This window comes from Podarcis tiliguerta (assembly GCF_965153285.1).
Source record: "Podarcis tiliguerta genome assembly, chromosome: 9".
Classification (NCBI taxonomy): Eukaryota; Metazoa; Chordata; class Lepidosauria; order Squamata; family Lacertidae; genus Podarcis; species Podarcis tiliguerta.
Genome location: NC_139542.1, coordinates 39,001,425 through 39,145,603, shown reverse-complemented (window position 1 = coordinate 39,145,603; position 144,179 = coordinate 39,001,425). Strand labels below are relative to the sequence as shown.

Sequence of the window (144,179 nt, the reverse complement as noted above, 5' to 3'; positions counted from 1 at the left end):
CGCCCAAAATTTAGGAAGGAGCAGGTAGAACATTCAATGTCTCCTAGTTTGAGATGGTTTCTTTATCAGCTAGATAAAGAAAGTAGATTCAATTAAAGCATTCACCTAGTAAATGGCTACATTTCCTACACTAAACAAAATACCAACTACCCCGTAAAGACTAAGACCAATGAGAGACACATGAGCTAAATCTTCCCTTTGGTTATGGGAAACTAATAGTCCATTAGGATACATAAATGTATCCTGGTGACCAGCCTACAATGCTGCAAAGAGAAAGACTTCTTCAAAAATGTCTAGCATGATGGCATCTTGGGCAACGACATTTATAAATTCAGTTCTAACCTAAAGCAGACATTTGGATTTTGGATATAAAGAAAACAGGTAATAGAATCATCATCTTATCTGCACATCATATTAAATGACCTTATAGAGATATTCTGAGGTACGCCTACACACATACACACAGGAAGTCAGTTGTCTGTGCATCACCGGTTATTTCTAAAATTAGACTAACAAGTTAAATGAGTTAGTTAAAGAATACAACACTGCAGATCGCTATCATGTTTTGAGAGCTTAGTAGGGCTTAGTAGAGTTTTTTTTTAAAACAACAACAGATACTTTATCAACTTTCAGAAATTGTTATGCATTTTGCTTTTGGCCATTAATTTGTACCTGTTCTTTATAGAAATTGGGGGTGGAGGGGGAGTTTTGGGAGTTGGTTGGATGCGGCCTGTGCTTACTTATATCCAAATATAGGAAAATAAATTCTTAAGAACAGTTGAAGATATATTCCAACTTCTAGATTCTCTCTCCATGCTATTGGAATGTTCCCACAAATAAGTGAAAGGAGCTAGATTTCTCAAAACAGAACAGGTCTTTTCTTCACCTGCTAAAGCAATTCCATGATCCAAGTTCTTTGAATATATGAACAGAAGATAGATCACCGAATAGGAGGAATGGGGAGTGTACGCGTACATACATATCAGCTTATTAAAATTGTGAAAGCGTATCTTCTGGGAGAATAAAGAATAATGGAGACCAGTTTTAACCTGTGAAGCCTGGTGTAGGCATTAGGCAGCAGCTCACTTCAAACCAGTTTAAAAACCACTCATTTTTAAATGTCTCGCATGCACACAACGCATGTTGAGAGAAGGCTTCTGAGGGAGGTCAAAACATCTGCTAACTCCTATCAGCCCCAGAAAACATGGCCAGTGGCCAGGGATTATGGGAGCTGTAGTTCAACAACATTTGGAGAGTCTAAGGTTCCCCACACCTGCTCTATGAAGTATCCTTGAAGTCTAATAGTTTGAGAATGGGCCTGACTTTTTAAAATCTTTTTTTAGACTGAAAGAAAAAGTGCCATCAAAATTATGGAAGATGTACTCTACAGAGTACTAGTTGAATGTTGGACTTTGCTCTTAACTGGGTGCACCAAGTCATTCTGTTTTCACTGCAAAGGTAAGCCAGTCTTTGCTCCAATCATTAATAGCTGTACTAAAGAATTCCTGGCAGAAAAACCAACACTGTCAACTTTGTTAAGGAAAAACAAAGTGTGAGAGATAGTTCATATAAACAGTTTTTTGTGTTGTTGTTTTAACTCCACAAGGTGGGTAATAACCATAGGTTTGCTTGCAAGATGAAGCCGTACCAAGATCTAATTCTATACTACAATACCAGGAAAGGCCAGAGTGAGTGAAAAAACACCAAGCCCAGAACCAGCTGAGCCTCCCTGGAGAGGGCATTTTAGACTTGGGGTGTCTGCACTAAAAGGTTTTATTCCTTATCACCTTACATCTGAAAGGAGCCACACTCAGAGAGGACCTCGAATGAAGATCTGAATACTCATGCAGGTTATATGAGGAAAGACAGTCTTTGATATCACTTTTAAAACTCTCTAGATGACTTGGAGCAGGGTAAAGCCCTAAAATGGACCATAAAGGAACTTGGTGTGGGTTTAAAACTGGCTACATGGGCTAGGTTTCTGGAGCCTAAGTTAACCATCTAGCTGCTGTGCTTTGTATTACCTAAGGTTCCTGAACCATCTTCAAGGGCAGCACCACATACAATGCATTGCAGTAATCCAAATGGATTAGTGTTTTTATACAACTAGTTAATGCCATAAGGTTATTAAAAATAACCTAATGCTAGTCATGATATGGTATGAATGCCCTAGAACAGGACAGCTGTTGAGAGAGAATGCAGCTGCAGCAGGTGACACATTTACCTTACCAAAAGGCCTGAAAATGCCAAGTTGTTCAATGCCAAGTAGATTTCAATTTTTACATTCAGAAAACTAAATGAAGCAATACGCTTCTCAAAACAGCCTTCACTGAAAAAAATAATCCTGTTTTTACCTTGGCAGGAAAACAAGGAGCAGTGCAATTACCATCTGCTCTAGGCTTTAATCATTTGCTGGCAATAAGAAGGTAAAAGAAACTTGATCATACTCTTAGACAGTAAGACTGAATATGCACTAATAAAAAAACCTGAATTCAGTTTTAATTAAACAAAGCATCAACAAGGCACCCCCGTCTCTCTTCTGTATTTTATTTCTGTTAATATGGATTCTCTGGAAAAAGACTCTCTTATCTGAAGAGAACCTGGTACTTCAACATTTTTAAAAATTAAACTTGTAATGCATGGGTAATGAATACTGCATGAGAAGCATTTTTTAAAAATAAAATAAAATTAAAGCCTCATTCATTGATCTATTGATAAATAAACCAGATTTCCATAGAAATATTGCAGGGCAACATACAACATAAAACCACAACACTGACAAAAACAACAGGTTAAGCTGTTAATCTTCATCACTCAACTAAGAGAGCAAGCATAAATTAAATTATTCAAAGTAACCGACTTCACTATTACTGTAGGGAATAATGCAAATATAGTTTATTGTTGTATGATGGAAGATGTTTATTTTTATCTTAACACTGCTTACCTCTGCTCTTGTGGATGTTCTTCCACATCCTCCTCTGATTCAGCCTAGTGGACAGAGAAAATACCATGAAATATAAGCAGCAAATATAAGTTTCCAGCATACATTTGTATTTTAGAAATCCCAGAGCTCTTTAAGGATATTCTGTTCAGTGGGACCCCCTATACTGAATGATGACCATGACCATTAGGTCCAGTCGTGACCGACTCTGGGGTTGCGGTGCTCGTCTCGCTTTATTGGCCGAGGGAGCCGGTGTACAGCTTCCGGGTCACATGGCCAGCATGACTAAGCCACTTCTGGCAAACCAGAGCAGCACGCGGAAACGCCGTTTACCTTCCCACCTATTTATCTACTTGCACTTTGACGTGCCTTCGAACTGCTAGGTTGGCAGGAGCTGGGACTGAGCAACGGGAGCTCACCCCGTCGCGGGGATTCGAAACACCGACCTTCTGATCTGCAAATCCTGGGCTCTGTGGTTTAACCCACAGCACCACTCGTGTCCACCAAATGTCAATAATAAAAGCACCATCCAGATTTTTTTTCTTTTTTTAAGTTGGGTAACAGTCTACATATCAGCAGAAAATTACAGCTGCTTGAAAACTCATGGGAGAGTCCCGGAAATCACAGATTCATAAAAGATGGGAATGGCATTCCATTCATAAGCTCAGACTGTGGGAAACCAATGTCCCCAAAGCCCACTTCTGGCAACCCAGTAACTCATGGCAAGTAGTGAATCCAGTGTCATACATTTCGGAATCTCGGTGGATATGCTCAAATTATATATATACCTCCCAATTCTCTCTTGAAGAATCTCTGTCAAGAGGCAACAGAAGAATCCATTTTCCCCATGAAACCACATGCAACCTCTGAAAGTTGCAACAGCCTCAACCATAGCTTTGTAAGACAGGTGTGTATGTGTGGATGTGTGCAAATAAAACCCTTAAAATAGACAAACGGGTGCATTCTCCTTACAGTTGGCTAAATTCTTGCATGCAGGTTTGACGGCCAATGCCCTTAAGGATTTTGCTTTCCCCTTCAAAATGTTTCTAGGTTTGCTCAATTGAACTATAGAGACAGCCCTAATAAAACATTTCGTGAATCCGTTGGCTATGGGGAAATTTAGAACAAAGCACTTTTTAGCTCTGGGTCATGGCTTGTGGCATGTTATCAGGATAAAGTTAATCTGTAATGGAGTTTAATTGTGGTATAAATGTGATTTAACACAAAGACTAAAACGACCTTCAGACTCCTTGTAGGCCTGTAATTCTGTAACCAGATTCTGCTATGCAGATTCCATATTTAGAGTTATTTTAAACCATCAATAGTAGTTCTTCAGTTTTTTTAACCAATCTCTCTCTCTCTTTATTGTCAAAATACAGATGAAGGAAAGTATTACCAGCAGTCCTACACAAGCTAGTGATTAACTTTATCTGGCTATAACTCTTCACGCAACAAGCAAAAACAAAGATAGGGCTCTAATCAGCTGGCACCCTCTGCACCAATTTCTTCATGTATCTGGGGTAGTGTTCATATTTGCAGAAACAGCAGCTGCTGCTTTATGTTTCCAGACTTGGCTTTGTCCAGCTTAATTTTTCTTGGTTTCAATGTTTCTTTTTCTTTTGTTTCTCATTAGTTTCAAATTATAACTGTATCATATATTTTGTATCAGTCTGATTCCAAGAACTTTAGGAAATGCCCACAGTAGCTTAAGTAAAATAAATGTGGAAGCTTGCTGATAATTAAGACAAAACTGTATTTTTAACACCTTCACAGCTGCTCCATTTTATTTAATCTTTGCCCACAAGTACCACCAAAATAAAAAAAGGAAATACCAGTCCTTTAAAAAAACAAATTAACCATTGCTCCCACAAAGGAAAGTTCAAAGGAAACCTGCTATTTGTGGTTGCTTTTATATGCATTTTGATGGCATATATTCATAGACAGCAATCACTGTTGTAGTGATGTATAAATACAAAAACATGCTTGTTTAAAGCACTCCAAATACAACTCAGGTTCGGCTCTCCTTGGGCACCATAAAGTGCAGTTAGAGGTTAGGGGCAGGGAGGGCATCAGATATAGCCACTGCCACAAGGCCATTCCTACTTCCCTGAAAGTTAACTGGAAATCATTTCTTGAATGGGCTACAACTCCCTGGATGCCCTCGTCATACAGCTGAGGGCACACAAGGAAATTTAGGTAACCACAGACACATATATGTATATGCAACATTTCTGTACAAATTCATAGTGGATAGAAGGGCTTGTTCGCACAGACATCATTGGGAGAATGGTCACTGTACAACTGCTTGGCAGAAACTGAGGGTCATCTCCATGCAACCTGGTAAGCTTAAGTTGGCTATTTTATTTTTTTCAACTTGCAAGTGACTAAAAATAGGTATACTATGGCACAATATTATTTCAGTAGAGCAGTTATAGCACTGCCTCATGCCATATTACTTGACCATATTTGCACTGTATCATATGCACCCAAATGCACTGATATTTCCTTCAACCAGTGTTCAGGTAAGTTTTACTCAGACCATTTATGTCTGGTCCATTCATTTCAATGGGTCTACTCTGAGTAAAACTTAGTTGCATACTAAAAGGTCTCTTCTACCCTCCGGTGGCATTCCAAAGCCATCCAACAACGACTAAAGTTCTGACAGAACTTAAAATAATAACTCTGGTGGCCGGGTATTTTCACAAACAAAAACTTAACCTTCAATTCACTCTTGGGCCTTTAAAACATTTTGTTAATATATTTTCTGCATTGCAGGAGGTTGGACAAGAAGATCCTTGGGGGAACCAATTCTACAATTCTATGATCTTGGCATTGGAATTTCATACAGGCTGAACAAAAATTGGCAAGCCATAGGGAGAAATAAAACAGTATGAATCTAAAAACTAAATCCCTTCCTTGTAAGGCATTTTAAGAAGTAGTCAAACAAAGATCAACATGGCCCTTCTGTTTGGCATGCACTTCTCCTAGCAGCTACAGCAAAGAATGATGAAGATCTGTCAGCAATTCACTGCTGCTTCTTAGAACTGTCAGCAGTGAGATGTCTAAATGAGTTTGACTCTATTTTGATACTAGCATGTCTTCCAATAAAAAAATAAAAAAATGAGCAGGAATTCGTCACCTAAAAAGTTTTCAACGTGATGTACAGTGGTACCTCGGGTTAAGTACTTACGTGATTCGTTCCAGAGGTCCGTACTTAACCTGAAACTGTTCTTAACCTGAAGCACCACTTTAGCTAATGGGGCCTCCTGCTGCTGCCGTGCTGCCGGAGCACGATTTCTGTTCTCATCCTGAAGCAAAATTCTTAACCTGAAGCACTATTTCTGGGTTAGCGGAGTCTGTAACCTGAAGCGTATGTAACCTGAAGCGTATGTAACCCGAGGTACCACTGTAATACAATACACTAAGGAAATAAGAACTTTCCTTTTCTAATAGCTTGGAAAATGTTCTTGGTAGAAAGGAAGAAAGACTATTTTATGTTGAAGTTGAAAGAATTATTTTCCCTATACTGGCGTGCAAGAAACTATATTTACAGATATGCAATATATATATATATTGGGGGGGGGGTGAATGGAGTGATGAGGGCCATGAGTAGAAGCACTCGACACTGCAACATTTTATCACAGGGTCCTACTTGCGTATATTTAATTGCCCAATTAAATATTGGGCAATTTCCCACCAGGACTAAAACAATCCTAGAATAGGTCAAGGAATCACTAGCTGACCTCATCTATTAGGTCATTATGACTCTGAATTATTTAGGAAAGAATAATCTCAGTGGCACACCAAGCCACCACTCTGCCAGTTCTCAATCTCTGTTCACCTAACTCCCCTCAATATTAGATACCAACTTTAACAGCAGTTAGAAACATAGAATTGTAGAGTTGGAATGGTTTATGACGGCCAGCAAGTCCAAACTTCTGCAATGCAGGAATATTTTGCCCAACGTGGGGCTTGAACCCACAACCCTGAGATTAAGAGTCTTGTGCTCTACCAACTGAGACATCCCAGGAGTCTGGTAAGGAGACCCAAAACAATAAGATAGGGTACAATAAACTAGGCTGGTCAGAATCCCTTTGGATCAGAACACACCGATGTGTTCTGAAAGCAGAGCGCCCGGCGCTTCGGGAACACATCCACAGCCTAGGCAGCCCTGTGGAAGTTCCCCGCAGGGCTCCCCACGCTGCGGATAGCAGCCTGCCACCCGGCGGGCAGGGCGCCCTTAAGCAGAGCGCCCCTCGTGCCGGGCATACATCCGCAGCGTGGGGAGCTCTGCAGGATAGCAGCCTGCCGCCCGGTGCGAGGGGTTCCCTGAAGCAGAGCGCCCCTCCCGCCGGGCAGACATCCGCAGCGTGGGGAGCCCTGCAGGAGTTCCTTGCAGGGCTCTCCATGCTGCGGATAGCAGGGCGCCCCTCACGCCAGGCAGACCTCGGCCAGCCCCACAAGCTCGGGGGACAGCAGGGAGGCGCAGCGCCACCATCCTGCTGTTCCTCGACCTGGTTCGGTTTCCCCGACCTGCTTTTGGGGGGGGAAATAAAGGGGGGAAATAAAGGGGGGGAAATTTTCTTTATTTCCCCCCCCAAAAAACTAGGTGCGTCCTATGGGACAAAAAATACGGTAGTTAACCAAATGACCAGATTTTATTTACAAAACACGCGGAACAGGGAATTACAGCTAACTAAATAAGCAAAGAAAATGTTGGTTCTAAACTTCCCCAAACATATGTGACAGCAGGTCATAACTTTCATGTAGCAGATGATACAAATTAAAAGGCAACAGTTACCAGGAAATCAAAAGATAGAAAACAGCTATCCTATCAATGTCAACTGAATACACTTGATCATGCATTTGTAAGTATTTGCTTGCAGAACTGATGCAGTGGTCTGACTAGCTACCGGATACTGAGAAGGGGTGAGCTAGAGGTCAACCCTGCCCGCAAGGTACTGAGTTATAAGTAATACAAATTACAATAAACAGTTGCATCCCTAACTTCCATGACAAACATAGTTCAGATCTACCTTGCCTAACCTTTTCCCCTCCAGAATGGAGCTGATGAGAATTGTACTGCAAACATCTGGCAGATACTAAGTTGGTGAGGACTCTTTTAAATTACTGTGAACAAACCACAGTGGGCCTTAAGTATGAATGTTCCCCTTTCCTCTGCCTCATGTACGCAGGTGTGAATCCTTCTGCTTCACACTAGAACAAGCAACAGTCATGTCATGTCTTGTGGAACTGTGGTTTGTTCTAACTGAAATCAGTTAACGAATCAGAAAATCAAGCCACCTTCATTTCCCTCCTTGTTTACACTCTCCTTTTCCTTTCCAATGAATATTCAAATCAGCTATGTAAACTGCTACCAGAATATCACAAAGAACAATAAAGCAAGAAATAACACTCCGGGGACATCCATAATTAATCTAAAAAATAAATAAATAGTAATTGGTATTTATTTCATATAAAATATAAGATTATTAACATTTGAATACTAATAAACATCCCTACACATGCATCCCAAATCTAATATTATCCCAGAAACATAGAAAAGATTCCTAACAGCTGTAAATTAAGTTATAAAAAAGTGCACAGTTAAATAGAACTGCAGTAGGACAAAATAAGTAAAGGTAAAGGGACCCCTGACCATTAGGTCCAGTCATGGCCAACTCTGGGGTTGCGGTGCTCATCTCGCTTTATTGGCCGAGGGAGCCGGAGTACAGCTTCCAAGGTCATGTGGCCAGCATGACTAAGCCGCTTCTGGCGAAACAGAGCAGCACACGGAAACGCTGTTTACCTTCCCGCTGGAGCAGTACCTATTTATCTACTTGCATTTTGACATGCTTTCGAACTGCTAGGTTGGCAGGAGCAGGGACTGAGCAACGGGAGCTCACCCCATTGCGGGGATTCGAACCGCCGGCCTTCTGATCGGCAAGTCCTAGGCTCTGTGGTTTAACCCACAGCACCACCAGCATCCCATAAGTAAGTAAGTACTGGAGCAATAAAAAGCTCGTGCTTCATACAATTAACCCATTCCACCCTACCCACATATCACAAGTCAAAGTTCAACAATAAACTAAAAACATTGTGACTCTGGATATGCAGCAGCCCTCGCCCTCATCCTGGGCCATCACCTTCTGTCTCCTGCAAGAGACTACAACCCCATCATCGTTAAATATTGACTACGCTAGCTGGAGCTGATGGGAGCTAGTAGCCAACAACACCTACAAGGCACCATGTTGACTACCATGGCCCCAACAAAGCCTTCTCTCACAAGAAAGATCCAGGGGACTTGCATCAGAAAGGAGAAGAGCACTCTCACCCCTACGTGCTACATGAAGAGGCAATGTGCAAAAGGGGAAACCCGTCAGTCAACCCACCACCCGCTCATGTAATATATAGCCTCTTCCGCAGAAGCTGCAGCAGGATGAATGCTCTTCAGCAGATGTATTGCTAGTTCAAATAGAGAGTCTTCTGCAGTGTTAGCAGAGGTGGTTCCCAGGCTTGTAGGCAGTTAAGGTGGCTTAGAGCAGGGTTTCCCAAGCTTGGGTCTCCAGTTGTTTTTGGACTACAATTCCCATCTCCCCTGACCACAGGTCATGCTAGCTAGAGGTGATGGGGGTTGTAGTCCCTGTGTTGCTGAACTGCAACTCCTAGTAGTTCCAGCACCATGACCAATGGCCAGGTCATTTATGACTTATTGTTCAGAAACATCTGCAGGTTTAAAGGTTCCCCACACCTGCTTCACTAGACCAGGATTTACTAGATCAATCTACTAATATCCAGACATTGCACTGGTGAATTGAGATTTCTGCAATGTACAATCATGCATTTCTCTGAAAACTGCATTTACTAATGCCTCCCTGTATACTACAGACAAACCATTTTTTAAAAAGTTGCAGCTACTTGTTTTTGTTTTTTTCATCGTATCTGTAAGAAATGGCAATTTCTCCCCACCCACATCCAGCCTACCAATTCATTTGCTTTAAACGTAGTATAAATAAACAAGTAATTATTTCATTTGGGAACATTCAACATGTTAACAAAGTAAATAAGTCATTTGCTTTTTAAATTTCAGGCTGCAGGCATTTGTATGCCAACAAGCTATTATCAGCTGCTTAAGACATTTTTATTAGCAAGACACGTCAATAATTATTTTGTATGGTTTGAATTGTGTTAATGTACAATGCCCTGATATTTATGATATAGCAGTATATACATACTTCTATAAAAATAAATTCATTTCAATAAAATATTAACTTAAATTGAGAATACCTTGTTCACTACGCATAAAAATTCTAAAACACTCCTTTAAGTTGCTGTATTTTCTCACTTTACTATGGCTGGCATTTAAGGGGGAAACGAAAGATGCTATATTGTAAAGGGGAGGGGAAAGTAAGTGTTACAGTTTATAAACTGATGCAGTCTCGAAAAGCACTAAACCAACAGAGAACTGATCCTATGCACAGAATTTAATAAGACTTGCTCCCTGTAGAAGTAATGCTGCGATGCTGCATCAATTGGGTTTGTCTTACAAATATCAGTTGCAGCTAGACTTCAGCGCGCCTCCCAACAGCTTCACATGTTATTTGATGCCTACCCAATTCCCCTTTCAGAAGCATAATGAAATCATAACTGCGTCTGCTGCCAAAATCCTGGCAAGGTGAGGCGGAAGCGCCACTTCCGGTACTGACCGGGTCTCACCATCTCCGAATCCGAAGCCACCGCAACTTGCAAAATCATGCACAGGGAGGCAAGGTTGGGGAAAAAAAGGGGCAAACAGACTGAGCTGCAGGCAGCATCGTCGAGGAGGGCAAACTCCCGTTGCGCAGAGTTAAAGGCAGGAGAACTTCCCACCCAGGCCACCTTCCTGCGCCTGCGCAGTACCCCGCGCGCGCCCCTCCCCCGCGCGCCCCGCCCCTCATTTCCTTACCTGAGCAGGCAGCAAGAGCTCCCCTTCCTCCGCTTGCCACAACTCCACCACGTTGGGGATGGGGTCCATGGCTAGGGGCGGAAACAAAACAGAAAGCTCTTTGCAATTTCCACCAGCAACAAGAGAGGGGGACATGCAGAGGCCTGTGGCCTCGACCCACACGCACACGGCGCGAGCTGGGAGAGAGTCTCCTCTGGGCTCGCGGGCCTTTCACAGCCAGAGCGCTGCAGGCAGGAGCAGCAGGAGGAGGAGGAGGCTGGGCTTTGTTTTGTTTCGTCCCTGAGACGCTTCCATATTAAAACGCTCCTGCTGCAGCAGCAGCAACGTGCGAAACGCAGGCAGACACGGCGCACAAAAGGGGCGTCGGAAGCCAGGGTTTTGTGGGGGGGGGGGTTTGACGGAAAGATCAGCCTGGGGCCGAGTCCAAACGAGGGCCTCCTCTTCCTCCAAGCGGTGACCCGCGAAGGCTGCAGACAGGGCGGCATCGCCGACGCCGCCTAAGCAGCAGCAGCAGCGCGAGCCCGTGCAGCGGCAGCGCGCCAGGGAAGGAAGGAGTCCCGCATTGTGGGCCGCCGCCGCCGCCGCCGCCCGCTTTTTTCCCCGCCGCCTGCCCGCCTGTCACAAGGTCGCGGCCGCCCTTCGCAGTCCAAACAAAGCGAATAAGCAAATAAGAAGCGAAACGGCAGGGCGGACGAGGCAGGAAGAGGAACTCCGCCGCCTCAGCGGGGCTGGGAACCATTAAGGCGGCAGTGCAGAGCCGCTGCACAAAGGCAGGATGAGGAGGGCGGCTCGTGGGGGCCCGTGTGGGGGTCTCCCTTCTCCAAGCGACCTTCCAGCCCTGTTTTACCTCAGCGCCGCTTTGCAAAAAGCCCCCCTCTCCTTTCCAAGCTGGCCGCCTCTTCTAGCCATTCATTCTTACCTTGGCCCTGCGCTTCTCCCGGGCGAAAGCAGGGCAAGAGGACCTGAAAGACGCCGAGCAGGAGGTTCATGGCCGTGGCCGCGCGGCAGTAGCTGCTTTGCGGCGGGTAGCGCAGCCCCGCCATGCTGCCTGGGTCTCGGCTCGCTCGCCTCGCCTCTGCTCTGCGCTCAGGCTCGGAGCTGGCTGGCCGAGCTACAGCTGTTGCTGCTGCGGTGGCGGCCGCCGCCTCCCTCTGCTGCGCGCGCGTGTGCGACACAGATAGGGAGGAAGAGAGCGCGGCGAGGCGCGGGGTGGGACATGGTCAATGAGAAGGCAGCTTTCCCCTCCTCGCGCTGGGCTCCGCCCCGCGGGAGGAGGAGGAGGCGGCGGAGGCGCTGCTCTTTCCCCAGAGCACATGGGAAAGCGAGCCAGGCCGATGCGCACGAGGGGAAGACAGGAGAGAGCGGGGAAGGCCCTCGGCAGACGGAGCGGGCCACAGCTTGAAGCCCCTGCTCTGCGCCAGAAGAACGGAAGCCCCTCCAGAGCAGTCACCGCACAACAGGGCTGGGGGAGAAATTCCCGCCAGTCATGATGACTGCAGAACCATACCCAAGTTATTTGACCCCAGAAGCATGTTTATTTGTTGTCCTCTCAGGACCTCTGGGAGGCTTGACGTGGTAAGCCTTGTTCTCCAGCCCTGCCAACCATTTTATAAGCACAGTCATTCGATGAAATATGCGTCTGAGAAACTGGTCTGAGACCAGAGCGAGTTCCCATGGCTGAGGGTTAGGCTGCATGCATGCCATACATATCACACACTCAGTTTTTTTTTTGGGGGGGGGATTGTAGTTTATCCCCAAAGAGCTACAATTCCCAGTGCCCTGAAACTAGAGTTCCCATGCGGGGGACGGGGCGGTAAATGTGCTTTAAGTGTATGGTGTGCATGCAGTCATCTGCCAAGTCTTACTTAGTCCAGCACGTTAACCCCTGGGCCACACTGGCTCTCCAATTACAGATGCAGTGTGACTCTCATGAGACACATAACTGGAAACTCTGATTCTAGATGAGAAGGACTTTCCAGTTTGATTTCATGAGGGTCCCCCTTCACATTCTGATGTTGGAACACAACACAGTACAGTGGTACCTTGGGTTACATACGCTTCAGGTTACAGACTCCCCTAACCCAGAAATAATACCTCGGGTTAAGAACTTTGCTTCAGGATGAGAACAGAAACCGTGCTCCGGTGGCGCGGCAGCAGCAGGAGGCCCCATTAGCTAAAGTGGTGCTTCAGGTTAAGAACAGTTTCAGGTTAAGAACAGACCTCCGGAATGAATTAAGTACTTAACCTGAGGTACCACTGTAGAGGGTCTTGTTGCAGCTTAAAATACTACGCTGTGCATCCCGTCCACCAAAGTGTCTGCCTTCTTGAGGTACCACACAACACACGCTTATATTTTTGCTGCAACACCCAAACACAAAACAATGTATCTGAATCTTAACTGGCTCCAGATAATATGTTGCTACCTCTTTATCTCTACCTACAAAGGGCACAGGAAGAGTTTTTGGAGAACATTATGAGTGTTAAGAAACATTTTCCCTAGTTGATAAATCATCTACCCACACGCAGGCCAATATGATACAAATTTAAAACAAAGTATTGCTGAGTTCAGAGTGAGTTATTGGCTGTTTAACATAACAGCCTAGAATGCAAATACCAAGTGCAAACAACACATTAGAGGCATTGCTCAGTGACAGCAGTTCTGTAGCAAACATTTGCCTGGCTGTGCATTATTCCGTTTCACAGGTGATCAAAACTCACACCAATAAAATAATAGTAATATTATAACGCCTCCTACAAATTCAGCTCACAAATTTTAGAACTTTCAAAACCTGAAAAACAAAAACACCTAGTCTATGTCAGCAAATATACTGCACTCATTCGAAAACAGCAGCAGCAAAGAGGTGGCATTTCAGTAGGTTAGGCTTCAAAAGCACTCTGGTGTCAAGTGCAAATGAAATATTATTTAAAAGGGGGGCTCTTGTGGTTGTTCCATCTTCACACCAACTTTGTGGTCAAAGCAGAATTAAAACTAGAGGGGGAAAATATTAATGAGATATTTTAATTGAATGTTGTGCTTCACCCCCCCCCCCAAAAAAAGAATAAGCCTATTTACTCCCAGTTTGAGGCTTGCTTTCCTCCTTAGCAGTCTTGCAGATGGATGGAATTGTCCCTTTATTCCATGGGTAGGCAAACTAAGGCCCGGGGGCTGGATCTAGACCAGTTGCCTTCTAAATCTGGCCCACAGATGGTCTGGTAATCAGGGTGTTTTTACATGAGTAGAATGTGTTCTTTTATTTAAAATGCATCTCTGGGTTATTTGTGGAGCCTGCCTGGTGTTTTTACATGAGTAGAATGTGTGCTTTTATTTAAAATGCATCTCTGGATTATTTGTGGGGCACAGGAATTTGTTCATTTCCCCTTCAAAAAATATAGTCCAGCCCCCCACAAGGTCTGAGGGACAGTGGACTGGCCCTCTGCTGGAAAAGTTTGCTGATCCCTGCTTTATCCCTTTCCATCACCTCACATAATCTCTTATTCCTCCAAGACTAGGGTAGAGATTTATTTTTTTCCAGCCTCAGGGCTGCATTCCCTCAAGGGGGAATTTCTAGGCTGACCCCACCCTACCTGCATGTCAGGGGTAGGTGAGGCCAGAGGCAAAAATGGGCTACATTCCAGCTTCACCAAAGGCAGTGTTTACACACACACACACACACACACACACACACACACTATTCAGACAAGCAAGAGACATTGTCCCAGTTCAAGGCCACATTCTAGCCAGGCAGAAGCACTTGAGGAGGGTGTGGGAGCAGGACCAGTGATGGATATGGCCTAGGGAAGAGTCTCCAAGGTCAGACAGGGAGGCCTAGGGAGCCCCACCCTTGAAGTTCTCAACCCCTGATCCGTGAACTCCACGATATTAAAGCCAGAAACAAGCTCTGAAATGCAGAGGTAGGTGAGCAAGCTCCCAACACGAAGTTCCACTTGCCCTCTTCAGCAAACAGTGAGCCCCACCCTTTCTTAGATCACGGATAATTGCTGGTTCACAGTTGCTTTAAATTCAGCATTCAAAAACTTTAAACTAATTTCTGTTCACTTAAAAAGGCACGCCCTGAGTACGTGCAAAGAGATAAAGGGGTGCTTAGTTTTCCCTTTCTGTTTTTTTAAAGCAGAAGAATACTTCGTCAGAAAGCAGCCCCAAAAGATGCAGAGAGAAGGGAGAGAGCAAAAGCAATTATTTTTTTAAAAAAGCAATTATTGTTTCTTCTGCCAAGATATATTAGAATTGTGGTTTCTTTTCTATACACTGCATAATTACATAGTATTTTTACATATTTATTAGACTGTTTTGTTACATATATGTGTATCAAAGCTTTGCAGAAAGTAGTTCATATGATTCTATTTTTGTGTGCATTTGCCATTTTTAAAATGCAAAGGAAAGAAAGAAATAGAGGGGCAGTCATACAATTAGGTGCTTAGAAATGTTTTTTTTAAAAAAATAAATACAGTGGTACCTCGGGATAAGTACTTAATTCGTTCCGGAGGTCCGTTCTTAACCTGAAACTGTTCTTAACCTGAAGCACCACTTTAGCTAATGGGGCCTCCTGCTGCCGCCGTAGCACAATTTCTGTTCTCATCCTGAAGCAAAGTTCTTAACCTGAGGTACTATTTCTGGGTTAGCAGAGTCTGTAACCTGAAGCGTATGTAACCTGAAGCGTATGTAACCTGAGGTACGACTGTAATAATATTGCTTTTCCTTAGAAAAGCATATATAAACCTCTATTTCCCTTCTTTAAACACACCCATTATTTTACAAAATAAATTGTTTGTGCTGTGTATCGTGAACATTCTGTATATTTAAAAATATAGTTTTTCTTCAGGGTTTAGTCAGGGAGCACAGGGAGCACCTTGCTTTCTGCAGAGTAGCGTGCATCAAACATATGGCTGTTTCCATCCAGTATCGGGGATTCCCCTGACTGATTGTGGAGACTTAACTTAATCAAGTAAGGCACAGCCTGCAGGCTAATCACTTTCCCCCAGCCTGAACAGTGTCTCAATTTGTGTGCACCTGCAGCAATGCAAGAGTCACTTCCCCATTACATAACTCCACATCTCTCTGAGAGCCTAACTACATGTTACTTTAACAATCTGATTAGTAATCATGGCCTGGGTGTTTTGAAATGAAATACTTAAGCATGGGGACCCCCAAGGGATCATCATCTGCTATACTGTTACCACCAACACCCCCCAGAGTGGCAATTAGTATGGGAGGGGGCTCCCAATGACCTAATTTTTCCTGATGCCAATTGCTATGGGGGATTTTTTACTGAGATCACAGCAGAAGAACGGAGGCTGAAACTACACCTCTCTATGCACTGCAGTACTAATGGCAGCCACTTACACCTAGTATTAAATTTCAAAACACCCGGGACATGATTTCAGTGTGTGATTGAAGCACTCACATAGGTTGAGGTGGGGCCAGACCTCTAATTATGTGGTATACTCACATGATGTCTACTGGCCATTAGTGTATTTATGTTTACTGAAAAGCACATACCCCATGTTTGCATTCAATTTACATCACATTCCAAAACAACAATAAAATCGGCTGACGTGCCACACAAACCCAGGGCCAAAGAGACATGCAGTCAGTAACATCACAGGAAAGCAACTAAAACAACTGGCAACCCCCCCCCCCCGAAGTATTGGGGAGAAATAACAGTTTTCACTTGAAGATTTAGGAGTAAGAAAGCTCTGATTGGCAGAAGACATTGAGAATTTGGATGGGGAGCCCATGGAGTAGAGATAGGAACCACTGTTCACATTAATGCAACAGCGGCACTAAGCAAACGTGTGGAGAGGGCTCTCTACAAGAGGGTTGCCTCAACTGAGAAGGCTCTGTTCCTGGTTCCACAGCCCTCAAATACCTTTTTAGGATTTTAAAAGCTAAATCCAGAACTGGAATTGTGCCAGTGGAGGTGGTCCATTAGAGTAAATGGGGCACAGTCCCATTAACCTCTGCCTTTCATCAGCCTGTCACCACCTGCCTGCCTTCTTACTTACTTACAATCTAGGAGGCAACTCTGCTTGCTGTCTGCTTCTCAGTTTTGCCCTTGTTAAACTGAAAGGGAAGATGTCCTTGACTCTGGCACCAAGGGTTGCTCCCATCTGTGCCTTCCACCCTACTGGTCCCAGAAGACACCCAGCCATCATTGGTGCCAAGGAAGAAACAAAAAGCCTGCGGTTAACACTGTGTAGACATGATTGGTGCAGCACAACCTAATTAGTACCAGGGTGCTGTATCCTGAAAACAGCTGCTTTTCATAGGACGGTCCATATATAATGTGTGGCAGTAATTAGATATTCCCAAGGCACGTACGGCTGTGACCTCTTTGCTCTATTTTATTTATATTACAATGGTACCTCAGGTTAAGTACTTAATTCGTTATGGAGGTCCGTACTTAACCTGAAACTGTTCTTAACCTGAAGCACAACTTTAGCTAATGGGGCCTCCAGCTGCTGCCACGCAGCCAGAGCATGATTTCTGTTCTCATCCTGAAGCAAAGTTCTTAACCTGAAGCACTATTTCTGGGTTAGCAGAGTCTGTAACCTGAAGCGTATGTAACCTGAAGCGTATGTAACCTGAGGTACCACTGTATTGTTATTTTCTTTATAAAAGCACTAATTAATAAATAAAATATTGAAGCTGTTCAAGGCAACTGTACATAAAAACCATACTTTTTGAAAGGAGAATATAGTGGTACCTCAGGTTACATATGCTTCAGGTTACAGACTCCGCTAAACCAGAAATAGTGCTTCAGGTTAAGAACTTTGCTTCAGGATAAGAACAGAAATTGGGGTCCGGCGGCATGGCAGCAGCAGGAAGCCCCATTAGCTAAAGTGGTGCTTCAGGTTAAGAACAGTTTCAGGTTAAGAACAGACCTCTGGAAAGAATTAAATACTTAACCTGAGGTACCACTGTACTGTTTGACAGCTAAGAATGAATTCACTGCAATTTTATAATCTTCCTAGATTCAGACCATATTATCTTGCTTTGGTACACACACCTACTTGCACACGCACCGAGGGCTGCCTACTCATTGTAGGCACTGGAAAAAACGACGCCTTCTGCTTGCAAAAAGTTATCTGCTTGCCTTTTGCCTCCTGCAAAGCATACAGCATTGGGCGAGCCTTTAAGAACTCAGGTGTGACTTCCTGTTGAATTACAAGATGAACTTTCCACCCCTTAAGTAACCCCCAGTTCACTAACCACTGAGTCATGTTTTATACACAATGCTTACATGGCATCTGTCAATGCCTGGAAAGCTGACCAGTCCAACTGGAAATATTTGAGTCAGCCATACTCTTAAAGAGCCTGGTCATTCCTGAAATCGACAATTGAAGCTTGCTCTTTTCATCCTGAGGTGAACGTCTGCTTGCCGTTTCGCTAATAATTGCACGATGTGTCAGGTATGAAAAAGCAAGGGAGTATATATTGTTGAGCATAACAGGTGAAACTTAAAGCCTATAATACTCCTGTGAATACCACTCTTCATCGAACAACACACATACTGAAACCACTTTAATGTCAATTTACTTTAATGTCACCCCTTTAATGTGTCAATATCCAGTATGGTGGTAATGCTGATGCTCCTACCAACTCATGCAAGGCCACTGTTCAGGGCCAAGGAAGACAAACTGTCCTGTTCGCAGTGGAGATGTCCTTGTGCGTATCAGTCCTTTTGACGTTCCCAGGCTAGGTGTTCCCTTTCTCTATAGTTGCTGCTGATACATTTGAGAAAACAGCAGCAATCTGACCAATTACTATTGTGGCATAATTTGATTATTAGAAGAAAATGCTGATACGAACACACCATGTGTTTTTCTTTCTGCTCAATCTACATTGTTCAGCATAAGTAGTCCTCTACTTAAGTACCACAGATACTTATCCAAAGCATAATTTTGGAGTCCACTCCTGTCAGGCCTGCTGTGTGATAACAGCGTTCCAAGCTTTGTAAGCTTCGTTGAGTTTTGGGAAGCCTGTTTGAGCATTGCCCGTCCTTAAAAAAATGCATTTAAAACTGAATGCAAAGCTTTGAAATCTTCCAAGACAATGAAGCTGGATGGATTCCCTGAAGTCATAAATGATCTCACAGCACTTTTAAATACAGCAACAATAAGCATGGAACTGAACTGAACCCTGTAAGACATAGGTCCAAAAAGACTCTCAAGAACTGACAGGTAAGAATGGATAAAGTTTCTTGCTGGATTTAATTAAGAGTTCTGTTTCTGCTAAGAAATTAAACAAATCCAAGCTTGAATTGTCTTTTTAAAAAAAGAATTCTCCTTATTCATTCCAGAATCCTAGATGAGGTGCTAGATTGTTGCAAAGTGTCCCGTGGCAGCTTAAATATTGAATAACGTATTGTGAAATGAGCTTTTATGAGATGTAGCCACAGAATCGTAGTGTTGGAAGGGTCAACCCCCTGCAATGCAGGAATCTCAGTCTACTACTTCATCATAACAACAACAACAACAACAACAACAACACACACAAAAACCTGGTAGTCTTAGAGTTAAACTAGATCTGATATGGAGGATATATGAATGCATCCTCAATAGCTTAAGAAGGGGTGGACAACATAGAGGGGCAATATGCATTGGGGAATTAGTGTAGAAGAAAATGATTAGACCCACTCCCAATGCCATAGTCCCTATTCAAATAACAGAGCTGCTTTTAGCCACACACAGAGATGTCGGAAGATGCATTCATGTGCCTTCAACATCATGTCAAGTTTGGCCCACGTGTACATTAGTGGAGAAACCTTTCCAGCACTGCATATCAAAACATTTCTTTCACTGTATCTAGAAACTTACCAAGATTCATATTGGATGAAGCTGAAGTAATGTATGAAGGTTCATGGTACCGTAACTCAGTAATCCTATCCAGGTTTAGTCAGAAGTATGTACCACAATGCTAAGTGAGGCTTACTCCCAGGTAAGTATGCATAGGATTGTAGCCTAACTGTCTTATTTCTATTCCACCATTCCTCCAAATTCCTCCTTTTACCTTTACAGTAATTCTGGAAATAATTCTGGTTGGCCGAGGGATAAGGACCAGTCAAGGTCACCTGCTGAGTGGTCTTATGATCTTGCACCAGACCTTCCAGGTACAAGGAATTCTCACAGTGGAGCTCACTAACCACATTGGCTTCGGCTACTGCAGCCATAACAAAGATAAGGGAGAAGACTGTTTCAAAGTTTTTACTGAGGCTGAACAGGCCAGCTTGCCTATTTCACTGACGAACAAAGACAGTAAAAAATAAATAAGAAGATTTTGCTTGTCATCTAGTTAAGAATTCTAACTTTTCCTCACTCCCATGGATTTACGCGTAGGGGAAAACATATTCTTTCACAAGGATCTCAAAACAAACAAGCTTGTAATTTTAAATAATCTAAGCAGGAGGTCTTCAAATATGTATGACTTTTCTAATACACTGCATTCTTTTTTCCCCATTTCCTTTCATTTCAACCATCTTGCAGTTTTTAGCACAGGCCCAGAGCCTATTCACTTGCATTTCTTGTCGACAGTTGAAAACCAGCAGCTGGGAAAGAAACAGTCGATCTTTAACACAGCACTGGAGGATTAGACATGCAGCTTCTGTTCCTAAAAAGAGCCATGTTCATAATGCTTAGCATGCCACACGGACATTTTATTCAACAGGGAGTCTGGAAGTCAAAACAATTGGGTTTTTTTTTTTAATATTCTTCTATAAAACCAGAAGAGCAAGAGCAACAGTTGTGATATTGCTATAAATGCTGCAATGTTTAAAGAGTTCCATTAAAAAGACAGTAAGGTTTGGAAACCTTACTGATTGCCATGTCTTCCATGAAAATCTATTTGTTGTTGTTACAAACCATTAGTTTAATTCTTGACTGTGTGGTTTTTTTTAATTAAACAGACAAACAAAAACCCCACTAACACCTCTGTGCAGGTACTCTGGCATAATGTCTCAGCAAACATTAAGCAGGTAATATTGAAAATACCTATTCTTCTTTCTTTTTTGCAACCAAACTGTATATTTCTCTAACAGTATGCAGGAAGGCTACTGCTCCTTTTGCCCTGGACAAATATTGGGTGCCACGGCTAAACACATAAAGGTGGAACTGGATCCAGACAACACAGAGTTGATGCTGGTATAAAAACTTAAGACATAAATATGTCTGTCATAGAATGGGTTAAAATATCTCTATTGAAGCAAGTTTGAAGCCAAGGGTTTCTCTCCTAGATCAGGGGTAGGGGGTCATTTTCAATCTGAGGGCCCACATGGCCTTGTGGGATCATGAGAAACAGTTATCACAGTTATCCCTGCAGTATTTAAATTTGAATCAGGCTCTACTGTGTGTATACTCCCAGTACATTTGATTAGAATATCTACCACCAGGACCATAGATTTTAAAATAATTTCCCCAAAGGTTACATAACTAGTATTCCTCACTGTGATGGGAGGCTATTTGCATATTTTGAAAAGGTTGTAAGAGTCTCCCCCCCCCCCTTTGGTCTTAATGAGCCTTTGGTGAGTCTGCTTAATTTTGCCCACCTGCATACTGAATTTGGTTCAATTTGTTGATCCTTGCTGCCTGATGTTCCAGCTTATCGTTTTATTACATTTTGCATTTATTTTATGTATGTAAGCAACTCCTTTGAGTAAGTTGCATAACACTTCAATTAAGCAGCATGATGTTACAACTTTGGAGCTATTCTCTGCAGAGGCAAAAAACAAAACAAAAGCAAAAACAAATAAACAGGGTTGTCTAACCTCATTGCAAAATTATATTGGAAGAAACAGAATGATGGAGCGGTTCGAATGTTGGACTAACGTAAGAAGATAAAGAGTCTGCTGGATCAGGCCAGTGGCCCATCTAATCCAATATCCTGTTCTCGCAGTGACCAATCAGGTGCCTGAGGAACTCAGTGTTACAGGAAAATGAGTGAATTCGTTCATTACTCCCATTCAGGAGCATGTTCCAAACCCAGATATTAATTTACTCCCAGAAGCAGAATCCATATGCAATAGTAGATACTATAAAAACAAGTCCTGCGGGACTTGACATCTTTCCGCGGGGCCTGCAAGACAGAGCTGTTCCACCAGGCCTTTGGCTAGGGCACAGCCTGACTCCCTCCTTCGGCAATCTTCGCGGAGCTCCGGTCCAATGGTTGCCATTGGTTTGATTTGAATTAATTTTATAATGAATGATTTTAGAGTGTTGTGTTGTGTTGTACTGTTGTACTGTTTTATTGTTGTTAGCCGCCCTGAGCCCGGCTTCGGCTGGGGAGGGCGGGATATAAATAAAATTTATTATTATTATTATTATCAATGGAATGTGCAGCTGTATATTCCTTGTTGGTTCAAGGTGCAGACAGTTGCCAACAAACTCCTCGTACAGAATATGAGTTGTGGTAGGGGGTACTATATCTCAAGGGAATTGCACGTATTTTGAAAGGATCCCTGTTTCAATCCGCAGAATTTTCAATTAAAAATGGATCTAGGATAACAAAACTGGGAAATACCTCTGACAATCAGCATTGTACTTGGCTAAAAGGACCAAGGGTCTGATTCAGTATATGGAAGGCTCATATTATCTCTATACAGGACCAGTTTCATAATATCTTAGGCACACTGGGCCATTAGCAGATACAGTATATAAAACCTGGTGCTGACCAGGAACTTAGGAAAATGCCTTACAATCAATCCTTCTTGCTCAGTGTAGTCAACTGAACTGGCACTGCCACTCTAGGAATTTAAACATTTAATTCGTTTCTGGAGATGCTGCAGGATTTAATCTTGTGCATGCAAGCAATGTGCTTTACCACTGAGCTATAGTCCTTACTACATGCAAACTAATTAACCACACACCATTTTTAAAAAAGAATTGTTTTTTAGTTTTAAATGAATACTACCAATAAACTTGTAAGCTTTATTATGCATTTTGCATATTCTCCTTATATATCCATAAATAATTGATCAAAGGGAAATGTAACATCTGTTCTCTATCTGTTAACCTTCAGATACACATTTAAGCATATTTATAAAAATCTAACACTTACTCTTTCCATACACAAACCCACCTTTTTTATATTAACTTTTGGAATTAAAATCAGCATTATAGGTGATTCTGACTACATCCTTGGACCTAAACATTTGCTGCTTCTTTTTTGCTTGCTAGAGCAAGTAATTTTGCTCTTGCCTCATTTTGTCTGTGAGTTATGTTGTAGTATGCGTCAATATTTGCCCAGTGTCTCATCAAAATGCATATTTTCAAATTGATATTCACTTCAGCAAATAATTGTGAACGCTACTTTCCTTCCTCTGCTTTGTTAGATACAATTGACAGATAAGAAGTTTGTCTATCCCCAAATATAAAAATGCACTGCATGTTTAATATGCTTAAGCTTTTCTGACTAATTGTAGCCACCTCTCTCTTACTGGTTACATACACAGCAATTCATTTTTAATTAGATATATTTATATCTTTACTCTGATGCCAGAATTTCTTATAAACTGATTGTTAGAGGAGGTAGGTAAGCTTCAGTGGAAAACATAATACAGCTGCAAGCATTCCCTTGCTGCTGATTCAAGACATATGTTCTCTTCTCATACAGCAGACTCCAATTCCTGCTAATGGGACACAGCTACTTCTCCAGGCATTGTATGAAAATAATCAAGTAGTGAGTGAACTACAGATTAAACCTTTGTGAGCCTTTTATCACAATTTAGCCCCAGACCTAGAATTCAGAACCTGTAAGTATACCAACACAGTAAAAAAATTCCTTCCAGTAGCACCTTAGAGACCAACTAAGTTTGTTATTCATATGAGCTTCCGTGTAAAGAAGTGTCCATGCACACGAAAGCTCATACCAATAACAAACTTGGTTGGCCTCTAAGGTGCTACTGGAAGGAATTTTTTTATTTTGTTTTGACTACGGCAGACCAACACGGCTACCTACCTGTAACTATACCAACACAGACATTGTAGAGTTCCTCACTATTCTGTTTGAAATGTGCATGTTTTCCTCTGAAATAAATATTTCTCAAGCCGATCAATGGTCTTTAAATTTTATGAATAACTAAATTCAGGCTTTTTTGGGGGGGGGGAGGAGTAAGGAAACACATGCGCAGGGCTCACACATGCAGAGAGAAACATAAGTACTGACAAAAAGTACATTTTAACTCGGAAGAAAAGGACAGGGACGGGTCAAATGGACAGAACAGGGGCAGCCAGAGAAAGCTCTGCTCCAAAATATTGTGGAGTAGACCTGATATTTTGGGGACTTGAAGGAGAAACTCTCCTGCAGAACATAGTGACGTACTGAGTACAGTGGTACCTCGGGTTACATACACTTCAGGTTACATACACTTCAGGTTACAGACTCCGCTAACCCAGAAATAGTACCTCGGGTTAAGAACTTTGCTTCAAGATGAGAACAGAAATTGCGCGGTGGCAGCGAGAGACCCCTTTAGCTAAAGTGGTGCTTCAGGTTAAGAACAGTTTCAGGTTAAGAACAGACCTCCGGAACGAATTAAGTACGTAACCAGAGGTACCACTGTATATAAAGGATAAGACAGTCTCTCAAGTAACCTAGTCCTGAGGTGTATAGGGCCTATTATTATTATTAAATTGAATACCGCCCTATACCTGCAGGTCTCAGGGCGGTTTACAGAATAAAATCATATGTCAGTACCAAAACCTTGAATTTGATTTTGTAGAAGATTGATAAGCAGTGGAAGTCCCACAAACAAAGTGTTATGTGCCAGGAGTAGTTTATCCTCTCAGGCAACCTAGCAACCATGTTCTGCACCAACAGCAACCTCCAGACCAACCTCAAAGGTAGCCCCACAAAGAAGGCATTGCAGCAGCCTAGTTGACATGCTCTATATTAGGAGTGGGGAACCTGAGGTCTAAGAGCCTAATGAGGCCCTCCAGGACTCCCTCCAGGCCAGTCCCGCTCTGCATCCTCTTCATGTGCTTCTGCCTGACTGAATTGTGATCTGTCTATTTGTTTGCTTTAAATTCATCACCAGTCTACTTAACAGATGAAAATATTGAACAATAAACAGTACAATAAAAACAAAGATACAGTAAACAGTATTATATGAACGGGGGGGGGGGGGGGATTCCCAAAAATCTTTTGCTTGCCTGGATGGAGAGATGTGGGCAGAAATCTCTGACCAAATGTAACCTACTGTGCAAAATTCAGATCCATAGCTCCACCCATGTTTGCCTCTGCCCCCACACACCACTGGAAGGTTCCTTACATGGAATAAAAAGGTCTCCCAGCCCTGCTTTATGTTCCCAAACTTCTCTCTCTCTCGCCATCCTTGAACTGTTTCTTCTTCAGACCATAGTTCCTGGCTTTGCAACTTCAGTATGGAAGGGATGCTTGGTCCCTGACAACAAACTAGAAAGCGCTATTTTGAAAGAGAAAGATGCTCATCAACTTTATGCTTAAGACTGGAGAAAGAATCCAGCATGCACACTTCAAGAGCTGATGGAGATGTCACGTCTTTATAATAAATAGAAGTACACACACACATCTATAGAAACACATACATATATGCAAACATATGCACAAACACCAAAGGTATGGCAAGGGAACTACTATATTCTCTAGACAGCTGTAGAAATGTTATGACTGAGTTGCTGGGGTTGCCATGATATTGGTAACCTTCTCTTGGGTAAGGTCAGACAGCAGTCTGACTTCGAGGCTTGACACAAGACTAAGCACATTACATCCAGTCGTCATCAAAGCCCCACAGGCCTAGTGCTATGTTCGACACACTAAATAAGTCAAGTCAAGATCATGACCAAAATACCAGCTGTAACGTGCCTGGACTTGTTGGGAGTTAAGAGCACTGACATTGCAGTCTGAGAGGAAAGATTGACAGGGTTGGTGAGGCCTTTGTTTTTATTCCTCCCCCTGCCCCACCCTGTCCCGGGAGGAATCCGAAGCCCATCTATAACACTGAGAGAAACTGTAAGGAGCAGTTTCAGAGACATGGTGCTATAAGGCCAGCGTACTTGTGTAGAAATATAGAGCTGAAATTACATGGCCTCAGAATTCTTCAGCCTGTAATATATTTCAAAGACTCTCTGCTAGCAAGAAAACAAGCCTTCGAAAGGTACTTAAAAACTTATCATCCCTGTGGACCATGGGGAACAGTAAACGAGAAGACCTCAGCCTAACAGCACAGAGGGAAATAATTAGTGAAACTGAAACAAAAACATACAGAGGCCGGGATCCAAAGAGCTACTTGAAAGCATGCCCAGCAAGAGGCTTTTCTTCTCCTTTGAACAGAAGATCCCAAACATTATCTGATAAAACTGCTTTTGAAAGGCCTCTCAGAGTTAGAGGGACACTGATAGTGTACTGCACTCCTTGGATGTCCTACTTTCCTAGCTTAAAAGGTAAAGGTAAAGGTACCCCTGCCCGTACGGGCCAGTCTTGCCAGACTCTAGGGTTGTGCGCTCATCTTAGCTTAGGGCCAGCCAAATAATTAAATTTTACTGCCCAAAGTGAAGGACAGGACAGCACCCCACACTGTTAGACTTTGAAACACCGGTGAGACGACAGCATTTTCCATCACATTTGAGAGCAGCAAACTACCTTAGCAGGCACAGGGCAAACTGCACGGCAAACACAGTTCCAACAACTCACTGCTGCTCGCCACCCAGCATCCACTATTTCAGATAGTCACCTCACTGTGCCTGACCCAGACTGCTTTAGACAGGAAAGGAAGCAGGCATATCATGGACAGGCTAGTCCATCACTCAGAGATTATTAAGGCTTCATACAGAAAAAAGAATTTGGGTTGTCTGTAATGGAAACCCACAACAGTGGTGGAAATTATGAGGGTGAATGTTGTCTGCATCAGCAGAGGCCCTAGTGATGGGGAAGAAACTTGGTTCAGTTTGCAATTTCATGTGTGCCTACCTAATCTGCATGTACCAAAACAGGACATGCAGTGCAGCCAACTTTAGAAATTCACACTTTCCCCAATTTTGTGATGCGGCTCTGTGAGGTCAAAAAGGGGTCTCCAAACAACTCTCAGCAACTGCAAGAAACAACTGCGACCTGTTGGCTGTTTAAAGTGGCATGATACCACTTTAAATCTATACAGTGGTACCTTGGGTTAATAAATTAATTCGTTCCGGAGGTCCGTTCTTAACCTGAAACTGTTCTTAACCCGAAGCACCACTTGAGCTAATGGGGCCTCCTGCTGCTGCCGCGCCGCTGCTGTGCGATTTCTGTCCTCATTCTGAAGCAAAGTTCTTAACCTGAAGCACTATTTCTGGGTTAGCAGAGTCTGTAACCTGAAGAGTCTGTAACCCAAGGTACTACTGTAGTGCAAATAAGGTCAAGATGGAATAAATGTGCACCAGACAGCAATGGAGCTCCAGGCAACAACTTACTCTGAAGGATTCCTTGAGATGTATGGGAATATCTTCTAATGGAAAAATAGCAAAAAGGGGAGAGGCCCAAACAGAAACTGTGTAATAATGTCTTATTTTTCCCATTTTTCTTTCTGCCTACTGATTGGGGGGAGGGGGTGGAGTTTACAGCCAAAACCTGTAGGAGCCTGTATATACCAATTCTTTGCCATATTACATAACAAAATCTATGGTTTTCCTATTCAAAATGTGCCATTAAAATGACATTTTTGCCTATTAGCATCAGCCTTCTACCGTGGAGCCAAATAATCTATTTTTTGTTTTTTGTTTTAAAAAAATACTGCTGAAAAAAATGTAATCACCTGTATACACATACATTCACCATCCTTCCAATTATTGAAAATCAGGAAACAATGAAATGCTTTAGTGAGTAATAGTGAGTAATAGTTATTCAATTGACAAATACAACAGTCAAGTACACAGCCATGTATTTTAAGATGAGGGGACAATTTCCTAGTAAGCATTATTTATAACAAGAGAATGGTCCATCTTTCATGCTTAAAAATAAGGATGAGGGTTCTTGCCCACACCGATGCAAGATTCATGGCTCACACAAAGAAAGAGTGCTAAACCTGTAAACCACAACTGGGAATAATCTTTTTAGCAATTTACTATGTTTAGGCTTAATGCTGTTAAGTGAGGTCTGTGCTTTCTTAACATACAGAGAATAATAAAAAAGAACTTAATGTTTTATGGAAATATTTAAGTTAAACATATGTAATTTAGGGAGCAAGAGGGCAATCTCTAATCAAACATTTGATACTTGGGACATTTGGATACAGTTAAGGACTGTAACCTTGATGTGGGGAACACATATGGAGCTAAGTAGTAAGGAACTTTTAAGGCTCCAATAAACTCTCACTCATGACTTACTCGTGGGATTTCTCTATTTGCAAGATGCTGACTGGAGGGGCAACATCCATTTGATCCCCATAAACAGTCCTCTATCCATCATTAGTCAGATTTTTTTCCAACCAAGAACTGGTCAAATGAAAGAGTGTTAATTAGTGTTTCATATCACTAGTTAAGAGAAAAGAAAGGGATTTGGGTGAAACATGAGATAGATGAAGCAGACAGGAATTCTAATGCGTCCTAAAGACACTGAAATCTGTGAGATTAAATTCTTGTATGTTTGTGTATATATACGGGTATATGAGGGTTTTGTTTTTGTTTTTTGACTGTTATTTCTTCATGTGTGTAGATACACAGTCAGGGGAAAAAGAAAGTACACCCTCTCTGAATTCTGTGGTTTTACCTATCAGGACAATAACAATCATCCGTTCCTTAAAAGGTCTTAAAATTAGGTAAATACAACCTCAGATGAACAACAACACATGACATATTACACTGTGTAAAAAAAATAAATTGTTAAAACATTGTAAATGTCATCCTAGTAAAATTATATCTGGTTTGTACTTATACAAACTTAACGTTGGCACATTAAGAACAGCATGTAGAGAATTTGTGAGAACACTCATGTTTTGAAGTTTACATAACTTTTATTTACTACTGATGTTTATAAATGAAGTAATTTATAATTAATTACTGCTTACAGTACTTGACAAAATGTATTTTTAAAAGACCAGCATTTGCAACATATTAGCTGTTTCTGAACTTATTGCCTCAACTGCACTGTAACTCCATCAACTGAAGAACCTATTATAAGCCAATAAGAATCTGATTCTATTGATTTGACCAACTCCGAACCAGGTGTGAAAGTATCTGAGGATTTTCCACATCCACGCTCATCTCCGTGTGAAGCATTCTTGCATCAGGAATGTATTTTTTTTAAGGATAATAAGATGTGCTACCTGGAATCCATATGCACCTGCAGCTTCCCAGAAACCGTTTCTGTGACCATATCAGCTGAAAAGCCTGCTGCTGTGAAAATGGAAAGTGCCATTGCAGTATCCCAGGACAAATATTATGTTTTTCCAGGGACAGGTGGGACACTGAAAGAACTGTACCTAAGTATAAAAACATGAGCAGACATGGTAAGCCAAGGTAGTATTTTTCTTTCTCTTTATGATCCTTTCAGAAACCTATTTTATCAGCAGACATGTGGGGTAGTTATCACTAACCACACCTACTGAATCAAACGTGGTCCAGAGGGCTCTAGTTAGTTTATGATCCCTAACTAGGGAGCGTGTGGCGCTGTGGTCTAAACCACTGAGCCTCTTGGGCTTGCCGATCAGAAGGTCGGCAGTTCGGATCCCCACGATGGGGTAAGCTCCCGCTGCTCTGTCCTAGCTCCTGCCAACCTAGCAGCTCGAAAGCACACCAGCGCAAGTAAATAACTAGGTACAGCTGTGGCAGGAAGGTAAATGGTATTTCTGTGCGTCACAATGTTCCGTTGCACCAGAAGTGGTTTAGTCATGCTGGCCACATGACCCGGAAAGCTGTCTGTGGGCAAACGCCGGCTCCCTTGGCCTGAAAGAGAGATAAGCACCGCAACCCCATAGTCACCTTTGACTGGACTTAACTGTCCAGGAGTCCTTTACCTTTTACATTTATGATCCTTAACACTTTGCAGTGCCAGGGAAAGGTATCCAGATATGGCCCTTGACCAATGATGGCATCCCAGACAAGGAGCAAATTTGGTATCTGTACTTTATTTGACTATCTTTTGACTATCTTAATCCCCCCCCCCCCCAATTTCATCACACTGAAGCACAATCTGCATGCATGATTTATCTCTGTCCTGTAAGATGACAAATTGACAAGCCTGGATCTGATCACAACCACTAACGCATGTACAGAGTTTCTTGAATGGACACCAATATAAGAATCTCCCCCCGCCCCAAGAGTAACAAACAGAACATTAAGGGAACACTGGTCTCATGAGTTAGTCTGCCAGCTTTGCATGAGAAGATAAACTGGCTGAGTTCTTTGTTCCAGCAGTTAAGTGAACAGGTAAAGGTAAAGGTACCCCTGCCCGTACGGGCCAGTCTTGACAGACTCTAGGGTTGTGCGCCCATCTCACTCAAGAGGCCGAGGGCCAGCGCTGTCCGAAGACACTTCCTGGTCACGTGGCCAGCGTGACATCGCTGCTCTGGCGAGCCAGAGCCGCACACGGAAACGCCGTTTACCTTCCTGCTAGTAAGCGGTCCCTATTTATCTACTTGCACCCGAGAGTGCTTTCGAACTGCTAGGTTGGCAGGCGCTGGGACCGAACAACGGGAGCGCACCCTGCCATGGGGATTCGAACCGCCGACCTTTCGATTGGCAAGCCCTAGGCGCTGAGGCTTTAACCCACAGCGCCACTCGCGTCCCTGAACAGGTAACTGTTCCTAAATCTGGTCATGGAGTTAATCCTTCAAATTATAATTAAACAGAGTATCTATCCAAGAAGGTACATAAGAAATGGTGTGAATTCAGGCAATAATTTACCAATTGGCAATTTTATAATCATTGGGTAATCCAGCAGAAATTCACTATTTCTCATTTTCTGCAGATATCTGGAAATGCAGTAGATTTCTCACCATCCCTTTGGCAAGATACGGCTGACAAACAGCTTACCGCATGTCAAGTTATAATTTGGTACATGGCCATCTGTAGCCAACCATCACCACCAGATGTTAAACAAGCAGCAAAAAGGCAAAACATCTGAGAGCTCCAAACAGAGGGCAGCTGAAAGCTGCATTTTTCTCACATCTGGCACTCATTTATATTTCCTGTTGGTTTTTGTCACGAAGAAGCTGAAAAAGTGGATTTTACAAGTTCATCTTAATACCCATACTTCCTTTCCTAGCATGACCAACTAGTAGTGAACTATATGCGCTTACCCTAGATAGGTACTTATAGCAGCCATTTGGAAGTATAACTATGCTTCTACATACTGTTCACAGGACATGGGATTCAGTTGTAAATATTGTCAGTGGATCATCATGAACGACAGTCACCAGTTTAAAAAAATATTTTAAATTTACTGAAAAACCTGCATGTGGAATCAACATTATCGCAACATAGAACAGGTGAATATATATTTTTGTGTATGAACTTTTTGACAAGCGAAATGATTCCCCAGTGATATAATAATAATAATAATAATAATAATAATAATAATAATAATATCTATACCCCGCCCATCTGGCTGGGTTTCCCCAGCCACTTTGGGAAGCTTCCAACAAAATACTAAAAATACAATAAAAGATCAAACATTTAAAACTTCCCTAAATATTCCACAACAGTGCAAGGACTTGATTTAGGGATGCAAAAGCACTAATATTTGGATTAAAAAAATATCAGAGCACCAATGAAATATCTCCCAAATAGCCCTGCAAACTTCACACCCCGCCCCCCCCCCCTGCACAAGAACAGATCATATCATTTTGGATACATCATGTTCTATGCATCTTAGTTTACTTTTCAAATTCAAACTTTAGGTAAATATCAATTTGACACTTATGCGGTTACACCTTAAGTTACACTTTTGTTATTTAACGAACGGACTTGAGGATAATTTTGCTGCAGCTGTTCAACTTATTCATATGAAATTGACAAAAGAACAAGACAGTGCATAACTCAAAGAAAAATAACTATGAAAAGAGTTAAATAAACTGCTTGTAAAAAAACTCCACACCTGAACAATTAACAGGACCTTGAAAACACAAGAAATCAAGTTATAGCTTTAGAAGTTGTCCAAAGGACTTGAGTAAGACATGTAGACTTTCATGTTTAGGGCTGCTTTCACTTTTCTATTTTTTCTCTCTCTCGTTTTTAAAATATAGTTAAGCAGGATTGTACAATGAAATTTTAGCAGGAGGGCTTATTATGGAGATACTCTAGTTCCCCTCCCCCTACATTTGTAGTTGCAAGAGTCAAACAGGAAAAAGCCTATGAGTAAGATAAAAACTGAAGATACTGCAACCAAGCCACAACAGAGGAAACATATATATTCTTTACCAGCCTTTCTACAGTTCTGTTGCACAGAATTTTATAGTACCTTTAGCCTGGCTCCAACTGGAGGATTATGGTCTGTGTTTGTATCAAGCTTAAAAACTGTATTGTTCTACAGATTATTTTCATAAGTGGTGAGGCTGCAGTAGAGTTATGGTGTTTTGGTTAGATATGATTAATGTAATTAAAGACGCATCTAGCTTTGACCCTTTGACCATTTTGCTGGGTTTTATAATTTTATGTTTTCAAGCAAGATATGAAATTGATAACAAGTTTCCTTGTAACTGCCAGGGTAGGGTTAGCATCTGCATCAAAATCAGGTGACTAGTTAGATTTTTTGAAAAGCACAGAACATATTGTTAACATTAAGTTGTGGGAAAGAATACAAAAAATAAATAGCTTCCAGGAAAAAAATGGTTTTGTTTTTGTGGTCAGAACGCATATTTTGAATTACTGCATTATTAAGGTTTCAGTGGAGTTAATATTGTACTATGTTTTGGTTTACGTTTTGGATGTCTTTCATCTCCTTGCTCTTAAGGAAGCACATATATTACTAGTATTTATCATTTCACAAAGCACATTGCAAATCAAGAATCTGAACTGTTTATTTTTCACAATCACAGAGCCAGATAAGTTACAGTTGGGTGATTAAAGCTGAAAGACATTTGACTGGTCCAAGGCCACAGCAGATGGTCAATGGGAGAGATGAGACTTGTTGAGGGTTTTCAGGATTAGATGCCATTTTCTCAATAATAGCTAAAACGTTGGCATGCAAAGATAGGTGTATTAAGAAAAAATACTGTAATTTTTTTTAACGAGAGAGAACCTTAATGGCTGATTGCCTTGTGGTGGTAGACTTCCCCCATTCATTCAGTCCACTCTACATTTTGCCCTGTTGTTGCCACCATAAAGTCCACTGGGTTCATATACTAGGGCTGCAAAGAGGGGCAATACTGGGAAATGTGCGTACACATCAGCACTCTGTCCACAGGTGGATGCCTGGGAGCTGTGTATGCACACGTCCAACCAGAACCACTTTCCACAGATCTAGCATGTGAAACCCAGCCAGCTTTGGCAGCAAAGTATCATCAAATGGGAGAAATGCAGGGGGGCTGATTCAGATGAGGTGCAGGTAAAGGCAGCTGCCAGGTGACTTCAGTGCATGTGGTGCTGTTTGCCGTGGGATTGTGAATGAATGAACGAATGAGAAGCAGGAACTTGAGGGAGATACCATAGCTGTGTAACAACTGTTTATTTCAAGTCTTGTAGAAAGGCCCTCAACGAGTAACACAATATTACAATGACTGAAACTGCAGTCATGGTGGGTGTGAGGATAATTTCCAGCACTTGTGCTATTTCACACTATTGTCAGTGAAATGTGATTCCTGCTTCAGCCATCCAGCATGGCTCATGCCCTTCAGCCTCCATGGATTTCTCCCCACTTCCTCCTCCTTCTTCCCAGCAGCACTTGGGAGAAAACAACAACTCCCCTTCTGCTTCCAGCATCGTCCCCCACTCAGTCACCCTGGGAAGCTCTTTCTCAAGCCCTTAGCAAAAAGGGCAGAGTCTGATGTTTTCCTGATGACTTACCATTATCAAAGGCCTTTTTAAGCCTTTTGTTTCTTCAACAACACAGCTGAATTCATGAATTTATGAGTTTGCTCAAATTCTAACACTTCACTGAATATAGAGATTATAGGGGGTCTGGTTCCCCCACCCCAAATTTTAACAATATCTTCAGGATCATGTACAGCCCTATTATGCCTTTTATTTGGGTCTACCTGGTTTTTCAAAATTGCACAGTGATCCTAAACCATAGCTTAGGAAAACTGACTAAACCATCAAGAGATTAACTGCATTGCCTATTCTTTGTGCATATCTAGAGGACTGCATGAAATGAATATAGCTGTTCATTCATATCTTCCCCCCAAACTTTTAATTACAGAAGTAATTTATTTCACCGCCTTATTTATTTACAGCATAAAACACGGTTTCCAGTTTCTCTCTTTCACCCACGTTTTTGGCCTAGGCCGCAACACTTTCTGACATAATGCAGCTAACAAAATGGACATTATAGCATCTACCTTAATAATAGACTTGATTATAATTAGCTCTCATTTTGCATTGCAGGAGGTTGGACTAGTTGACCCTTGGAGTCCCTTCCAAGTCTGCAATTCTATGATTCTATGAGATAAAATTACTGGGTCACAGAGTGAAAGCAAAAATATATTTTCAATGTATTTTCAGATTTTATTAACCAAAATACAAATAATGGTAAAAGAAAAAGAAACTTCAGAATGAAAACAAAATCTCTTGAACAATATTAAATTACTTGCCATTCTTACTAAACCTTTCTAATTGATGTAGTCAAAGTCTTCAGGAATGCCAAATGTTTTGTCAATTTTGCTCTCTTCAAATGCAAACTTCCGTTTGGCCCAAGATTTTGCTGCAAAGATATTATCTGTGGACAAAATAGGGGTGGGGGGAAAACATTAAATAAGATGGTTTTTGTTTTCAAGAAATAAAGTTTTTAGAATGGAGAGTTCCATTCCATAATTTCAATCATCAGGGATTTCTGTTTTATTGTTTAAAAGAAGACCCACTGCCAGTGTGAAACAGCAGGGCCAGTTTCATTACCATTCCATTCCAAGGTCTTCCTCAAAGTGATTTTTCTGCCTTTCTGTTGCAACACTTAACACTGGTTACCATGAACTTGTCTGTATGTTACCCACAGAGATTCTTCACCTGTCTCAAACCTCCAACAGGACATCTGATGGGAGGAAACTCTCCACAACAGGAGTTGTCAAGTGGTAACTGGTATCAGATCTTGCAACAGAACTGGAAAATCACAAGGAAGGGGACCAGGGCACATTAGTAGTCAACACATATCCAGTTCTTAAAACAGCATTGCTTGCAAACATTTAAAGAGGAGTAACAGAGCAGCTCAACAAAAAACAAACAAAAAAGGAGATTTGTTATTTTTATCCTGCCCTTCAGCATTGCTGCTCTGAAGGTGGTTTTAAAAGGTCTATGAAAATAAACAAAGAGTTGATGCCTGCTAAGCTTTCCTGGCAAGGACATTCCAAAAAATGGAATTGCCATTCTCCAAGAGCCACCTGCCTAACTTCTGATGGTGGGGGCTAGGGGCAGGGGGCAGCTGGAGGTTTGAGACTGGTGAAGAATTTGGAAGATAACCATAAAAGAGAACTTTATGTGGGATAAGGCAATCCATCATATTTAGTTATATTTTGCAACTTCTGTGATGCGTGTTCAATAGATCAATTTAGTGAGTGGAATGTGCATGTTTTATTTTCTACTAGACTTTATCAGGGAGAAGAAGTGATGCAGCTGAATCCTAGACAAATATCAGTTGCTTTAGACCCGATAACAAGGTGTCATGTGAAGCAGTTGTGAAGTGCAAAATTACATTTATATGGTACCGTTGATCCCCATAAACGTGGATATCTGATGATAACGAATAAGAAGATCTTGCTGTAATCTAAGATATGCTGTGGAATCAAATTTAAAAGGCACAATTGTGTCCTCCAGGCTCACCTGCACCAGTTTTTTACTAGCTGAAAGTTTGCTAGTTTGCAGAGAAAGAAAGCCCCCCGTTATAGGCTGTGCAGAAATGAAATGCAAAGAACAAATTCTCCTACTGCGCACGTTATTTGCAGACTGGGTTTGCTTAACGTATACAGTGATTTGAAACTGAACAAAAATGATAACGACATGTGACAATGACTCCAGATGTTAAGAACACAGGAAATAAATTTATAATGATGCATTCATGAGAAGTAGCATTCATGTGCAGTATTTTCCTGAGCAATGGCAAACACTACCAGTTAAATAATATTTTATGAATTGTATAGCAGCTCTGGCAAGAGCTAACAAATTGCAAGTTTTATGAATGATTGCTTCTTCTCTTGAGTTTATTTTTCCTCAAGGAAGGGACAGGGATGTTGCTAAGGAATGCAAATGCAGACACACCAGTCCATCTGTTGGCTGCTTCCTTAGCCACTTTATTTGCTTGACCTGGAAGGAAAAAAAAAACAAGAAACAACAGGAAATCAATACCAGCAATTTCTACTCATGTAATGCAACAGCCTTAAGGGGTTAAAATGGCATTTTAAAGTGGTTCTGTGAACACACAACACAATTCTTATTTTGCAACAGCTTGAAAATGTTTTACTTTTGAACTTCTTATTCCACCAAACCTTCAAATAAGATTAACATAACTATATCAAACTGAATCAGCATGTTAAATATGTGGTTTCTACAAGTATGCTAAAAAATGTCACGTAGCAACTTTGGAACTGCAATCTGCTATCATGCACCAGAAACGGCTCTGCACACAGGCTGGGAAAAATTGGGCTCAATAAGATTGGGATCTAAGTGTTCACATCCCTCTTGCAGTTCTGTTGACCACATCCCCACCTGCTTGCTCAACTTGCTTTTAGGACCACATATTTGTGGCCCTCAACACATCCTATTCCAGAATCATGACTTTTGTGGTGCATCATTAGAAATGTCTGCATCATCATCTCTCTTGATACAGCCAAAGAAAATTATACGGTTTAAAAAAGGAAATAATCCACGTGGTTTTTCACTCTCTCTCTCACCACACATTCACACAAAAAGAAAACATGGACAAATTAGAGATTCTTTCACCTCCTGGCGAAATTTCTCTTTCTTTCTTTTTAAGTGATTGGAGTGACCTTGCTCATGGGCCACTTCACATGTTCTTTTCAATCACCTTCCTCACTCATGAGGGCAATTTATTCAAGTGACCAGCATTATATGGGAACCAGTCGCTATCAACATCAAGCACTGCAACTTTCATAACGGAAGAACATGCTTCCTAGACTGAGGTTTATACACACTAGCCTGCTTGTGCAAACAGATAACTTATGGAAGTAAGGCAAGCACTCCAAGGAATGTATAAAACAGTAGCTTAAACATGTACCCAAATAATCCTTTGAAAATAGTCTTAAGATCAGTTCACAAACACTGTGAAGCGGGATGGTGGTGCGGAACTGTATACATAGCAAACAACTCTCTTTCAGCTTTTCCCCTCTGGAGAGTATACAGACGCAGACTCAGATTCCCATACTGAACGCCTGAAAGAGCTGTCATGTTTCTCACACCCACACACACCCCTCTGTCTTGCCAGTGCTTGCCTATATTATTTATTGGCAGTGGTCAATGCACAGCCTACAGCTTGTCTCTAGGGACGCTGAGAAAATAAAGAAACATAACATGTTTCATTGTTACGATGTTTGTACTGTAGGCAAGACTTACTCAACTTGCAAAATGAGCTGCCGTCAAACACAAGAGGAAGGCTAGTGTACATTATTTGAGTCTAAGTACTGTTCTCAGCCCGGTTCACAAGGTATTTGCATTTTTTATTTCTTAAAAAAAACACAATGAAAATGGGCCTCTGACCTTTTGTGTTTTCTGTGACATAGAAATAGGAAGTTTAGATTAACTTTCTACATTTTTTATTTTAATTTTTTTAAATAAATAAATAAAATAAGCCCAATATAAAGAGCATAAGGAAATACTGTTTCAGCAGGTTGAAAGCAACAGTTTCTAAACATTGGTTTTGTTCCCAAACATTTTCTTTAAATCAACTTTTTCTTTTTACCAACACTTGTTTTAAGTTTTCAGAGAGGGCATAAAATAAGCTTACTTTTTAATGATGCTGCAAAACATTAAAAAGTCTCCCAGTAAGCCTTTATTTTCAATTATTATTATTAGATAAGAAGTGATTATTAGATAAGAAGGTGGTACAGTGTGGGTCCACAACTGAATCCGACAAAGAGTATAATTATGCACTGCAACTGTCTTTAGGGACATGCAGCATCTAAAAGACAATACTTTACCCCAAGTATTTCACACGGAGGTTTTGGGTGCACCCCAAACTGTGCTTTAATAGGAAAAAATATTAAATGATTTCATGACTCTCTAGTCTAAATAAGGTTCTAAGAGCCACTGGAGTTTTAACTATGTTTACCTAGTTGCTATCTTACAAGTTTGGAGACATGGGAAGTATCAAACCTTTTCACATGCTGCTGCCAAAACAGTGACATTTCTTTGTAGTCTTCACTCCCTATATTTTACATAAGCTCCCATAATTCTCTCCCCTACATACACACCATTGTCTTATATGCATCACTTTTCTCCCTATGCCTGGAAGAACATTTTTCATTGCCAACAGCAGCTTTTCATTGGCCTTAAGCTCCATCCTGGTCTTGTCTGTAAGCCAGATGTGGCTAAGCTTTGGTCCTCCAAATGTTGCTGGATTAGAACTCCTATCACCCACTAACTCAGGGGTGCCCAAACTTTTTAGATTTGATGAAGTGAACATTTGATGAAGCGAGCTTCTTTTAGGATTGAAGTTGTTGAGCTTTCGACTTTGGACATGCTTGCACTAACTGAAGGGCAGTTGTGGTCCAACAACATCTTGAGGGCCACAAGTTTCCCAACCCAGCCATAAGCCACAAACCAGGCACAGAGCCTTCTCAGTAGTGGCGCCCGCCTTGTAGAACGCCCTCCCATCAGATGCCAAGGAAATAAACAACTATCTGACTTCTATAAGTCATCAGAAAGCAGCCCTGTTTAGGGAAGTTTTTAACGTTTGATCTTTTCTCATATTTTTTATATTCTGTTGGGAGCCGCCCAGAGTGGCTGGGGAAACCCAGCCAGATGGGCAGGGTATAGATAGATAGATAGATAGATAGATAGATAGATAGATGATAGATAGATGATAGATAGATGATAGATAGATAGATAGATAGAACATTGCTACTACATTACTACTAACACTGCCAGCAAAACATTATCTGTACTACTCCAAGGCACACCTGCAACTTCAGAGAAAAGTCTTGACTCAAAGAAAAGATTGTCTAAGGGACAGATGGAATCACTGCCTGCAAATGTGGACAGGATGGAGTAGCAGAACTCAAGAGAGCAGGAATGGGGAACCTGTAGTCCCCCAAAATCTGTTCGATAACACCTCCCACCATACTTAACCATGCTGGCTGGAGCTGATGGGAGCTGGAATCCAATAAATAACATTTAAAGAGCCACAGGTCAGTCATCCCTGCATTAGAAACTGAGAGTACTTCTGTACAGGGCATTTCCAGGTTCACATCATTTGGTGGAGCTTAATGGGAAGTTGCTTGTAAATGGCCTTTTGCAAACTTAAGGGATGTAAATTCTGGGATTGGAGTGGGATAATTGCTGTGAGCAAAGCAGTAAGCATTTCGCAAGATCTAAGAACTGGATACCTTGGAGTAAGATAATGTCTCAAACTATTTGTAGAGTTGATATAAAAGATCAGAAGAAAATATTGGGGAAAGTTCAATAATCAATGGTTATAAACAATGATAGGACTCTTAATCCTCAGTAACCTTATTACCCCGCATTGAGGATTTGGCAGCCTGGGTTTTTGCATAGTCCTACTAACAGCAAGCATCATTTGAATTTTCAGCAATAAGTATCTGCAAACAATACTGGCCCTTTCATCTTTTAAGGCAACTTGACAAGATGTAAAATGAAACCTTTTAGAAAACAGGAACCTCAAGTTCTTGACCCTGAAAAAAGCATCAAGTATGTTCAGATAGAAAGAGTATCTAAATTTACAAAACAAGAAGTGGCTCGGCTCAGTGTAGGCTATCAGGTTTCAAATATCTACCAGCAAGCAGGATTTATGGATTTCTTTTAGCCAGCAATGGTCCAATCTCCTAGGAGACTTTCAAATTAGTTACTGTTAAAATAGCACATAGTAACTCACATTTTTACTCTGATATTCCTGAGCAATTACTTCAGCAACACTTGCAAAGGCTGGAATGACTGTATTCCAGCACCATTTGAAATCAGGGTGGAAGCTCTAAAATTGCAGCTGTACAGTTCTACTGAATCATGCTTTGCACTTAAATAGTGAGGTGATTACAATAAAAAGCAAAGAATGTTCCACAAATCATGAGAAACATAACCTACTCTACAGGCCATCGCTAACTTCTGAAACAGAGAAATTACTACAGCAATTCTAGAGCAGAGCATTTTTCACTTTCTGTTACTTATACATTCACTCAATATATGCCCACTTGACTGCTTCAATCTGAGGAACTGGCATTGTTACAAGTCCACATAATACTTGTTCCACACTTGGAAGATTTTCTCTCTTTTTAGCTTGGCAGCACCTACACTTTGGAAAACTTTGCATATTGACATCAGACAGGCACCTTGGCTGCACACTTTTTGGTGTCTACTAAAAAAAAATTGTGTAGACAAACCTATGCAGACAAGTAGAAGTTAGCATGTGTTTTAATTGTTTTTAGCTTAAGAGCTGGTATTAAATTATATTCTGATTTTTTAAGAATACATTTGTCTTTTATTGACGATTTCAGTATGTGGCTTTTTGTGTAAACTACTTTGATGTCCTATTTACAGTAATAAATAAAAATAAAAAATAAAGATGTAAAATGAGTTTCCTTGACAGCGTTCTTCAGATCCACTGAAATTATTGAACCTAAATTAGTCATATACATCAACTTAAACAGGTCCAACTTGGAGTAGAGCTAGCACTGGCTACCACTCCCAAATAACATGTGACAATACAAAAGAACATGTGATAATAGCTGTACTACTACATCTCTGCTTTTGGAGAGAGCTCTTTCATGACTCCACACACGCTTGTGACATACTCTGCTTAAGAAGGAATCAACTTTCTATGCCAATCTGCAGTTTGCACACATTCAGATAATTACCGCAGTACAGCATTTTCTAATCTGGGGTCTTAAGTGCCGGCACTTTGTTTCTGTTATATATTATGCTACATACATCTTATATTACTCAAATGTGATGTTAACTCTATCCTTTTGGTAGCTGGGTGAAGCACCAAGTTTCTTAAATATCAAAGCTATGTTAAAATTAAGAAAGAAAAGAAAAGACTAAATTCTGCATCAGGGTCAAATTCAGTTACAGGAAAAGGAAATATGAAGACCATGCCAATATATGCAAATATGTTTTGCATCATTCTACAATAGCATGAGAGATGCGGGTGGCGCTGTGAGTTAAACCACAGAGCCTAGGGCCTGCCAATCAGAAGGTCGGCGGTTTGATTCCCCGCTACGGGGTGAGCTCCCGTTGCTCAGTCCCAGCTCCTGCCAACCTAGCAGTTCGAAAGCACAAAGTGCAAGTAGATAAATAGGTACCGCTCTGGCGGGAAGGTAAACGGCATTTCTGTGTGCTGCTCTGGTTCATCAGAAGCAGCTTAGTCATGCTGGACACATGACCTGGAAGCTGTACACTGGCTCCCTTGGCCAATAAAGCGAGATGAGCGCCGCAACCCCAGAGTCATCAGCGACTGGACCTAAGGGTCAGGGGTTCCTTTACCTTTACCTTACAATAGCATGAAAACAACAAACTGAAAAGACCTACTCTGACTGCTAACATGTCACTAAACATGCACATAACTTTATCTTTACACAGGAAATAGGAACCTTTAAAAATAAAAAGCACTGTTGTTAGGATGCTAAATTCTTTGACAATACAGTGGTACCTCGGGATGTGAATGGGATCCGTTCCGGAGCCCTGTTCGCATCCCGTATGGAACGCAAGACACCACGGCACGTCTGATTGTGCGCGGGCCGCGTTTTGCCGCTACCACACATACGCATGACGTCATTTTGAGCGTCTGTGCATGCGCGAGCGACAAAACCTGGAAGTAATGTGCTCCGTTACTTCCGGGTTGCCGCAGAGCGCAACTCAAACACGTTCAACTCGAAGCGCATTCAACTTGAGGTATGACTGTACCAAGTGCGGTCATAAAACATGCAACGGCTAGATCAGGGATGAGGAACCTGTGGCCCTCCAGATGTTGTTGGACTCCAACCCCCATCATTCCTGACAAGACCAGGAAAGACCTTTCTTCCAGCCCTCTTCCATTTTTAGGATGACCAAGAGGCAAAGCCAACTTATGCTCTCTGTCCAGTTATTCTGCTGTCCACACAACAGAAAAATCTGAGAGGCGGCTATGTGAAGACGACTGGGAACTGCTGTGGTGGGGGAGAGGCTCAAACTACAAACAGCAGATTTTCAGCCCATCTTCTAGTGCTGACTGTGGAGCTGAGTTATGAGCAAAAAGCTCTTTTATTTCAAGAGCGAGAAAGAAACCCCAAATAGGTCAATAGTGTGTGGGCAGTACAACTAAGCCTAGCGTATGGTTGTAGACAATGTATTTGTGTGGAGTTGACAGAAGTCTTTTGTTACATAGTCCTGACAAACCCTATCAGACACTTTTTGGAGAGACAGTACTTATGTACTGATGAGATTTGACAGTCTGACCTTTCCATAAGGGACATGGGAAGCCTGCATTGATGGGACTTGACAGATTTCTTTTTTAAAAAATTTAAAAAACAGTTCACAAAGATCTAATGCTTTAACAATGCAGCCCCACAAAGGCACAGCTAGCACAGTAGTCTTTAATATGCACTGTTCTTAAGTGTAAAGGCAGATGCGACATTGTTTTATGCACTTCCTTAGCTTTACAGAAGGCCTCTACAGATGTTGGGTCAAAGGAAATGCATAATTAATGTGCACAATGACATTTGTTCAAGGATTTAACTAAGAAACAGTCGCAACAGAGATCCTCCAAAATTTGCATTGCACAAAAAGCTTTATTGCACTGCAGAAGCGGAAGCAGCCCTCACTCGAAAGGGCAGGTCATTTACTCACATGCTGGATCAATGCAGGAGGTACATTTTAAATGGTCAACTCATGGACTTTGTGTCTGTCCAGAAGACCACACCATGGGTATTTTGTCTGTATCATACCATGCTGGCAGGAAGGATGTGTGTTATCAGCATTCCCTCCATTTCCGACATTCGTTTTCGAACCTCGATACTTATGTAGCCAAAACAGCAGCACCAACATGCAACAGGGAGGCATCAGCATCCTCATGAGAATCGAGAGGTTTGCAAAAGTAAAAAATAATAATAATGTATTTTTAAAAACAGCTTTTGGAAAAAACAAAGCGAAGGGTGTGAAAGTGTTTATGAGTAATCTGCAGGGTGGGGGCAGAAAGAGAATGCAGATAACTATCGCTCTTCAAATGGTGTGGCTTTCCTGCTCTGAGCAACCGGACTACTTTGAAGATGCAGATTCTATCACCTGACAGCCAACCTGATCTGTATTTTCAAGGTCTTCCAGGTGTTCCCATTCAGGAACACCAGCTGCCTTTCTTTCTGATAAGGGAGAACTTTGAAGCCCGCCCCTCCCCCGCAACAAGTTGTTGCTGGGCCCCATTTGTTTATTCAAATACAGAAGCATCTGTGTATAACCATTACCACCTTCCTGCTATGAGGAAATTTAAACCTCCAGACCAGGGTTTCCCAAACTGTAGGCCACAAGCTTCATTCAGGTGGTCCACAGCACACCTGTGGATGTTGAAGATGGGAGACGGCACATACATTGCCCTGAATATTCATATTGATTTCTAATTGTATTTCTATTGCTTCTTTTAGTTCTTATATTGTATTTCACTTGAATTCTGTGGAATTACAATTGCTACAGCAGGCAGAAAAATTGTTATATGGTTCGCTAAGACCCTCAGCAATTTTCATGTGGTCCACGGGGGGGGGGAAGGGGAAATGTTTGGGCTACTAATCTAAACAAGCAAAGGCAAAATAGGGGTGGGCAGAAGTAAAGAAAGGCAACAGTTGTGGAAAAAACAAAAAACAAAACTCTAACAAAATATGGCAACTAGGGAATGTGCCAAAGAGCAAATTCTTTTCTGAGATGGATGAACAAACACTGAATCTTGTGCTTTCCTATTCAGTAACTATTATTTGTCTCCTCTCCTACCAAAGAACTGAAAGCAACATTTTTATCTGTACCACTAGCCTGTAAGACAGGTTAGGCTGAAAGAAAGTGACTTCCCTAGGACTACCCAACAAGTTTAAGAGATGAAATATCTTGTTTTTTTAATCCAAATCTACTCTTCTACTAACCATATTGGTTCACACACATATTCAAGCAAAAAGTTCAAAATGTATGTACACACTCACAGAGTCTGAACTGGCAGCGATTGACTAACAGGAAAGGGTCTACCCTTTCTACTAAACAGGAAAGGATCAATTAAGTAGGTCTACCAGCAGATACTTTGGCTACACATAACCCCTATATCTGTTCAAGGGGTTCCTCCCAACCCTAAGGAGCAGATTGTTTTTTTCAAGCGACAACCCAGCAGAAATGTATTATATAAGGTTATAAAATTATTCAAGGAACTGAGTAAGTGGCAAGAGAGAATTTTGTCACTCTCATTCATGATACTACCATTTGTGGACATCCATTAAATTGATCAGCAACAGTCTCAGGAGGGAAAAAAAGCAAAGTACTGTATTTTTCGCTCTATAAGACGCACTTCCCCCTCCTAAAAAGTAAGGGGAAATGTGTGTGCATCTTATGGAGTGAATGCAGGCGGGAGGCTCTGCTCGGCGCTCCCTTTAAAGAACTGTGTGGAGCGTGTGTGCAGCTCTTGGGGGCTTTTCCCCAAGGCGGGAGAAGGGTAGCCCTTCTCCCTCCTTGGGGAAAAGCCCCCAAAGAGCCGCACACACACTCCGCGTGCTCTTTAAAGGGAGCGCGGCTCTTGGGGAAGCCTTCATCCCGCTGCCCAGGAGGCTGCACGCGGCCATCCCATAAGCCAGGACAGCAAGAGGGATCGCTGCATGCAGCTCTGTCCCTTTCACCACCTCCCAGAAAAGCCCCCAAGAGCTGCGCTCCTTTTAAAGAGCCGCACAGAGTGTGTGTGCATCTCTTGGAGGCTTTTCCCCGAGGAGGGAGAAGCGCAGCCCGTCAGTGATGGGCAGCCCTTCTACCTCCTCGGGGAAAAGCCTGCAAGTGCTACACACAAGCTCCACGCGGCTCGTGAAAGGAGCGCTGAGCAGAGCCTGGGATGAATACAGGCTCTGCTCAGCGCTCCCTTTAAATAATATTTTTTCCCTTGCATTCCCCCTCTGAAAACTAGGTGCGTCTTATGGCCAGGTGCGTCTTATGGGGCGAAAATACGGTACTTCTTCACACAGCCCATAAGCAGTTTATGGCACTCATTGCCACAGGACGTGGCAATGACCACTAGCTTAGATAGCTTTCAAGGGGATTAAACAAAATGCATGGAATGCTAGGACAACATGCTGCGTGCCACTGAATATCAGCTGCTGGGGAGCAACAGTAGGAGAGGGACATTGTCTTCATACCCTGATTGTGAGTTTCTTAGAAGAATCTGGCTCGTCAATGTGGGAAACAAGATGCTGAACCAAATGAACTTTTGGTTTGATCCAGCAGGACATAATCTTGAAAATAAGATTTCTATAGCGCTTTCCCTTCCCTTCCCATGTCACAGTCCACTCATACTATGTCTACAATATTTATCACCCAACTACATGTAAGCTACTGATCTAGATTACTTGTGGTGAGCCATTTTTAGTGGCCTGCCAACTTCTTTAAACAAGGCACTTCTTACCCTTTGAAAATCACCACTTCTCACCCTGGTGTGGTGCCATTGTTAGGTCTTAGAAGAGAAAACAGGAAGGAGTGCTGATAGGCAGCCACCAATATCACACTTATTTCCTAAACAACCCCCCTGCTCTGCTGAGTGTGCATGTGCATCTGCCTGCCTGGTGAGCATGTGTGCACATGTGCAAGTGAGCATGTGCTGGCAGTGGCGGTGGCCAACCCGCAATGCAGAACTTGGGCTGAGAAAGGTTACCCACCCCTTATCTAGACATTAGTTTCCCTGCCATTGACAAGCTAACTGAGTTATTTAAAAGTTTTGCTAATGACTGAGGTTTCAGACGACACACCTGATATGTTCCAAAATTTCAGTTACTACACAGTGTGCTAAAATAACTCTAGACACAACTTACGGATTTCTTCAACAATATCCGGATCACATTCTTTGTATTTATCTATTTCTGCCTTTAATTGGTCTCTCTTCTGACGAAGGGCAGTAAGTTCCTTTATGAGTGCCGCACGTTCTGCCTGTGTTCAAAAATTAACCAGTGTTCTTAAAAGGTGTCAATTACAACGCAAGTGTTGCGCTCTACCCTCTTTTCTAAGGATGCAAGCACCAGATCTAGAGCTATGACACTGATTCAACGAACCAGACTTTATACATATTTGGGCTAAGTGGCATTGCCTGTAAAAAGTTCAAACAGTTTTCAGTACAGTAAGGTCGTATCTTAAGTGTGATTAACTTGTCTGATTTCAGCCTTCCATGGCTGAAATCCCAGTGATTAACCAAATGCAAAGGTGGAAAACTTAAAAGCTCCTTTTGAGCTGGGTTTTCCCAGCACAGAAACAGCCTTCCAGATGGTCACACAGGGTGGGTCCAAGGCAGTGGTTCAGGTATACATGATTTTGCATATATGTGCCAACCCCTGAACCTAACTCCAACGCAAGACATCATTGTACTGTATTATACTGCTGCATTTGGCAGCAACGTTGAAATAGCATCTAATAACATCATAGTTGCGAAAATGTTCTGGTGCAGAAGTAGGCATGTCCCGCCCTGAACATTTAACTTTTATTTGCAAGTGCAGTAAGCCTTAGTAAGAAAAGCATTTTTAAAAAATAATAAGAACAATATAAGACTTTCCCCCCTTTCTTCCTATGCTTCTGCCCCCAATACAATACGAAGTTTTGCCTATGCCACCTGCTGCCACAAATGCATACCAATTTAAAAAATAGCATCTGCCTTTAACACCCCAAAACTTTCAGATTATGATTTATTGTGGCTATTTCAAATTCAGTAAAACTTACAGTGTCTTGGCGCCCAATTTTTGATTTCTCAATGCTTTCTTGTAAGCTTTTTTTCTTTTGGCTATATTCTGAGAACTGAAGGGAGAGAAGAAACAGAAGTCAAAACAATTTATTTTTAGTAAAAACCTCTTCATCTTTATATTTGACTGTACCGTTACAATTTTTCAGCTTAAGAAATAACAGAGTAAGTCTGCTACAGGCCTAACCTTCAGTGATAAATCAAGATTCTGACCAAGACGTGACTATTTCATAAACTCTCTTTAACCTCGAAGCATTTAAAATAGCAAAATAGGGTACAGGGAACATGACCGACTTCTTTTTACACCCTCCTAAGGGAAATGGCGGGGATGCGGGTGGCGCTGTGGGTTAAACCACTGAGCTTAGGGCTTGCTGATCAGAAGGTCGGCGGTTCGAATCCCCGCAACGGGGTGTGCTCCCGTTGCTCGGTCCCTGCTCCTGCCAACCTAGCAGTTCAAAAGCACGTCAAAGTGCAAGTAGATAAATAGGTACCGCTCCGGAGGGAAGGTAAACGGCATTTCCGTGCGTTGCTCTGGTTTGCCAGAAGCGGCTTAGTCATGCTGGCCACATGACCCGGAAGCTGTTCGCCGGCTCCCTCAGCCAATAAAGCGAGATGAGCGCCGCAACCCCAGAGTCGGTCATGACTGGACCTAATGGTCAAAGGTCCCATTACCTTTAAGGGAAATGGCAGGGATATTAAATGGGTTAATTTGATGTACACCTAGTGTCAAGAAACAACACTAGATAATCCCAAATTCAAAACACCCATCCTAGAGCTTGAGGAGCGCTTCATTTCTTATAGATCACTTTCAGTATTTTGTCCTAGTTCTCACAAACAGCAGATGAGGAAGGAAATCTAATTCTGGACTGTAGCACTTCAGACCGCAAGTGCATCTTTAAGTTTCCAAGCATGCAACATCAAGTCTCTTGCCGTGGTGGCGGTGGGATAACCTCATCTGCTTCAGATCAAGTGAATATGGGAGGGGGGGTCTGCCTCTCCCACAATGTGAAATTTGCACATATAACCATTTATGGATATGACGGATCTGCTACACTGAAGAAACACATTTGTTCTGGGTGAAACAACAAAGATACCTACATATCAAAGGGGTACAACAACTGAATCACTAAGCTGAATACAACCCACCAGCCATGTACTGGGGCCAGTGAGCTTTTAAACTTCTTGCTATGGTATCTTCAAAACTGCATCAAGGTGGTTTATGAAACCACTGAAAGGTCGCCATAAACAGCTGGTGAGTGTCAAGCTGTGCAGGCCTTCCAGATACCATGCAACAAAGACAGACGGGATTTAATGAAATGAACAGCAACTATATTTATTATGAATTCAAGCAGAGTTCATGTGAATACACTTACACAGCTCTTTCCAACATTAAAAAAATACTAGATGGGATTCCAATGCACGTTCATAGTTTATTAGCAGCTACTGTCAAAAAAGCACCATTGGCTAAGCTGTAACCTTACATGCTCCTAAGCTGCCCAGCAATTCAATTATCAACAAAATATAGTGCATATAATACTTATAATGCTGAGGCTATTGTGTTTCTAAGGTCTCAAGAAATCCTGCTTACATAGCACTTTTTCAGATTCATTCTTCCAGCACAAGACTAAGAACAGTTCACAACACATTATTCAAATGACATTGCTAAGGTTCTCTTTTGTTGACTCACTGACAAGTACTTACAGCTCCCACTCTATCCACATCGCCTTTTATGGTGAAGCCTTTTTAAAAGGTGTCCTTCCACTGCAAAGATTTGCAGACCTCATCTCCTGTTTTTTTCCTAGTCAAATGCAGAAACTCAGATACCCGCTTTCCGGATTCCAAAACTTTAAAGCAGACTAACGTGAAATCTTCCCTTAAACTTGTTTTACAACTCTGCTTAGTAGTACAGTGGAACCTTGATTGTCGAACTTAATCCGTTTGACTCCTGGAACTGTTCGAAAATCAAGATGGGGCTTCCAATTGGCCGCAGGAGCTTCCTGCACTCAAGCGGAAGCCGCGTTGGAAGTTCAGCTTCCAAAAAAAGTTCGCAAACCAGAACACTTACTTCCGGGTTTGCGGTGTTCAGGAGCCGATTTGTTCGGGAGCCAAGCCGTTCGACAACCAAGGTACCACTGTAGTAGAAAAGTTTCTACAAACCTCACTGCAGTGCTAAGAACACATATTAGAAGAAGAAAAAAGTTGTGATGAAATCAATGACCCTTTCTCCCAGATAGCCATGTTTACGATCATGGTGTTGCTCACGCAAATGCAAGCCCTAATCATAAAATATGCACTGGCTAGAATTCAAACCAATGATCTTTAAGTGCAGCCACTGAAAAGTATTCCCTGCTATAATGACCTTTTAAAGCTGTAACACACTTAATATTTTATAGCCAGGAAAACAATGTAAATACGGCATAAGGACATATTAAAACACACACAAACTGCAATGCTAAAGTAATCACAGCTGAGTTCTGACCAGTGCTTTTTTCTCCAGGGAGTACTCAAGGGTACACAGTACCGGCACTCCCCCCCCCCCCCCAAGAAAAGCTCTGGTTAAAAGTGTGGCATTTATTATAACAACTTCATGGTGAATACTGGCACCTTTTTTCTAGAAGAAAAGCACTGGTTCTGACCACCATACAAATCCTATGTTCTTAACCATTTATAATGGTTTGCACACCTGCTATCTAGAAAGGCATGCACACATGCATACATCATAGAAATAAAATTAAAAAGCTGACTGTTATGCCATGAATCTGGCCACATCCTCAGGAACAGGGAAATGTTAGTAGCCTGGTTTACACATTAAATCTAAACCACAGATAAAGCAAACTGGTTTAAAGTGAACACACAGGGAAACAAGCCAGAATCTGGTTTATCATGATGTCCAAACGTACTCCTACTTTGTTTCTCTCCAAATAAACCATGAACGTTGCCAAGGTTTGTTCTTGGCTTAATGTTTGTGGTTTGTTTGGGGGAAACAAACCACAAGCCCAGGTTCCAATGTCACAACAAGCCAGACTCTGGCTTGCGTCCTGGAATTCCAGCAGGAGCAGGGAAGGACACATGCAACAAGTCTTGGTGCAACCCGAATAGCATCTAAGAGAGTTTCATTTTCATGTCCGCTGCTACTTTCCCTTTCCAGCAGACTCCACGACTTCAGTGTCAGTCAAACTCCCTCACCCCATTGGCTTCTGTTTATGTTCTATCTAGCCAGCTAATGCATTCTGGAGAACTCAAAAGCTTGCACACTATTTGTAACATTTCGGTTGCCCTAATAATGGTAATGCCCTACTATGTATTCCAGAAAAGAACCTGGCTTCAGTATTTAAATGCTAGTTGGTAAATGTAATCTGGTTTTACAAGGAACTGTCTGGATCTATTGGGAAGAATTCAGTGCATTCAATTTCACCAGCACAAGGACTTTTGGCTGCAGAACAGAACCTTCCCCCTCTCTCCTCTTCTCCCCCCCCCCCCACTTAATCTGTTCTGTTTTTGGGGGTTCTCAAGCCTCTGGAGCAGATTATGGGAGGTTGCACATGGAGAGAGCAAAATAAAGGAAGTTGCTGTTGCATAAACAGAAATCCTTGTGGCAATGGAGCAAGTACACTGGATACCACCCGTAGTTCTGCAAGCAACTGTTAGACGCCAGCTGCCCTCTACTTGTAGCAAGCAGACAATAACATCCAGATTAATACACTGGATTTGATGAGCGGTTCTGTCATAACTGCAGTAATACTTTTGATGTAGAATAGCGATATTCTACAACTGATCATTTTATCAGTGCAGTGTATCTCTTATTTTCTTATTTAATTAATTCTGCTCATGGCAGAATGCAATTGCCATGCAATTGCAAAAAGTGTGTGTGTGTGTGTTTTGCTTTGCCAGTTAGAAAACCTTACAGCTAGCAAACAGAAACTAATTAATTCAGGCAAAGTATTGCTTTTTATAGTAAGACAAAATTGGAACGGGAACATTTTTGTATATTGAAAAGGCAGAGCAAAGCCTCAGTGCCTCATAACTGAGCTCTCTGGCTTGGCCTGAGGGACAGATGGTTGGCTGTGGAATTCTACATACACCAATTCACTTTTAAAAGAGGCAGCAGAGAATAAAAAGGAGAGCTTTAACTGCATCTACCCAAAATCTGCAACCATGTGTGATTTTGCATATCCATAATCCTCCCACCTGCTTTACCTGGCACCAAATCCCATTTAGCATTTTGATGAGCTATTTTCTGTTCACTAGAGTTCCATAATCACCAGTCCATCTCCTCAGAAGTAAATCCAACTCAAGCTGCTATGGACTTACAACTGAAGACATTTTTGTTTCAACAACCTTTTTTCAGCTGGATTGGGGGGGAAGAATGTTGTTTTAAAACCTATTTCAATTGTTTTTATTGTAAATCACCTTGAAATCTATATATGAAATGTGATTCATAAAATCATCACCATCGCCATGAGGATGGCAGGCTAGTTGTTAAAACTATGCATTGGAGCAGAGGTCTAAGTCACAAGAGGTCTTAATGTTAGGAGCAAAGTGAAGAGGTGTAGAACCTAAGCAATAGATATTATGCTAGAGTTTTGTTAGGGGAAGTCACCCTTGTCTAGGATTATCAGTCGCTCTACAGTATGTATCTACCAAGCAACCTGGAATGCAGACTGTGAATGAATTAAGCAATGTCTTCTAGCTTATACTGACAGCTGCAAACATGATGGAATTCTGCAATCCTAACTCAAAATTGCCTATTCACAATACAACTATTACAGAACAACTAAACAGAAAGGTTTCCTATACATTTGGGCTTGCTGCTTTCAACATTCTAGACATTCTGGCCCAGTTTAAAGCCCCCTTGGGAGTAAAAAAGAGAAACAAGACAGAGATTCCTCCATCTTGTATGTGAATTAGGCAAGCACCACGAACACAAATGTTAGCTGCCCAGCTGTCATCTAGCTTGAGCTTCAGTTCCCATGTCCTCCAGTGCATTATCTTCTCTGTGTCTTTCACTGTTTGGCTGCAGTGCTCCTGATCTCCCCGTTTATGGTTCATTTTCCCACTGGTATATCTGCTTCTACTGAAAATGTACTTGCTACCCTGCACCCCAAACCTACAGCTAATCAGTTCACTCAAGGCTGTTCATGTGCCGGCTAGCCTCAGCACAGTCTGCTGTTAACTCCAAATGCCTAGGGGCAGCCCTCCTTTTCCACTTACAACTTTTTTTTTCCTGGCAAAGCTCCTGTGCTTTGAGAACTACAATGCAGGCAGAAATCCCACAATTAAACCTGTTCCCAGCATGGAGAAGCTATGACTGGATAAACGACCTGCAAAATGTATGTCTGCGATGCAAGTGTTAAAAGCACAGAAACAGTGCGAAATCAACGACTGACAATACATTTTGGCATCTGAGGTGAACCACAAAATGGTCAAAGTATAATTCTAAGACCCAAACAGGGGTGTTTTTTTTTAAAAATACAATTTTTTTTTTACTCTACTTTAATTTGGCTGTTGGCCATCTATCTACACTGATTACAGTTTGTCGTCATTCAAAAGTAGCATAATTGTCTGGTCTTGGGTGGAATTGTGTTGAAGTATCTCATCTGCCAAAGGCTCAGGAATGATGATTTGAGATTAGTCACTTTCAGTCTCAGTTTCCTGTAAATGAAAGTGATTGTAATGTTTCTGAATACTCTTGAGAAGAGAGGCAAGATAAAGGTTTGAAAAACACATTTGTAACGAAAGTTCCATGTAAATTAATTAAAATGGGTGGATGTTGTTGTTTAGTCACTTAGTTGACTAAGAGAGCCAGTGTGGTGTAGTGGTTAAGAGCGGTAGTCTCGTAATCTGGGGAACCGGGTTCACGTCTCGGCTCCTCCACATGCAGCTGCTGGGTGACCTTGGGCCAGTCACACTTCTTTGAAGTCTCTCAGCCCCACTCACCTCACAGAGTGTTTGTTGTGGGGGAGGAAGGGAAAGGAGAATGTTAGCCGCTTTGAGACTCCCGAAGGGGAGTGAAAGGCGGGATATCAAATCCAAACTCCTCCTCTTCTTCTTCTTCTTCTTCTTCTTCTTCTTCTTCTTCTTCTTCTTCTTCTTGTGCCCGACTCTTCGTGACCCTATGGACCAGAGCACGCCAGGCACTCCTGTCTTCCACTGCCTCCCGCAGTTTGGTCAAACTCATGTTGGTAGCTTCGAGAACACTGTCCAACCATCTCGTCCTCTGCCGTCCCCTTCTTCTTGTGCCCTCAATCTTTCCCAACATCAAGGTCTTTTGCAGGGAGTCTTCTCTTCTCATGAGGTGGCCAAAGTATTGGAGCCTCAGCTTCACTGTCCTTCCAGTGAGCACTCAGGGCTGATTTCCTTCAGAATGGATAGGTTTGATCTTCTTGCAGTCCATGGGACTCTCAAGAGTCTCCTCCAGCACCATAATTCAAAAGCATCAATTCTTCTGCGATCAGCCTTCTTTATGGTCCAGCTCTCACTTCCATACATCATTACTGGGAAGACCATAGCTTTGACTATACAAACCTTTGTTGGCAAGGTGATGTCTCTGCTTTATGGGGTGGACAGGGTACTACATTTCTAGAGTAAGGTTCACTAATTACCTGAAACATACAAATCAGGTGTTTTTGCTATTACCTTCCACATCTCAGATGGCTTGATACAGGACAGAATGGTCCAAAAATTGTGATTCTCCAGGAATATAGGGGGCCATTTCACTAAGTCAGAATGCACCCAGGTTTAGTCATACTGTTAAAAATTCCAAGGAGCATAAAAAGTCTTGTTTTCCTGGTTGGGTGCAGATGAGTCAGACACCACTGCTGGTCCAAAATGTGCTGGGTGTGGTTCAGCAATTCCTCAAAGGCTAAAAAAACTGCAGGGTTTTATAACAGAACTTGCTGAATGGGTGTCTTTGAATACTGACAGAACTTTCTTTTGAGGGAAGTAAATCTTCCCAGTCTATGTATAAAGCATGAATTTGGTTGCATGTGGATAAAAAAAACATTTTAGCACACGTATCTTCTAAACCAAAGGCAACACAGAAATTTGTTGGTATGCCAAGCAGAACATTAAGGCCCAATTCAAATGTGGGGAATTTTTATTTTATTTTATTTTGCATATTGTACAGTCCTTTTTGGACTGACACTTCTGATTGCAAACTGCAAGATCACATGTTTGAAAACTTTACAAAAACGATTCCCTGTTCGTTGAAAGCTTGCACATCAGGGCAAAACGAGGCCCAGGGAATCTCTGACCAGACACTTTGGGAGTTTAAATATTTCAGCCCCACGCCCCCAAACTCCTTGGAGCCAGTTTGAAACATTCTCTGTAGTTTAGGCCCAGTTTGGTTTGCCAAGTCTGCAGCTCTCCCGGCTATTTAGCCCACTAAATAGCATTTCCATATTTTCCTACATCCCAAGGCCTCGTGCACAGCAGCAGCATCTCATGTGCCTGAACCTCTGCAAAATGTACCTCCAAGGGCTCCTGGGTGTTTACTAGTGTTGTCAGGAATTCTGGTGCTTGGGATTTTGCACCAGTGTCCTAGGACAGCATAGAGACTATGCTGCAAGGCTCTTCCAAGCTTCTGTTTGGACTACTGCAATGCACTGCAGTACTACCTTTGAAGGCTGCTGACAAACTTCAATTATTTCAAAATGGAGCTTTGATTTTGCTAATTGGAACTGGAAAGTAAGAGTATTTATCAACTTCACTACTCCCACTCCACTTCCAGGCCCAATTCAACACACTAGCTTTGACCTTTAATGCTTTGGGGAAGGGCCATAGTTCAGTGATAAAACATCGGCTTTCCATGCAGAGGTTCCTGGTTTATTCACCAGCAACTTCAAGTAGGGCTGGGAATGTCTTCTGGATGAAATCGCAACATCAATACAAGCAACACTGATCTAGAGCAGGCATGTTCAACCGGTCGGTCACTATCTTGGTTGATCGCAGGGCGTCCCTGGTCGATTGTGTGAGCCAGATCAATTGGCCAAAAAAAATGTCAACAACTTTAGGAGTAGTTTGCTGTCTTTTGGGAGTTGGACGTGCCTGATCTAGAGAGACTAATAGGTCTGATTCCGTATAAAGCAGCTGCCCGTGTGACTAAGGTACCTGAAAGATCACCTGTCTCCATCTAATCTTCTGTTTAGCGAAGTTTTTAATGTTTGATCGCATTTTTAATATTCTGTTGGGAGCCACCCAGAGTGGGTGTGGAAAACCCAGCCAGATGGGTGGAGTATAAATAAATAAAGTATTATTACTATTATTACTATTTTATTTTTACTGAGGTCCTTCTCCAGGTGCCATCAGTGGATGACAATTGATATAAGACCCTTTTTAGTGGTGGTACTTTGAGTTTACTTTGTTGTCATTTCAGCACCAGGTAATTTTATTCCAGCCCAAGTTTCTATTTCCTGATTTTTTAAAAAATAAATTGTTTTACCAGAGCCCATTCCAAATTGACCTGGGAGAAGGAGGGTGATTTAAGCACGCCTAGTTATAGAAACTGGTTATCAACTGACATTTATTCTGATATCAATTTACTATGACAGACACTTCAATAAAGACACAACCAGCATACTAGGTTGCTTGTTATGTCAACATGCATTGCTTTAAACTCTCACTCCTGCCTTTGAGATTCATAAACACAGCTGTCCCCACTCCTAAGAAAAGTTTCTTTTTCTGTCCTTTAAGCAGTGCCCTATGAGTAGAGACTAGATTGCATTCTGTGTTCTGTACAGCATGTCGTTTATGAAAAGAAGTGGTAAATAATAAAAACTGCAACAATGGAATCTTTGGGGGCACCTGTGCCGTAAATCCAATAAGCATCAAATAGAAAATAACACAATCACTGACATCTCATTAGACTATTTTACAATCCTGTAAGCCATACTCAAATGAGACACACAATTAAGTTACTTTTCTGAAGAATTACATTGTGAGCCTGCAGGCAACACCAGTTGTAAAATTCTTTTTGTACATGGCTTTGTTAGAGCCCGTATATAAATATTATGACAATATCCTCCCCCACACTAGTAACTAATAGGTATACCTTAAACCTTATGTAACCAGATAACAACATACTTAAGAAATGTTGTAACAGTCCTGTCTTCTTGAACTCTGCAGGATAAGGGAGGTAGGTGGGGGTGGCCAACTGTTCTAACACAACTCGCTATTCACAGTGAACAAATCCTATATGCATGAATCTAATACAGGTTTTGCAGGAGCTTAAGGAAACCTTTAATCAAGAGAAACAACAATATTAAAACAACAATGACACATTGGTCGGAACATTTACTCTTGAAGCTATAGCTGATCAGGCTGATCCACAACCTGCTGAAACTAATAGCTGAGTTCCTAGTCCTCTTCTGTTAAATAAAATAACTTGAAGCATATACAAAGTAATGCATAAATGTATTTGGCACGTATTTAAAAACCACCTGCCGCATTTATATTCTCCAACATTAAAGAATGATTAGCCATGACACCCCACGGTTGGTACCCTATCCCAGGCATAGGCAAACTCGGCCCTCTAGATGTTTTGGGACTACAACTCCCATCATCCCTAGCTAACAGGACCAGTGGTCAGGGATGATGGGAGTTGTAGTCCCAAAAAATCTGGAGGGCCGAGTTTGCCTATGCCTGCCCTATCCCAACACAATCTGAAAGCGTGCAAGACCGTAAGGGAGCAAAAAAGAAGAGCCTTGATGGATTAAACCAATGGCACCATCTAGTCCAGTATCCTGTTCTCACAGTGGCCAATCAATTGTCTACAGGAAGCCACAAACAGGACACCAACACCAAAGTACCCTCCTCATTTGCCTTCCCCGGTTCCTGGTATTCAGTCATACTGCTTCCAAAACTGGATGCAGTACACAGCTATCATGGCTTGCCTTATCTTCTCTGAACTTGTCCAATACATTTTTAAAGCCATCCAAGTTGATGGGACTGGATGCCGTACGTTAACTTTGCACCGTCTGAAGAAGTGCTTTCTTTTGCCTGTCCTGAATCTTTAATTTGTCTGCCCTGTATATATTTCAACATTCGTGGAATTTTCTTTTTTGTTGCAGTGGCTGCACACTACACTGACATTTTCATTGGGCAGCCACCATGATCCCAACATCTCTTTCTTGGTGCAGTCATGGTTTTATGGGATGTAAAGTTCAAAGATTTGCAGCAAAAACGCACTACAGAAAACACAGCAACACCTTCATCAAATTCAATCAGTTGAATTTAAATCTGTCACTTTTTAACAATTAGTCAACTAAAGCTTAACGTTTAATCAAACAACCACCACGAAGCTTTTTGTATCCAATAATCCTGTAAAAGAAGACTGGGGAGTGGAATGATTGCAGGCTACAGGATGGTGGTCTCTTCCTCCACTCACAGAGAACAAGAAGAAAGACCCCTAAAGCATATTTTCCTCCAAGTTCAGAGCACTAAACAGATCCTCCCCTCCCTGTGACCAGTACCCCTTTCCTCATTTTGCCACAGACAGTACAATGAACAGCTGTTAACATACAGCAAAGAAAATTCAGATTTTTTTTTTTCATTTCTGAAGTCACAAGAGATTTCTAAGTTGTTAGGAAGTAGTTTGAGCAAGCACTTAAAATGCCCCATTCTACAGGGCATTCATTCACTGAAAAATTAACTGCATTCATTCCATATGAATCTTAGAATTTCATTTCCTTAAAGGAACCAATACATCCCTGTATATTTTTCACTAGATTTATGTGGTAGTGGTGCTTTGTAATTACCAAAGTAATTTGGCTTAAGCTATCAGTGCTTTACTTTAGCTTGATTGGATGGCACACTATCCACGACAGGGGAAAATACGAGTCTGAGATCATTTCCCAGAGAGAGGAATATTTCAATTTAATAATTATTTCATTGAAGAATCAACTAATTCTGTAGAAGGCTCAGCATAGATGGAACACACTGTTGTTCCTTCACAGTAGTAAAGAAATCAAGAACAGACCATGGGATTGTGTATTTCCTCCAACCTTCCCTAAGGCATGAACTCTGCTTTTTGAAAGGAGACCATGCATTGGATTATTCCTCCAACCCACGCCCTGCTGCCCTTAACTATGTATGCATCTAAGTTAATCATAGTTAAGGCTATGAATGCTGAGGTCGTAATCTAGAATTTAAACATCTTGGATGCAAAATGATTATTATGCACTGTAAATATTTTAAGTGCTATCTATTAAGCATACAGCTCGAAACATATGCCTAGGGCCAAAGCACTAGGTTACATGCAGAGACATTCTGAAAGTCTTTGTGCCCTAAAGAACGGATTATAAATAGTTGCAATGAATAAATCTTTGAGAGAAAAGGCCAGTGGCTTCAAATTATGTAACAGGCCAGGTTTACAACCACCAACATGTTGGTTTATTAACTGCGAGAATAGAAGAGGGGGAAATGTTACTTGAGAGTATGCTGGCCTTCAGGCATCCCTCCATCCATGTGTGGTGGATGGCAGGTAGACCACAAACCTTGAATTACCTGATTCTGCAGTTCCTCCAGTTTACGCTTTCTTGCATGAAGAGCTTTACTTGGAAAAGCCCAAAAATAATTTGAAGTCCCAATCCTGTCCGTGTCCACCATACTATCATCGACTAAGCTCTGTAAGACCTCCTTCACCGACATAGCAGCTGTCAAGGACAAAAACACTGCATTAGAACACTTTTACTGGACATTGAGAACTCTGGCTAATTCTGAAACTATACTATATACTACAAATATGGTACTTGGGCAAATTCTGCCAGTCACTGCAGGACAGTATGGATTAAATTAGGCTTGCTGAGCATGAGCAAGTCCAGGCCCTACTCTTGAGCTTCCCATAGACTGGCAACTGTGAGAACAGGATGCTGGCCACTGGCATATCTTGTTGTCTTGTTGGGCTATGTATGTGATAAAGGGGAACCCAACCAGGGTGAAGGTGTCTTCTTCTATTTGTCCCCATGTCAGGTTCAGTTTATTGGTTAATTTTTCTTCTAGTAAGGCTATTTCCTATACTATTTGATACCATCGGACCATGTTTACTCCTGGCAGGTCTCTCCTGGCTATGATGCTTCTGGCTGCTGAGAGTAGGTGGGTTAAGAGCTCTTTATAATGTGAGTGGGCATTATTATCTTGGAAGATGTCAAGTGGCCACGTCCATAGAGTTTCCAAGGGACTTATTGAACTCATTCAACAGCCATCATTGCGTGGTCATGGTATTATTATTATTTTTTTTTTATTATTATTATTATTATTATTATTATTATTATTATTATTATTATTAATTAAATTAAACTGGAAGGGGTATTGTTTTTATATTCTACCTGTTCCAAGATAATTCTGAATAGTAGCATGATGCAAGTTTTATTTATTTGGGTATCTAGCCCTTGCCATCTTAAATATCACAGCTCATTATAATTTCTAAAATAAACTAGTCAAAAGGAAATGTACACAAAGTCTCAGGCACAGAAAACCTAGCTCTAGTCTCCAAAATCAGCCCAAATAAAAGTTATTTAGTGTATTGAATCATATTGTACTCAGGGTAGCCCACTAAAATGAATGATTCTATGTTAGTAATTTCTAATAATGTCAATTGGATACAACTCATCATATCTAGAGCAGGTATGGGGAATCTCTGGCTCTTGAAATGTTGTTGGCATACAATTCCCATCTTTTCTGACTACTGGCCATGCAACCCCTGATTTAGATGTTATTCAGAGTACAGAAAATTTGTAAACAAATTTAAGACTTGTTTAAGCATTGCTGAAATTGCCTCTCTATGTCCCCCTGCTGCCCAAATCTGGCACACAGATGACATAACCACAACTGACATATTGCAGAGGGACACAGGGAATAGAACTGGTCTCTTTGGCAGGTATGTCAGAAACAATTATATGCAACATACTTTGAATTTCTAAAATGGGCTACAAAACCAAAAAAAATTAAGCATTCACCTTTTATTAAAAAAAAAATCACTTGTCTGGCCAAAGAAGAAAACAACTCCCTTCCCCCAAAGCCCATTTTTAGCATTTCAATTATGGAGCAAGAAGTGTTATATGTGTGTAGAAATTCCACACCAACAACAAGGTCAGTATGTTTTGTTTCTCCCTTGTCCCTCCCTTATCAGCCTACAGCAACTATGGGGAACTATCCAGCTTGCAGGCCTAATTCAGTCCACTGGGTCGCTCCATTTGGTCCATCAGGCTGCTCTAGTCAAGCCACACCCACACCAGGTGTGAAGCATGCAAATAAGTGGTTGGACCAAAGGGAGTCCGCAAGCACCACAGACCAGCCAATTGGCAACTCCTGCAAATACCTGTGCATAGCTTTCTGCAAGCACCGCCAACCAGGTAAGTGTCAAGGCTTGCATAACTCCATACATGGTGCTGTGCAAATCCCAACAACCAGCTGATTGACACCAAGACAAAAATGGGTTCCCTAGTGTGATTGTGACAACAGGTGATTGATATGTGGGCACCCCCATCAACCTGCCAAACTTGGCCCATGGGGCAGGGTGTGGAAGGGAGAAGTAAGGATCTGCCTGATGGTCGGATCCAGTTCCCTACCCCTCACCTACACCATGAAGAGCACAGCACTCCTATAGTTCCTTACAATACAGTTATTTAGATCACGTTCTTAAAGTTTATGCGTGAACAGGATGTGATACCCTTGCAAAACTGTTTGCTATTATGAGTAAAAGGTTGGTGGGAAGTAAGTCTAGGTACTCACTGATTCCTTTCTCTTTTGGAGCAATTTTCTCAATGTCTTTCAGTTGGAATACATCTTTCTGTCACAAATAAAATAAAAATAACATACACATCATCCATAATCACACAATGACTCTGAAATTCCTTCAATTAATCTAAGGGCTTGTGGTTTTAAGAGTAACATTTATGACTCAGTGCTCTTTGCAGCTTACATAAGTTACTGCACCACATTACTGCTTTCACATATGGGAACTGGTTATCCTTCTGATTAATTTCCTACCTGCGCCTTTCTGGGAGCAACAAAAGCTCCCAGGAATTATCTAAGGTCATATTCCGTACCATACTGTACATTGAAAGCACTCTCATACCATTTTAGCAGTCATAGCTTTCCCCCAGGGACTCTTGAGAACTGTAGTTTGTCAAGGGTTCTAGGAAATGTAGTTCTTTGAGGGTAAATTACAGTTACCAGGCCTCCTGGGAGAAGACATGACTGTTAAAGCAGTATTAATGTAGTTTAAATGTATGGTGTGAATGTGATACAAAACCACCTTACTTATTTGTGATCAAGACAAGTCTACACTTGCTACTGGGCAAATTGGAAACAGTAAATTATCCATACACACACACACACACATATACATACATACATATATATATATATATATATATATATATATATATATACATATATATATATATATATACACACATATATATATATATATATATGAAGTCTCAAGCATGAAGACATTTCTGCATTTTGGACAAACACCGACTCCCTTGGCCTAAAAAGTAAGATTAGCACCGCACCCCATAGTCACCTTTGACTGGACTTAACCATCTAGGGGTCATTTAGGTTTATGCAATTCAGAGCTACATACAGATTGATTTCTGAAAACATCTTGGAACATCTTACTTTAAAGAAAGAATGGAAAAGCTGCATCCCTTCAAAATGTTGCAGTACTCCAATTCCCAAAAGCCTGTCAGCATGGCCAATGGTTGGGGACGATGGGAGCTGTAGACCAAGAATGTGTGGGGTTTAAACACCTCCGCTTTAATTAATGCAGTCCTGGTTGTCAACCACACAGGTAGCCAACTTCAATAGGTGCTCACCATACCAGAAGGAGAATGCAGGTCAAAGGCTCTCATACTGGTTTTGGTACAGCCAGCTCTCTGTGCAAACTGAAAGTACACCCCATTGTAGTACACATCCTTTCTGACTTTATGGGGGCTTCTGGCACAAGCATTCAGTTCGCAGCAATCAGTTCTGGGCCATCCTACACACATTTGGCAACTGCATGTTTCAATTCTGGGTCAATACATGCTCACTGTGAAAACATTCATATTGTTATCTGCAACAACAAAGTATTACTTACTGTTTCAAAAAATATTTCCATCATCCGTGTTCTCTTCTCTTCAACACTCAGCCCCCTTTTCTTTGACTGAATAGGGGGGAAAACATGTTATGTTGTTGTTTATATAAACAGAGTGCTTTGGCTCAAAAGTCCCCAAAGCAGTGAATAGAATATAAATACAAAAGAAAGATACAATAAAAAACAACAATCGAACTGCTCAGTAATACACATTAACTTCCTATGCCTCCCATATGGACTGTAAGTAGTGTTTTAGTTTGGGTTCTAGTTATAAGCCTACTATGCAAGAACCTTCCACCTTGGCTTGAATCCAAATGAGTGAATTGGCTAAATCTCTGCTGGAAGGATAAAGGTCATAAATGGTGCTGAATTAAAAGATGGGAAAGAAGGGTGGCATGATACGTTGTGAGGTCATGGTGTTACACCTGGTGTGGGTCTGACAACATAAGTCCATTAAGACTTTAATTGGTATTATTAGATTATATTTTGGCCTATATAGTCAATGAACTACTAAGACCTAATTACCGGAATATGCAGAATCAGTTTCTGTTCATGTTCAGCCCTTCAGAAGAAAAGCCTGCTGTGACAACCCCCCTTGAATAAAAACTGCATGCAATTCTGAGAATATGAGTGGGAATGCACATTCAGAGCAATCTCCTGGGTTTTCTTTGCAGCAGTTGCTGGCACTTTAATTTTTTAAAAGGAGCTTAGCAATTAGCTGTTACAGGGAAAGCCAAGGGTCGAAGGGGAACCCATAATGGTATGTACACGACTTACATTTGAATGAATCCTAAATATTGCTAGCCTGTCCTACACTGCAAACCTATACATGTCTATACTGAATTCGGTGGGACACTCTTCCAGGTAAGCATATGATTCCACCATTCATTATCCACCACAAGCATTATCAAGCATGATGACCCACATTCAGAATATTGGCAGGCAGCACATTTAGGATGAGTAACAACATTTGAAACAATGACTAACACCACCTGCAATATAAGCTTCTTCTTTTTAAGTAAACTACCACAGAATTGTTTGCTTACTCCAAGCCTCTCTTCCCTTGCCTCTCTCATCTATGCCATGCCAAGAGATGGCATACAATAGGAAAATATGAGACTTTCCAGAATAATCAATACATTTTGATTACTTGATACTTTTGTATTTACATGTCTCCTTAGAAGTCACACTTCCTTCAGTTGGATATATTCCAAATTAAGCATGCACAGGGTTGCTATGCACGGCTCATTTCCAGTACAGTGGTACCTCTCTTTAGAACTTAATTTGTTCCGGAGGTCTGTTCTTATCCTGAAACCGTTCTTAACCTGAGGTACCACTTTAGCTAATGGGGCCTCCCACTGCCGGCGTGAGATTTCTGAGGTAAAGTTTTTAACCTGAGGTACTACTTCCAGGTTAGCAGAGTCTGTAACCTGAAGTGTTTGTAACCCGAAGCATTTGTAACCCATTGTACCACTGTAATAGAATGCATATTTTTAAGGAAGCAGCAACATCAGTAACCGCCATTCACACAGCAAGAGGGCTGTTCGCCCCCCCGCAGCAGCAGCAACATCCTCAGTAATATATAAATGTGTGTCGCAGTGGCCTTGTAAATGAGACCACAATATACTTGCCTGCAAACAAAACAAACCATAGCCCTGAAAGAGCTTGTATAGTCTGTGTTTCCATACTGGTTGCAGAGTAGGCGGAATGCCTTGTCTGTGACCAGCATGGAAACACAAAATAATGGCATAGGCTATTTTTTTTAAAAAAAAGCTTTTTCTTCAATGGGTTTGGAGAAAAGACACAGCTGAGTTTACTTAATCCACAGAAACCAAGTGGACTGGAGGAGAAGAAACCGAGAGAGATCTACCTCTCTTCCATCAGCCAATTCACTCACCTGCACAAAATTCCTAGTTGCCTGTGGCTACCAGGCAAAATATTACATACACGGCTGGGACACATGCTCTGTTATATATGTTATAACTGGGGAGCATAACACAAAAACTAAAATGCACTTGGGAGACATACTGCATAAAAAAGTCTCAAGCCACAGTGTGGAAAAAAATCCTTTCAATCTCTTGGGGAAGCAAGTTAAGTAAACATGCCAGAATGTGGGTTTTCAACCGAAAGCAGTGACAAGATGCAATATTAAGTTTCTGTCCTACAGAGAGTTCTGTTATACTTGCCTGGAAATGCTGACATCTACATGCTCTTTAACCCAGTGTGGTTTTACTTGTGATTCTCAGAATGTGTGAGAAGCAACAGGTGTTATAAGTGTTAAAAACTGAGCAGCATGAGAACTTTAGAGGAGCTGCTGGCAGCAGGACTGAAGAGAGGTTGTGGTAACTGACCTGCTCAACCCAGAGGTTTTTAACCCCTCATTTCATTTACTGAGCGGTGCTAGTCTGCAAGGTATTTCCTGCAGGTTCATGGCACTGCAATGTGGATAAGCAGCTGCATCTCTACCAGTTGTGCGCATGAAAGCCTACTACTTGCAAACCAGACAAAGAATAATAATTAAAATTTATCATACAGGATGCTGGCATTGTAAGTCAGCTTCCCACATGTTCCTGCGTGTCTTCCTTTTCATTGAAACTTACTTGTTGAGTATGTGCACTATAATCAAAGGCTATGGAGAAATGAACAACTGGTCATTCAAACTTATGCTATAGTCCATGCACAAAGACCAGGAGCTTGCTGCCTTTCTCAAGTATGCAAGCAGGTTTTGGGGAAAAATTTAAATATTTAGACCACTCCCATCTCAAAAGCTTAACGTGAAAATATCATTAGAAATCCATACGAACATTTCACACATTGGATGAGCAGTCTTCCAGCCATAAATCCACAGACCTTCCGGGGTCCCTCCGAATGAAACTCACTGACTGCTGGTGGTCCCCGGACCCGTTATACCTTGTCTGGTATAAACCACTATGAATGCCTCAATGGCACACTGCTGAATACAACTACAAAAAGGACACCTATCTCACCCGTTTATCTAGCTAAGGTTTGCTTATCTCCCATCAAAATCAATGCCTGTCTTCAGAGTGACGTCACCCCCCCCCCCCACCATTCTGACCGCAGGCACGATGACACAATTCACTGTCACTTTCGGCCCTAGCCCACCTCGCAGGGTTGTTGAGAGGACAACATGGAAGATCGTTCGGGGGGCTGTCTTGGAAGAAAGACGGGATATATATAGAGAGAGAGTGTGTAAAGGGACCCCTGACTATTAGGTCCAGTCGTGGCCGACTCTGGGGTTACTGGCCGAGGGAGCCGGCGTGCAGCTTCCGGGTCATGTGGCCAGCATGATTAAGCCACTTCTGGCGAACCAGAGCAGCGCATGGAAACGCCGGTTACCTTCCCACCAGAGTGGTACCTATTTATCTACTTGCACTTTGACGTGCTTTCAAACTGCTAGGTTGGCAGGAGCTGGGACTGAGCAACGGGAGCTCACCTCACCCCATCGTGGGGATTTGAACCGCCGACCTTCGACCTTCTGATCGGCAAGTCCTAGGACCTGTGGTTTAACCCACAGCGCCACCCGTGTCCCTTATATATACAGAATATATATATATGTGTGTGTGTGTGTATAGTATATATGGGAAAGAAGTGCCACATATATATGGGAAAGAAGTCCATTAATGTGGATTTTTCTGAGGCAGCTGGGCTCTCATATAAAGAAAGGGAGCGGGAGAGCTACTTTAAAGGGTCGCGCCCTCCTCGCTGCGCCTGCCGAATAGCCGCCTGCGCCGACCCCACGAGCAGCGCATTCCACCCGCTCCACTGCAACCTGAACCCGCCCTCAGCCACAGCATCCCCGCCGCCCAGGGAACCGGTTGGCGGCGCAGGAGGAGCCCGGCAAGAGCGCGGAGAGCCCAAGAGTCGGCGGCGGCGATAGCTTACCATGTCTCTTCCTTCCCTCCCCGGATGGCGGGAATTTGAGTTTGAGAGGAAAGAGACGCCGACACTGCTCCGCCCCCTCCCTCCCTGCTACGCTACCGCCACCTGGCGCCTTTAAGGAGGTACTGCAGCCCCGCCGAGCCGGCCCTGCGTTTATAACTCGCCGCCGCCTCTCTCGCTCCACCCTTATCTCCATAGAGCTAGGTGTGAGAAAAGTGGGAGAGGCGCGCGCCAGAGAACACAGTTCCGGGAACGTTTTCACTGGCTTTCCTTAATCCCCCGCCCTCCTAAAATGGACGTCGCTGTAGCCAAGCTCTTTGCATCTCAGTTGCTGGGTTTGGATTACAGATACGTTTGCTTGCTTGTTTTCCGTGGAGGGTTTGAGGGTTTTTTCCCCCCGTTGTTGATTTGCTCTTTATTTGTTATTACGTTTTTAATGACCGCTGTTGGTAACAGTATGTTGCAAACTCGCACAGTGAGTTAGTTAGTTATCTAAATAAAGTTATTAATAAGCCCACAATATAGACGTCTGGAACAAGGAACAAAATTGGAAAGGGGATCTCTCTCGCGTTCATTTGTCCTTCAACAAACGCGCAGCAGCATAAAACAGTAGCGCGTTTTCAGTCTGGAAAATAAAAGGACCACGCTTCAGCCGGCTTCCGGGACTCTAATCTAAGCCCCCCCCCCCCCAAAGTCTATGTCCTGCAGCACTTTTTTTGCACGGTGGTTTCTACATCTGACAAGAGCGAGAAAACCTATCTGCAGTATTCTGCTATGCCTCCAATGCAATCCCACATAAGTAGTAGTATGTCTACCTGCAAAGATTATGAAACACAGTTAATTCACACGAGAACCTTTGAAAGGATGTGGTGCTTCTTTTATTTAAAGACATTAGTATACCACTTCACTGTAAATAAAACCTCTAAACAGCCATCTTAAAAGCGCAAATGCAGCTTGCCTCACTACCACAAATCATGCAGTAGGTTTTTCTTTCTGCATTTGCAGAAATCGAAGGGTTCGTTCAGTCAGAATTAGCAACAGTGCTATCTACAGAATAAAAGTCTGTTTGTTTCCGTTACATGCTTCCTGTACATTGGTAAACCAACAAAGTAATCCTAAAAGTCTCAAGTGCTACTTTTATAAAGAAAACTGGACACTTATACAGACTTTTTGCTACTTGGGCAACCAGGACACATAAAAACACTATCAGCTACTTACTGTACTATAAACCTCCAGTAGGTGCACTGGTAGCAGAGTTTCTCAGCCAGTTCACAGCTCCTGAAATTTCAAATTTCATGCTAAACATGTGGATATCAGGGCCTGAAGTCTGGATCTTAGCACAACCGCTTTGCCTTGGGTGTACGTATGTGTGGAGACGACCTAATGTTCATTAGAATGCCTTCCCTTCTACTTCTTTGTATATGTGTTATAAAATTATGTTCTTCAGTATACTGTATATTCTTCTGCCCTATTAACAAGAAGTGCTCAAAAAAAATACAAACAAATCAATACAACATTGAAAAAAAAAAGGAAACACACATTATTCATTTATTTTTATTTCTGGGGTTTGTGCATGATAAAAGATACACATTTGACTGAATTTTCCTATTGTTCCAACACAAGGTATTTTCTTTTCAGCTTTCTCTGTTAGATAAAGCATAAAAATACCATGGCATACACAAAGCTAAACCTACACACAAACACTCTTCAATGAACACCTTTCATCCTCAGCCTTAACTAGACATAGTTTATATTTCTTCTCAACAAGAGAGGGTGCATGGCTGTGGTGGGAAAGAAAGAAAAATTGACTTAAGATACTTCAGCATCGTTTTCAGAGAGTGCAAGACTTTATAGCATTCTTTAAACAAAACATATGAAACTGGCTTACAAAGCTGGAATGTACAAAAAAAGTCGTTCACTCCAAGGACTGGAAAGGTACAACATATTGAACAATTCAGTTTCTAGCGCAGGGAGATTACAATACACGATGCACATTATGGAACATTCCCATGTCATAAAGCAAGAAAGCAAACCACCAGGGTTAAGGCTGTGTTGCTCACAAACATCCACTTAAGCGTGGTACATTCATCGGAAACTACCACCATTTTGGAATCATCCTATGCTAAATACAAACATCTTCCATACATTCTCCAAACACAGACCTTGAAAATCATTGCTCACAGTTCATCTTCAACAGCATTTTCAATGGACATTAACATTTTGTTTCTTACTGTCATCCATTAAAAAGAAAATTAAAAAATTCATTTCCTCACACAACAAGCATAACTTAATGGGCACTTGTTTTCATTATGGCAACACTAGATCCTTAGTCATCAAAGAAAAAAAATCAGCTGTAAAGTTGAAAGCCCTGTAATGTTTACGAAGGACAACAACAATAGACAATATTTTTCTTGCTACTTTGCTGAAACTTTAAATCAGTGTAAAAACTTTACTAGTATTTATCAGTTTTCCTTTTTTACAGTTTAAAAAAATCATTCAATGTACAGTTTGCGAGTTTATTGAAAAATGAACTGACAACATTTTTAGGCTTATTTTTAGCAAGTGTTTACCTTAATTAAACACATGTACTTGCTCTGCTTGTGATGCATTTACTACTTATTACTCTACCTTTGGGCACCACTTGACAGAAGATGGACACTTCAAACATAAACCAGAATCATCAAAAAAACACCATGGGGCAACCTTTTACTACCAATCCATTTTAAGTCTGTAGTGCAGATGTGTCCTAGGCTATGGGTTTGGCAGTGTAAGTGGGGATGGGTCATGCCTTAGATCAGGGATTGGGGAACGTGTGGCCCTCCATATGTTGCAATACAGATTCCATCATCTCTGATCACTGGCCCATGGGGCTGATTGAAGTTAAGAGTCCAACAATATCAGCAAAGCCACAGGTGCCTTACCCCTGCCTTTGTAAACTCTGTAATTCTGGCAAATGTTTGCCCGGGCCCCCAAAAACGACTTTAAAAAAAGAAGTTACATTTATACAATGGTTATTTTTTCATTTCTTTGATCAGCTAACCAGGTAAAGGGCAACAATTGTGAACAACTGGAAATTGGTGAGCAAGAAACATTTTGATTATTGCTAGCTAATTTTCAAACGCTCATTTTGCCCCCTGCTCAGTTAGCTGATGTTGCTAAGCTTTCAAAATATCATCTGGCAAAAACATGAAATTCAACAATGCTCCAGACTAGCACCAGTTTGTAAATAGTGTGCATCACCAACAGATTATAAATCTTAACAATTCATCAAGGAAGAACCAGGATCTTTAAAATTAAAAAAAAAGTTAGATATTGAGGGAAAGGCCACATTACCCTTAACATATGTTAGCTTTGTTGTAAAGGAAATAAGCAATAATTAAAATTTGATTTGGTAGTACATACAACATTACTAAGGTATTATTTACTAGGATTAAGAAACAATTACTTTAGGAAAGCATTTGAAGGACAATGTCCGCATGCATGAAATGGTCTCCAAGTGTGAATTTATAACAATTTAAATTTGTATGCTTCCCTAATACAATTCACTGGGAAGGGCTCCTACAAAAATTCCATTGAGATGTAAGCACAGATCTTCACTTGAAGTGAAAAGGTATTATGATGGACAGTTGTGCTCCTAGATCCAGTTTAAGAAATTGCCGAACTAAGAACAGTAACATTCAAGTGAATATTTCCTTTTGTCACAAGAACATGTTTATAAAAGCATAAGCGTCTAAAATTTTAAGCCAGATTGGTTTGACAATATGTTGTGAATTACGTCTATAGTAATAACATACTTAACAGTTTGTGAGTTCCTTTATATTAAAAGTTCAATAACAATTACGAGACAGCTTAAGGTTTTTTTGTTTTGTTTTTGCTTGCATGGCTTAATAAATACATATAAAACTGTAAATAGGATATCCCTTTTCACAAAGAATTTAAATAGATTTCAAGGTGGTTCAGTGTCTGAGACTAACAGCATGCAGTGTCTGTCTATTGCCTTTGCAGACACTCAAAAATATTAATCCAGGAACCATAAATTTAGATTCTTAACATCACTCATTTAAGTTTATTTTATAACAGGAAGTGAGAAGGAGTATAAGCCTTTAAACAGTGCTTATCTATTCCTTAGTTTGAAACAACCAACTTTTTAGCTACTGGTTTGTGGGCAAAGTAGGTAATAATCTTCATTTTTGCAAGTCTTCTCATTGTACTCATTATTTAAATGTTTTAAGGCTCTACCCACCCCAAAAGTGCAGGCTGGCTGATATTAAGATTCCACCCTGACAGGTCAAACTAAAGATCAAGAAGAAAAACGTAAAATTTGGGATTCACGAACCACACCATCAGAAATCTTCTTGCGTAAGGCCAGAGGCAATTCGTGACCCCACACTGCTGTCAAATGTATTTTTCTTCTCACCTGATGTAACAACGTAGGCAAAAGTGTATTTGATGGAAATAACTTAAGCAGAAGGAGAAAACACATTGCAAGCACTGAGGTGAATCTGATAATTATAAGTTGCAAGACTTGTATGTGGGAAGGGGAAGAGAGGGAAATAGACCCTTTCAGAACATTCTCTCATACACAGGGTTATGTGCATTCCTGTTTGTTATCACCTACATTTATGCTCCTTGTTCTTTTGTTCCCCACACTACATGCACATATGAGGGAGGAAGTCATGAACAGTTTTTGAAATCCCTCTGTAGAACACTCTCGCACTCATAAGGATCTTCCAAGACTTGTTCAATTAATTCTGATGCTCAGTCTTTCTGGAATTCAAACAAATGCACAACTGGTTTGGTAACCCTTGGTTTTACCCAAAATGAAACAAACAAACAAAAAAACTGTCGACCACCAAACTCTCCTTTGGTTGCACAAGGCAGGCCCTCAGATGTGGTACATGTGTGGCTTATTATCCTATGTGAAAATGGGCAACTGGAACAAAGCAGATTGCTTTCATAAACCATAGCAAGAACCTGTCTGAAACACGGGTGTCAGGTGTGAAGCTAGCGAGGTTGACCAAATGGCAATTAACTTCCTAATGAATCAGTACAGCGCTAATAGGAAACTGATTTTATGAAGTGCCAGCCGTAATCTATCCCTATTGGAATATATTCCCATAGCTTTTTAGAAGTTTCAGGTTTCCGGAAAAATCCCTACAACACACACTGAGCAGTAGGAAAATTGATAAACATGTACATCAATCCCACAGAGGGCAAGAAGTTTGCATTGATTTTTATAGTGCTAGAAGTTAAGATGTGTTAGGTCTGACAGGAAGGGCTAACCATATCTCTTTACTAAAAGAAACTACTCATTACAGTTACTAAGACTGAAGAATGTTACAAGTGTAATACTTACTAGCGCTATGCGATCTAGAAGACTCCCAGACTTCCTGCTGGGTTAAATAATGCTCTACAGTAACAATTTCCAAAAATGGAAGCTTTAAACAAGTGCTCCCATTCACATGTTAAATAAACGCTTTAGATCATGTTACTTTTAAAATTCTTTTCCCTCCTTCAGAACCTCACCCCCCCCCAGTCAATTACATGAATGCCTGATCTACAAGCCGCAGTTCACATGTCTAGTATCCCATTGTCTCTAAATTCGGTGGGGAGGGAAGAGGGTCTTAATTATTAATCCTTATAATCAGTTCAGTGCGTAACGTATGAGGTGCAAGTCCTATGTAAACAAGGTAGGTTTGGAAATTAAAAAAAACAAAAACTGGAGACTCCTTCAGTATTAAAATTGAAATATTTAAGAAGTAGACATCCTACACACAAAAAAAGATCTATGTTGGCCCTCAGAGGCTAGTAACTTCTTGAGCAGGAGCCGCCGCAGTTGTTACTGTAAGTATCGATAGACTTTGAAGCAGTGATTGCCAGAGTCTGCAACTACAACATGACCATCTGAAGTAAGGGCCAAACCTTGGGGACCATAAAGTGGATCGGCAGATGTGTTAATATAGGATAAAAAGGATCCACTCCCATCAAAAACCTGCGAAAAAGGCAAAAAGAGAATGTCAGCCAAAGACAGTGAACTGTGGATACCTAGAAGCTAATATGCATAAATGCAGGCAGCCACGCAGATTCACATGAAGTAAATAGAATTGTAGAAGGTGGCAAAGTCACCAACTATGACCCTATCTGCTGAAAGTCTGCCATGGTCACACCCAGACTAGACTGACATAATTTAATCTGCCTGAGGCTGTATTTAGAGATAGTTCACAGCCACCCAGAGTGGCTGGGGAAACCCAGTCAGATGGGCGGGTATAACAACAACCACCACAGGAATGCAGCTGCAAAGATGCTTGCTGGGACCTAGGCTCAGAGCACAGGCACACCAATACTTTCTAATCATTTTCAGGCTCAATTTAAAGCTCTGGCATTGCTGTTTGAAGCTCTAAACATTTTGGGAACAGGTTACCTGAAGGGCTGTCTGCACCCATAGAAAACTCTCAGACCTGCCTTTGAGAGCCACCAGACTGGTGGGCATCAGAGACAGAGCCTTTTCAACAGTGGCCCAAATAACCTTGGAATTCTCTCCCAGTACATATGGCCCATCTTAATATAAATTTTAAAAAACTGTTTTGAACTCTATTCTCTTAAAAGTGCCCTGGGTTGAGTACTAAATTGCTTGAAATAGCTGCTGCTTTTCTTAAGTTTTTCTGTAATTGGGTTTTATAGGTATATTACAACTTGGTTTATGGAGTAACTTGGTTTATCTTCTGTAAATTGCCTTAGGAGGGCTGTGTCCTGAAACGTAGAACATCCAAGTATTTTAAATTGAATCAATCTATTATCTATGCTCTGCCCTATCTAGTTCTCTGCTACCAGGTTAAAACAGGAAACATTTCCTGCTGCTGTTGTGTTTAGCGGCTTGGAGTTCTTAGAAATAAGAACCTGGACTCAGGTTATGCTTGTTAAGACTTAAGAGGTTTATTTTAGAATTCTTTCCTAACATACAGGCTGGCATTTCCCTTACATTAAATCATTCTTTAATTCAGATCTTGTGTGTGAGTCCTTTTATTGGGTACAAGGGGAGATAAAGGGTAATATACCGGTAATCATGCATTCAGACAATGCTTTGGAGTTTCCACTCCTCTCAGAAGGATGTGTTTAGATCCTAACATGGGCACACCTTTAATCCTGACATATGCTTCTTACCAGCTGAAGAGCCACAAGTTCCCCTTCCCTTAACTACACAGCTACTCCATTACTCATTGATATTTTCTCTCCTGAGCACAATAAGGTGCTATGCTTATCTCAGAGGAAGAATGAGTTGGAAAGTCAATGGGACTCTTACTTCATTTGTAAATATGCAAGAGACTGTGTTGTAGTTGAACATTTTGGAGATGGGATGCTTGGACCCGAAGATGAGGAAACATCCCCATCCAAACAACATACATCATACTGAGCCAACTAACTTAAAAATCACTTGTTCACCTGTATTCGACTGTTTCCCCAGTCTGCTACAATAATATTTCCATTAGAATCTACAGCTACTCCTGTTGGAGCGTTGAACTGTCCATTCCCTTCTCCATTAGATCCAAATTTCAACATGAATTCACCTTCCTGGTTAAATACCTGAATAAATTAAAAATAAATAAATCAAGACACAAATTATATAGTACTTGATGATGATGGTTAAGAGCCTAAAGCCAAAACTAAATAGTTATCATCCTCAGACGTATAAATCAAAACCTAATGGAAGACAAACATTCCCTTTCTGAGGCAACAGGAAGAAACCAAGTCATAGACAAAAGTATAGTTAAACCAACCAAAAATGACAGTACTGTCTGCAGAAGAAAATTATAGCAATCTGTGCAAGAAGGAACCAGCAAGTTGTTGTTTTGTAAAGCCTAAAATATTAAAGCCATCCTAAGCTGCTGACACACAGTGGCTTAGCTGAACAAACAAGGGTCTTAAGTCTACTGGGAGCTAAGCCATGGGTGCTTGTGTTAAGTGTGAACCCGGACTCATTGCTTATCTCTCCCAAACAAAGCCTGTGTTGAAAGCCACAAACAAACCCTGGTTACAGTTCATTATTTGCTTGCAAGAAGAAATTATTCTCACACACACAAAAACCATTTTTTGTTTTTCTGTAACAGGATCCTATTGCAAACACATATAGGATTGCACTGCACATCTCTGGATCAGGTCACATGTAGCAGCAAGCCATTGTTTGGTATTGCAGGCACAAGCTAGAATAAGCCATAGTGACTCAAGCTCATGCATTCTCCCCTCCTTCTGTGTGGCTGGGAAAGGGGTTCCCATCAGAATTGACTTTCACTTTCTCCTAATCTTATCATTGCAAGCAAACCAAAGATGGTGATTCAATGAGGGTAGGGAGCACCCAGGTTAATTTAAGAAGCCAGCTTCAAAGGAGCGGAGTTTGTAGCTGGCTTGTTTTGAAACAGGCCAGAATTAGTTATCAACCACTATCTTTGGTTTGCACACAATGGCAACCCAATTTAGGGAATGTAAAGCTGCCAAGTCCTCCTCCCAGCTGCATATCACGAGTTTTTAGGGATTTTTGAATGTTTTATGTAGTTTTTATGTAGTTTTATGTAGTTTTTATGTAGTTTTATGTAGTTTTTATGTAGTATTATGTAGTTTTTCAATTTCATTGTTCTGCATGGGACAATAAAGATATCGTATATCGTATATTGTATATCATATATATATGAAGAGGGTGGGCATACAAGCCAAAGTCTCACTCATGCTCACTCCAACTCATGCCCATAGTGCTAAACCATGGTTAGCATTACACACTCATTTGTGCAATGCAGTTCCTTCTTATTCTTCTCTTCCCAACAGCCCTCTGTACACTCCCAACATCTGTTCTGGAGGATTGGGGTGTCCTCCAGAACAGATTTGTTGGGGAGGTGTTGGGGGGCCTGGAGGGTGGGAAGAGAAACTAGAAGTCCCATCATGCAAACATTTTTTTTCCAATTCCAAAAATTGAAAGATGCCCAGTATCACAGAATTAATGTCATGTATGCCCATTTTTAAACAAGAGCCCCAAATCCAATTTCCTAGTGCATCCTCCCTCCCACGTGGGGGTTTCCTTTCACTGTAATCAGTAACATTCCCACGCATGGAGAGCTGAAGGGGGGGGGATTTGCTTTCCTAGCAATTTAAAATTAAACTGTTTCTGTTAGCTAATTGTTTGTTTGTGTGTATATATATATATATATATATATATTTGCTTTCGTAGATTTTCACGGGTACAGGAATGCAGGTTTTGGTGTCCTCGGGTGTCTTCCCGTGTAAAAGTTGGGGTGTCTAGGCGACGTTTCGACGAGGTCTCACTCGTCATCTTCAGGCTGGTGCTTTCGGCTTCTTGTTACTGGAACAGAGCAGGATCTCAGTGTTTGAGTTCCTATAAATACTGTTGAGGAGGTGTGGTGTATAGCCTCCAATGTTCTGGGCAGAGAGGAGGTTCCCAGGCTAGTGTGCCTTTTCTTCTTTTGTTCCTTAATTACTTGAGGGATATCTTGAGTGATTTCTTGAGTGATTTCCTGAATCCCACTTAGGTGGGTCATTAGGTGTGGATTAGTTGCTAAAGCCTTCGTGTCTTGAACTCTTGAACTTTGTGAAGAGTTTTTCTGAGAAGATGGCTGTACTGCACTTGGTTGTGCTCTGGCTTGGCTTCGTGTATAGGGGCGAGCTGTGGTTTTGTGGCCTGTGCCAGCCAAATCTGTGTAGGGATTGCAGGGGGGTGCAGCATCCGGAGGTGCCACCCTGGTTTGGCTACTGGATGGTGTCTGTAATTTATCTGTGGAGAGGGTCTGGGTTTGGGTCTGGTGTGGTTGATTGGTGATGGCGTTCTGTGTGCCTCTGGATCTGGTGTCAGATTTTGTGGGGAGGGCTAATTTCCAGATGTCTGGCAAGCGGGATGTGTCGTCACGCTTGTTCATGTTGTGAGGGTGTTTCTCTATCTCGATGGCTTCCATGATTATTCTCTTGTGGTGATGTTCCATGTTAAAGAGCAATTTGGAATCTGCAAAATTAATTTCGTGTCCTGTTTCTTTCATGTGTTGGAAAAGAGAGGAAGTTTTTTCTTCTTTTTTGACGGCATTCTTGTGTTCTGCGATACGTGCATTTATTCGTCTGTTTGTTTGTCCAATGTACGTGGCTGGGCAGACTTTGCAGGGTATTTCATAGACCCCTTGGTTTTCCAACTGAATTTTATCCTTGGGGTTTCTGAGGATATTGGCTATTTTTTGGTTGGTGCAAAAGGCTGTTTTGATATTGTGTTTATGGAGGATTTTGCTAATTTTATCTGTAGTGCCCTTGATATAAGGAAGGAGGGCTATGCCATTGTTTTCTTCTGTGTCTTGGTTTTTGGGGGGTGTTTCTTTTTGGATTAGCTTCGTAACCCTGTTTTGCTGGTATCCATTGGCAATTAACACATTTGAGAGATTCTGTAATTCAGTTGTCAAGTGGTCTTCGTCAGCCAGGCGTTTGGTTCTGGAGATGAGAGTCTTGGCTACGGAGTTTATTTGTGCAGGGTGGTGGTGTGATTGTGCATGTAAGTAGCGGTTGGTGTGTGTTTTTTTCCGGTAGATAGTGTGTCCTAGGGAGCCATCAGGTTTTTTGTAGATTAGGACGTCAAGGAAGGGAAGTTGGTTGTTGGCTTCTATTTCCATAGTGAATTGTATTTTGGGGTGTAGGCTGTTGAGATGTGTGAGGAAGCTATCCAGTTTTTCCTTCCCGTGTGGCCAAATTACAAAGGTGTCGTTCTCTGCCCAGGTCAATGTTCTCTGCCCAGAACATTGGAGGCTATACACCACACCTCCTCAACAGTATTTATAGGAACTCAAACACTGAGATCCTGCTCTGTTCCAGTAACAAGAAGCCGAAAGCACCAGCCTGAAGATGACGAGTGAGACCTCGTCGAAACGTCGCCTAGACACCCCAACTTTTACACGGGAAGACACCCGAGGACACCAAAACCTGCATATATATATATATATATATATATTAACCAGAACCATAAGTATGCACGAAAGCTTGGCTTCATGACAACTTTATAATACAATCCATGCTTCTCAATAAAATTATATTTGCATGCTTCCATTTCCTTGTATTTTGGGTATGATACATAGTAGACTGTCCTGTGTAAATGAAATGTGGCAACATTTACATAGGAGTTAGCAGAAGGTCAAGGCCATTTTCTAGTTATACTATAAATCAGTGTGTCGAAAATATTCCCTGAGCTGCAAGGCCACAACAATTACAGAGAAAGGTTAGGAAAGTTGCCCTTGCCCATTCCAGTATTGCTGGGGAAGCCAGAAGGAAGGGAGGATGTTAGCTACAATCCTGGCCACAGTGTATTTTGAAAACCATGTGCTGGGCCGTACCTTTGGAACCAGGAGCTTAATCCAGATCGGCTTTGAATTCCCTTCCATTTTATTAGCAGGATGGCAATGAAATTTCTTCCCCATTTTCAGTCAGATTTCTAACATACTGTATTTTATTTCCTTGTTTGCCAGAGCCTGGCCATAGAACTGAAAACCTCTGTTGTCATTAGGAAATCCTGCATTGCTGAACAATTGCTGCTTCTCAGGGTGTATGTTTATTAAAATAGGAGCCCCCCCCCTGCTGCTAAACTCTGCCAACAATCTACTTAGGGTCTCCCCTGTGGTCTTGCTTCCTTAATTGTAATCCAAAACCACAGGAACAGTTATTTCCTGCCTAATTCCAGAAGCCTATGAAAAACAGTCTCAAGTCAAAATTGCCCATTTAGCTCCAACTTAAGAGCTATACTTCTCAGCTGTATGTAGATTGAAAGAAGCCCTATAATAGCCCAGGCCACATTTCACTTGCCCACGTGGGACTTGTGCCTTCCTGCTGCTCTTAGCTTTGTTCTACACATTACTTTTATCACAGAACCCACTTGGCTTCTGTAGGGTGTAGCAATGGTCACTGAGTGCAGGGTGGGCAGAAGGCAGACTGAGATCTATTGGTAGATCTCTGGGTGATTTGCAGTAGATGGACCAGGGTCCATCAAATTCCTCATTCCAGCTTTGTATAATGTAGCTTCCTATGCAGTCAATGGCACATATGGCTTACTTCTATGTAGTAATTTTGCAATTATGTTAAGTGACCCAGAGTATCCTGAATACTTGGCACAAGAGTAACTTTCTACAGGGGACAACTAGCATTTCAAAATGATGGTGGGAAAAGACTCCAAGAGCTCCTTTCTAGAGATCCAACTTCATACTTCTTGAATCAATTTAAAAGAACATACACAGCTTTATTTTAAAAGAGCAAAGCAAGAGACTTAATCCAAGTATTTCCCCACCTCTAAATGTAAACAATTATTTATTGTTGGCTGATGCAGAACACCTGTGAATTTAACTACATATTGGGAGTAACGGCTTCAATGCATTATCAATGGGATTTTACAATTTATGAAGAAGTAACAGCATCGTACCTTGACCGAGTGGTTGTGGAAATCGGTAATAATAATTTCATTATTGTGGTTGACGGCTGCAAAATGAGGCCCTGTGATAAGGGAAGGGAGGAAGTTCAGTGCAGGAAGAAAGATAAATCATGACAGCAATATTTCAATCCATGTGAAGTAGCAGTTTGTATGTGGGTTCTGATCAAAATGGTTGATGTGGACCAACGCGCTAGCAGCATGCCTGACTGGAGGTGGCTCTGGAAAAGGCAACACCAGGTGGTGCTTCAAGGTTCCATTTTGAACTCTACATGTTGCTGCGTTCACTGTCACACGTTAATAGCTGAAGAAGGACATAATCAGCTACGAAATCAAGAAAATTATGAACTTGGGCAACAGTACAAGTACTCTAGAGAACAATAAATAAAAAGGGTTCTACCTGGCCAGCTTCAAAACCAGTTTGACTGGTTTCCACCCACTAAATGTTTAGTAAAACTTTCAAGTGAACAATAAACTACTTAAAATTTGTTTAACATCTGCAAGTGAGCATGCTTCTTGTTCTTGGTCATGCTGGCTTGGACTGATGGGAATTGGGGTCCAGCCAGATGTGGAGATCATCACATTGACTCCCTCTGTCTTAAAACGTGACATGATCAGCAAACCACAGAAGTCAGACCAGAGGAGTTTTGTTGTTCCTGAAAGACTGCCTCCCCTCACCCCAAAGGCCTAAGGAACAACTAGAGTGAAAATTATACCCACATTTCAAGGTTTTCATTGATTTTATATCTACTGCTTTTTGTATTTTTACTGTTGCTATGATAATTGCTTTTGTTGCTGATGTTTTTGATCTGTTTTATATTTGTTTTGAGGTTCTCCTTTGCAGGCTATCTTGAAAATCCAGATTAATAAAATTGGGGGGGGGGGAGAGAATTACAGTTCCCAAGACTGTTTGGGAAAAGCAGTTTACCCCCCACATAGCTACAATTCCCAGCATCCTTAATAAACTGCAGTTCCCATTAGTAGTTAAGCAAAACAATGTACTTTAAATGTATGGTGTGCACTCAACCCATGCGTTTACTGAGCCCCTGTAGTACCTTTTTTAAAAAAGAAAAAGCAATTGTATGTCTCCTGTTTAGAAAAGCAAATACAACAGTCTCATGACAAACAAATTTATATACTATTTTTGTACTGTGTATTTTGGGTCTATGGACCACAATAAAGCTATGTGTGTTTATTAATACATAATTGTTCATGGACTAGAGCAGTGGTGTCCAAACTTTTTTCAAAGAGGGCCAGATTTGATGAAGTAACAGGCTGTTGAAAGTTGAAAGTTGTTAAATTGTTGAGCTTTTTTTAGGATTTAAATTTGAGGGTTTTTTTTGGATTTTACCCCAGGAAATAGACTGCCACAGGGGATGGATTAAACTGGGCTGGATTATGACTTTGGACTAGAGGGTTGCCATATTTCAAAATGTTGTTGAGCTTTTTTTGGCAAAGCTGTCAAAGTTTTCGCGATGTCCAGGAAATTATGGACGTGTGACAGCACTAATGGACTACAGTCTACTTATTGTGTCTTGCTTACTGTGGTGAAGTTAGTGTGATGCTTTTTCAGCATGCTCAAATACACACGCACACAATCTGGATAAAAGAAAATGCATATTAGACAGCAACTGATACCTGCAAACTGCTTATCTCCATTGCCTCGGCTTCCAAACCTGGTTACTATTTTTCCATTTGGCTGGAAGATAAACACACAACATGCTTTGTTGTCCACCACAATGATGTGCCCATTGCGATCCACAGAAACACCTTTTGGTCCCATGAGCTTTCCAGATCCAATTTTTGTCTACATGAGCAAAGAAAGAGATTAAAGTTGCTTCAAACATACACACATTTGGACTGCTGTAATGTTCTCTGGGTTTTTAGAGTTGCTAATATTCATACTTAGGAGAAGATTCTGTAGTAAATTAGTGCAAGAGATAGGTAGTAATGACTTTCATTGTGATCTCTGTTTGGCCCTCTGAAATCCCCTCAGGCCACAACACTCACTATCCCTGCTTTTGCACCCTTTTTGCCTGGCTAAAATGCAACCATGAACTCCGTTAATGACTCTTCTGCGCCTGGATGAAACCAGAGAGGGGTGTGAGAGTGTTGCAGAAAGTGGCCTAGTGTACAAAGGTAAAAATGTATATTTGTTACATTATCCACTTTTGCTTCTGGCACTCAGAACGTTGCCCAGAACGGAATGAGACCCTCAGGTTGAAAAAAGGATTCCCACCCTGTAGGATTTTAAGTCAATACCAGGGCAAATGTTTAGAGTCTTCACCCCACCCCACCCTTCCCTCCATCTCAGAACACACAAAATAATTTCATCTGCATGAATTTGCCCATCCTTTCCCTCACCACCAACAGTTAGTTCTTCAATCAAGAAATACAGAATCAATTCCCCAAGCCTTCAGAAAAATTGTTGGTTTACCAAGCTATTAATTTTAAAATGGCAGTGAGTTTCCTTGTATTTTTTTATTTGTATGTACCTTAAATTTTCCATCAGAGGAGAATATGCTAACCCACTTATTGTCATAGTCGGCAATAATGATGTCACCACAAGGATGCACAGCCACTCCCGTAGGCCGCTGCAACTGACCAGGGGACCTTCCCCGGATACCAAAACGACTCTTGAACTGGCCATCAGTGGAAAATATCTGTAATTTTCAAAAATAGTTTTTTCACATAAGATGTATCCATGTATACACATGAGATTAAAGGTGGGGTGCAGATTTAAATAAATGAATGAATTTTTAACTGGAAAGTGGCATTTGAGTCATTACGTGAACTTAACGCAGAATTATGAATCCTTCACTATCAAGATCTTATAATCTTGACACTTCAGAAAACATGTTTCTTTTCCGCATTTGATCAGTACTGTGTCTTTACAAAACAATCCATTATGGGTAAAGAGAAGAAAAACGAGCATACCTGCACACACTGATTATTGCTGTCCGCTATTAATATTTTTCCATTTGTAGATGCAGCTACTCCCTGAAGATTTGTAAACTCCCCTTTGTTTCTCCCTTTGGTACCTAAAAGGAGATGTACATATAAAAACAATCAGGAAAGAAGTCAAGTACATGGCTGCAAAAACTCATTTCAACTCTCTAGGTCCAATCAGCAGTTTCATCATCAGGAGTCTAGTTGTATTGCACGGAAAGGGGCTTCACAATGGTTGGGGTAGAGAAAATAAACCGTTATCATGAATATACAATATAAAGATCAACAGGGGAAGGTCCACAGTCTCCAGAACAGAGGTGTCTGGGACTCTGGGGGAGCTGAGTGTGTTGCTCTCTCCTTTCTCCCCCACTATGGGCAGGGACTTCTGTGCGCATGAATGTCCAAGAGGGAATTCCAGCTGCCTATCAAGATAATAAGGTTTTGGAATACGCCTTTGAGGGATGAGATAAACAAGCAGTCTTGTGACAGAAATATTGTTTTTGAATTATGAACTCCATAAGCAATATAGATGGGGTGATTCCCCCACCCAGAAGTGCATACAACAATTACTAAATATGATATTTTTGGCACAGAAAATTAGAGGGAGAGCCATCTAGTTAGGAAAGTCCAACTACAGTAGGACTAAGGCTCACTTACAACAAGCTTAACAATATTATGTGTATTTTAACAAATCAAATAGAGTGAGATTACGATTTTGGGGGAACGTGAAGAGTGTGTGTATAAACTTAACAGTGCTTAGCTTACTTTTTGTTGCTATTTTTTAATGTTGTTAGTATTGTTTTACAGATTACAAAAGCCATACTGATTTGTTAATTGTATGAATTTTGCTGTAATTTTGCTGTTCAGCTTCTTTTTTAGTTGATGTTTTGTGAGTAGCGTTTTGTAGATTGCATCTGTTTTATTGATGATTTGTTAATTATTTTATATGATTCACACTGTATCTGTGATGCGCTATTATGTTTTATTGTGTTGTTGTTGTTATTTATTGTTTGTAGGCCACTTGCATGTCTATGCCACTTTTCATTCAAATGAATATCCATCGATCAACCAACACCTCTGAGCTAGATAATGTCCTAGGGCAGGGATGGGAAACCAAAGACCCTCCAAAGGTTGCTGGACTACAGTTTCCATCATCTGGTCATGGTGGTTGCAGCTGATAGGAACCAGAGTCCAACAATTGCTTGAGTGCCACAGGTTCTTCTCTCCTGCTTAGTGTTGACATTTATCCTAAAACAATAGTTTCACACACTCTGTTTGCAGCTGGACATTGCAATCCAAATAATTTAAAAGGCAAAGCACTCCATACCTACTCTGAAGATCAGGTCATCTTCAATGGGGTTCTCTTTCCTTTTGCCAGTGCTGTACATACTAGCTGGTCTTTTCACAGCTTTCTGCTTCACATGTCCACTGCCAGGAGACTTCACACGCCTCTTAACTCCTTCGGTGGTAGGGGACACATCGGCCGACCTGATTACCTTGAGTTTGAACGGGCTGCCCCTGATATGCTGATCATAGAGTCTCAAGGAAAGGGTAAAGTCCCCTTCTTTCTGGACAGTATACAAAAATTCGTAAGTGCCATTTTTATTGTCAAGTATTTCTCCGTCCGCCACACTCCCATCGGGTGTGCTGAGCTCAGCCGTGAGGTAAGCGTTCCCAGATTTACAGAGCTCACCATCCTTGTCCTTGGTGGTGATGGTGACCGACATAGGCTGTCCTATCACCGTCTGCTTCAGTCCTTCCCCCGTGGCCACTGTTTCAGAAGCGACAGCATTTGTGGTTAAAATAGTACCAAGATTATGAATGGACTTCTTCAGCCCATCCGTTTCCACTATGAAGTCCAGTTGATCATTCTCACGAGGCTGCAGTGGGAAGTCGCGGACAGCCAGCTCGTTCAGCTTATCGCTCATCTGCTTCTTAACAAGCAAGACTTCCGTCTCGGTTCCATGGTTGAGTGCTTGGGCTGTAAAGTTGCTACAACTCTTTATGTTTTCCTGTCCTTCCAATAGGCTATCAAGCTGAGTCTGCAGGACCTGGATAGACAGAATGGTGTGGTTATATAGATTTGAGTTTTAAACCAAGTGGCCCAAAAAATAAATGAATGAATTCCCACCTATCATGGGAAATGTAGAGGTATGGCCTTGAATGGAATAATGTTGCAGAAAATTTGTTGGGCTCTATTAAAACAAAACAAAACACCTGAATAGCATTGATCAAATATGTGCTAAGTTCTCTTAGATGATTTTTTTTTTTTAAAAAAAAGCTTCCAGTTTGGAGAGCTTTTGTTCATGGCTGTATTTTGACATAAAACTAAACTGTTGTTGTTGTTGTTTGTATTGAATGAACAAGCTTTGGGCCAAACTGAAGAAAGATAAACTTTTTCATATGAGGATATATGGAAAACATGCAGAACACTGTATTTCCTCCACTCCTCAAGATAGGGATGCTTAGCTTTTATAAGATTTTTACAACTATTTGACTAATAATATCCAGAAAAGAAAAGTAAAAAATGTGCTGGATTAATTGTGTTCCCATGCCATTTCCTAGCCTCTCTCTCAGCTAAAGATTAGATTTCAGATATTGTTTCTCTCTTCACATACCCCACAAGTGAAATAAATATGACTGAAAAGAACAAGGGTCTTACTTTATGTTTAAGGCCATAATTCACTTCCAATTCCATGAGCAACACACTCTTGCGGACATTTAAAGTCTTCTGGAGTTCATCAAAAGTGGAATGAATTTCATCTACAATGCTGGTCTTTTGGTTGGTCAGCTGATGTATAATTTCAGATAGGAAATGAAGTGCTGTATCTATCTCTGGAAGCCTGTTGGAAGCATAAATCACAAGTGCTGTTTGAAATAGAATTGCCATAGTTTTTCCTTGTGACATCATGCAACAAGATTTTTATTCTTGGTGATCAGAATGGAATAAAGATACAAATCAGATTTCAAGTGTTTCTTAGAGGAATTCTGTTACAAAGACTTTATAGCACAAGGAAAAGGATGGGGAAAGAGGCAAGAGAAAGCAAGCTCAAGCACCCCTTTTGAAAGTTGTAGTTTTTTATATAACACAGTTATATAGTTCTCTCTACAGTGGTACCTCGGTTTTCAAACGTAATCCGTTCTGGAAGACCGTTTGACTTCCAAAACATTCGAAAACCAAAGGCGGTCTGCAAATTTAATTGAGAAACACTCAGTGGAAGCCATTTGGCTTCTGAGGCGCATTCGGAAATGGATGCATTTACTTCTGGATTTTTGGCAGTTGAAAACCAAAATGTTCAACTTTTGAGACGTTCGAAAACCAAGGTACCACTGTATTCTGCCTTGGAAAGCAGACTGGCTGCCTTGGAAAGCAGAGGCCCCTGGGAAGAACCCCTCCCTTGGAGATCTCGGAGCAGAGAGAGCAGGTGACAATGTCTGGGGTGTGAGGTCGGGGCTACTCCTACCACACTGTGTGTTAAAGCATGGACTTTGCAGAAGAGGTTCCATACCTTTTGTTGACAGCATCTAGCTGAGCTTGAAGCGAAGCCTTGTGTTGTTCTACTACATCTTTGAGAGGTACTGTGGGGTGCTCTGCATGCTCGCCTTCTGTACATTCCCGGCACATGGCTGTCTCACAAGACTGGCAGTAAAATTCCATCAGCTGATTACAGAGAGGGAGAGTGTGACTATCAGCAGAATACCAGTTTTTCCAAACAGAGACACACCATTTTGAATACTGAGCATGTCTACTCAGATAGAAGCCCTATTGAATTCCCAGGTAAGCAGGGCAAGGATTGCAGCCTTAGTCCCACAGACTTCCATGGGCTTGCTTTTGAATAAATGTACATTGGATTGTTCTGCTAATGCCCTGTGCTGGGAAAAAATTCTGCTACAAATCCTGCAAGCAAAAAAAGTCAACAGAATGGGATTTATGTGAAAAATAGCCATGTGAGCTGACGACTGGAGTTCAAACCCATTGCACCATCAAACAAAATGTTTGCTTGTGATTAAAATGTTAAAAAGCAATTATTATGTTTAATGCCATGGATTTATAGCTGTGGTTTGTATGAACCATTATGTTGAATTTTTCCCTACTTTTAAGAATCACAAATAAATACATAAACAATTTAGGGTACTTGAAATTCCAAAAGGTACACTCACGGCTGTCATGTTCTTTCTCATGGCTGTCATTTTCTCACTATTTGGTTTGAGATAAAACTGTCATGCCTTGTGCTTTAGCAGTATTAAGTTACTTCACAAATGCCTAAGGCATTAGTGATGCACTCTGAATCACAAAGCAGAATGGCATCAGGTTTGCATATAATGAGGGCCATATTTTTGGCAGCAAAAAAGCTTAACAGAGAGCGATCATTGCTGCTTAGGGCTGGCATTTAAAAGTTTACCAGAGGGAGAGAGCATCAGTTTTTTTTCAAACTAAGCAAGAGAACATTAAAAGGAATTATATAAAAAGGACTTGGTGAAATAGAAATAGAAGCTTTTCATCTAACAAAGGATAAAACATTTTCACTTTCTTATTTCTAGTCTGCAACCTACAAAAGAAAAGAAAAAGGACTGAATAAATTTCCACAATCTGTTTAAGGTTGTTTTGAACGGCACTACTCTTACTTAGTGGAGTCTGGATACTTCAGAAAGATAAAGATACTTTGCATGTGCTCCCAAGATGGTTTGGATACCTCTTCAAGAAAGAAAGAAAAGAAAAGAGAAAAGAAAAGAAAAGAAAAGAAAAGAAAGCAAACTCCATGCAATGAAGAACTGTCTCATTGAAGGAAAGCCTGGAACTTATTGCCTAAAGCTAAGATGTCATGGTCCCATCAAGAATATATAGTTTGTAAGGAGTGGACCTTACTGATCATAAATCTCCTGATTTGCAGATGAAAACCAGGTACATATGCTACCAGCCTACCTACAAGAAAGGTATATTTTTGTCTTGTAATACAGGATTTTTAAAAGTCATATTAATTTATTTAATCAATTCATAAATTTCATACACCCTTTAATTGTAAAAAGCGGTTTACAGAAAGAAAAAAATAAAATCAAGAAAAAAATCACAATCCTGCTTTGAGTGACACATTAACAGAAGGGGGATTTTAGGAACAAAGGAGGACAATGATCATAATTGGAGGAGGGGAAGAGGAGAGAGCAGGGGAACATGGTGCTCTCCAGATTTCTGGCCTACAGTTCCCATCTTCCTTGACTGTAGGCCATGTTGGCTGAGGCTGATGGAAGCTGGAGGCCAATGACATCAGGAGGGCCATAAGTGTATAGCACTGCGTGTTACATCCAGGAGTCATGCTGCCAAGCACTTAATTGCATTTCAATTTTACGAAAAGCTTCCTAATCATGTGCAGCAATGCTTGCAATTCCGCTCACATTATATTGGCACACTTTGAATGCAATATAGTGCTTCGTGATGCAACAACAAGGATGCCAACCCACCAGTTCAAGTGGAATAATGACATAATTCTGCCCATATGCTCCATTTATTCCCAAGGACCCTTTTTAGCATATGTGCCCTACGCAGATTTTTCATCTTTCAGTGCCACTGATTACCATAACTGGAAAACAATTGTGCCAGGTGGTGTAAAGCTGAATCTAGTAATATTTCTCTTGAATGGTTTTTGTCCACATGCAGGCTATGACCTGCTATCAGAAAGGAATACTCCCAAACCTTGTACCTAGGCCAGATTAGCTAAGAACTTGCTGGGAAAGGGATTGCTTTCCCTTCTGTTCAAGGGCAGACTTGGGGAATATTTTACAATATGAGCCCAAAATTGGCACCCCCAAATGGATCTTCTCAGTTATGGAGCTTATCAAGTTTGCATGCCCTGTACTGGTGAACAACCCACACCACCCTAAATCTGATGATGTTCTGTTTTGTTTGCTTTGTTGCTCTGGAAATATTTGCTCTGTAGACACCTCCTGCAGTTCATTTGCTTCCTAATTTACCTATTATGATCTGGATTGCCTAAGTCAGCCTTCCACAGCAAAGTGTTTTCCAGATGCTTCTTAGGGTCCCACCTCCACCCACCCTGATGATTGGCAATGCTGGCTGGGGCTGATGGGGAGCTGCAATTCAACACCTGAAGTACACCAGCTTGGTAAAGATTGAAAATAGACTGATGATAGGAAAGGACTCACAACAGTGGTGGTAACGGAGAAGGAAATGGAATTTCAACTCAATGAATACTTGATTTCATTTATGGATGAAAAGAAGAGCAAAAGTAGCAATACACCTTTTGAATTATAGACAGCTGCTTTCACTTAAAACTAAAATTGATGTACAAAATACAGCTTAAATGAATTATAGAACATTAACATCTCATCTTGATAGCCAGAAAGCACATTTACTAACCACCATGATCAATATCATGACATGTCAATGCAATGCCCTACAAAACAAAAACATAACCAAAACTATCAATATTGGGCTGACAGAGTTAATTTGATGCCACACACAAATTCATCCCAATTCACTCTCTCTAGCACAGTATCCAATGAAAGCATTCAATCGATTGAATAAAATCTATCAAGCAAATGATTTATGTTGTCATTGCAGAAATTAATAAATCATTTGCAAGTCCAATAGTCCCCAACTTTCATTTCAGGGTGAGCCACTGAAAATTGCCATTTCCCTGCCAAATAAATTGTTGAAGCCTTATTTATAGGCACCTAATCCACTTACATTTCCTTCATGATTGGGGCAGGAGAGTGGCTTCCCTGCAGCAACAGCTGTGACAGTCTCCAAGATGGAAGACTCCTCAATGCTATTGTCTGGAGTTCGCTGCAGGACATCCATCAGGTTGGTGATGAAGAAGTTGTTCTGAAGAGCAGAAACCCCTTTCTCTGGCAAGATGGACGTTTGGCGGCACACTGGGCAAGAAAGGGTTAAGCTGTGGGCTGGAATGTAATTCTGTAGGCACCTAATGAGGATGGTAAAAAGATAAGCCAGTATCAAAAGCAAAAAGTAAACTGTGTTGTTTGCGATTTCCTAGTAGGAGAATAGAAGAGTAATCATGAACACAGCTTTACTTTTTCACATTTTGCAACTCATATCAAGAGGGAAGAACAAAACACTCTGACAGCCTTCCCAACATGTTGCCCTCCAGAAGTTATTGGATCCCAACTCCCATCAGGCCCAGCCAGCTTGGCCAATGGATTGGAGTTGTAGTACAGCAACATCTGGACAGCCACAGGTGGGAGTGAGCGCTAGGGGGTTCTACCTAAATAAAAAGGCAATGATGTAGTGAGATGACTGGAGACGGTCTAAACCATAGCTGTCAAGCGTCCCTTATTTGGCAGGACAGTCCCTTATCCCAGCGCCATGTCCCGCTGCTGTCCCTTATTGATGAGGCTTCGTTTGGCTGCTGGCTGGGCTTTCTGCCTTGGGCTCAGAAGTTGAACATACCTGTGCCCGGAAAATCCCTTATTTTGGCTGCTGATCCCTTATTTTTGAGGCTGCTGGTCCCTTATTTTCAAATCTGTAAGTTGACAGCTATGGTCTAAACCGCAGAAAAGATGGGAAGGAATTAGTACAAGAAGAAGAGACTGCCTCCAGGCTGCACTATCAAAACAGCAACTTTTTCCAGAGAGCAGATTTTGGTATGACAGAAGCTTTGTTTCTTGTGGTGTACCCACTCATTCTTATTAGGACACTGTCATCTGTGGCTTATATCTATACACCACCTAAATCTGCACAATCTGAGAACAGAGATAGTAGTAGATAAGAGTGCAGAAAACAAGCAATGCATTTTAAACGCTCCTTTAAAAAACACGAATAATTATGACTCCTGTGGACAGCCTTAGCTTCTGCTCACAGGAATTACTTCCTGACCCTACAGTCTTGCGCTGTGAAGAGTGCTCTTCTCCACAACCATTATAGGTTACAAGAGCATCTTTTCATCTGCTTGTTCTCACGCTCTGCTCCAAAGCTTGGAGGAAACACTGCAGCGTATCACTTGCCATTTTCATCTTACATTAATAAAAGCAACAACAGCATTATGGCTATTCAAATTGTTTTCCAGGCTCCACGTCACAGGATGATGAACCATTCTGGAGGGTTATTCTTACAGTCACCTTAGCTTTTGTGAGGGAAAAGCCCAGCCTTTACTGACTTCTAACTGCTGCAGCCCGTGGTGAGGCAATTATGTGCATCTGTCACCACAGGCTGTTTTAAGCCCAGGTTTGGCTTTGGGCCCATCACTCTGAGCATTTGCACTAGCGTGCCAAAAGATGAATCCAGACAAAAATCAGCCCATGGCGGCAAATGCATATGACTACCTTTCAGGCTGAAGCGGATTCTAATGTAATACACCAAGAAAACCTGAGCTCTTTTCTAAAATGTATAGAAAGATAAGGGTCATTAGCAGTGCTGCATTCGAAACATTAAAAAAGAACAAAGCAAATGCTTATGGAACATGGTAGACTAAGCAGTTTAACAAAATGAAAACAGACAAACCATGAAAAGCCAAAAGCAGAAATCGTGGAAATGTTGTTTCCACTTTCAGACAGCGCTGCAGCATTTTTTTAAATGATAAGGCTTCTCTGCTTCTTTTCCTGGAAAGGAAATGCAACGTAGGGAAAAATGCCACCGGTTCAAGTCCTGCATATCTTCTAGCTGCAACCTGGTGCCCTCCATATGTTGTTGGATTACATTTTCCATCAGCCCCAGACAGCAAGGCCATGCCAGCTGGGACTGATAGGAGTTGTAGGCCAAAGTCCTGAATCATCTAATCTCTGGCACTTTATGCTCAGATATTGCATCCTTCAGTTCTGAACGTGTTCCACTTGGAACCAAGCTCTACTCATGCTGAAGAAATCTACTTTTAAGCTAAATGAGCTAAGTTTCATTGCCTAAATTCAGATCAAATATCCCAGTAAGAAATTATTGCTACCACCCTTTTATGTGTAATTGTATTGCTGACATGGAAGGCCATACCTTAAAAATAAGAACAGGCTGAACATTCACAATAAAGACAGAATTGTTTACCAAAAGAGCACAGATTACTTTTGCAATACAGAAATATCTGAATCCTGTCTTTCTTCTTATAAATCAAAATGAGCCCAGGGGCATTTTACCTTCCTACTCATTAAGTTTTATATTTCAGGAGAACTTGTTGACTGGATTGAGGGGTTCATTGAATTAACAGTGTAACTCTAGACATCTGGGAACAGATCACTGTGGCAATCCAGACAGACAAGCCAGCTGTAATGCACTTTTGGTTGGGGGAAACAGAAACCATCCTCTTACCTCTCACAGAAAGTGTGCAGACAGGGGAGTACTTTGGGATTCTTGTAACGGTCCAGGCATATGCTGCAGATCAGAAATTGTTTGTCAATCTGACGCACCACAGGACTTGGGATGTTGGCGCCTTCACTGGCCATCCTAGACCACTGACATGTGGGTCCTGTTCTCTTTTGCCCTGCACGCTGCTGAAAGGTTCAAGCAAACAACAGCATTTTAGAAGCTGTGGGGAATTGACTTCCTGTTAACAATGGATCCCAGTGGGTTTCATCCCGATTCAAGATTTATAAGAAGGCAGTGCGTAGTGCTTGGAAATGCTACACTAGAAATACTTGCTTTAAAAGCATCTGGGCAGATTGCCAAGGCAAAAAAAACTACTACAATGCATTAGCTTCTAAAATTCATTCTTTATATTTATATCCTGTTCCCACTATCTTCCCATCCAAGAACTGACAAGGCTAAAACCTGGCCATACTTTTGTGATATCGAGTATTAGAAAAAGGCTGCCCTAACCAACTGAACATGCTTTCAGATTGGATGGGTGTACATTTCTAATGCTATAGAATGAGCATAGGTCACTGGTGGAGCACATGAGTTGCATAGAGTAGGTTGGATTTCTGCCATCACCACTTGAAAGAATCGGATAACATGTGGTACAAAATACACCTCTCTGTTTTTGACCTTCCCATATTTCTAAGACACTCTCACCAATATAATATTGCATACATCATCGGCTACAGCTGTACACCAGTGGCTGGCAGTGCTGTTAGACCTCATAGCCTGCAGTTAATAGGAAGAACATAGTAGTCAGACCTGTGTATATCAGTGCAGTCTAAATCTGAAGCAAGAAACCATTTTCATGCTGAAAATCACATTACTGCCGCTGTAGAATGTATTTGAGGGCCCCATTCCATTAGCAGGAAGGTAAGACTCAGTCACACAGAGTTAAAACACAGATCTCTTTCTCACACAGCTTTTGCCCATGGAAACAAAGGCATATATTTGACTAAGTAACTCCATTCATATGCTATCTTTCATTTCCCCATAAACCCTTCTTTTAGACAAAGCTAGTTAAAAATAAAGACAAAAGCTTTCCAACAGCCTTACTGCACAAAAGCCAAACAGGACATAGTAATACCAGCAGAAGAAGGTAAACATCATCTTTGCACATATGAACTGTAAGTTGTTCCTTGGATTTACGGAAAGCCTCAAACTTCAAAATGCAATTGCATCTCAAAAATTGCATGCCTGCAATTGCAAAGCATCAATTGCAAACCACATAAATATTTCATTTCCATTCTACAGCAAGTGCAATTAAGCAAAATAGGCATAATACATATAGAACCTAACAAGATACATAATGCTTTTCAACAAAGACAACATAAATTCCCTATACCAGCTAGTGGTTAGCATGTTGAACTAGGAATGGAGAGAGAGATGGGTTCAAACCTCTACTCAGCCATCAAGCTGACTGGACAGCCGTTACCTCTTAGCCCCAGGGGTGGCTAACCTCTTGATGTTGTTGGACATGTTGTAAGTCCCATCAGACCCAGCCAGCATGGCCAATAATCAGGGATGATGGGAGTTGTAGTCCAAGAGTAGCTGGAGGGTCACAGGTTAGCAAGGGGAAACCACATATGCCACTCTGAGCTATTGGAAGAGCAAGATAATAATAATAACAATAATAATAATAATTTATTATTTATTATTTATACCCCGCCCATCTGGCTGGGCTTTCCCAGCCACTCTGGGCGGCTTCCAAAAAAATATTAAAATACTGTAATACATCAAACATTAAAAGCTTCCCTAAACAGGGCTGCCTTCAGATGTCTTCTAAAAGTCTGGTAGATGTTGTTCATAGTGCTCAAATAGAGGACATATCAGATATTAAACTGATAAGAACCAGATACTACACTTGATCTTAGCCAAAAGGCCGAGAAGCGATAGACATGGAATAAATATTATTTTGCCTGTGCACAGAAACCAACACCTTTTACTATTTCCTTCTTCCTAAGTCACATTCAGGTTTTGTTTTAGCTGCAGTTGAAAAACTTGAGTAGGGAAATGAATGGATGCACATGCACCAGCCACACCCCCAAAGTCCCCATTGACTCAGCTTTTGACCTTTCCACAATCAGCTTCACCATACAGCGTAGGTTTTCATGCACATTCAACTGAATTACTTAGGGGCCTCCCTCCAGGGAACCCTGAGAACATAGAGCTACCGATTAGAAGGATGCTTTTAAGCACACGAACCCAAACATGCCCAGAATCCTCTTTCAGACTTGAATGGATTTGACTGGGTGGAGATGTTCAAACTGTTCAAGTCTAGTGACTAGGGTGTTTGTTAATATCTTGTTCTTATTACACAAAGAGGATATTATACAGTATTAGGCCTTCTACTATGCTGCTGTTGGGGTCTGCGAATATTCCCAGGTCCCAAGGTCCCAGTCCAGATAAGATTTATACATACTTAGTCATGTATGTAAAAGGAGGAAGATAAAAGACAAAAGAGTTACAAGTGTTGCTTTGTTCTCTGGGCAAGGAACTCTAAAAGGTTCCCACATCCCCACTTAAATTTCTACCGGATAGCCCCCTCCTAAGCATGTTTAACAAATAATAATAATAACTTCAGCCTGGTTAATGGGGCTTACTCCCAAGTAAATAGGTGTAAGAATACAGAAAGCGAGTTGCTAATAGCTACACAATGGCTGCATCCTCCAAACAGGGTGTGTGAGAGAAGCCATGAGCTCAAACACTCCTTCCTGCCCTGACACATGTGGCTTAATAGGCAACTTCCAGGTCTAATCAAAACATAGTTGTGCATCTTAACAACACTACAAAAATATGGTTTGAGCAAGCTCTGGTTTGGAGGATCATCTGAATGCAGTGAGAGAGACCATGGATTGCACAAACTAGAACCCATGTCTCCTTGTCCCAAGAAGTCTTTCTACTGTCTATAACAGATTGGTTCTGTTTGCTGAAACTCATCTTAATGAACTTCATATGATAAAGCAGGTAAGTTTTATGTTCAGAACACAATTTATTTTTCCGGATGTTGCACAGATTCACCTGAACAGCACATACTGTACATAATGTAGTATGTTGCAGAGGTGGAATAAATTTGGATTGAAAGGGCTCTGTAACAAGGAAGGTTTATAAACTGTGCTAAAAAATTAGTCCAAAGCTATAAAAAGACAAGCTGTTATCTTTAAGTTGGGAAGCAAGTTCTTTTCATCCATTTTTAAGACGGGCAGAAGGGGTGACACGTGCACACTCTGGATGAACAAACCTACAAAAATTCTCACCACTGACTAAATAAATGCCTCCAGAGAAAAACAAAAACCAAATCCAGAGTTCAAGCTTTAAATACCTACCAGTCTTTGATGAGAGATCAATGCTTGCATCAAGCAGCCTCACAGAAAAATGACATCATCATCATCATTCCTTCTTGCAGGTTTCTAATTATAAAATATGTATAAAGCAGTGCCCAATTTCTAATCAAAATTGTCTTTAAGAAACACAGCATATGCGTGTGCACATATTGCAAGAACACTAATAGTAAGTGTATATCAAGAGAGAAAGGAGGGAAGAAAGAAATCAGTAGTGTGTGCAGCCACACCCATCTGAAACAAAACTGCTAATAAAATAAACCATTTAGAGCTTTAAAAAGAAATATTTTACTGAGTTTTAATAAACATACTTCTCTCAGAATTATGGCTTTACACAATGAAAGTATAAAGAAGATTGAGGGCAGCCTGTTCAATAGGTATAGGATTTTCAAATAAAGGCAGTGCTCCACCCAACCAGAGCTGTGATTAGACTCTGAAAGATCAGACTGAATCGCCTACGACTTATCAATGGTGAGCACAACCCAGAGGGTCTAAGCCATGCATTATGAATGAATAGGTTTCCAGTAGCAACGTTTGCAATGGAACTCGCAAGCTCCAGAACTGCAGGCATGGGTGGGACTCCTGCTATATAAATCTGCTTCAAAGGCAGGATAAGCTATAGGTAGAATTACTCAAGCACAGCACAGCAAACCCAAACCAGAGAGACAAGGCAATAAAAACAGTCTGTTATATTCAAATGATTATTATTATTAACCATCATCATCATGAAGTAAGACTATCTTGTACATATGCACACGCCCCTCCACATTTTTGCTTTCTCACATTGTTTTTAAAATCATCTTGCTCACATATGGTTTAAATAACTTTTCTAGCCTTAAAAGCATGCATCATCATCATCATTATGTAAAGCAAGGAGCTGCAATGGGGGATGGGAGCAAAAAGGCATAACGTTACTAGCCACCAGGCACAATACTGAACAAACAAATGCTCGAGACGTACCCATCTTCACGAAAAGGAGCTTAAATCAATGCACTGCCAAGTGTAAAAAGGGAAAAGCCTTTCCAGGATGGAGTTGTGTCCTGCAGTCGTCCAAATGAGCCAACCATAATTACAGTGATGTATCACATCTGAAAGCCTCACGTGTGGAACTGTTAGAGAATTCCTGTTAGCCGTTACTAGAGACGCAGCGTTATTTCTTGCTTAAGCTAACAATGCTCCACCACTCCATGGAGAGAATCCTGGAAGTAATAAAAGGAGGCCCAGCCAAGCAGTCATTAATTTCCCTCCCCCCACTCTCCGGGTCACTGACAAAGTGGGAGACCCCCCCACCACACCCCCCGAAAGGATTCCAGCCAATCAATCTTTATTTAGTACATCTTTCTCACTCAACCCGTAGCTGAAAGACTGCAGCAAACCGTGCAAGGGATTGTGGGATAGGGATGCAGCATAGAGCTGCAATGAGATTCGCAGGGTGGATTTTTTCCTTCTTCCTCTTTTCTAGTCAGCAATCAGCTGTTTCAGGGCTCAGATGCTGGATATGGTCTATATGGAATGCTATTACAGGATTCGCAGGCAGGGAAAGCTACCATTCTGGTTCAGCAGCAAAAAACACACGTAAGTATTTTTCTCCCAAAACTGAAGTATAGATCCAGTACTGATGCTCTGATTCAACACACATTTATTTGGAAGGGTTATTGGTTTTTAATGGGATGTAATCAATGAAAATGAGAGAGGGAGAAATTTCTAACCAGCCTCTCCCTGCTGCTTATATTTTTATATCATGACCCCCCATGCTTAATGCGAGAATCCTTTTGTATCTGCTTAATGTGCAATGTGCAGAATGAGATGAGGTCACCAATCTGCCCCAAAGTGTACTAAATTTCTAAGTACCAGAAGCATCCCCTGAAATCACTAATATTTCTCAACGCAGAGACAGCAAATAAGACTTGAGTCTATTCAACTTCATCATAAAGTTGTTGTTGTTGCTGCTGCTGCTACTTATTATTATTATTTATTATTATTATTATTAAAGTCATGCACAGGTTGCCTTGTCTCAGGACCCCAAATTTAAGTAGCCTAATGTGAACACAAAGTATTTGCCAATTATATAAAAAAAACATTTTTTAAAGTTCCTTTTGGCAAGTACTCAACCAAATTGAGCAAGGAAAACAGAAACAATGAGCTGTATCCAAGGCTATATGAAATTTCAAGAATGAAGTGGGACTTTCATTTCCTCCCCTGCTTTTGTGCTTCTCAGATTTGCTTCCCCAATTTCTAGCCTGTGGGTCTAATGAGGCATGGCACAGGTCCTAATTTGTCCCATGAGGCAATTTTCCTGAAACCTGTGGCACTAGGTGAGAGGGCGGTTAGGAGACGGCTACAAAGTTGGGAGATTAAAATGAGCTCCCAATTGTTCTCTTGTAAGCTACACTCACTGACAGCAAATTCCAATGGGAACTCCCTAAAGCATGGGTAGGCAAACTAAAGTCCGAGGGCTAGATCTGGCCCAATCGCCTTCTAAATCCGGCTTGTGGACAGTCCGGGAATCAGCGTGTTTTTTACATGAGTAGAATGTGTGCTTTTATTTAAAATGCATCTCTGGGTTATTTGTGGGGCATAGGAATTTGTTCTTTTTTTCTTTCTTTTTTTCAAAATACAGTCCGGCCTCCCATAAATAACACATTCTTTCATTTATTTTGCAGGCACAATTATAATTATTCACACTATACAGTGGACACTTGGGTTGCAAACGTGATCTGTGCGGGAGGCATATTCACAACCCGCAGCATTTGCAACCCGCAGCATTTGCAACCCGCAGTGCCACGTCTGCGCATGCGCAGGTCGCAATTCGGCACTTCTGCGCATGCGCAAAGCACAATTTAGTAAGTAACCCGAAGTAACCCGTTCCAGTACTCCCGGGTTCGGCGCAGTGCGTAACCTGAAAACACGCAACCTGAAGCGTCTGTAAGCCGAGGTATGTCTGTATTAGTGACTATGTTCTATCTCCAAAGAAAAAAGAAATGAAACCCCACACCCCACAACCACCAATGCATATACACTGATTGTTTAGGCACGCTTTTCTCAAGCTTAGGGATTTGCCTTCCTGCAGGAGGACTCTGTTGGAATACTGAACGTGCTTTGCATCCCACACAACCAGTAGGGATTCCAGAAGCATATGGCTAGTGAGAGCTAATCCCATTTAGGGTTACACCATCAACTTGGGTGATGAGCTGGGTGCACAGATCAGGAAAGAAAGTTGCTATGTAAGGATTGAATACAATAAGTGTTTCTATTCCTAAAGCTGGGGGAGAGGAAGAGGGATATTCAAAAATCTCCCTCCTGCCCTATTCCTTCCAGCAATATTCAGCAATCTTCCTAGCTCTGTGAATTATTTGTGGACATACCAAACAGTGAAGCATCCCGCGAGGCAGAAAATCATTGCATAAAGTTTGAAACACCAAGTTTTGGCATGGTAGCAAGACTTGCGTGGCTTTCTGGAAATGCTTGTTTGTAAAGCATTTTGAGTTGCCTAATGACATATGCTATGACCCAAAATACCCAGGATGCTAGGTAATACAGTCACTTGATAGTACTGAGAGTTCAAAGACCAGTTACTTGAGTAGGATACTACCAAGTAGAAAATAAGGGTTGGGAAAATTATTTGGCGATCACTCGTAGCCGAGTAAGATTGTCTTCCATAAACACGGTTTTAACAATGAGTCCGTAAGTGACTGTGGAGGCCAGTTCTGGATCCACACGTCCTTCCACAGTGGGGACATTGGTTTCTGGGTGGGAGCTGATCACAGTGTGGATTTGACAAGCACGTTTCTCCCTTGCGTCCTGAGTTCGAGTGTCTTCAAAGCCCATGACACCTTTGGTAAAGGCTGTTCTCCAACTGAAGCGCTTGAGGGCAATATTAATTTGGACCCATGTCAAAGACTAATTTGGACCCATGTCAAAGACCAAAGTACATGTTACATTAGTGCTCTGGAACTTTCAAAAACAGCAAGGCACAGTGAACTAGTTAAGGCAACCCAGATTCCAACGTTACGGCAAAAGGCCAACAGCAGTCATTAAAAATAGGACTCTTCCACTCCACTCCACATGAATGAGAGCCAACCCACCTCCCAGATGAAAACTGATACCATTAGCAAACAAGCAGCCCAAAGCTACACTACATGTCACAGTTCTAAGGTTAGGCACACACTTTCTGGTTTTGTTTACTGGGTCTGTAAACTAGTTCAGAGGCTAGGTCAGCAAGCAAGGTAAAAGCAACAACTATTTAGTTTCTCAGTAAAGCAAAATCTAACTAGTTCTCTCTATACGTATCTTATGTACGGATATAAAATAACCAGAATAGGTAGTCATGCCAATTATATAGGCTCCAATTCAGAGTCCAAAGTGAGATGAAGAAGAAGAAATAAACCAGGAGGTAATTATATATATTTAATGCTCTGTCATTGTGATACATGATAGTATAACATTGACAAACAATGGCATTCATTCTTGGAACAGGAGACTATTTTAATAGCAGAAAGGACACAGGGGATAATTTGTCTACAACTGGTATATTGCTCACAAACCATCACCACTATGAATCTGAGAGGCAGGATGATGCAGCAGGAAATCCAAAGTGAATTCCATGCTGCAGATTGGAATTAAAAGGTGACTCCTGAAAAGGCAGATGATTACTTGACATTCAGCTGGCTTCCAACTCTACAATTCTCCAATTTGTTTTCCTGTCATGGAAAACCAGGGCAGACTATGAGCCTTTTGTCATCTGATGCCTCCCAAGACATTAGAGCATCAAAGAAAGAATCATGCTTGCTTGTTTATAAACTCACCCAAGTAATAAAACCAGCAGCTGGGACAGGAAGTTCTAGATGCATCCTGCATATTTTGCATGTCCTGAGATTAAGCATAGCTAAATTAAGACGAGGGCTAAAGACAACACACTGCAATAGATATACAAAAATATATATCACTCACCCAGTGTAACAATTCCTAACGCAATGCCAAGTACCATTCAGAAGGCTTTGGTAGTTTTCTTCACTTTAGATGGCTGAGCATTAGAGTCTGAGGATTCCAGGCTTAAACTGAGACATTTGCCTTCACATCCATTGGGTTATTCATCATAACCACCTGGGACTCTGAATCTAACAGGTTTGGTTTACTTATTCCAGAAACCTCTGTGTGCTTGGGACTGACAGTGTGAATGTTGGGGGTTCCTCTTCCTTTCACATGGAGATGCACTCCAACCTCCTCTGTGCCCAAGTGTGTGCAAATGTCAACGGCAGGGTACCATTTCTGTACTATGTTAAGTTCTTGAAAGACAAAATAGGCTTAATCTCTGTATTTATGTCACCATATCGCTTGGTTTTTCATAAAGTCTTGTTGCAAAAATGTAAGCCAGGCCAATAATTTTGTGAATGCTGTATTGTTCTTGTATCAGTTATTATGCCAGCTCTTCTAATCACATTTGAAAGCATTTCACTAGTAAGTGAAATGGAGATGAATTGGGCTAAAAAGGAGATAATGTGGGGAAATCTCAATTTTAATAGTGCAACACTAACCTAGTACTGTATACAGTGATACCTCAGGTTAAGAACTTAATTCGTTTCAGAGGTCCGTTCTTAACCTGAAACAGTTCTTGACCTGAGGCGTGCTTTCGCTAATGGGGCCTCCTGCTGCTGCTGTGCCGCTGGCATGCAATTTCCATTCTTATCCTGGGGCAAAGTTCTTAACCTGGAGCAACCACTTCCTGGTTAGTGGAGTTTGTAACCCGAAGCATCTGTAACCCGAGGTACCACTGCACTGAAAAGGACTAGTAAGTTTAATGCAACTTGCAGCAATTGGAAATAGTGTGACTCACTTCTGACCAAGCATGCAAAGTATAGCACAGTCAGGCCCAGTTCACACACATTACTTGGTATGGAGACGGCAGTAATGTCACTATTCCCAATCACACAAGGTGGCTGAACATGATTACAATTTTTGTCTCTATCAATGCAAAGTAATCTCTACTCCTCACTTGCCTTTCCCAGCCAGGCAACGAGAGAAATATACCAACATGGACGCAGTGCCATGGCTACCTGGGGGATGGGAACTAGTGGAGTTCTTTGCCCTGAGTGAATCCGCCAGAGGGACGTCATTGAGGCTCCCAGCCAGTGTGTGTGTGTGTGTGTGTGCACGCAAATGTGTGGGTTGTGTGCCAAACTGGGTGGAAAAGGGGTGAATTGCCCCTGATGGACGCCACTGCTTGAAGGCATGCTAATCCCATGGCCAGTGCACTTTGCCTTGCCATAACACTCCCAGTTTTCCTTCAATCTTTGGAGCTGGGAAGGTTGTGGGGATCACCACACAACTGCCACTGCAGCTTCCACCTACTTCTGCACCTTCAAAGTTGGGGGGGGGAAGCTGCATATTTACTGAAACCTGACCATTAGACTTGACCATTAAGTTAACCCCATTCATGTGACACATGGTCTTCAGTGGGAGGAGAGAAGCCACAGGTGTTGCAAGGGGATGGGGATACAGTCCGCTCCAGATTTTTGCGATTGGTGTGATCGTTGTTGTGAAAATCCGCCCACTGATCACGCAAATACGCCGAGTGATCAGCCTGGCACCACCACCCCGGCAGGTGGCGCTCACATCCACGGCAGGCAGTTTTATGCAATCAGTGGTCGTATTTTTGTGATCGGTGGGCATCATTGGCAGCCCCAGTGGGCAGTGCTTGTACCCCCGGCTGGTGGAACTGACACGGTTTTATGTAATCGTTCGTCGGATTTGTGTGATCTGCAGGCGTATCTGTTTCGTGACCAACGCTCCCTAAAAAAAAGCTCAAAAATTGCAATGGGGGAGATTTCACACTGGGTACCACCTGACCTTACTACACCTCTGGGAGAAGCAGCCATGATACAGTAGCTGCCATGCAGCTGAAAACAGTATCTGGTCTAGGCCTCACTCCCTATTAAATGTGCATAAATAGACCTTCCTGAAACCATCCAGCCCCACCTCATGTTTCATTCTCTTCTAGTAATGAGCTTTCAGTGTGTGCTTGAAAAGAAACCAAAAGTGATTTCCAAAGTTGTGTAAACAGGAGAAGCAGACTGTGATAAAATAGAATAGGGAAGACTGTGATAAGCATATCTACCTCCTAGTTTGGTTCCCAAGGATGGGTAATGATTTGGCATGATAAAAGGAAGCATTCCTGTGATAAGCGATTGCATAGCAATGCACCACAGTAGTTTCACACATTCTTTATAACAAGCAATAATGACACTCGTCATAACAATCGCTTAACCTTTACATCTGGCCGGATAAGACAGCTCCACCCCCCACTGCAATCTCAAATGAGCCTAAGTTTTCTAAAGGCCTAGTCTTTGTAAATTGCTTATAAGGTCACATTTTGGCTAAACAAAAAAAATGCAGGTTTTTTTTTTTAAAAAAACCCTCACAGGTCCCTAGAACATTACAAATTATATTAACTGTTAACTGTGAATATCAGAAACTTGGGGTTTCTCACTCACTGACTTCACCTGATTCAAGTATTGTCAACTTTCAATGAATGACCACAGTTTCCAGTTGCCATCTGCAATAATATTACCGCTTGTACAATAAGGTTAACGCAAGCAGTTAATTTACAAATGTCGTTAAGACTATGTAATGTGCTCACAGATGTTTTTTTAAAAAAACTTCTGATCCAAACACATGAGAACACCAAAACCTTCTTTCCCCCACCTCTCTCTGTTATTTCCATCATGTATGCCTATAATCCTATTATGTGCTTATCATTTGAGATCCAAACACCTAGCCTAAGTAATAAGGTGTTATTGAATAACTGCACAAAGACAAAAGCAGATCAAACACCTTTAAATAAAGTCACTACTTCCACACTCAGCAGACATGGAATCATTTCCTAACATTTAAAATGCAATAAACTTTTTTTTAAAAAAATAATCTCGCACTTCCAGTTTGCTGACGTACCTTATCTGTTGAACATCTTCTTTCCACCAAAAGAAATAGAAGGGGGGTTACCACGCTTGGGTTTGGTTTAAAAACACGCACAACAGGAAACAAGAAATGATGAACCAACTTAAAAAGAGTTGTTTAAAAGCAATTATGTTTTTTCTCCTGGAAAATTTGACTACATTCCTCTTCTAATAAAGACACTTTTCCACATTTCACAAGCAAGAAGCCTGGCATTGAGCCAGGATTTTTAAAAAAATAAATAAATAAAAATCAGGAAATATTTGTTTTCTTTCTCATGGCTCTTCCAGCTTACACAGCATCCCACAATCTCTTCCGACAGCCGGACAACTCCTGACATACAGAACTGGGCAAAAGTCCTTTTTCCTTTTTGTAACTGTCAAGCTGGTATTCTGTACTCTCGAACTGCAATGACTGAAATTCTAAAATAGATGTTCTGCTGGCAGAAAGCTATCAAAATGCCAGCTGTTGACCTCACACACGGCCAACACCCTCTCCTCCCAAAACAAACTTTGGGGGAGGGGCACTATGTTCCTTCCCCCCTCCCTCCCTCTCCTTCCCTCCCTCTCTCATCTTTCACACTCCTGCATCAACACAGCAGAATTGCTGTTAGGAACACACTTCTGCTGAGATTTCTAACACTTCAACAGAAGCTTCGTAATGAAAATTAATGCAAGGAGTTGTAGTAAAACTTAACCAGTAAAGAAACCACACCCAGTAAGAACTTCCTTCTAAATACCATTGCTCCACTATTCCATGGTGGGATATACGGAATATTATGACATTATCTCAAAATTCTACAAATTAAAAGGCTGCCACCACTTTTGACGTGTACCAGTGATGTAGTGAAAATGGAAAAGGAGAAAAAGCAAACAATATGGTTAAAACTTATTTACTCAAGAGTTCTTCTAGTGGTAGAATTTATTGTGTTAAACAACCAGACCGTTCACACACCAGTTCTTCTATCAGGAACACAAAGGCACATTCTATCCGGTTGTCAGTAGAATTTCACAAGTTTAAGTACATGTCCGTTTCAAACCTGCATTTCTTTAAAAAGAAAACCACATCGCTTCAAAAGAAGACTGCATGTTTAGCTGACTGTCAGGGAAATATATCTTAGAATTTCAGCAGTGCACCTTGAAAGCAGCATTAGATCTCACCAGTGGCAATGAATATATTCCTACAACCAGACCCAATACACATCCACAGCCTGCCTCCAGTTTTGTATCAGTATGCAAGTCTCTATGCCTGGCAAACCATGCTGGGGGAGGGGCGGGAGGGAACTGAAAGAACAAATGAAATTCATGCTGAGAGGGATCAAGTGCATGGCCTACACACCACGTTTCAAACTGGTCAAAATGCCAGGATGACAGAAGCTTACTCAGAAAGCTAAATCCCGCACACCCTCCAGCGCGGCTCCAGCTGACCTGATTCATAGTCTGATGTAATCACAGAGGAGAGAGTGAAGCTTGCAAACACCACATCCCCCTAGCTGCAGATCATACAATTCACTGCAATGACACCAGCTGACCCAGGTGGGGCATTAGAACTGTCACAGGAAGCCCTGTCACAATATTATTCCTTCCAGCTGGCCTGGCACATGCAGACCCAACATAATTGTGCAGAATTTTGACACAGTTCAGTCAGTTTCTACGTGGAGATTTGCATGCAGATGTGCAGAAAGCGGCCAAACAACACACACACACACACACACACACACACACTGAAAGTGAAGCATGCTCACTTTCAAGCCAGACAGGGGCTTCGTGCAGATCTTTGTGCTGCCATCTGCTAGTCCAAACCGCAGATCACGGACTGGCAGAATAAACACAGGTGGCCCAGCTCAAATCAGCAACTGTAGCTCAAAGCCCATCAGATTAGTTTGCATTCCAACCCCTCCCGATTTAACTCTACAGCACCAAATTAGCGCATTATCTGTCATCTGAGTGCAGTAGTGAAACTGGAAGCAAACAATGGCTTTGCAATCTCAGTTTATTCCTTGCACACACCCTCAGCGCAGTTTTGAGTGAGCCCAGGATTAGCTTTTCCTAACTTTATATACTCAAACCACGAGTCATAAGAGTTATCCTCGTTATTTGCCATGCTTTCCTATTTTTCATCTGAAGAGCCCAATTCACACATGCACATAAACAGCACCCCATCACACCATTACTCTTACAGCACCATCCACTAGACATTTACTCAAAAGTAAGCCATTTAGTTCTATGAGTCTTCCACCTAAGAACCTGGGTACAGAATTGCAGCTTCATTGTCTGAACACAGGAAGTGCTTTCATTGAAAAGTACTGTCTTCAAGATACTATGAGGCAATATGGATGCCCTCCAATATGGTGGCTGATTTATGAGAGTCTTATCACACATCATCAGTTGATAGTCAATGAAGACTGGGTAGGCACGTTCTTAACTATGTACCCAGACATAATCAAGTTTAAAAAAATTATTTTTAAGCTATACTCTTTTATGCCTTGAACACTATTCTAAATATAGCTCACACAACTGCAGATTATTCTAGTGAAAGAAAATCTCTCTTGCCAATCCTAAATATCACCAAGGAGCAGAGAAAAGGACAGGAGAAGATATAAAGAGGAAGGAAGGGTAAGGATAAAGGCATTCCTCCCTGGGCTGCCAACTCATCCTTGACAGGGTAGCGATAATTTAGAAGCCGGGTTATAGGTCGTTCACATATATAAGACCATCCAGAGTTCTGTTTGGATAACTGGAAGAAGTCAAACTACAGATGTTAGGTTGGATCGGAGGATCACTCTTAGTACATCCTATTTTAAGAAATGAAATGAAATGAAATGTGTGTGTGTGTGTGTGGGTGGTTATATGAGCCACTAGCAGTTTCTGATTACAGTATGTACAACAAAAGCTTGCTGAAAGCAGCCATAACTTCAGTAAAAGGATATAAAGGAAATGGGCTTGCTTTTCTGACCTCCATCTGGGCATGATGCAGCAGCTTCGGTGGCTAATATAGGAAGGATTTTCATCCCAACTCGTCATCATCATCATTTTATTAGTATGCCGCCTTTCCATAGTTAAAACCACACATGTCTCCACAGGCCAAAAGGTTTGTAATCAAGATAACAGTGAAAGCAGCATTAAGGGGCAAATCCACTTGGCTGACTTACTCCTGAAAGACACCGCAGAGAACATCTTTAGAACGGAACTTCTTTTGACTAAGGAAAGTATTTTACACCCTCACACTAACACTGGGAACCCAGAAAAGTAGACAACACTTTGGTGCCAGTGCTGCAGAGGTGACACAGAATTGCAGGAGATGGAAAAGTTGACATTTTCCTTCAAAGCTTCAGGACAGGGGTGCCTAGGTGCCCTTCAGATACTTTGGACCCCAACTCCAGTCAGCCTCTGCCCTTGTGGCCAAAAGTCAGCAAAGGTGGGAACTGTTGTCCAAAATATCTAGAAGGCATCACATTACCTACCCCTGCTTTAGGGCCTTCTATCAGATTAGCACAAAGAGAGAGGTGTGCTTTAGGCAAATTTCCCAGGTGATATGTAGACCCATTTTTGCATTTCCCACATGTACTAAATTGTGATAGTAAAGGTAAAGGGACCCCTGACCATTAGGTCATCTCACTTTATTGGCCGAAGGAGCCGGCGTACAGCTTCCGGGTCATATGGCCAGCATGACTAAGCCGCTTCTGGAGAACCAGAGCAGCACACGGAAACGCCGTTTACCTTCCCACCAGAGCGGTACCTATTTATCTACTTGTGCTTTTATGTGCTTTCGAACTGCTAGGTTGGCAGGAGCAGGGACCAAGCAACGGGAGCTCACCCCATTGCAGGGATTCAAACCGTCAACCTTCTGATTGGCAAGTCCTAGGCTCTGTGGTTTAACCCACAGTGCCATCCACGTCCCACTAAATTGTGATAGCCACTTTCTATTAACAATGTTGACATTCCAGGCTAAAAGATACTAAAAAAAGATGTTCATTTATTTAAGAACAGAAAAGTGTACAGGTTTATTTGCTGGTGTGCTAACAAATAGGACTGCTGCCAATGAATTTTGAAACGATCCTTATCAGATTCTCTTTCCCTAGGTCTGTCTCCATTCTTGTCAGTATAAATGTTTAAATACATGTTGTAGTGGCTGCCGCAGTTACAGATGGCAGAGACAGAGAAAGCTCTGGTTCAACTGGCAAAGACAGCAGGACTAGATTAGGGTCAGAAACATGTGGCTCTACAGCTGTTGTTGGACCCCAGCTCCCATCAGCCTACGGTGGTCAAGCATAATGAGAATTGAGTCCAGCAACATCTGGAGGGCTGCAGAATGCCCATTCCTGCTCCAGAGGGAAAGCAACCTGGGAAATATATGTAACTTAGGGTAATATGTTTTTTGGAGGAAAAATATTGTAACATGTATTAAATATTCCAACAGCTACTCCAAAATATTCCAACAAATATTGGACTAATATTACCATATGCAAGTAAGTTACACCCAGAGCCTTCTTTTGGGAGATATCTCAAAACATAAGCAAAAGTTATTATAGTGGTACCTCAGGTTAAGTACTTAATTTGTTCTGGAGGTCTGTTCTTAACCTGAAACTGTTCTTAACCTGAAACACCAGTTTAGCTAATGGGGCATTCCGCTGCCGCCTCACCGCTGGAGTACAATTTCTGTTGTCATCCTGAAGCAAAGTTCTTAACCCGAGGTACTATTTCTGGGTTAGCGGAGTCTGTTACCTGAAGCATCTGTAACCTGAAGCATCTGTAACCCGAGGTACCACTGTAGTGTGTTTTCAATAAGGACTTTCTCTTTCTAAGTAGCATCTGACATATTAGATACTACATAAAATATTATGAAATTGAAATGCAAGGATGCTTAAGAAGATTTCTCTGGAGAGCTCTTCCATTTCTTTTCCTAGCAAGACTATTGTTATTCTAACACCTTCGGTGGCTGATGGAAATTCAACAGGTGATGTTTCACTCATCACTTGGAAAGCTGCAGCTATTAAATGTTAGCCTGTAACGCAGCTGTTAAAAGCGCAGGGAACTGCCAGAACAAGAAGAGTCTGCTTTCTTGGTGGCTTCACCTGATATTTTGCATGTCTGATCGCTTTATGAAGTTTGGGTAGTTCTTTTAACCAAAGCAAACTCCCTCAGGAAATTTACTCCTTATTAGAAGAGACTGTTGGGAGGAATTTTTCAATTAAATGAAAGGCAAGGCAAGATATCAGTTGTTGAAGTTATAAAAGTTAATTACATCCCTTGCAGCCTAGGAGACGTCGTTTACCTGCTATCTCTTTATCTTCTCTATTTAGAAAACGGGGTCTTTATGATTCAGGAATTGAGTGACACTGTGCTAAAATCAGTTCCCACAACTGATACTGGTGGTAATATAGTGAAGTTTACCATTCCAGCATTGGGTTTTGAGGAGCCTCTTTAGAAGTACTTCATGCCTATACAATAACTTATTTAAAGTTTTCTATTAATTCTACCATTTTATCTAGAGGCTAAAATTTGTTCCATAACTTGTCCATGGAGGCTGGGGTGCTTAATTCGTTCTTCCATTCTGTTAGCTTGAAAATGCTTCAGCTGAATAGGCAGACCAGTTATTCAGACACCGCAGAGCACAACCTATTTATTCCTAGAAATACATCTTGGAGAACCGACAGCACTTGCTTAGCACTTTTCTGAAGCATTGTGTTCTACACTACAGCATGCCTCTTTCTAAAAACATTGTTTTCAAAGAAGGGTGTTCAGTATCCCACCTCCCACCTCGCATCTTCTCTATTTTCAGATGAATTTCTGCAGCTTAATATATGTTTTAATAAGAAGCACTTAGAGGAGAATCAAGTCATAGTTATGCTTCTTAAAAAAAGTCTTAAAAGATCTTCTTCAACAAGTTTGTCTGGTTAACCTTATCCCGCAAGTTGTTCCATCTGTTTCTGTTCCTCTCCAGGATGATCTCACTCTCATTCGAGGTATGAATAGAGTCCTCAGAAGCATGTCGCTGAATACAAAGTAGCTGCTGTTCAAAAGATTCAACCTTCCTTCCCAAATACACACACACACACACACACACACACACACACACACAATACTTTTTTGAATCAAACACAAGAACTGTACTAAATAAGGATTTTCTGTAATCCTAGGATATATATATTTTTTTCCTCTAAAAGGTGGGACAGTTAGGAGCTTACTTACAGGCGTTCCATTATGTCCTTCCAGGCACTGAAATGCAGCCTCTTTCGAAGAGAGAAGCCTGCTCCCTGCAGCATTCAGACAATTGGTCCCATTATAACCACCAGGAGGCTGAGTTAAAGGGTGGCCTTGCAAAAACATAAACAGCTTGTCAGCACAACCAAAGAGGCGGGACCCGTGCTATCGGGGGACAGTGCCAGCCAATGATGAGCCTCTTCGGTATCTGTTTGGTTAAGATATTGTGTTTCATTCTTAAAGAGGAGAGTGGGGCAGTGAGAAAAGCTGACAAGGGAAAACTAACTGTGCTGGGAGTGCTCACAGCTGAACAGGGCAGGGGGGGAGGAATGCTTAGACCAGGGGAAAATATGTATCAATAAGGCACTCCAGGAAAAAGCACATGTTTGCTGTGTGTGCTGAAAGCTCACAAGCCACCACATATTGTTTAGTTTGGTCCTGCTTTTATGATAAATAAACACACACACACACAGAGCAAAATTTTGGAGAAATTTATCTTGCACCGCGGGTGGCGCTGTGGGTTAAACCACAGAGCCTAGGACTTGCCGATCAGAAGGTCGATGGTTCGAATCCTCGCAATGGGGTAAGCTCCCGTCGTTCGGTCCCTGCTCCTATCAACCTAGCAGTTCGAAAGCACGTCAAAGTGCAATTAGATAAATAGGTACCGCTCCTGCGGGAAGGTAAACGGCATTTCCGTGCACTGCTCTGGTTCAGCAGAAGTGGCTTAGTCATGCTGGCCACATGACCTGGAAGTTGTATGCCGGCTCCATTGGCCAATAAAGCGAGATGCGTGCCACAACCCCAGAGTCGGTCACGACTGGACCTAATGGTCAGAGGTCCCTTTACCTTTTAAAAGCAGCATGATATAGGACCACCAAGATGATCTTGGGGTCATTTCCCTACAAAATTGGCTTGCCATTATTTCTCAGCCTGTTGTTGTTGTGTCCGACTCTTCGTGACCCCATGGACCAGAGCACACCAGGCACGCCAGCTTAGCCAACCTCAAAGGGCTCTTGTGAGAATAAAAAGGAGGTGAAAATGGACCCTTAATCTCAGGGTTGTGGGTTTGAGCTCCACTTTGGGTGACTGGTTCCTGCACTGCAGGGGGTTAGACTAGATGTGGCCCCTTCCAACTCTACAGTTCTGTGATTCTATAAAAAGGTAAAGGTAAAGGACCCCTGGATGGTTAAGTCCAGTCAAAGGCAACTATGAGGTGGCAGCGCTCATCTCGCTTTCAGGCCGAGGGAGCTGGTGTTTGTCCACAGCCAGCTTTCCGAGTCATGTGGCCAGCATGACTAAACCGCTTCTGGCGCAACAGAACACTGTGAAGGAAACCAGAGTGCACTGAAACGTTGTTTACCTTCCCACCACAGCGGTACCTATTTATTTACTCGCACTGGTGTGCTTTTGAACTGCTCAGTTGGCAGGAGCTGAGATAGAGCAATGGGAGCTCACTCCGTTGTAGGGATTCAAACCACCAACCTTCTGATCGGCAAGCCCCAGAGGTTCAGTGGTTTCGACAACAGCGCCACCTGCGTCTGTGATTCTATACCAGGCTGAGGTCCTTGTGAAAAGGGGTGAAAATAAGTGTCTTAAATACATGGTGAGAGCGGAGGGCAACAAGGAGAGAACTAGCCTTGAAATCTGTATAGGGGCCTTCTACACAGCTGCTTTCAGTGAAGTGAATAAGAATGAACTGTGATCCAGGGGGCTGAAGGTTCAGATTTCATGTCATATCACAAATTCACAAGGTGGCTTTAAGCTATATGGAAGTCATATTCCTGACCTGCCTCTCAGGACTGTTGTAGTATGCATGTGAAGCAATTTGAACACTGAAATGATGCATATTATTTTAATGGACATGATCCTAATAATATTTTTCCTGGTCAGAATGCCTTAAGGAAGCAAGTATGCCATCTTGAATTCTGGCAAGGATCCCTATACCACAAGGCAAGCGGAAACTTCAGCAGCTACTGTTTTCCTTGGCATGTGGTTCCTGTATTTTTGCAGAGCATTTTAAATAATGCTAATACTAATTTCTATACCATTTACAAAGGACACAGCATACATTTGATCATAAAAGCTACAACAATCCATAGGGTTGTCCATGCATGTAACTTCAAGGGCCATTAAGAGCCAATATTTTGCTGTAGATACTGTTTACCATGAAGAGAGTCATATTTCTTTGTGATAAAACTGCTAAGGATATAACAGTTGCTGTTACGCTGAAATATGTTGTCCAATCAAGTTTTTAGATCATCGAAATGAGTATTCTTTAATTTCCAGATTCTCCATATGCTGTCCTCTAGTCTTTCTGTTCATACAGAACTATGTATCTTCAATACTAGTTTGCTACAGAACAGCAGCAGCAGGAGGAGGAGGAGGAGGAGGATTATAGGAATCTGGACCCCTTGCCAGGATTGAGTGGATACTTGGTCAGTTGCCCAGTTGCTAGCATCAGGTCTGCTACTACATTAATACTGCATACCATGGTTTAACCTGAAGCCTTACTGCAATGCAAACTAGTAAGCTACAGTATTGCCTTTGACTTATAAGATATTAAGAAGATGATGGCATTAGTCTAAGTGAAAGTACAGTGGTACCTTGGGTTACAGACGCTTCAGGTTACAGAATCCACTAACCCAGAAATAGTACCTCAGGTTAAGAACTTTGCTTCAGGATGAGAACAGAAATCGCACAGTGGCAGCGCGGCGGCAGCAGGAGGCCCCATTAGCTAAAGTGGTGCTTCAGGTTAAAAACAGTTTCAGGTTAAGAACAGACCTCTGGAACAAATTAAGTTCTTAACCCGAGGTACCACTGTATTATTCAATGGCAGAAACATGGGTGTGGGAATGTCTATAGCTGTGCTGGGGGGGGGGGGAGGCCATATGGTCCCCAGCTGGGAAACACTGCTTTAGACTGCACACTTACTTATGTAGGTAAGTCACATTGAACATAATGGTACCTACTTCCAAGATAGTTCAGTGTCACTATGCAGGAAATGCAACAATCATTCTTAAACTACCATGTAGCACAGGGGTCAACAGCACAGGGGTTTTTTGAGCCTAGGCTGGTCCACTGCCTGGCAGACCTCTCGGTGGGCCAGAGCATGTGCACCTGTGTGTGCCCATGCGTGCACTCAAGCTATTTTCAGCGCTCTTCCATGAGGAGAGCCCGTACGCATGTGCACACGCTCTGGCACACTTCCGGGACGGAGGAGCACCCGTGCACACACGCTATTTCTGGCGCTCTTCCAACCCGGAAGTCGGTCCCTGCGGCGAGGGAAAAAAAAGCAGGGAATCCCCACGCCAATCCACAGAACGGCCGTGGGCCGGTTCCAGGAAGCTCATGGGCCAGAACCGGCCCATGTGCCTTAGGCTGCCGACCTCTGATGTAGCACCACAGAAATCCTGGACTGATGATGAACTATAAAAATACCATACTGCTATATGGAACAACTGTTTGGAAAAGGTGGCCTTCAGATCTAACAAACAATAATTGGGTCAAAATCCTATGAAAGACCTTGTTCTGAATGTTAAAGGGGCTTTGCTGGTGCTGTCATGCTATTAACAGAGATCACTAGTAATACAAGCTCTGGGGGGCTGACAAACAAGATCCATTTCTTCATCCAGAATATCAATACTAAAATTTAAAAGAAGCCTTTCCTTTTCCTAGGCTAACTTTCTCATACTTATATGCACTTCTCATAATCTTGAAACATGCCTATCAAATTACAAATCAAAACTATTATCAATGATCAGCCAAACACCACCAATTATTAGGGGAGAAGGGAAGAGATCTTTCACATGTTTAATTTAGAAACATGTTCCTTTGAAGTGTTTATAATTAAAGCAGTGAGCTGTTCAAGCAGTGGCTACCAGTATATATTCAGAGCTTAACTGGGAAAGAAGAGGTGCACAGATATTTGCATTTGGCAAATATTTGCCATTATTATAAAATTGCGTCAGTAACGTGGGTTTTCTGGGAAATTCTCCAGTGCAAATTGGAGTAATTTGCAGAGAGTAATTTGCATTAGGGGAAAAAATAGAATTATTTTTTTATGCCCCAGAGAGCGATCTTATCTTGCATGCTTATTTTACTTGTAGTTAATAGAGATAAAAACTTTGGAACTGTCAAGCTTGCCTAACACTGTGTTTGTAACATGCATCTATTCACTGTTGCCAATAAAGATATGAAGTGGGATATTTTCTGTGGAAAATACATATCAGTGGTGGGTGGGCAGAGGCAACAGGCGGTGGAGCAACAAACATAAAATCTACCTTTGTACAGCAGGTGAGTTTCTACATCTGCCCCTTTCTGTCCTTCATCCAGACAATCAGGAGAAACTATCAGCTTTCAAGGTTGCATTCCAGTCATGCAAAAATGGGGCGTGGACCCATTAAAGGGTGTTTGGCCTGGTGAGTGTTTTGGAGACCTGACAGAGAAGTCTGGAGGGCCACATTTGGTCCCTGGGTCTGAGGTTCTACATCTCTGGGCTAGCAAGGTAAAAACCAGAGTTTCTGAAAATGATTTGGTGCAATCAGTTGGTGGCACTCAAACATTTCAGTAGCTGCTCTAAAGCTGGGCTGTATGGTTTGTGCACATCAGATGTCCTTTCATCACTCAACCCAATTCCCATGAATTCCCAGTGCTGATAGGAGCCTGATGCTCCAGGCAGGCTTCTAATTCAACAGGTTTAACTACATAAACAATTCGAGTTTCCCTGTATACTATACTGCAAATGTGCTACATCTTATCTCCAAGACTCAAACTTTTGTCAGATTTTATGTCTCTCCCCCGCCCCCCACTCCCTACGGAAAGGTTGTTATGCCCAACACAGAGGCAGAGCTATTATTCTGCATTTCATTCTGTCTGCTGGTGGGTGTTCTGCTTGATTATAATTGCTAAATTGATTGAAAACAAATGGTGTCCATGGAAAAGACTGGACACACCAAGTGTGGGAAAAGAGAGACTCCACTGTGTATCATTGCTTGGCGTGTCTAAGGACCAGCAATTGTTAACCACAACAATAAAACCTTTCAGCAAATATTTTGCAAAATGTCATCTGGAGTTTCTGGTACCATCCACGTGCCGTTTGTGCTCTTTATCAATTTCTCCTCAGCTGAGATTTTATTACTGCAGTGTTTGTTTGGTGGAAGCAGGCAAGCCAACAACACCAGAATGTGTTTGCATATATGCTTTGCACACACGGTAACAAAAATGGAAAACACGTTTCAAATGCTCCCTTGAAAACGCAAATAAACTGAAATAACTAAGGGCTGTTTCAAAAATTATGCTTGGGGTTTTTCCCATTTTACATCCCACTTTTCTTTCGAAGAGATAAAGATAGTGTATATAGCTCTCCCTCCCTCTCCGTATTATCCTCACAAAAATACTGTGAGGTAGGTCAGTCTGAAATATGGTGACCCAATGAGCTTCATGGTTGAGTGGAGATTTGAACCCTGGTCTCTCCCAGGAGGTCCTAGTCCAACACCTTAACCACTACACCATGATTGGATCTTCCCATGTCATTTCCTTCTCCTAAAGCAGCTGGTGGTGGGTAAGAGAGAAGAGAGAAGGCCTCTCCTCCTCCATCATCCATAAACAGCTGATATTAGCTGTGGGCAGGAAAGCACATAGGGAAAGAGACTCAAACTTTAGAAGTTGCAAAGGGTTAAACTCTCCTTCCTATCCAAATCAGGCCCCTCTCCATGGCTTTAGGAGAACCAGGATGATCTAAGTAGGAATGTCCCACATAAAAATCTAGTTTGATGACTTGCACATCTGAATTATAGAGGTTTTTGGAGGCAAACAGAATGGATATCTGCTGGCCAAGCCAAGAACAAATCATGACTTGCTGAACTTCAGAAGGAAAAAAACACAATTTCAGATTCAGACAAAAAAACAAACAAACAAAGTCTTCAAGGTTTGTGCTGGGCCGGGACTGAGGGGAGAAGGGATCAAAGCAGGAATGATCAGACAGTGCGCAGTAGCATGTTATTCAAACCCAAAGAGCTATTAAACATGGCTTGTTGCTATGTAAGAACTGAGCCATGGCCTCCTTTCCGAGATATGCTCTCTCCCATCATCAGCATAGCAGATCAGGTAGCGGAAGCTGCTCTAGAAATGAAACCTGGGAGGAAGAATGAAGATCCACATTAGAACCTAACTTGCCAGGCCAATTTCCTCAGGTGCAGAGTGTTAGAAAACTCTAGCTCAGTTGAGCAGGTCACCAAACTATGTTACATGGGACACCCGTAGCTGGCTCACCCCACATCAATTCTTCTCATAATACAGCCAATTGGAATTGGGGCTGTGGGAGAGGAAGGACTGACCTCAGCCTTCTCCAACCAGGGGTCCTCAATACATTTTGGAGTACCAATATGTTGAATGATCAACGATGATGGGGACTGAGGTCCAAACCATCTGGAGGGCCTAAAGGTCCCCATCCCTGTTAGGAACATAGGAAGCTGCCTTATGCTAACTCAAGCCATTGGTCCATCTAGCCTAGTACTGTCTGCACTGAACGGCAGCAGCTCTCTGAGGTTTTCTCCCAGCCCTACCTGGAGAGTCAACACGGGACCTACCACCATGAACAACAGATACCCTACTACTGAGCTATGATTTTCCTTCTAGTCCCTATTCCAGAGGCTTAAACAGTGTGAGAGTTTTTGAAAACAGGTTTAGGCCCTTTGGGGATGTTATGAAGTATACAAAGGGTAAAACAACGAAAAACTGTGCATTCCTGTTTGCCTCAAGGGTGCTCGCCTAGGGTGCATTTAGACATGGGGTTTATTGCATTTTTCTTCCTGATTATAATGCAAACAGTTCTATGTTCCTTTTACACTGCATTATCTGTTGTATTATGGAACTGTGGCTTTTGATCGACATGCCACCACATTGCGCTAAATTTTAAAATGGCAGGGAAGCCATGTATTCCACGTACACCCAAAATTTTGTTAGGTGAAATTACAATGCAAAACTCTTGCAATTTTCCGCAAGCAAATAACACAGAAATTAGTGCTAAACTTCAGGTAGATTCTGCCAGTTTCCCAGAAGTGGCGTTTGTGTTATGTGAAAGAGCATGTTAAACGTGGAAATTATCACGTAAAGAAACATTGTGAAAAAGGAATAAAGTGCTGTTTGAACGCAGCCATCATCAACCCCAATAGCAGACTTGAATGGCAGTGCAATTTGCACAATATACAGAGTGAACAAAAGATACCATACCATACAAGAATAGCTGTACTTGGTGAAGAAAGGGGGGGGGGGTAAATGTTCAATTTTATTTAAAACATTGACTCAATGCAATTTCTTTCTGTTCACATTTTCATGTCCAACACTTTAACTCCTTCCTAAAAAAAAGAAGCTCAACAACTTTGACCTGAACCCCAAAAAAGGGGTAGATCACTGCCAGTTTTTAACTGTGAGTAGATTGCAGTCTCTTGGGAGTTGGCCACCCCTGAATTAGAGGCAATTATTTATTTTCCTCCATGCCCAAAATGTCAAGGTCAGCACTAAACGGAACTACCACCAGCATCTCTGTAATTACGCTGTAAATAATTGCTTCTTTTCTCATCAATACTTATTGATTCCTAAGTACTGTGTTTCATGGCTGATAAAGCCCATGTAGTGGTGTTCACAGCTGGCCTTACACAAGGAAGCTATGTTACATGCCTTACCCTGCTGCTTTAAAATGGCCTTTTGATCATCTTGACTTTTTTTAATAGACTTTAAAGCATATTTTAAAAAATCTGTCTTCAAACTGCAACAGCGGTTTTTTACTAAATGACATTGCCCACCTCAGCAAAGAAATAGGATGAGCTGGAAAGTATAAGACGGCAAATTTTGCTTTAGAAGAAACCATTTTCTGTACCCAAAGGCAGAAATTTGCTTGCAGTTCAAGAATATGTTACAGAAGGAATCTGTCCATGTGAATCCATATTGGGCATTGTTTCATTTAAGTCCTTAACCAGTTTTAAGCATCACTGGTTAGCTTTTGCATACTAATTACCTAGTGCCTGGACAGTAACTGATTACTAATTTAAATTTTATCTGTAGGCTAAAGTATTGTCTGAAATCCATGGCCACCTAGGGCTTTCCAGTTTTCACAATTCATTCTGACATAGCATTTTTCATTCCTACTTCTCAGTATAATCTTCTGTGAAATATAACTGTTTGGGTTTTTTGTTTCAAGCTGGTTCAATTGCAGAGGAACAGATACTCCCAGCCCTTTTGCATTGGTCTACAGACCACCACTACTGTGATATTAAAAAACAACAACCAGAACACAGCTCAGTCAGTAGAGCATCTTTGGGTCATGATTTCGAGTGGGTGAAATATTCCTGAATTGCAGGGGGTTGGACTAGATGACCCAAATGGTCCCTTCCAATTCAACAATTCTATGAATCTATGTGCATAATGGAACATACCAAGGAGTATAGTGAAAGTGCAGCAAACAATCAGATTTTGGGTATCATGAAAGTGCAACAAATTATTACTGCATTATTTATTATTGTACTGACTGCCAGGATGGGACAGGGAGGTGCTTGTGGGATTTGCTGTCTCAGGTAAACGTAGGATGAACATTGGTTCAACTAGCACAGTATCCTCAAGACTGACTGGTAGCAGCAGGTGACAGAGAGGGTTTTATCCCGTGCAAAATGTCCCCAGTTCAGTTTCTTGTGTCTCCAGGTAGAGATGTAAAAGACTCACACTTGAACCCCTGGAGAATCACTGCCACTCAGCGATGACAATACTGACGTAGCTGTACCAAACGTCCAACTGAGTAGATGATCACTTCCTGTGTTCCCAACACTGTGTTCCCTTGGACACTGTTGCACACCTTGACTGGAGGGGGCCTGTTTCCTCTCCCCCCCCCCTCATGTTCTTGGCCAACCCTTAGCTTAACTGATAGCATTTGGACAATGACGTCTGAATCAAACAGCTCACTACATGAGACAAAAAGCAAAGCCCTGTCTCAGAGAAGCATTTTAAAAACAGGACATCTCATTTCATGCATTCAGCAATAAATAAACAAAACAGAATCACAGCCCAGATTTTGTAGCACTTTTCACTAAGCTTTTGCCAGGGATGGGCAACCTTTTTGAACTCGAGGACCATATCCAGCAGTGAATGGGTGTTTGGATGCCACAGACATGTGGATATCACCAATAGTGGTGACGAGTGCTGCCATCACACCTCTCTCTCACACCCAGACACCCACCCACCCACAACCTTCCCACCCACACCCACCTTTCCCCACTGATTTTGGCAGGATTGGAAGCAAAAGCTTACCACAATGTGTTAAAAAGATGGCTGATTAGCAGCATGAGAACAGCTATCCTGTCCCCTGATGATGGCTGATCATAGCTGGGCAAAAGTGGAATGTGGGTGGGGTTCCCCAGGCTACAAAGAGCAAGTGAGCAGCCAAGGACCCTATTAGGGTCAATTTGCAGCCAGGACTCTGATCCTGACATTTGCTTAAATGGAACTAGTGAACTAACAACAGATTGCATCTGGACATGCACAAAGTGCCATTTTTACATATTTAAGCAACCAAAGGAAGTCAGTGAGCTACGCAAATTATGGACCAGATTTTCTTAAGAGAGAACATTGCTTCCATGCAGATTGCCTTTCTTTTTGGCTCTTAACCACTAGATGTTAGATACAATATGAAGCATAGTTGAAAAGGCAGCACAAGCCATCACGTATTTGGAATCTTAAATGTCTCAACTTTTAGCCATTTTTCAAAACCACCCCATGCAACAACATTAAAGTCAAATTCATTATAGCTTAATGATAATCCTTTTGATTTAAAAAATGCCGTCATATTTCTAAATGCGAGACTTTAATCCAGCCTGATCCTGGATTAGACATTTTCCACCAGGCACCTTTCCCAGCTGGGAAATCTCCTTCCTTCACCATGCACGCATGGTGCCCAATGGCATCATATTCCATTTTATTTTATTTTTTTGCGATGGATATTGCCCTTGAAACCACTTGTCTCAGCAGTTGGTTTGTTAACAAAGCACCCTGGGGGAAACTGAAACCCGTCAGTTGTCACCAAATAAAATCATTTTCACAGATAGTGAAACAGGGTGTGGCTATTTCAGGAAAAAGGAAAAAGCAGAGCATTTCCAAACTGCATTTAGCTTGTTGGGATGCCAAGCTATATTTTTATACAGAACACAGCTTTCCAGGTTACACAGAAACAAATGCACAGCATTCCAATTTCACTGCAGTAAAACAGGGAATGCATGTGTGCTTTTGCCTGGAACAGCAGAACAGGCTCAATTTCAGTGATACAGAACATTGAATCCATCCCTCCTTTCCCATGCAGTTTCTCTTCTCCATTTCTGTACTTGCAATAAACCAGGTTGCCAAGACATTAGGATTCAGTAAACTATAGTTAGTGCTAAGCAGTCCAACCCATGGTTTTAAGTGTGTTTGCAAACCATGGTTTGGAAGTTAACAGTAACCACAGTTGCCTATAGAGTAATTGTCTATTTCTGAGGTTACATAAAACTATGATTATTACAAGTTGGAAAAAGGAGATGGGAAGGTAGCATGTAAACCATTTCCCAAGCCATTTAAAGGAACACCCAAATTGAGACATAAGCAGCCTTTTAGTCTCTTCACGCTTCCCTCCTATAACAAGCATGTGAAAGAATTGCAGTAACAAAATTGCTACATAGATAGAAATGGGATACCGTGACTGAATCTCTAGTAAATAACACATCCTGGAAATAAACAAACGAGACATGACAACTCAGACAGACTGGAAACGGCAGGCATTTCTCATGCAATTATCTGATTTGAGTATGCATAATACCAGTTGCACCTTTTTTTTCTTATGCAAGTTTTATTTATAACAGAATGAGAGTTGGAAAGTTATATTCCCAAAGCCCACATTTCTGCAGTCTTATATATTAAAAGGAAAAAGTGAAATAACTTGATTAGGTATGAAATGCATATTTTAAAGAATGGGAAAAGAATGTCAGGAAAAAAATCTAAGCCTTCAGCACTGAGAAAACCCTGAAGCTTAAAAATTTTCAGTATTTTATGCTTCAAAGGCAATAAAAGATCATCTTTCTACATTACAAAAGGCTATTTTTTTAAAAAAAAAAAGAAGAAAGGTGTTTCTCAGCATTTTGCTGGTATTGCTGTTTTCCTTTCTAGCAGGTTTAACACACCCTGCTCCAGCTATTCCAAACAGATACCTGCAAAATTTCTCAGCTACAGGTTTGGGTTTATTTCTTAAAAATTAACCAGGGATGCCAGATTAACAAAAAAACAAACAAACCGTTGTTTCGAGGAATAAGTAGTTCCTTACATCTCTCTAGATGTAACACTTTAAAGCAAGCATGGTAAAAGAAATAAATACTTGAGATTCTGATTTTACCTCTCACAGAAAACCTGCAGTCACTAGCAACTGCAAAACAGGACTTCCCTAGCCACCAATCTCTGTCTCCCCACGTCCTTTAACCATTCAATGTAAAGTCACTTCATTCCTACAAAGAAACATTCCTGCCCGATTTGGTCTTTGGCTTTCATCTTGTTGCTCTTTCAACTAGAACACTGCAGTAAAAACAAAACCAACCCCACCCCCCCGAAACCCCTACCCTTAATTGGCAACCTGAAAGCAGCAAACAAGCCAAGCCAAGAATACTTACATTTGCAATTGTTTGCGAATACTTGTGCAGTGATCCACCGATTAGTAATTACAAAGAAGAGAAAGAGCCTTTTGAACCGTCTCTCAAGCCCAGGAGCAGCGAAAAACAGAGGCTGCTCTCTGAAAGCCACTCATTCTCTTACATGCTCTGCGTGCACAACCCAGCTGCCAGATTTAATAACCATGTCAGGCTGTTTTCCCCATAAAGAGGAAAAGAGGTGACAGCAGACGATGAAACAGGCTGCATGTTAATCTGCAGTTATGCCAGCACTAAGACTCCCATGAATGCCACAATATAGTCCTCCCCGCCTCCTTCTTAACTATAGCTATAAAACGGTGCTATGCTTTTTTTTAATGAAAGGGTTATCATAGTCATATCTCTTGGAATCGTTATTTCACACCCTGTTATTTTAAGACACATTAACACCCTGGATTCACCAGGGCCAAAAAACACACAAAAATGCACCTCGTATTTCTTAGCCCATTAATTTAAATGGAACTAGGATCGCTGAGCAAAAGAATAATCCGGAGAACGGGCTTCCCCACCCCACCCCCTTCCTCTGTTTTCCAGCTTTTTAAAGAAAAGGAAGTAAAAAAAAAAAGAGAGTTTTCATTTACCAGTGAAATGTTCCCATGCAAAGTGACTCTGGAAAGGCTGGACCTGAAAGGCTGAAGTGCCCGGATTCAGTGTCCGCGGGGTGAGTGGCATTTCCAAATCAGGACCACCTCCATATAGGCCCAAGGTCTTGGGATCAAGAGATGTGCATTACAGGATGCAGGGGGCGGGAGACCTCCCCACCCAAAATCCTTGCAAGGGAGAGAGGTGAGGAAGGAGGAGGAGGAGGGAGGAAGCGCACCGTTGCATCTGCTACAGCGCCTGTATGCTGCAGAGGTCACGTGATCCTTCTCATTCCACTTCCCTTCCCTTTCCCTCCGAGGCACCTGTCTCAGCAGGGAGCAGTTTCTGTGGAAACTGCAGACAGCTAGGTTTCCCCTCAGAGAAACTGTTGCCATGGAAACCTTACATAATGTATATGGCCCAGATTATGAGTAGCCTCCAAAATGGATGTGACATTTACATCCGAATAGTATTTTAAAAACACACACACAGAGGAAGAGAGAAAAAACTGACCTTGCTCTGGCAGACTGGCTGAATAAATTTAATTTCGGTCTTTAAACCACGGCAGAAATCCACATTCGAAGAGATTTTCAAAATGACACTACCAGTATAATGAGGCTGCCTGATACTTTGCTCAGATTGAGGGCTTAGGAGCAATACTTACCAGTCTGATTTTATTAATGAAGGATTTTTTTTTCGTATCCACCCTCCCCCCCTTTGCTTCTATAAAGGAAATTAATTTCATTCTCTGGTTAAATATTCCATTGCAAAACCATTCATAAACCCTGAGAGCTTTACACCCAAGTGTTATATTACTGTCCACACAGCAACTTTGCGAGATGCCTTCTGCCCTTAACAAATTCTGAAAGTTAATAACAACTCCACCCCACTGGCTGATGGGACCTGTAGTCCAAAACATATGAAAGGCATCAGTTTGATGGGGGGGGGAGAGAATACCTTGAAAAGCGTATTGTTGAGAAACGGTTCAGAAAACGACAACCGTAAAGATCAAGGGGATGGAGCAAGTCCTGTATGAGTAAAGGCTACATTTGGGGCTTCATATATTTTTTGGAGAGCCACTGGTGGCTACCTCTGCCTTAGGTCAGGGGTAAAGCACCAGAATTGGATACAGAAGGTACAAGGTTCAATCCCCATCATCTCCAGATGGCACTTGGAGAGACCCCAGCCTTGAAACCCTGAGGAGCTGCTGCCAGTCAGTATGGACAATATTGTGCTAGATGGACCCAATGGTCTGATTCAGTCATCATAAGGCAGCTCCCTATGTTAAGATCACCTGTCCGTGGGCCCTGGCTGGGCTTATGTGATTGCAACGGCAGCACTCTAATCTGAGCAGTGCTAGGTGGCTTTGTCTAGCCACCCTTTGAATTTCCCACAATGCCCCTGAACAATGTTATTTTGCAGATACATACAAGATACCAGGTGAAGACAAGCCTCTGACAGAAAATAATTTACAGTGGTACCTCGGGTTACATGCGCTTCAGGTTACATACACTTCAGGTTACAGACTCCGCTAACCCAGAAATAGTACCTCGGGTTAAGAACTTTGCTTCAGGATGAGAACAGAAATCGTGCTCCGGCGGCGCGGCAGCAGCAGGAGGCCCCATTAGCTAAAGTGGTGCTTCAGGTTAAGAAGAGTTTCAGGTTAAGAACAGACCTCCGGAACGAATTAAGTACTTAACCCGAGGTATCACTGTACAAAACATAGAGCACGTCAGTAGATTTGAAAATGAAAAAAATAAATCATTTAGCAAACAATTACAACCACACCATAATCTAGGCTTAAGTACAGTGGTACCTCGGGTTAAGAACTTAATTCGTTCTGGAGGTCCATTCTTAACCTGAAACTGTTCTTAACCTGAGGTACCACTTTAGCTAATGGGACCTCCCACTGTCACCGCATGATTTCTCTTCTCATCCTGAAGCAAAGTTCTTAACCCGAGGTACTATTTCTGGGTTAGTGGAGTCTGTAACCTGAAGCGTCTGTAACCTGAGGTACCACTGTACACAGATGCACACTCCTACGCATCTGGCTTAAATTCAGTTCAGTTCTTACCAGGCTAGATGACATACAGCTGGCTCCCATATCCTTTACTCCAGAGGAGACCGGCAGAAGCAAAAGGCAAATGTTGGGGAGAGCAATGATGGCCAGTCTCTTCCCCCAGCCTCTTTGAAGTACCAACTGCTGGTGCTGGTCTTATTGCACATTTTCTTTCTTTAAAAAAAATTCCCCCACATGAGCAAAAACAGTTGGGGAAGAGGGTTTGATTGTGGGCAGAGGACCCTGAGAAAGGGTTAAGCAGCCCCTCGCCTGCTGCTCTTCCATTGTGATCACAGTCTTCCATGGCTGCTTTTTTTTTTGGTGGGGGTGGGGAGGAAATCCACATGAAACTCTTCTGCCTACCTACATGTAAAATTCAATTTGACCCTCCAGGTAGATTATAGAGCTGCTCCGTATTGCTCTTTTCTGTAATTTGACACTGTGAGAAATGAAACTTACAGCTTCATTGAACATTCACAGCCTCTGGGCCATGTGCACATTAGATTTCATGGAACACTCGGAATGTAAAAAAAAAAAAGTAGCTAAGCTTTGACTGCCCAAAATCCTGAAGTTAAAAATATTGGCTGTGTTCATATTCCAGTTTCCAGTGGTGGGATTTTATTCCGTGTTCACATGACATATCCTGTACTTTGTTATGTATCTTGTACTTCATACGGATTGAATAGACAAATTAGGAATGATTTAAGCACTCCAGAGTGAACATTTTTCTACATAGGATAAAGACTTCCCTGTCCTGATTTGAACAGCTGAGGAGAAAGGGCAGAGCTGCGAAATGCACCAAGCAGCAACAACTTCACTGCACTCTAAGGTGGTAACGTGAACACATCCTAAAATAGTTGCTGGGTCCAGATGCTTGGCAATGCTCAGGATGCTGGCCTAGAAAAAGTACAGTGGTACCTCAGGTTACATACGCTTCAGGTTACAGACTCCGCTAACCCAGAAGTAGGACCTCGGGTTAAGAACTTTACCTCAGGATGAGAACAGAAATCGTGTGGCGGCAGTGGGAGGCCCCATTAGCTAAAGTGGTACCTCAGGTTAAGAACAGTTTCAGGTTAAGAACGGACCTCCAGAACGAATTAAGTTCTTAACCCGAGGTACCATTGTATTATGAGGTGAGCAGCTCTCAGCTGTGGGCCCTGTTTGTTGTTGTAGACAGTGTGTGTGTGTTAGTGTGTTATACTTATGTAACACCCTTCACCCCAAGATCACAGTACAGTTTACAGGCTATACAACCATTTTGTTCTGGGGTTTCCTTTCCTGCCCCCCCCCCCCATGCATTGCAGGAGCGCATCTAAGCATGCCATGCAACCGCCCTTACCCAATCTGGTACAATGAGAAAATTGTACTTTTTTAAAAAAATGTAAGTGTGCATACACTTCATCAAATTCCTGTAGACATGCACACAACAGACTGCAGGTTTCCTGATTTGGAACGATAAAGACATTCATCATCATCATCATCATCATCATCATCATTAACTGCTCTTTAGTGCAAATCTAGTATATTTTAAAAATCTAGTATATTTAAATAAACAGGTAAACAAAAATTTGCACACAAGTTTCCAGCTTCAGGTTTCCAGAACTTATGGTGGGTGAGGAAATATTAATTAAAGGAAGGAAACAACAACACACAGTGCGAATACATCCCATCAAGGGCTGCCCACTGGTGTAGAGAGGAAACGTTAAGATAGATTTCAGTGGCATAAGATGGAATGTGCTCATGTGTGCACCCACATACAAATTAACACCTTCTTGTGGACACAGCCATGTTATTTTATTTTATATTGCAGTCATTTTTTGCGTTCGTTGTGTATATGGCGTTGAGGATTGCTTTTGAGAAGCAGGCTATGCATTAGTTTGCTTAGAAATAATTTTGTGTCCAACTTCAAAGCACCACTAACTCAAATGACAATATAGCCAAGCTTGTCTGGTTTCCGCAAGGTCAGTTTTACTATAAAAGAATCCCGAAAATATGCTGAAGACATTGTGCAACAAAGTAAGAATATCAGAACACCGTTCCAGAATCAGAAACAGTGTTGTTGACGTGCCTTTAGTGCAACATTTTATTCAAGTGTCACACTCAGATGAGAATTTAACATTATTTGTGATCTGGGCTTATCAAGGACCTGTAGAACAAGCCAAAAAGATCCTCATGCAGAAAGAAACCAGATTTATTTTTCTGCTCGATTCTTTGCATCCCTTATGTTTAAATACAGAAATAGAGTATAGTTGTTTTCTATGAGTTATTATTAATATCTTGATATACCATTGATAACCTTAAAAAAATTACGTTGAACATGGTGGTTTCAAGGGGGTCACATTAAGAGAAAAAAAACTTTGCTGTAGATTGCTGCCACCTGTAATTATAACATTGTCTCTCTCTATAAAAGCAAACATAGTACTAGGTAAAGGTAAAGGGACACCTGACCATTAGATCCAGTCGTGACCGACTCTGGGGTTGCGGCACTCATCTTGCTTTATTGGCCGAGGGAGCCGGCGTACAGCTTCCAGGTCATAATAATAATAATAAATAATAAATTTTATTTATATCCTGCCCTCCCCAGCCGAAGCCGGGCTCAGGGCGGCTAACCACAATTAAATAATCAAACAATCAAACATTCTAAAAACATTCCATTATAAAAATTAATTAAAATCAAATTAACGGCAACCGTTAAGCAAAATTCTGTGCAGGTTGCCAGAGGAGGGCGTCAGGCTGGGCCCTGACCAAAGGCCTGGTGGAACAACTCTGTCTTGCAGGCTCTGTGGAAAGATGTCAGGTCCCGCAGGGCCCTAGTCTCTTGTGACAGAGCGTTCCACCAGATTGGAGCCGTAGCCGAGAAAGCCCTGGCTCTAGTTGAGGCCAGCCTAACCTCTCTGAGGCCTGGGACCTTCAGGATGTTTTTATTTGAGGACCGTAGGTTTCTCTGTGGGGCATACCAGGAGAGGCGGTCCCGTAGGTACTTAGCCAACATGACTAAGCCACTTCTGGAGAACCAGAGCAGTGCACGGAAACACCGTTTACCTTCCTGCCGGAGTGGTACCTATTTATCTACTTGCACTTTGATGTGCTTTCAAACTGCTAGGTTGGCAGGAGCAGGGACCAAGCAAGGGGAGCTCACCCCGTTGCAGGGATTCGAACCGCCGACCTTCTGATCAGCAAGTCCTAGGCTCTGTGGTTTAACCCACAGCACCACCCGCATCCCTAAACATAGTACTACTGGTTGTTTAATGTGGTATCTGCCATGTCACTTGTTCCATGTCTCTGATACACAAAATATGGTATGTAGATCCATTGTTCAATATCTGTGTTATATGTTTTATTTTTTTAATTTGTAAAAAAACCACCCTACATTATTATGTTTATCTGCATTATTTAGAGTATGCTCTGCTGACGAAGCCCAGCAGGAGAAAACAAGGTAGTATTCCGGGAATCCTTGTTATGTTTAAGTTCTTTCGTTCGATACCAGCATACAACAACTATATGTTGCAAAGGCACATGTTAAGATCTTTTGCATCCTTCTTCCAATACCTGCACACAGCAGCTGCATACAACAACCATACTTTGCAAAGGCAGATGTGGAACATTACAAGGAAAAGTTCATCTTTTGCAAGTACTGCTTCTTAAAGTTGTTGTGTTTGTAACACAAAAGCTTCTATTTGGACATTACGTAAGAACTGATCTGTTTGTATTTCCTGTTCTAAATGTTGGTCCTTAATTGCTTCTACTCAACTAGATAACGTGAAAAGAGTTATGTTTACATGATGTATAAAGAATTTATATAGTTAAACACAGCCAGTTACGTTGTGGGTATATTTATTAGTTGAATTTACGTAACTATCGGTTTGATAGTGGTGTGTAAGAAGACATTGTGCAAGCAAGTGAGCCATGCAATGCAGTGGGCATAAACCATCCAAATAACATTATACTATTTCTCCCAATTCCAACCTCTCATCAGATTAAGAAATACCGGTATTTTATATTTCCTAAATACAGGGAAGGAGCAAGGAGATGGTGAGATTTTTAAACAATCAAGTATCCACATTTTCCATGTTTGTGTATTTTAAAGGTGGGAACTGATAATGATCCAGTTCAGTGACCAAGATCATTCATCTTTGAAGCAACACAAGTAGGTCATATTCTAGCCCAAGGTGGTTGAAGCATAAAGTAACACTAGCAACCATCTGACAGATGTTCAGTGACCTATGTATGCAATGCCTATATAGCTGTCTTTTCCTTGGAGACAGGAATGTACTACGTGAAAAGAACATATAACCATAATTATGCCTTATTTTCATTTTCTTTGTTGAAACTAAGCAAAGGATAGAAAAAGACACTTTCCCATAGAGGATACCTCATATAAATAAAACTACCCACAACAGGGTAATTTCTTATAAGAAATAGGTGTGATTTACCATATAATATTGTTATGAGTTTGGGGTGTGTGTGTCAGTCTGGATGATATTCTGGGCCCCTTCTAAAACCTGTGATCATATAGCCGTGAGGGTAAAATGTGTATAAGAACATAAGAACTGACAAACCAGTTCCTTTGTCAAACTAATGACTTTGGCTAGCTAGCTAAGTACCACAATTTAGCATATCCAAAGAAGTTGCTGTGTGCCATAGAAGTAAACTGGTGGACCTTTCCCCTACCTCCCTCACCTACCTGGTACCAAGAGTATGTATGTGGTCATTAATTTGGATCATACTTCTGCCCTGTTCTGTAGCAGCCATCTTTTAGTGGGCTGAGGTACCATTCATCCTTAGTGTTAGAAGAGCACTTTTAAGAATTGTGTTTTAATGTATTTAGTTTTTCATTTTTTATTGTGTTGTGTTTTACAGATTTGTAAATCATGTTGAGACATCTTGTAGAAAGTGGTTAAAAATGTAATGAATAATATATGCCACCTTTTTATTCTAGTCCCATAGTTATCAATGTATATTTGAATCCTTGCTCTTTGTATAAAATTGATTTGAAAGATTGGGGGTGTGAGAAAGACTGTGAATGTGTACCTTTTCTTCATCTTCCTCCCACCCCATCCTGATTGTGATTTAATTATGTTAAGGCATAAATAATCTGTTTTAGAAAAGACTAGGAATTTTTCCAGGGAGATAATAATAACCTACTACGTTTCATTGCTGCCAATGTCATTTTACCTACTTTCCTTAGATATGAGCAAGCTGTATCAAATTAGCCCATTAAATTGTTGCTTGGTTTTGGGCCTGAAAACCTAGATATTTTCAAAGGCAAAAGGGGGGAGGGGGGAGATGAGAGAGATCCCCTGAGAGGGTTAGGAAGAGTTGAACTGCCACTTCAGTCCTGAAGCTTTGGCAGATTTACAGCGTAACGCCTTGAACTTCAAAGGCACATTGCTCAAAGGGAGCAAGGAGAACAAATTGAAAAATGAATATTGTATATAATACAAGGCTTTCTTAAGAAGGCAGGAACGCTGTTGCCTAGTGTGTGTGATATTTCAGTGCTTTTAAACATCTACTGCAACTTCACCAAAATGTTTAGAGAGTACTTCAAAATGAAGCGTAATATCCATTGTGAAAGACACTGGCTTTTCCAATTACGATATAGTGGTATCTTGGTTTGCAACCATTTTGGATTACAACCATTTTGGATTACAATCATGTCAAACCCTGAAGTGTGTGTCCCTTTTTTTGGATTACAACCCATTTTTTGGAGGGGAGGCCCCATTGGCAAAAGCGCGCCTTGGGTTACAACCTGTTTTGGTTTACAACCGGACCTCCGGGCCGGATTATGGTTGTAAACCAAGGTACCACTGTAAAGTTAAATGGATGGCAATAGATCGCTATCTTAGAAGATAGTACGGTGGTACCTCGGGTTAAGAACTGAATTTATTCTGGAGGTCCGTTCTTAACCTGAAACTGTTCTTAACCCGAGGTACCACTTTAGCTAATGGGGCCTCCCGCTGCCGCCACCACACAATTTCTGTTCTCATCCTGAGGTAAAGTTCTTATCCCGAGGTACTATTTCTGGGTTAGCGGAGTCTGTAACCTGAAGCATCTGTAACCTGAGGTACCACTGTATCTATGTACTGTGATATGAAAGAACATAATGAGCTTTTTTCTCTAGTGCAAAAATTAACTGAGGCTGGTGGATGGATGGGCGGCGAATGGTACATTTGAGGTTGCATTGTGTTAGCCAATTAATAATTTACTAAGCAGTTTCTTGTGAAAGCTGCACATGCCTAGCAACTGAGAGGAGAGGAAGCAGAGATGATTAGCTGAAGGAGACAACAGAAGTGAAAAGCATACTTGCCAGCAGTATCCCCCTTCCTTTTTAATTCAGCCTTTGAGCAAGACCCTGCACCTTTCCCCAACTAGTGAGAAGGAAACCTCAAGACTTGGGGCAGTCAAAGGCCACGCAGCACTCACCATGTAAAAAGAAGCTGAAATCTAATGTGTACATAACCCAGAGGCTGTGAATGTTGAACGAATCGATGAGCTTCATTTCCCACAATGACAGATGACAGAAAAGAGCACTTATTGAGCAGGTCTGCAGTCTTTACAGAAGGCAAAACTGGATTTGTGTGTGTGTGCAGATAGATAGGTGGAAGAGGCTCCTGTGAGGTTTTGGATTTTTTTGGTGGGTGGAGTCCAATGAAAACAGGCATAGACAACTGATCACAATGGAAGAGTGGCAGGGGAGGGGTACCATTTTACCACTCAAGCCCACCTTCCCAGTTGCGTTTCCTCATGCAGGTGGAAATTATAAAGAAGGAACTTTTGTGAGGGTGTTAAGCAGAAAACAAAGAGTTGTTCTTTTCTGCTTCTCTTCTCTTCCAGATCTCAGTCTCCTGTATGTATCTATAGGGGTACCTCGGGTTGCATACGCTTCAGGTTACATACGCTTCAGGTTACAGACTCCGCTAACCCAGAAATAGTGCTTCAGGTTAAGAACTTTGTTTCAGGATGAGAACAGAAATCGTGCTCTGGCGGCACAGCGGCAGCGGGAGGCCCCATTAGCTAAAGTGGTGCTTCAGGTTAAGAACAGTTTCAGGTTAAGAACGCACCTCCGGAACAAATTAAGTACTTAACCTGAGGTACCACTGTACATAATTACATCTAGTTGGCCCTGTCTGTCTTACAGTCCCATGTGCATCCTCTCTTCACTCATCTCTTCACTCATTCAGTCTCCACCTAGGTCATCACCATTTATCTGCCCTGCCCTTCTTAATGACAGCTAGCCTAGCAGCTTTGTCCTGACCAGGAGCCAGTGTGGTGTAGTGGTTAAGAGCGGTAGTCTCCTAATCTGGGGAACCGGGTTCGCATCTCCGCTCCTCCACATGCAGCTGCTGGGTGACCTTGGGCCAGTCACACTTCGTTGAAGTCTCTCAGCCCCACTCACCTCACAGAGTGTTTGTTGTGGGGGAGGAAGGGAAAGGAGAATGTTAGCTGCTTTGAGACTCCTGAAGGGGAGTGAAAGGTGGGATATCAAATCCAAACTCTTCTTCTTCTACTACTTCTGGGTGCTTTTTGCAGTGGCAGTCATTTGTGCCACCACTGGAAGTGGTGGATCCAGGAGCAGCCATAAACGACGCAGCCACTCCTTTAGAGGGAATGCAACCCCATCCAAAATGGACAAGCCAGGTCCAATTCCTGGCCCCAAGAATTACTTATCCACAGTGCTTCAATCAGGATTCAACTTCGGTTTTGTCTTTATCTAGCTCCCCAGTGCACTCATACATTTTTCTCTGGAACCTGCACAACCTCTTCTACTCAGATGATAAGGAGAAAATAGCTTGGTGTCATCAGCATACCGGTGACACTTGGCTCCTAATCTCCTAAGGACCGTTTCCAGTGGTTGTTAAACAGCACTTTGGACGAGATGAAGCTCTGTGGAACCCTACAGCTCAGCTTCCATGGGGTCTTGGAGGAGTCTACCAATGCTACTTCATGGAGAGGAGCCTGAAGGCAGGAGTGGAAGCATCATAACATGCTACCTCTGTCACAAGAGACTAGGGCCCTGCGGGACTTGACATCTTTCCGCAGGGCCTGCAAGACAGTGCTGTTCCGCCTGGCCTTTAGACTCAGTCTGACCCTTATGTTTCCCTCCCCTTATGGTTTTGATCTATGGACTATTATTAAAATGAGGATGCATTTTAAATTGTATTTTTAACCTGTATTTTAAATTGTTTGGGTTTTCCCCCCTCCCCAATTATGTTTTTGTTGTAATTTTACTGGTGTTAGCCGCCCTGAGCCTGGCTCTGGCCAGGGAGGACAGGGTATAAATAAAAATTTATTATTATTTATTATTACCTCCAGCTCCAAGCCCACAGCTCGGAGACCATGGTCAAAAATATCACATGCCACTGAAACATCAAGAATGAGCAGAGACACGCTCATCATGCCCCTCATCTGGTAACAGGTCATCCATCCAGACAACCAAGCCTGATTTTGTTCTGAAACCAGGCCTGAACCCAGAATGGAATGGGCCCAGATTATCAGTATATGGTGCTGGGCTGGCACTACCTTCTTGAGCACCTTTTCATAACCTGCACATAGCACTTCCTGGTCCAATATGGGTTTCTTAAGGAATGGGCACTCTTCTACCTTCTTAAGAGCTGTAGGTACCTATCTCTCAAGGATGCATTTACCACACACTGGACCAACTTGGTAAATCTCTCCCCCCCCCCATTCCAGCAACTTCTAAGCAACCATGATGGACAAGGGTTGAGAGGACATGTGGCAGGTCACATGTCCTTAGAGAGGGGGAGGGTAGGGCTCGGTGCACAGTGTAATGTTACCTAACTGAATCCCTTTTATTTTTTTAAATGAAAGCAGACACCCGATGTTCACGATTTATATATGTAATAATAGAAATACCCCGCTAGTTTTGTGATCCTGTATAGACCACAGGATCAAGCTTCAGAGCTCAGTTTCAATTTCCTTGCAACCTCTTCTGCACAAGGAGTTAAAGAAAATGAACAAAGCGATTGACAGTCCGAAATCACTCTAATTCAGCATTTGGTTAGACTCCGTTGTGATTTAACCTTCTTAGAATAAGTAAACCACTGTTCTGAAAGGCCAAGAGTGATTGGAAAAGATGGAAAACCTTATTTAAAAAGCCCACTATTACCACTATTTTCCAGTTCAAACTAGCTATTTTAGCTAGTCTAATCACAGGCTCTTTCCAAGGAGGGCATTAAACTAGCACAAATATGTCTCTGAAGCAGAGTAGTCCATTTTTCGTCTCTCCTGGAATCCTTCTCTATATATTTTAGCCAAGGGGAGGGGAGACAAATTGCAAGCCATATCAGACTTTTGAAAAGCATATACAAATTATCTTTAGCTAAAATGTTTAGCTGAGCACATTATATATAAGCTCTAGGTGATAATAGAGAGAGAAATGAGGTGGCAGAGAGAGAGAGAGGGGGGGGGAGATGAGAGATGGGGTGGCAAGAAAACACACACACACACACACACACACACACACACACACACACACACACAACTATGCAGTGCTGCAAATACCAGCCCACTTATGGCTCAGAACCTGTTCACCACCAAGTTTACCTCAGGTAAATGTCACGCTCAACAGAAAAACAAAAGGTTCCCTACTGATATGTTAGATAAACCTTCAGTGGCTGAACCCACCCCTTTCTCATTCCTTCACCCAAAATGTTATCTTTTGGATCTTGGGTTATGGCTCAAAACATTTTTCTGCCTGAAGCAAAGGGCAAGATGGAACATACCTACATAAGCCAACTGGACTGGCAGAAAATCCTCCATCACACCTGAGGGCAGCAGGCTAGCTTGGAGAATGCAAGACAGCACAGCTTATGGGGCAGAGGGCAGCCCGTGTGGCACAGCAGAGAAAAATAGCTGAAGAGGGCTGCAGCCGCCTACTAATCTCCTAGCATCTGTTTTCTGAGGTGGCTGCCTCATTCTGCCTAATGGTAGGACCAGCCCTGCTTGGTCACCATTGACAGCTCAAACTATGAGTCCACTGAATATGGTAGGAATTTCTAACTTCCTTTGTCACAAGGATTACTATTTGGATGAGAAAATTGTGGGTGGTGCAAATTGTGACACTTACTAGGAATGCTGGTGAAATCTGCTTCAACCAGATACTTATCTAAATTGTTCCATATTTTCAAGATTGATTCCAAATGGGAAGTGAGCCAGGCAGACTGTAATTTCGATTCAGAAACTCTAGGCATGTTTTAGGATTGATTTTTTATTTTTTATTTTTTGTGTGAAACTGAAGTATCTCACCTTTTTCAGTTCTAATAACAAATTGACAGTAGCCACTTCTGACATGGAACAACTGGGGGGAAATGACTAAGGATCCCAGCAGATTTCACCAGGCTTCAGTTTGGAAATGGACCAGAGCCAAAGGAGAGACAGATTAACCAGAACCCAAATTTACCTTGGGCATGGATAAAATCTAACCCCTAAGAGAATGCCTGGACTGTTATTTCCTACCCACCCTTTCAAGAAGATGCCATTGCCAATGTTTCAGTGCACATGTGATTATGCCCCAGGAGTACATAATCTCTAGCCATCTAAAGAGTTATGCAAATTGAGGGACTGCAGTTATCCACAATCAAATGGGCTATGCCTGCCAAGGACACAAACCTTTGTGTGTTGGAAATTGTGACTCTTTGGCCTGCACCGATAACACTGCTGTAATACTGAAGTTATAAGGTATTTAAAAAGAACATAACTGAAAGAAGTGCTCTCAGTACCTGCTGCCTTTTTGCATTTCAAGGTCAGTTCAGTCTGTCATTTAACCCTTGTAAAGACTGCAAACCTATAGCATCAGAATCAGTAATTAGACTTACATTCACAGAAATTCTGAAGACTGCACAGGAATTCTAAACGCTTAAAATTTATCTGAAATTTTTACATTAGCAATTTTGAATCAGCACCAAAGCCTCTTCATTTCTGCATTGGTTCCTCTACATTTTCCACTCTGACTCAAGTCTTTGTTGGCACTTTACCACACTTTTAAACTGAGCAACATAAACTTGTTGTGGAACTGCTTTAAATGCCAGAAGCATATGCCAGAATATTACAGAGACAGAGAGCAATTATGGAGAAAAGTCTCTTTTTCAGCACTGTCTGTTAACTGTTAACCCTTCCTTGACTGGACATCAGTACTTCTTTGTCAAGGACTGCTTTGTCACAACTTTCCTACTTGACCATTACCATATTCATGTGCACCCAGGGTCCTTCTCACTGATTTCCATAGAACTTACTTCAAGATAGGCAGCCCCTTAAGGAAGGAGCCATTTAAATTCTACACAATGCTTAGTTTTGGCTTCTAGTAACCGTTTAATTGTTGCAATAAAAATACTATTAATGGAAAAGAGCCAGTCATTACTTGTGTTATCCTTTTTGTAAACCTCACAGCCATGTTGTTATTACCCCATTTAAAAAATATACAGTAACCTTTATATATTTTCATATGATGTGAAAGTGGGCTGGAGAAGGGAGGTTGTTCATGCAGGAATAACAACTCATTCTATAACAACAACAATTTATTATTTATACCCTGCCCACCTGGCTGGGTATAAATATTAAAATACAATAGTACAATTCTAAGTTATTATAACTGGGGTGTGCAGTGTGGAGCATTCATGTTCAGTGTTCCATACCACAAATACTATACACCATTCCACCTTCCCAACCAACTTTCCATTTCTTATTCCCCACCAACGCACACTCATTCTGTGATTACTAAGCATCCTCAGTTCTCATTGAGTTGTTTTGGAACCCCTGCCCCCGCCCTGGTTAGTTCCTCTCCTTCTAAAGATACTTTGTAGCTCTGCAAACCTTGGGATACCTTCAGTTGTGGATGCCACCTATTTTTGCAATGTAAGGTTACAGTGTGTATATTATAGTCAGCTAGCCCATAACATGCACAATATGAAACCACAGCCCCAGTAACCCTCATTATACTGGAACTTTTTGTGCTTATGTTGTTCTGATGCTTCATTAAAGCAATTCTTAAGAACAGATGAAGACTTCGGTTTTTGTAAAAGCAAGAGTTTGCTTTACAAAACCTGACAAGAAAGAGCAAAAAATATATTTCTGTCTCGTATATCGCTGGAAGTCTGTCAGTCTTGATAAGGTTCTTCTCTAACCAAAACCAATTTCCTTTGCTGCAGTTTTGTAAGCAGTTTCCTGTCAAGCAATATTTATATAAATCCTATAATCCATCTAAGAAGCACTCAGCTATGTGAATTTTACCAAGCCTGCATTGCCCCACAAGACAACTGAGAGGAAGAAATGTGCATAGAGATTCCTGCTGCTTTAACAATTGTGTGTTTGTACACACAAAGGATTGGAAGTTGTTCTTCTCTTCCCAGAATAAGGAAGATTCTGCCAGCTTTCCCCTCCTCCATATTCCACACAATTTGCAAAGGTCTTCCAAAGCCAGGAATAGGAATTCAGGGGGGCAGAGGCCAAGGAAAGCCAGAAAAGCCCTATTCCAAACTTTCTGAGGCATGGTTAGGCAAACTAAGGTCTGGAGACTGGATCCGGCCCAATCGCCTTCTAAATCTGGCCTGCGGACAGTCCGGGAATCAGCGTGTTTTTACATGAGTAGAATGTGTCCTTTTACAGTGGTACTTCGGGTTAAGTACTTAATTCATTCCAGAGGTCCATTCTTAACCTGAAACTGTTCTTAACATGAAGCACCACTTTAGGTAATGGGGCCTCCTGCTGCCACCGCACCGTCACTGCATGATTTCTGTTCTCATCCTGAAGCAAAGTTCTTAACCTGAGGTACTATTTCTGGGTTAGCGGAGTCTGTAACCTGAAGCGTATGTAACCCGAGGTACCACTGTATTTAAAATGCATCTCTGGGTTATTTGTGGGGCATAGGAATTCGTTCATTTTTGTTTTTCAAAATATAGTCTGCCCCCCCCCCAAGGTCTGAGGGACAGTGGACTGGTCCCCTGCTGAAAAACTTTGCTGACCCCTGTTCTGAAGGCTAAAAGAAGCAAGGTTAGGATCCCAAACCCTCTCAGTACACCAGGGATCATCAATGTGGTTCACCCCAAATGTTGTTGGAATAACAACATATGGCCAAAAGTTGTTGTTGGGCCATATAACACCAGTCCTAAAAGATCTACATTGGCTTTCACTTTCTGAGCACAATTCAAAAGGGCTGACCTTTAAAGCCCTAAACGGCCTCGGCCCTGGATACATGAAGGAAACCTTTAAAACATCAAAATGCAGAGCATGTCAGTAAATTAAAAAATGTCAAATCAGCAATTTAACAAAGACAGAATAAATTCATTATTTAAGTACACAAAGAGTTAACTGACAATAAAATTTCTGGTTCTGGTCTTCCTGCACTCCAAGAAGCCTTGCTTAGATACATTTCAGAGGGGAGGGTCATCTCACATACAGCTGGCTCCCACTTCTTTACTCCAGAGGAGGTTGGCAGAAGCAAAAGGCAAATGTCAGGAAGGGCAATTAGGGTCAGCCTCTTTCCTAGCCTCCTGGCAGTTCCAACTGGGCAGGTATACTTATTGGAGATACTGTATGTGCTACATCTCTTGCAGAACCAAGACAATCAAACAAAAACATGATGTAAAAATAATAGCTGAATGGAGAATGTTCTGAACAAAGCATTAACTACTGCAAAAATCTTATGTACTTACTGTAATGCTACAGAAGTGAGATTGGGTTGGATGTGCACATAAGACCCCTGGGATTCTAGAATGGTAAACCTGGGGTCTGTAGAAGAAGGAGGACTGCAAAACAAAGCTTCTGGTCCCGGTCTTCCTGCACTCCAAGGAGCCTGGCTTAAATGCAGTTCATATGGGAGGGTCTTTTCACTTGCCTAGATGACATACAGCTGGTTCCCAGATCCTTACTCCAGAGGAGGCTGGCAGCAGCAAAAGGTCGGGGAGGTTGGGGAGGGTGATGGGGACCAGTCTCTTCCCCAGCCTCTTGGAAGTATCAACTGCTGGTGGAGGTCTTATTGCAGTTACTGGGACACCCTGCCTGCTGCAGTACAACAGATGGCCATCAATTTTAGTTGTGTTTGGTATCTGTTGAAGATTTATTTACTCAACCAAGCATTTGCAGATCCTAATTCCTAGCATTTTAGTGATATGTAGTTACTTAGTTTCCTGTGGATTTGTGTGTTTTTGTGGGGGGGTGGAAGAGAGAAAGAAAGAAAGAGAGTGTGTGTGTGAGAGAGAGTTTCTAATATGGTCTTATTTTCATGTGTTTTGTAAACCACCCTGGCATTTGATAGTGAAGGGCAGAGGTTTATCTTATGTATCTAAGTAAGGAAGTAAATAAAGTATGACCCTGTATTTAGCTCACCAACCTAGAGAAGGACAGTGCAATACAAGAAGTCATTCCCCACTCTGAATTAGTTTTGCTCGCCCTTAGAGACTTGTCACAATGACAGATCTGATTGGCTGTTTAGCTGGGTGACATTATCATGTGTGACCCCCAGGATGGTAATAGTGGTGGGGAATCTTTTGTTGTGGAGAACTTTGTTGTTGTTGTTTAAAAGTGTCTTTCAGGGAACATGTTGGGTGGATTTTCATGCTGAAAATTCTCTCCAAAAACATCCAGCAGACAACAGAGATTTAGGTCTGGTTTAAGATTACCTTGGCTGTTAGGCCAAAGATTACCTTGGCCGTTAGACCTTCTTCAAGGTCTGAAATCTCAAAGGAATTGGAAGGCAAGTGGCAAAAAGCCCTTCAGCATGGTGCTGCAAAATGGGTTTACAAGTTTTCCAAGCAGTGAACAAGCCCCGTGCAGCCCAGGTTGCTTCCATCATTTCCCATAGGGTTTGCATGGGCTGAGACTGCGCTCATCGAGAGTACAGTGGTACCTCGGGTTACATACGCTTCAGGTTACAGACTCTGCTAACGCAGAAATAGTGCTTCAGGTTAAGAACTTTGCTTCAGGATGAGAATAGAAATCGTGCTCTGGCGGCGTGGCGGCAGCGGGAGGCTCCATTAGCTAAAGTGGTGCTTCAGGTTAAGAACAGTTTCAGGTTAAGAACGGACCTCCGGAACGAATTAAGTACTTAACCCGAGGTACCACTGTAAACCCTTTTAAACACGGATTTCTCCTCCCCTACCACCAATTTGGGACGCGGGTGGCGCTGTGGGTAAAAGCCTCAGCGCCCAGGCCTTGCCGATCGAAAGGTCGGCGGTTCGAATCCCCGTGGCGGGGTGCGCTCCCGTTGCTCAGTCCCAGCGCCTGCCAACCTAGCAGTTCGAAAGCACCGCCAGGTGCAAGTAGATAAATAGGGACTGCTTACTGGCGGGAAGGTAAACGGCGTTTCCGTGTGCTGCACTGGATCGCCAGATGCGGCTTTGTCACGCTGGCCACGTGACCCGGAAGTGTCTCCAGACAGCGCTGGCCCCCGGCCTCTTGAGTGAGATGGGCGCACAACCCTAGAGTCTGTCAAGACTGGCCCGTACGGGCAGGTGTACCTTTACCTTTTACCTACCACCAATTTATGATGTGAAATTGCTCTCATTGATGAGATAGGTATTGTTGCCACTGGAGGAACATTAGTTGCTATTTTGAGTCATCAGAATTGCGCCCCCCCCAATCTTCTTTCCCTAGTTAGTAAGTAATAGAAAGCTTTACAGCAATACTCCAGATCCATCTAAAAACCCACTCTACTTTCTATGAATCTAGTTAATGTACATACCCTCCCTCCGTTTCCAAAACTTTAGCCCTGATTCAATCTATTGGAATCCCCTCCAGACCACACCAGGCCCTGCAACTCCAAAGACTGTTTCAACCTGAAGCATCACCGCTGGCATCAGATGAGTCAGAAATGTTTATTTTAATTTTTGTCGTGTACAGACTGAATATATCCACTTCTCTGCACATCCATGCTTCACCAAGTTAATGTATTTGAATTTCTGGAACAAGTTTACCTGTAGATTTCTATGCTTTCAAGGTCTTTTAGGATACATCCTGTTATCTTTGTCAGTGTACTAAGAGGATTTTAAGTCTCCAAGTGATCCTTTAAGCCTCTAATAATAGATTACTAAGGCATTTTCTGCATATCAAAAGATAATGCATATAATGTGTAAAGTAATATATAATGGGCATTTCAATAATATATTAAGATTGCTAATGACTTTAATTTCTGGGCTTTGCATCAGATAAATGTTTATTTCCCCTGGCCCTTACATACTTACCATGTTTGTTCTGGAAGATGAGCACAGGGCCCTGCTTACGTGCAATTTATAGACAAATAAATTAACACACCCACAACAAAGATATGCTAGATAAGTCAAAGGCTCGGGTTATATATACATCCCTCCCTATGCATAGAATTCAGAGCAAAATAAACATGCAATTCTTACCAGCATCCTGGTAGAATAAAATCTATAATAGGAAATCATGGTTAACCCTGAAAGGACACCATCACAGTGACTTAAAGAGTGACAACTTTTTGATAATTTAACCAAAAGAATAAAGGTACACCATGACATACACTGACTTGCATTATGTATACATTAGTGGCTTAAAATGCAGTAAGGTCATTTTCTCCTAAATGACTTGAAAGGTTATTTAAAGTCACAATTTTACATGGCTGCACACACCAAAGAGAGCGTGGGGATTTCTTGATCCCATGTGTATTACCTGATTTGTTTCTCCATGCCTGCGCCAACCTATTCAACAAAGATTTTGTCCTATTCAACAAAGCTTTTGTCTGCACATGCACAGTACACACCTCAGGTTAGCCACTGCTTGCATTTTTACAAAGGATGGAAGCTAGTTTGAGGGGAAACACATCAATCCACAGAATTTCTCAAGAAACTACAAGGATACATATGGATTGTGGCCTGCATCATGTTAACTCAGCTTCGAACACCAACAGCGGGAACACACTGGAGCTGCAGTAAACAGCAGTGTGCGCACAGCCTTAGTGCTTTCATACACGGATGACTCCATCTTGGAAATATCATCGCCCCAACCTCACCAGGCCAGCAACTGCATGTGTCACAAGTGTGGCCAACATAATATTTTTTCCTCCACCAGTCAAAAGATTCAGGAAAAGTCTACAGACCTATATGCATCACACCATTGAATCAATCATATGCTTAGAACATAGGAAGCTGCCTTGCCCCAAGTGAAACCATTGGGCCACCTAGCTTAGTACTTGAAATATACTCGGCGTCGAGAGTGGATTTCATGCTCTTTATTCAGCTCATAACTCAGTACATAACAGCACTGTCAACAGGCAACAGTTTTCCAGGGTTTCAGGCAGGAATTTCTGCCTGGAGACACCAAGGATTGAACTTGGGACCTTCTGCATACAAAGCATGAACTCAGCCACTAAGCTATGGCCCTTTCCCTACTTAAAATACCTGTTTAGTAGTCCTAGGCTACTGCTTTCTGACTGCTGCTGAAGCCCACACAGTTCTTACAGACCATGTCCCACCCTTTGAGAATTTTTCAGACCCAGTATCCTACCTTGTTCTCATGTTCTTTGGGCTTGTGTTCTTGAGCCTATTTTTCAGCTCTGCAGCGTTTCCATACCGCCAGCAGCCATGCGGCACAAACTCAAGAGATAATACATTGTGACACAGCGTCGGCTCGCCCCGTCTGCTTAGCCCTGATTTATATCTGTAGACTTTCTAGCTGTTTTCTGCGGACAGCAACAAAGAAACAAAAGCTATTGGGGAAAGCCGGGCTGCAGATGAAGGCACAGCGTGTTCCTCCAGCATGTCGGAGGTGGTTTTCTCTCCTGCTCGACTGGTTGGTAGGGCATGAAGGAGGCTGAGGCCAAGTGAGGCCAAGGGCTTGATAGGATTTAGAAGTAATCCTAGGAAGAAGTAGTGAGAGCCCATGTCACTTTTGCATGAGGGAGAGCTCATCCAAGATCAGGAAGTAGGAGTGGTCAACCTTTCCTGATCAGGATGCAGTTTCAATGCTTTGCATACTTATGGGAGCCATTGGTCCTATTATTATTATTATTATTATTATTTACTTTTGGGTTTCTTCTGATCTCTCTCTGTTGCCACCAACGTCTCTCCACTCTCCATGCCCAGCCCCAGTAGAGGTGAATGGGGCACTGCCCCACCAACCTCAGCCAGCCCCCCACCTGCCTACAAGGGGTCCAGGGGGTGGCACTGGCTGTCAGCTTCTGTCTCCTTTAGTGCTGCCCTTGCACAACTCAGCAGGGAGGAGGATGGGGACAAAACTATAATTTGTTGCCTCAGCCTATCACTGACCCCGGCTCCGCTAAATGTTGGACTCCTTGCCTTCTGCCTTGCCACTCTGATTCAGCATGAGCTATCACAGCTCGAACTAATCTTTCCTCTTTACATTTCCTCCCTTAAAGACTATGCTGCTACTTGCTGCTACTTACTAGAGAGAGAGAGCACCTTTTCTGGGGTGGAACTGAGCATTCAAACTCCATATCTACACCAGTTTGCCGGACGCCATCATTATGGTCCTTGAGCCACCCAGCAAAGATGTTCCTGTTTTCCTGATCTTTCCGTTAACAATCATGGTGTTTATCACTTAACATGGTTTGCTAGTTTTAGGCCCCATCTACACTATGCATTTAAGGCAGTATAATACCACTTGAAACAGTAATGTTTCCCCCCACTCCCCAAAAAAGAATCCTGGGAATGGTGATTTATTAAGGGATACAAGATTTGTTAAGGGACACGGGTGGTACTGTGGGTTAAACCAGAGAGAACCAGGACTTGCCAATCAGAAGGTCGGCAGTTCGAATCCCAGCGACGGGGTGAGCTCCCGTTGCTCGGTCCCTGCTCCTGCCAACCTAGCAGTTCGAAAGCACGTCAAAGTGCAAGCAGATAAATAGGTACCACTCTGGCGGGAAGGTAAACGGCGTTTCTGTGCACAGCTCTGGATCGCCAGAAGCGGCTTAGTCATGCTGGCCACATGACCTGGAAGCTGTACGCTGGCTCCCTTGGCCAATAAAGCAAGATGAGCACCGCAACCCCAGAGTCGGCCACGACTGGACCTAATGGTCAGGGGTCCATTTACCTTTACATGATATGTTAGGAGACCCCTATTTCCAGAGTTTCCAGGGAAGAGGGATCAACTGTTAAACCACTCCGACAATTGTAGCTCTGTGAGGGGATTAGAGATCTCTTTTTATAACCCCCAATAAACTACCTCTCCCATGCCTACTCATGCAGTTTCTTTTGCTCAAAAAAGTTGGGAATATTTATTTTATTTACCTTCAGAGGCTGAAGGTGGCGCACATGGGGATATCTCATTTCATCATCATAAAAATCCATGCAGCAAGTTAGGCGGAACAACACTGACTTGTCCAACTCTGACTTGCAATGCAATTGAGGGGGGGGGGAATCTCCTTCTACACACATAGCTGTTTGTAGTTATAAAGAAATGGCCCTTTGGGTGACATGGTCCTATAATCATTCATAAGCTATAAATATTGTTATAAATGACCTCCGTGGGAAATTCAGCTGCTGAAAATCAATATTACATTTCATGTGTTTTTGTCTTTATTGCATCTTGTGGATTGCATATATAGGAAAACACATAACCACAGAAAAATAATAGGGAAAAGTTAGCTTGTGGCGATGTTCCCCCATGAAAAATGAACAGATAGACTCACGAATTAAAAAATCCATACCCACAAATAATCAATGAGTGAAGTTTTGGCTTTTTAAATGTTAAAAAATTGTTGCTGGTCTGTAATTATTATCTCATTTGAAGTGTTAAAAAGGTAAAGGTAAAGGTACCCCTGCCCGTACGGGTCAGTCTTGACAGACTCTAGGGTTGTGCGCCCATCTCACTCAAGAGGCCGGGGGCCAGCGCTGTCCGGAGACACTTCCGGGTCACGTGGCCAGCGTGACATCACTGTCGCACACGGAAACGCCGTTTACCTTCCCGCTGGTAAGCGGTCCCTATTTATCTACTTGCACCCGGGGGTGCTTTCAAACTGCTAGGTTGGCAGGCGCTGGGACCGAACGACGGGAGCTCACCCCACCGCGGGGATTCGAACCACGGACCATGCGATCGGCAAGTCCTAGGCACTGAGGTTTTACCCACAGCGCCACCCGCGTCCCTTTGAACATTTGAAGTGTTGCTGATCTGCAATTCAAATCTCATTTTAAAAATAAACCATCATTAATCTTGGACTCTAGGGTGTAGAGACAAAATCACCTGACTGATGTAATAGAATAAATCTTTAAGTTCTATCAGGTTGACAGGCACAAGAAGTGGGGTCTTCTCTGTGGTGGCCCCATCCTTATGGAAGGATGTAGCCTACTACATTTAAATTAGTACCCTACTACATTTACCCTACATTTACCTTACTAAATTTAAATTAGACTGTTGTTTCAGTCTTGTCCTTGCTGGCTCACAGAGTAACAGAGCTATCAGGGCACAGGCAGCACAGACGTCCAAGGCCAGCCCAAGGAACATTCTCAGGTAAGCAGTAGTTCAAGCAAGGGCACGGTCTCACGGAGGGACAATCTGTAGCTTAATTCCAGCCAATGAGAGGCTCCAGAATAGAGCACAGGTTTGGTAGAAAGGCATTGTCCCAACAGCTCTTCAGCCTGGTTCTGAGGTATCCGAGTTGGAACTACTGGAACCACACCAAAGGGCCTGCTGAATTTTGTCAGTGGTTGTCAGTGATAGGTCTCCTTAAGAGGAGGGACTTGCTCACAAGGAGACTTTAACTCCTGAGGATTCTTTCCCTGAACTCTGACGCTTTTCCTTATGGCGTGGGATTCAGCCTGCTGCTTAAAAGTCCAATCATTCCCACAGGCTCAAGGCCCATTTAGCCTCAGCTTCTGAGAGTCCCAATTTAATAATAAGAATAATTTATTATTTATACCCCGCCCATCTGACTGGATTTCTCCAGCCACTCTGGGTGACTCCCAACAGAATAATAATAATAATAATAATAATAATGTGATAAAACATCAAACATTAAAAACTTCCCTAAACAGGGCTGCCTTCAGATGTCTTCTAAAAGTCAGATAGTTGTTTATTTCCTTGACATCTGGTGAGAGGGTGTTCCACAGGGCGGGTGCCATTACCGAGAAGGCCCTCTGCCTGGTTCCCTGTAACTTCACTTCTCACAGTGAGGGAACCGCCAGAAGGCCCTCTGGACCTCAGTATCCAGTCCAGGCTGAACGATAGGGGTGGAGATGCTCCTTCAGATATACTGGGCCAAGGCCATTTAGGGCTTTGAAGGTCAGCACCAACACTTTGAATTGTGCTCGGAAACTTATTCTTGTCCTTGGATCTACTGTACAGTGGTACCTTGGGTTACATACACTTCAGGTTACATACGCTTCAGGTTACAGACTCCACTAACCCAGAAATAGTGCTTCAGGTTAAGAACAGAAATCGTGCTCCGGCGGCGCGGCAGCAGCAGGAGGCCCCATTAGCTAAAGTGGTGCTTCAGGTTAAGAACAGTTTCAGGTTAAGTACAGACCCCCGGAACGAATTAAGTACTTAACCCAAGGTACCACTTTAGTTGGGTCCTGGGGTTTGCTAAGTACTGTGGGGTCTAGGTCACCTCTAATAA

The 144,179-nt window shown here is 41.9% G+C and overlaps 3 protein-coding genes across 24 annotated transcripts in view; all 3 read right to left on the bottom strand.

Moving 5' to 3' along the window:
- The window catches only part of TMEM131L (transmembrane 131 like), a 66,855-nt gene extending 54,542 nt beyond the window's left edge, over nt 1–12,313 (bottom strand). For 3 of the 16 annotated variants that reach the window (XM_083457010.1, XM_083457018.1, XM_083457020.1), the window contains exons 1-3: nt 11,806–12,132; nt 10,887–10,957; nt 2,945–2,988 (exon numbers count right to left, since the gene is read on the bottom strand). In XM_083457010.1, the coding sequence (XP_083313136.1) occupies nt 2,945–2,988; nt 10,887–10,957; nt 11,806–11,929 (239 nt within the window). In that variant the 5' untranslated portion in view covers nt 11,930–12,132. Of the gene's footprint in view, nt 1–2,944; nt 2,989–10,886; nt 10,958–11,805 lie in introns of all 16 variants that reach the window. The other 13 variants (XM_083457011.1, XM_083457012.1, XM_083457014.1 and 10 more) reach the window with 6 other exon arrangements.
- Nucleotides 12,314–32,845: 20,532 nt separating this feature from the next.
- Nucleotides 32,846–66,228, bottom strand: MND1 (meiotic nuclear divisions 1). 2 transcript variants are annotated; one of them, XM_083456746.1, is made up of 9 exons: nt 66,086–66,228; nt 62,186–62,251; nt 60,832–60,889; nt 58,606–58,754; nt 47,085–47,159; nt 46,190–46,304; nt 36,249–36,293; nt 34,595–34,719; nt 32,846–33,014 (listed from the first exon to the last, which is right to left on the bottom strand). In XM_083456746.1, the coding sequence occupies exons 1-8, from the start codon at nt 66,086–66,088 to the stop codon at nt 34,613–34,615; spliced, it is 618 nt and encodes a 205-aa protein (XP_083312872.1). In that variant the 5' UTR covers nt 66,089–66,228; the 3' UTR covers nt 32,846–33,014; nt 34,595–34,612. The 2 variants fall into 2 exon arrangements, with proteins under 2 accessions (XP_083312872.1, XP_083312871.1); XM_083456745.1 differs by lacking the exon at nt 32,846–33,014 and having other exon boundaries at nt 34,486–34,719.
- A 1,394-nt stretch (nt 66,229–67,622) lies between these two features.
- On the bottom strand, nt 67,623–120,866 carry TRIM2 (tripartite motif containing 2). Of its 6 annotated transcripts, none has more exons than XM_083457286.1 (12): nt 120,576–120,866; nt 90,745–90,926; nt 88,180–88,417; nt 84,986–85,137; nt 84,139–84,319; nt 82,804–83,527; nt 81,465–81,568; nt 81,023–81,190; nt 80,166–80,334; nt 78,522–78,592; nt 73,523–73,663; nt 67,623–72,074 (listed from the first exon to the last, which is right to left on the bottom strand). In XM_083457286.1, the coding sequence occupies exons 2-12, from the start codon at nt 90,876–90,878 to the stop codon at nt 71,922–71,924; spliced, it is 2,235 nt and encodes a 744-aa protein (XP_083313412.1). In that variant the 5' UTR covers nt 90,879–90,926; nt 120,576–120,866; the 3' UTR covers nt 67,623–71,921. The 6 variants fall into 6 exon arrangements, with proteins under 6 accessions (XP_083313412.1, XP_083313414.1, XP_083313410.1 ...); XM_083457288.1 differs by lacking the exon at nt 120,576–120,866 and adding an exon at nt 119,959–120,247; XM_083457284.1 differs by lacking the exon at nt 120,576–120,866 and adding an exon at nt 108,272–108,581.
- Between the last annotated feature and the right edge of the window lie 23,313 nt (nt 120,867–144,179).

Excerpts from the sequence above, each read along its gene's own strand:
- TRIM2 (XM_083457284.1), bottom strand. The coding sequence starts at position 108,409 with ATGTTTTTGCAAGGCCACCCTTTAACTCAGCCTCCTGGTGGTTATAAT. Across the intron at positions 81,569-82,803 it reads TGACCTGATCTTCAGAGTAG|GTACCAAAGGGAGAAACAAA; the intron begins GTATGGAGTGCT and ends ATCTCCTTTTAG. Across the intron at positions 80,335-81,022 it reads CCTCTGATGGAAAATTTAAG|ACAAAAATTGGATCTGGAAA; the intron begins GTACATACAAAT and ends TTGCTCATGTAG.
- MND1 (XM_083456746.1), bottom strand. Across the intron at positions 46,305-47,084 it reads AAATTGGGCGCCAAGACACT|GCAGAACGTGCGGCACTCAT; the intron begins GTAAGTTTTACT and ends TTTTGAACACAG. Across the intron at positions 36,294-46,189 it reads GGATATTGTTGAAGAAATCC|GTCAAGCAAATAAAGTGGCT; the intron begins GTAAGTTGTGTC and ends TTTTCCTTCCAG.